General features: G+C 35.8%; 3 protein-coding genes and 3 non-coding genes across 17 annotated transcripts in view; 5 read left to right on the forward strand and 1 right to left on the reverse strand.

The window, feature by feature from the left end:
- The first annotated feature begins 5,420 nt into the window (after positions 1–5,420).
- Positions 5,421–7,310, forward strand: LOC129753553 (uncharacterized). Its single transcript, XM_055749387.1, has one exon. The coding sequence runs from the start codon at positions 5,541–5,543 to the stop codon at positions 7,215–7,217; it is 1,677 nt and encodes a 558-aa protein (XP_055605362.1). The 5' UTR covers positions 5,421–5,540; the 3' UTR covers positions 7,218–7,310.
- A 15,048-nt stretch (positions 7,311–22,358) lies between these two features.
- LOC129753547 (uncharacterized) lies at positions 22,359–89,032 on the forward strand. Of its 4 annotated transcripts, none has more exons than XM_055749376.1 (8): positions 22,359–23,675; positions 71,189–71,430; positions 83,915–84,253; positions 84,313–85,731; positions 86,856–87,126; positions 87,436–87,720; positions 87,918–88,106; positions 88,167–89,032. In XM_055749376.1, exons 2-8 carry the CDS (start codon positions 71,300–71,302, stop codon positions 88,350–88,352), a joined length of 2,820 nt encoding a protein of 939 aa, XP_055605351.1. In that variant the 5' UTR covers positions 22,359–23,675; positions 71,189–71,299; the 3' UTR covers positions 88,353–89,032. The 4 variants fall into 4 exon arrangements, with proteins under 4 accessions (XP_055605351.1, XP_055605352.1, XP_055605353.1 ...); XM_055749377.1 differs by having other exon boundaries at positions 86,856–87,057; XM_055749378.1 differs by lacking the exon at positions 87,436–87,720.
- A 945-nt stretch (positions 89,033–89,977) lies between these two features.
- Positions 89,978–90,050, reverse strand: Trnak-cuu (transfer RNA lysine (anticodon CUU)). The gene has a single exon. It is a non-coding gene; the product is annotated as a tRNA-Lys (tRNA).
- A 33,061-nt stretch (positions 90,051–123,111) lies between these two features.
- Positions 123,112–123,182, forward strand: Trnag-gcc (transfer RNA glycine (anticodon GCC)). The gene has a single exon. It is a non-coding gene; the product is annotated as a tRNA-Gly (tRNA).
- Positions 123,183–130,174: 6,992 nt separating this feature from the next.
- Positions 130,175–130,245, forward strand: Trnag-gcc (transfer RNA glycine (anticodon GCC)). Its single transcript has one exon. It is a non-coding gene; the product is annotated as a tRNA-Gly (tRNA).
- Positions 130,246–133,440: 3,195 nt separating this feature from the next.
- Positions 133,441–144,179, forward strand: part of LOC129753543 (protein winged eye-like) — a 531,910-nt gene continuing 521,171 nt past the window's right edge. For 3 of the 9 annotated variants that reach the window (XM_055749371.1, XM_055749373.1, XM_055749374.1), the window contains exon 1: positions 133,452–133,617. In XM_055749371.1, coding sequence (XP_055605346.1) covers positions 133,580–133,617 — 38 coding nt within the window. In that variant the 5' untranslated portion in view covers positions 133,452–133,579. Of the gene's footprint in view, positions 133,618–144,179 lie in introns of all 9 variants that reach the window. The other 6 variants (XM_055749368.1, XM_055749367.1, XM_055749366.1 and 3 more) reach the window with 5 other exon arrangements.

Here is a 144,179-nt window from a genome sequence, read left to right on the forward strand (position 1 = left end):
TTAATTTAAGTAGTAAATTGTTGTCCAAAAATATGAATTTGGTAAAGATAAATATGAAACAATGTTATGACACTTTGCGGACGTTTGAAAATAAAAAATTGTGAAGCTTTACATTCAATTTCGTATAACCCAATACGCTTAGAACGCTAGACACATTAACTGAACAAGAGTCTATTCTACTTATGTTGTTTATTTAAAGAGGATTTTAACCAACTTGGTCATTCGTCCTCTCATCAAGAGTCTGTTCTTTGAAATATATAAGATAGGATTGAACTATTTGATTTTTTGCAAACGTAAATTGAAGTTATCAATAAAATAATCTACTTTTTAAGAACAAAAAGTGAGGATATGCATTTCCGGAAGAATTTTCAATTGAGAAAGTAGACTAGAGCAAGTGCAAACTATCAACTTTTACAAAAAATGTATACATTATTTCTTCATCTAAAAATTGTTGGGCCCAAAAAAAAATTTGATTAAATAAACTTAACTCTTTTTTTTTAAATCATTCACCAAAAAACTGTTTACACGTTTACTGTTTGTTTGCACACACAATTCAAGTACAAACTTAACATGAAAAGTGTGTTTTTGTTTTACATATTTTGGCTTTATAGAAGAGACTTTTGATTCACTTTTTTGTTGAAAAGTTTTTTTTGTGATTGATATTCCAGGGGCAGCAGATTTTTATGTTGAACTTTTAATATGACCTGAATGTGTTAAAAATAATATTAATTCCTGTAATTTCTTAGGTGGAATAAGTGAAAACGCGCCATTTAGCTATGAAACATCTTCCATTTAAGAATTTTATCTCCAAAACGGCCAGAAAGGATATCCCGAGTGTTGAATCTGAAGCGGAGATTCAAAATTATTGTAAATGTCTTTGTAAATCGAGGTCTTTTGGTTGAACAGCATTCAGTGAAATGGAAGTACCAAGCGTTAATTTATTCCGGAGAAAAACTTATTGAGGATATAGCAATGAAAGTTGATAAAACAGACAAACAAGAACAAGTATTAAATTCATTTTAAATTCTTTTCACTGACGCATCTGAAAAAGACATATGTGTTTTCACTTGCCCCAATAAATGGGACAAATGTATACTTCGATATTTCCTTTTGGCAACATAACTACTATTTTTTTTGAAAATATTACTTTATTCAGCGAATATGAAACTTGCACTGTGGTGATATTCGTTAGGATTTGATCAGTGTTTCATTTTTGAAAATTAAGATTTACAGTAAAAAAGACACATAATTTTTATTAAGGTTTTGTTTATATGATAATTTTCAGGAAACAAAATAAACTCATGAAACCATCGAAGCCTGAACAGATTATTTCTTTTCGATCTATTAAATTTAAAAAAAATCTGCTTTCAATTAAATGTTATTAAATCTTAAAAATATAACGTAATCCTAAATGAAATCGCAGATCATCACCAACAATGTTCAAGAAATTTTGAAATCAGAACTGCTTCAATTAAAAAAATCTTTAAAATAATGGGTGAATATATCTAAACATATGTTTTCCTCTTTTCAAAACCAATCGTTTCTTTGATTCATTGGGTTAAAGTTCAAAGGAATTAATTTGCATTTTTTGCTTGAATAAAAAAAAGGAATTTGCAATACACAATATCGCCAGATTTAATGCCATGACAAGTACTGTTTGGGAACAATTTAAGTTGAAATGTGTAAAGTCTATAACTTAATTATCAGGCGAAACTTTTTGGAAATGATTTTGATGAAAATATAAATTTTAATTCAAACTGCTTCGAAGGATGGGGATGGTGAATAAAAAGCTGTTTGAAAATGGTTAGTAAAAAATCTTTTCTTATGTTTTTTTTATTTCTTCAGCTCTAAAAAATACACCATACAAAGCTAATTGGGAGCTGAAAGCGCTGCGTTAGGCAAAATATTCGGCAAATACTTCAAAAAGTGTCCCGATATTAAAAACAATATAACAAAACGGAATAAATCTACTGAATGGAATACAGCAAATGAAACATATATATTATCAACATACAGTTATTTATTGAACAAGTTACAAAAATTAGATTTTAAAAGACCCGTTGAGTTTAAATTCTTTGGTTTAATTTTGATAGAATTGAGCGGGACGATTCGAGTAAAGGGAAAGAAGGGAAATGTAAAGAAAACTAGGAAAAATAGAAAATGGACGCCAAATTGAACATGGTAAGACGAAGTTTACCGGGTCTGCTAGTCTATATATATAAAAATGAATGTTTGTCTGTCTGTCTGTTCCCTATAGACTCGGAAACTACTGAACCGATCATCGTCAAAATTGGCATCTGAGGGTTTTTGGGGCCGGCGGTGGTTTCTATAATAGTTACAACCCCATCCGACTTAAGGGAGGGGTGGCTCCCATACAAAATTTGTAGTTTTTCGAATCAAATTAAAGTCATGACATCCATTTTCTCGAGATTTTTTTTCCTTTGGGCGGTTTGTTTTTCGTCTCCTTGGTCGAGGCGTCGCGACCCAACCAATGGCATAGCATACTGATCAGTGGGAATATTTTGGCGCGTATTTCTCAACCAAGCATATTTTGAATGCAAGGCGTGGCGATATGAAGCCTTGATGTGATTTTTTTTCTACTTGATTCCTAGCTCATTTGTACAGCACATGGTTATGAATGACGCCTAGATGTGATCCAGATTGACATTTTGCCGATCGAATAAAACATATAGGTACATTTTGCCAAAATCTGAAATTGAAAAGTCATGGCATTTATTTTTAGAGATTTTCTTTTCTTTGAGGGGTTTGTTTTTCGTCTCTATGGTCAAGCAAACGGCGTCGCAAGTGGATAGTAACTAAAGCATACTGATCGCTGGAAAAATTTAACAACTAGGCGCCTGTTTCTCAACCAAGTACCTATATTCCTTATGCACGTGGGGGCAATATGCAACCTAGATGTTTTTGTTGCTTAATTGTACACAGCACGTGGAAATAAGTTACGCCTGGATGTGACACGGATTGGTATTTTATCAATCGAATCAAAAGCAATTGAAAGATTTGCAAAAATACTTCCATATTTGTTGTCCATATAGAATATGTTGTCTAAAAAATGCAAATTTAGTTCTGATGCTAATGAAATAATGATATGACATTTCGCGGACAATTGAAAAAAAAAATACTGAAAAACATCGTACTTTTTTCTTACATACCAATTCAAGTACGTACTTAACATGTGTGTTAAAAATTGTTTTTGTGTTACATGGCTGCATAAAAGAGACTTTTGATCCGCTTCTTTTTTGAAAAGTGAGACTTTAGAACTGATATTCAGCTGGAAGCAAAATTTTTATGAGACATTTTTAGTATACTCTTGAAGTGTTCAAAACAATATTCCCTCCTGTCAACTTACACGGTAGGGCAAAGGCAAACGTCGAACTTTTAAGAAATTCATCTTCAAAATGATTCAGTATGTTGGAAAGACCAGAAGGGGTATTCCGAATTTTGAAACTGAAGCGGATATTTAAAATTCTTATATGTTTTTGTAAATGAAGGTCATTTGCTTAGAACAGCATTCGTTAAAAGTGGAATAACAAACATAAATTTATACTGCTGGAATACTGCAGATATATCAATGAAACTTGATAAAACATACAAAGAGATATACGCATTAAATCCATTTTGAAGCCATTACTCTGATGCGTCTGAAAATAAGCTTTGCATTTACACTTGCCCCAACATACGGGACAAATGTTAACTTAGAAATTTGTTTTTGCCAACATTTTCGAAAAGCTGACTTTTTAAGAGAAAATAAAAAACTCGGAGAAATTATTTAGTGATGCAACTAATATTTTTTGCTTTAATAAATTTATTTAAAAAAAGAAATTTGGACTGTATAAAATCGATAATTTTCATACCATGATAAGTGTTGTTTGGGAAAGCTTCAAGCTATAATGTCTCATGTCCACGAGTTTGGCATATGGTGAAACATTTTTTTAACATAATTTTGACGCAAAAAGGATAGATATTCAAACTGCTTCATAGGGCGAGGATGGTGAAAAAAGCTGTTTGAAAATGGTTATTAAAAATCATTTTCATCGTTTTATTTTTAAATTTCTATAGCTTATTTTTTCAACTCCAAAAAAAAACCATCTAAAGCTAATCAGGAACTGGAAGTGCTCATAATACAGAATATTAGAATATACTCAAAAAACTGTCAAAATTATATCTCCATAAAGTAACAATATGCAATAAATTCCAATATGCGAATCTTTTTCTTTCAATTAAAAATTTATGTAAACTTGAGCCGAGTACCAAGTCTACCTTCTTCAAGCAGTGGGGGACAAAATTGGAAAAGATGGGGGAGCTGTCATGTAAGATTAAGATTAAGATTAAGATTTTTTTGCTACGGATGTTTGACATAACTCAAAAATAGATGTGACAAATGTTTTTATGGAAGTTCGTTACTAACCACTTTGGGAAAAAGGTGGAAAATCCATAAATTTTGACATTATTTAAGTCATTATGAAGCTTAAAAAACAGAGTACAAATTTCAGATCTTGAAAAACAAGTTTTGAGATCAAGTTTCAGTAAATAATATATACCATCTTTGAATTGCAATTTGGAACTCCAGCTGCAGCTCTCATTTCAAAGTTGTTGGTTCTGTACTATGATGAAGTTTGATTTAAAAAAATGCTAAAAAAAATCAAAATTTGAATAAATTTTTACAAATTATATTTATTTTTGGAAGGCGTAGCAAAGCACACCGGGTCAGCTAGTCTTATATATAAAAATGGAGGCGTTTTCTTTGTAACAACATCACGCATGAATGGTCGGTCGGAATGAAGTGAAATTTGGTATCCGAGGGTTTTTCGGGTCAGAGATGGTTTGTATAATAGTTTCAAGGATCTCACTTTTTATGGAAGGTGGTCCCAATACAAATTCACCTTTATTTGTTACGATTTCCATAAGAATCTATTCACGAGCACGGTGCAGTTAAGGACGTGTAGATGAAATTAAACATTTATTACGATTTATACTTAAGAAGGTAAAACGAAGTTTACCGGGTCAGCTAGTGTAATATAAATGTAATAATGAATTGGTACGAATAAAGACATATTAAAAAAAAACTACATTGATAAACATATCTTCGACGCTGTACTCAGCTTATGAAGAAAAAATGTTAATTTTCCAAAAAAAAAATGCAAATATGTGCAACGAATTTATATGAATCTTCAATGTTCCGAGAATGAACCAACCTATAGTTTACAAATAGAGATAAAAAAACTTAATCCATGGACGTGTTGATCAAATTGCGTCTAACTCACTCCTGCTTCCCCGTCCGTAATAATGCTATCAATGCATTTAATCTAAACATCAGATGCGCACGTGTTGTTGCTGTCATTGCTGTAGTTACACACAGAGTTTGTCGCACTCCCGTACCTACCAGTTCTTTCAAGGATCGCTGCATATAAATGCATTCGAACAGTCGCGGCATTGAGCTAGTTTCATCATCACTATTCGTCTGTTAGTTGTCGATCTCGTTTGAATGTCATTTTAATTTGTGAGAACACCAATCGATAGTAATGTGTGGAATATTTGCCATATTTCTGAAGGATCCGCGCGGATGTCAATGGTGCTCAAATGAGTCGCTTAGGGAGTTGGCTTTTCGGCAATCGAAGAAACAGCGACATCGAGGTCCAGATTACACCGGAATTACGGTAGATTCGGCTAACGGAGTAGCTCTGGTTCACGAAAGGCATTCGGTGCTCGGGGTGAAGACAGGACGACAGCCTTTTTTGTCCCAAGATGGTTCGGTGCAGCTCACTGCCAATGGTGAAATCTACAACTATCTGCAGATGGCTAAGCAGTTGAATGAAGCGCTCGAATCGGATGATCAAAAAGCGTTTGTGCCAAGAAGTGATTGTGATGTGATTATGGCATTTTACGAAACTTTCGGAGTCGATGCCCTGATTGAAACCATTCGTGGAATGTTTGCGTTTGTGCTTTACGATCGAAAAAGTGACAACGTGTTGGTGGCGCGCGATCCAATTGGGATTATTCCCATGTATTATGGAACGGATTGTGATAGAAGCTTATGGTTTGCCAGTGAAATGAAATGTTTGGTAGAAAATTGTGATGATATTCAAGTGTTTCCTCCGGGCCACATGTTCTACGGCAAAAGGGACAAGTTTTTACCAGTAAGGTATTACAATCCAGAATGGGCACTTGAAATACCTCAAACACCAGTTGATCTAGGAGTTTTGAGAAACCTCCTGGAAGACGCCGTTATCTCACATTTACAATGCGATGTCCCGCTGGGTGCCCTGTTGAGCGGAGGTTTAGATTCAAGTCTAATTGCTTCAATTGCAACCAAGGTCATGAGAAAGCGTCATGGCCAGCAGTATCGTTTGAAAACTTACAGCGTTGGACTAATTGGAGGACCGGACTTTGAGTACAGTAATATGGTAGCTGAATACATCAACAGTGATCATACCGATGTTTATTTTACTGCGGACGAAGGGTTAAACTACATCCGGGAGGTTATCTATCACATGGAAACCTATGATATTACAACCGTTCGATGTTCAATTCCTATGTACCTGCTCTCGCGATTCATCAAGAGTGAAGGAATCAAAATGGTTCTATCCGGCGAAGGCACTGATGAGCTCTTCGGTGGATATTTGTACTTCCATCAAGCTCCTTCAACCGAAGAATTCCATAAAGAAACAGTTATGCGAGTTCAAAACCTCCACTACTCGGATTGTCTTCGAGCGAACAAGTCCACAGCAGCTTGGGGCCTTGAACTCCGAGTCCCATTCCTGGATACGGACTTCGTCAACTATACCATGAACATTCGTCCCGAAGATCGGACGCCGCAGACGAAAATCAACGGCAAAGTTCAGCCGATGGAGAAGTACATCCTCAGAAAAGCATTCGACAACGACTATCTACCAAACAAGGTCCTATGGCGCCAGAAGGAACAATTTTCCGATGGAGTTGGATATTCGTGGATCGATACCATCACCGAATACGCTGCTTCCAAAATAAGTGAGGCCGAATTCCAAGGAGCTGCCCAACGTTTCCCCATCAATACGCCAACCACCCGGGAGGCGTACTACTATCGGAAGGTGTTCGAGGAACTGTTTCCTCGGGATAGTTGTGCCTCGACGGTCCATCGGTGGATCCCTCGAACGGATTGGGGCTGCTCGGCTGATCCCTCGGGGCGGAAGCAGGTGGCACATGTTGACGGGACGCTTTAGAAGGATCCCCATCGTATTGAATATGCATGTTTAAATTTATGAAATTTGAGAAAAACAAACCGTGAACAAGCAATCTATTTTCTGTTGAAAATAATTAATAATACATGCAACTAATAAATTTAAGATTCAAAAATATAAATTACCAATCATTCTCAATTGATGATGATGACAGTAGTCCAATCTCACACGCAGAAAAAGAAAGCGGGTTGGTTTCAACAAAACGTTTTGTTATTTTATTTTACATTTTCAATGCATATTTCTTGATAGCTTTCACTAAAAAATCGATCAGAAATAACAATAAAATATTGTAATTTTTACACACTCCTTTTTTATTACTTAAAAATAAAATTTGGTTTAGCTCTAAACCAAAAATCAGTTAATTTCAATGAACGTGTAGTGAGTCTAAACTGAAAAACAAAAGAAAAAAAAAGAAAAAAATTTGAGGAAATATTATAAAAATTCTCATTGGAACAGCGAGCAGCAGCAGCCGAAACAATTTATTGAAACCCCTGTGACTGCCGAACACGATTCTCATTCGTCGGTGCGGCCGGACCCCTCCGGATTTGATCCACCATGCACTCATCTAACAGGTTTGTTTCATAAATTAAAGTTTAAGTGCGATACTAATTTGTTTTTAATTTTTAAGGAACACTCGGACTAACATGCATAGCGCCCTACCTATTACATCGGTGCATTCTAGAAGAAAGGCGGACCATTACTTTCGTCCAGCAGCTACAACAACGTGGGTTGACTAGCCATTAGTGAGGATAAGTTGGCCATAACGTGCCATCTCATCCTCACACGAAGAATTCCCGATGAAAAAATGGCTTTTCAATGCAAATAAATGAAGCATAAATAAAATTCATTGCAACCGAATCTATAAAGCCGAAAATCAGTAACAATTTTGCTTTCGTTTGAATTGAAACAGAGAAATGAATTCAAATCATACAAAATTGCTAATTTTTAACCCCATATTCTTTTAAATAATAGCCTAAAAAAAATTTGTGTGTTTTACCCAAAATTTTATTATTTTGACAAGTACGATGGATCATTTGTAAAAAGGGTGTATTTCGTTTTCAATCAAACGATAACTTTAAATCAAAACGATACTTTTATTCAGTGTGGCCAAAAATATATTTGTGCTTTTTCCCAACCAAAAATTTTATTATTTTTGGCCGAAATCTTATTATTTTTAAAATATATTTTTCTGCGTGCAGGTTTAAAGTTTTTAAAATAATTTTTCGTATGCCACCTGCCATATCAATGATCATACTGACAAGACACTTAGAACAAAAATTCGATCATTTTCTGACTAATTTTTTTCTTCAACTTCAGCAGGTTCGCAATACCGACGCCAGGTGGCGGACCCACCATTTTCCGATACAAATGCCCTGTAGGAAAAATGTACCTGCTTAGTCCGATTTTATCGTCTGAATTGCCTATTTTTTTTAGAAAGTTGGGTGGCACTTTGTAACTGGGATAGCATTTCTTCAAATCGATCGATGCGCACTCTGGAACCGATATTGCGAACTGTTGGAAAAATTATCCAAAAAATGAAATCGAGTGTCCAGTCAGTATGGTCAGTGTTAATATAGTGCGACAGCAGATCTATTTATTCCAGCTTTTCAGGACGGATTGAAAAATTCAAATTCGACTCTCACTCTCTGTCAAAAACTTTTTTTTTACTGATAGAAAAAGCTTTTTTTGAAATACAAATTATCATACTTTATTAGTTTCTAAATTATTTTATTATTTTATGATTTAAGTTCAAATTCCAAGCCTTTGTTCAGAGCTCGCCAAGGTGACTCGGGAAGGCATACGATTATCAAATAAATCAATTTTGTTTGATTCGGCATCACAATCCATACACCAAATGATTGATACAATATGATGATGTGATGTGATCGACACACAATACATCGTAAAGCAGTATCAACAGAAGGTTTTCCAATTTGTCATATTTGGTTATACACCTTACTAACTAATTGAATTACCATATGATATCACGGATGTGAGTACAATGTATGCCTAGTTTTTATAGTTAAAAATTAATTATTTAAATGAATAATGAAATGAATAAGTTTAGAATACCAATTGTGTTTGATTTGTGAGTTAGCTGAATATTTTCGGTGTAGTTTTAAGTATATAGATATGATATACCTATTTTTTTGAACTTCCGTTATATTCGTTTTATGAATTATATTTTACTATTTAGCTTTGATTTGAACTCGAAACTTGCGTTAGGTAACACAATTTTATTCATTCTTAATTTTTAGTGACACTAGTTCACAGAATTTTTTAACCAAATAAACTAAGTTTCATTTTGATTGCGAAATCGGACACTGAATTCGAGAACGAAATTTAAAAAAAAATGCTGCTGCTGATTGTTTTGTCTTGGCCTTCCGGTGGAATAAGACGGAATTTGCTTAAGAAGCGCATATTTTTATGGCTGCTGATTGTTGGTTTGGATTTGGCCTTCCGGTGGAATAAAACGGATTGGCTTTAGAAGCACAGATTTTGAAAGGCTGCTGCCGCTGATTGTTTTGATTTGAATTTCCGGTGGAAAAAGACGGAAGCGCAGATTTTTAAGGCTACTGCTGCTGATTATTTTGATTTATCCTTCTGGTGGAAAAAGTTGGATTGGTTCTAGAAGCGCAGAATCTAAAGGCTGCTGCTGCTGATTGTTTTGATTTGGCTTAAGAAGCGCATATTCTTCAGTCTGCCACTGCTGGTAGTTTGTTTTGATTTGGCCTTCCGGTGGAAAAAGACAAAAGCGCAGATTTGAAAGGCTGGGGCTGCTGATTGTTTGTTATGATTTGGCCTTCCGGTGGAAAAAGATGGAAGCGTAGATTTTCTGCTGCAGCTTGCTGATTGTTTTGATTTGGCCTTCCGGTGGAAGGAGACGGATCGACATTAATAGTGCAGATTTTTAAGGCTGCTGCTGATTGTTTTGATTGGGCTTTCCGAAGGGAAAAGGCGGATTGGTTCTAGAAGCGCAGATTCTTGGCCTTCGGGAGAAAAGAAAAGATTGGCTTAGGAAGCGCAGGTTTCGAAGAGATGAGAAGAAGGATATGCAGATACTAAATAAAATCTTATATATTTGAAAAGCCTGTGCTCAGAATGAGTTGTAGAACTAAGAGGAAGGATAATTGGAAAAAATAAATAACAGGTTGTATGTAGAAATGTAGAATGTAGAATAAAGATGATGGTAAACAAAATCTTGTTAAAATTTACAAAAGCCTAGTGAACCTTCATATAGTGTATGGTGGGGTAAAAGTACGACCTTAGTGCTATCCTATTTTTAGAAAATTTTGCAGTTGTTTTTTCAAAAAACCAAGAACAGCATTGGATTCCTTCGACTTTTATCTCTCTTTTAAAAAATTACGAAGATAATCGATGGACACATTTCATAGCAATAGTAAAAATGCCTAACTGCTATCGAAACGTACTCTTACCCCACCTCTGGGGCAAAAGTTCGAATGGTGTGGGGTAAAAGTACGACCATTCAGAATTCCACAATTCTGTATGTAGTCAGGGAAAAATATTTTATCAATTGTTGCTTACTTCTGTGTTCGCTTCTGATACAAATCCTATACATGGGCGAACAACCTGCGTGGATTTGGAGTTCTTCACTAATAGTCCATATTCAACAGGTTTAAGAAATCCAGTTCTCATCGTATTTGAGCAATTTTTCGCGCGAGCAAGTCTTTGTAGAAACAAAAATGTGCGCTGATGTCCCCAGTGAATTTTAGAAAGAAGTTAAAACTTTCGGTTCAGATTCACTTCAGAAGACCCTGTATATCATTCGTACTTTTGCCCCGTTTGCAGTTCGTACTTTTGCCGCTTACTTTACTGTATTGTGATTCACAGTTTATTGAGCAAATAAGAGATATATTAATAAAATTCTTTCTTCGGCATTTGCTAGTGGTTGAAAACAACTTAACAGACACATTAAGACTTTCATTGAAAGGCAGAATTTTGATTGCACAAACATGTTTGCCGTTATTTAAAATATTACATCATTTGGGCAAAAAAGCTGCTTCATCTCATTTTTCGGTGTATTTTTAATTTTTCGAAATAAAAATAATGTCTGGATGAAGGCAGTCCAAATCACTATCAATCAACGCCAGAGTTTTGAATTTTACTGTTCTCGGTCCTTGGTAATCTAAAAACGTACTTTTACCCGACTCGTACTTTTACCCCACCTTACTCTAAGAGAAGCGACATCTGATCCCTCTTCAGGGTTGGTCGGCTCTTCTCAAACAACAAAGAGCCGGGAGCAACCAACACTGTTTTCAGTTCGGCTTCCGAGTGTAATCCTCTTTCGCTGATCGTGCTCCACTCGTTACCCGAGTTTACACGAGCTGTTAGTGACTCGGACGGCAAGTGTGAGAGCATTTGCATCCGAGTGGGAGAAAGAGAATTCTAAACAAAGAGCGCCCTGTGTTTCAGTCATACACCTCAGAGCAAAGAAGGAAAAAAATATTTAGACTCCCACCACGCAACGTAGAAAAAATATAAACAATTTCTATCCGCTACCATGCCTACTGCTGTTAGCTGTTTTGATTTTTTTTTTTTTGCAAAAGGTAGCGTTCGAAGAAGAGGTGACAGGTGGTTTCATCAAAAAATTAGGACACCGCGAAGAACAAAAACCAGGATTTTTCAGGACCCCAGTAGATTGGTGGAAATGAAATGCAGCTCTTCTTAGATTGCATAAATTAAGGCGAAATAGCGGTGGAGTATACGCCTTAATTTATGCAGCAGAAGAGATATGAAGTTAGGTGGCTTTTAGTTTATACCGAAAAACAATAATCAAATATCATCTGAACCGAAGATTACCATTGGTTTAAGAGGTTAAACTGTTTTGATTGTAAAATCAATTGCAATTAAGATCAGGACGGCTTCTAGAAAATCAGGACACCGCTGGGAGCTTTGATTCGGAAAGTAGCATCTTTTCTTGTGAACGTACCAAGAATAAACTGAGTTAGCTCTCGAATTCTCCTCAGCACATTGCGCAACAGATTTTTCCGGAGAAGGGAATTCTCTTCATCAGCGGATATGAATGCTCTCGCTCACTCTTATGTGTTGACAATCTCACTCTTCATTTCAGTGCGGTTTATCTCTCCCCGCACCGATTGAGGGAGCAGATGAAAAAAATTGCACTCTCTTTCACTGGCCAAGCCGATCTGAGGAGTTTTGCCACCCATGTCCCTCTTAAAATGAAATATGTGGCAACATCGCCGAAATCTTGGACAAAAAAAAATCCCAGCACTGTTTTCTGGCTCAATGTTCAAGCTCTAAAGTGAACGCTCCTTAATCCAACAAAATAACATTTAACTCGATGCCCGAAGGATCGCGATAAACGGTATGAATGACTTGAATTTCGTTAATAATCAGATAGCTTTCAAACTAGAAACATGATTCACCAAAGCATATGACTAGCTAAAAAATTATCTGTTTGAACTATAACAACAATCGCAATACCTTCCTTGGTTGAGTTTTCAATAAGAAAGGTAAAAGCTCTGCGACAAAATGCTCGGATCGATTGGAATCGATTTTGACAGTTCTTTTGCTCGATTGGAATTTTGTGTTTCAGATGTCACTTCTCTTATATACAGGTTCACTACAAAAGCCGTTTAGTAAAAATTGAGAAAAGAGGTGAAAGGAATGTAGAGATGAGATGAAGGATATGCAGGAGATAAATCAAATTTAAAAAGTAATGGTCGAATTCGGCATCACTGAAGATATATAAAAAAATTAATTTCTATGGCAACATTTTTCGTTTTGGTAACACTAGGCAAAATAAACAAAATCGGGTGAGTCATTGATCTATTCTTGTGAGCGACAGTCGTGTCTAAGTGAATATCTGAATTGAGATTCGTAAAATCTTGGGGAAAAAACATGTCATATCAATAGACACTCCTAGTTTTTTTTAGCAGGAATGGCTTTCTGGAGCTTTTAATAACTTCATGACATGTTTTTGCGAAAGTTTTAAATCAAAAAATTCATAGGCTATGCAAAGCAGCATATTGGGATTTTTTTATTCTCATCCTACGGTTAATTAGCTTTCAAATTAGCTGTCATAACACACTTAAATTAAAAAATATTTATTTTGAATTTTTTGTATGACAACGAATATCGTTTCTGGGGTACAAGTTAGGTTTAATTTTTATTCAAATGAAATGTATTGCAAGAACCAAGAAATATTTTAAAAATCCAAAATAATGGTTTTTGAACTTTCAGTACATTGCTGATGATTTTTGAATAAAAATTTGGATTTTTTCGTACAAACCTCCTTACAAAATACAAATACGTTGTTGAAATTCAGAACTCATTCACTCACTTCCAAATATTTTTTTTTGCTATTTTTGGCTGTAAAAACAACCAAAAAAAGTTATTGAAGTTATACGAATTTATTAATTTGAAATTTCCGAACAAATCTCACAGCAGGCTTATGTATAACAATGGGGCAGGAGGAGATTGAGCGGACGATTGTTGCACGATCCGACATTTTTTATGGTTAAGTATGGATCATATTTTTTTTTTTAAATTATGGTGTTAAAATTGTCCAATAAACGTTTTGTTAAGAAAACCGATACGAAGAATGTTTTGTTTTGCATAAAACCTTATTTGGCGTAGGAGGAATCTTAAGATTTTGGTTAACAATTAGCACAAAAACTGCGCAAAAAAAAAACAAGAAAAATAAAAACTGTCGTAAGATACATATTTTATAGCAGAAAATATCACAAAAGCCTCATTTCAATGGAAAACATTCCGAACTACATGATTCAGTATCATTTTTGGGGAAAAGTTGAAAAACAGCTGAAATATTGATAATTTAAGTTATTCTGTACAACGATGGGCCACCCTAGGTAGGTTCCTACATATTCATACTTTTTTCATTTTTTACTCAGTTACGTTTTGTTTATTATGTTATTATAAAGATCGACATGTGATCCGTTGATTTACAAATTCAAAAATGAAGAAAGCTTTTGAAATCTTAAATATTAATTTTGGAAAACAGCTCTGAATACACAATTCGTTGCTTGTTATGAATATGACACTGCCTAACAAAGGAGTTTTCCTTCCTGCCCCCATTATTGTGCTTTTCATCACCCGCATGTCTCAATGGCATCATTGAGAAAGGAAATCTGCACCCGTTGACGTCATCGATTTCAAAACTCGCTCGGGTTGAGTTGAGTTGCGAAACATGTCTCATAGGAAAACAAACAGCCAGCCGTCGGCCTAATGGTTCTGCTGGATGACGTCAGCAACATTTGGCCAACATCCGCAGCAGGAGAGTTCAACGTGATGCGAAAAACTAAACGAATCCGAACCGAAGAGCGGGAAAACTGTTTTCACTTTTCCTAGCCCGCTCGCTCAGTGTGATAGGGAAATTTCGCTTCGCGAAGAAAACCTGACACCACTACTAACGCAAAGTAGAGGATCGGGTTGGATTGGAACGGATAGGATAGTGCCGTCATTGGTACCGCTTTTTATTTTCGCCTGGTGATAGGCATCAGGCCACTGAAACCTTACACGAGCGGCCGTTCGCCTGTCTTCAACTTAAAACTTTTCCGTCAATGTGAGTAAACAGAGTGTAAGCACGTGGTGTGTTTTGGCGCATACGCCAACGCGTCGGGACGGATGGGTTTCATTACCGTTGTTTTTCCTTCGGGGGACGACATATTTGATGCTGGCGCCACTATCTTGGAGGAATATATCCTGTGTTGCAGCTGGTCACTGTGCTGTTAGATGCAGTGTTGTAAATTCAAAGATGCAAAAGAGATTTATGTTTAAAAGCTAAATTTCGGACGTTACTTTGCTAAGTTTTTCAAAATTGTCATCACGGTTATTTTGGAACCCAAGCGTCCAGATTTTTAAATATTGAATAGAGTAGATTATAGATTCTATAAATCATATTGATGCCAACTATTTCATGTTCAGGAAAAAATCTATAAAAATGGAGTGAATCGGTACAGTTTTCGCACTAAAGGGTGATAGGGTCAAAATTTGGTCAAGTGAAATCGCGTGTAAATCGGTGAAATCGTTTATTTATAAAATCAAATGAAATTTATTTTACAAGTTTAATTAGTATAAAATTCAGGAAAAAATATTCAGTTGGGCTTCCGCTTTTCCGAATCCGAATTGCCGGGCCTTACGCTTAACCCCTTCCATCAGATTTTGTACAGCCACCTTGTCCACCTTCTTCGCCGCAGAAAGCCAGTTTGCCTTTAACTGCTGCTCGTCCTTAGTAGTTTTTTTGTCTTTTTTAGGTTCCGCTTGACAATAGCCCAGTATTTCAGTGGCGGAGCTCTGGCGTGTTGGGAGAGTTCTTGTCCTTGGGAGCCACCTGCATGTTGTTGGCGGCGTACCACTCTATGGCCTTTTTACCGTAATGGCAAGATGCCAAATCCTCACTTGGTAGGCTATGGCCGTCGTTGATGGTTGTATTTTTTTGCCGCAAAATTTCAAAAGCTCTCAAAACAAAATTTTGAAAGTCGAATTATAATTCTTGATTGAAGTTTCCTACGCGGAGTGAAAATTTCCTGCTTATTCGGTCGTCAATTGCCGGACTGTTCAGCGAAAATAATTGGAACCATTGAGAAGTCGACAGATCTACAGCAACTTGCTTTACCGTCGCCATCTCCCAAGGTTATCATCCACATCCGAGGACGTCTTCCTGTTTGCCCTAAACATCCGGGTTTGGAAACCGCCGGGGCACATACTCGAGGGATCCGGTGCTGTTTGCTGCAACCGAGGAATACAAGTTGGCCCAGAATTCGATTGGTCGTGCTCTCAGACGTCGCCATCTTACTTTGGAAGAGGACCACCTGGTTGGAGCTTATCAATTACCTACGGACATAAATTGCCAAAAGACTTGTGAGTTTTTCTTTCTTTTTTCACTTTTTACTTTTTCTATTTTTTCCCTTTTTTGAATATTTCGGGCATCGTGAGCCTTGTTCATATTGAAAAACGGAAGGCATTCGTGTCCCCGTTTTAAATATGAGCGAGGGCTGGAGGTTTCAATCAGCAACTGTGGATGATGAAGATGACATCTACGAGAATGAGGTGCATTTGAAGGATTCAGATGAAGCTGGTCCCTCAAATACAGACCATTCTCGGATGATAGAGAGTTCTTCATCACCCATTATTGAGGATAAGACAACCCGACTTCGAACCTACACGGATGGTATAACTTTTTCTGGTCCTTGGGTGGTCTTCATCCGGCCCAAAAAAGATGGCAAACGGCTCAATGTAGTACAGATCACCAAAGATCTGGCAAGGAGGTCCTCCGTGACCAGCATTGCTAAGGTGCGACCAGACAAGTTGCGCGTAGTAGTGGCTGACCGAAAGGCTGCCAATGAAATTGTTGCCAGCAATTTCATTAATTTAGAATACCAAGTTTATATTCCGTCTCGAAACGTGGAGATTGAGGGCGTGATTACGGAAATGAGTCTGGAGGCAGACTACGTTAAATCCAACGGCGTTGGTAAGTTTAAGAGCCTCGATTCAACCTCGGTTGAAATCCTGGATTGCCGACAACTCAAAACTGCCAGCGTCGTAAATGGAACTAAAGTGTACTCGCCTTCAGCCTCATTCCGCGTGACCTTTGCGGGAACTGCCCTCCCTCACTTCGTTTTGATTGACGGAAAGTTGAGGCTTCCTGTGCGACTCTTTGTGCCTCGCCCAATGAGTTGCAAAAGGTGCACTAAATTGGGACACACTGAGTCCCATTGCTGCAACAAGGCACGCTGCCCTCGTTGCGGAGATATTCATGAGGATGGAGCGTGCTCAGCAGTAGAACAGAAATGTATTTATTGTGGGGGCTCACCTCATGATATCTCTGTGTGCGAGGCATTTCAGAGTCGATGGGATAAGGACAGGCGCTCTTTGAAAGAGCGATCCAATCGTTCTTACGACGCCATTTTAAAGAGCGCTTCTCTCCCGAATCATCCATTGTCAGGTAACATTTTTGCTTCTCTGCCAGTTGACAATGAGGACTCTACAGATGAGGAGACACCCTTTGTTTTCGTAGCTAACTCCCGGAAACGTGCGAAAACAGCTACTAAGTCCTCCAAAGTACCCAATAAAATACCAACAATCAGCCCCCCGATAAACGTCACTAAAGCAACGGTTGCTACAAAAAAAGAAAAACAAATTCCCCCTGGATTCCGCACGACTTTTTCGTCTCAAAATAATCCTCTACCCGCGGGGACATCATCTTCAGAGAGAGATCCAATAAATAATGTGGTTTTGTCAGAAAAATCTTCACAACCAGGACTCTTTAAATAGTCTGACATTCTTAATGGAGTTTTCACGTTTTTTAACATATCTGAATCCATAAGAGGCATTGTTACTACAATGCTCCCTGTAGTAAAGTCACTTTTGAAGCAATTGATGCAAACTTGGCCCCTTCTTTCAGTTTTTATCTCTCTCGGTGGCTAATTTTCGCCGAGAGGTCGGAGATATCACTGTTCTACAGTGGAATTGCCGTTGTTTAATCCCTAAACTGGATACGTTCAAATTTCTTCTTCATGAAACTAGTTGCGATATTTTTGCCCTTTCCGAAACATGGCTTTCTTCTCAATCAAACATCTCATTCCACGATTTTAACATTATCCGTTTGGATCGCAACGATTCTTATGGAGGGGTGCTTTTAGGGATCAATAAGCATCACACTTTCTATAGAATCCACCTCCCTTTATTAGGAGGAATTGAAGCTGTGGCATGTCATACAACTATAAGAGGAAAGGACTTATGTGTTGTCAGTTTGTACTGGCCTCAGAGAGTTGCAGTGAATCAAAGTCATCTAGAGGACCTGTGCTCAGTGCTCCCTGAGCCAAGGTTGATCCTGGGTGACTTCAATTCACATGGAACTGTCTGGGGAGAACAAATTGACGATAGTCGTTCTTCTCTTATCTATGACATTTGTGACAGGTTAAATTTATCAATTTTGAACACGGGTGAAAAAACACGGGTACCAAAACCACCTGCAAGACAAAGTGCGATTGACCTCTCACTCTGCTCAAATTCACTATAATTGGATTGCCAGTGGAAGGTAATTCCTGATCCCAATGGTAGTGATCACTTGCCAATCAAAATAACAATCGCCAATGGGGCCATCACTTCAAATTCAACAAATATACCGTATGAACTCACAAGACACATCGACTGGAAAAAGTACTCGGACGCAATAATTTCAACCATCAATTCTGTGGAAGTCTTACCTCCGTTAGAGGAATACACCTTCATTGCTCACTTGATTTACGAAAGTGCAGTTCAATCTCAATTAAAACCCATTCCAGATCCATCTTTTCGTCGAAGGCCTCCCAATCCATGGTGGGACAGTCAGTGTACTAAACTTTACGAAGAAAAATCGAACACTTTTAAAATTTTTCGGAAACATGGAACCCTGGATAACTTCAACACGTATTTCTCTCTTGAGCAGCAATTTAAAAACCTGATCAAGGGGAAAAAACGTGCGAATTGGCGTAATTTTGTGGGAGGTTTATCGCGGAAAACATCCTTAAGCACTTTGTGGAATGTGGTACGAAGCATGCGTAATCGTTCTCACACGAACGAAAGTGAAGAACATTCGCATAAATGGATTTTCAATTTTGCTCGGAAAATCTGTCCAGATTCCACACCTGTGCAAAAAATCATCCGAAGTGTGCCTCCGAACAGATGTGATTTGGATTCCAGCTTTTCGATGATAGAATTCAATCTTGCTCTCCTTTCTTGTAACAATTCAGCTCCGGGAGTTGATAAAATAAAATTCAGCTTGTTGAAAAACCTTCCACATGCCGCCAAATTTCGCTTGCTGAATTTATTTAATCAATTCTTGGAGCATAACATTGTTCCCGAAGATTGGAGACAAGTGAGAGTTATTGCTATACAAAAGCCTGGGAAACCTGCATCCGATTTCAATTCGTACCGTCCAATAGCGATGTTGTCTTGCATTCGGAAGTTGATGGAGAAAATAATTTTGTTCCGATTGGATAAATGGATGGAAACAAACGGTCTTCTTTCAGATACTCCATTTGGGTTTCGCAGGGGCAAAGGGACGAACGATTGTCTTGCTTTGCTGTCTTCAGAGATACAAATGGCGTACGCAAAACGTGAGCAAATGGCATCAGTGTTTCTAGACATAAAGGGAGCTTTTGATGCAGTCTCAATAGAGGTGTTGTCAGACAAGTTGCACTCCCGGGGTCTGCCTCCTCTTTTGAACAACATCTTATACAGCTTGCTCTGTGAGAAACATTTGAACTTTGCTCACGGAGATATTGCAGTAAGAAGAACCTCTTACATGGGTCTCCCGCAGGGTTCATGTTTGAGTCCACTTTTGTACAACTTTTACGTAAGTGACATCGACAGTTGTCTCTCTGAAGGCAAGACAACTTGCAGATGATAGCATAGTATCTGTCACAGGATCTACTGAGTTTCATCTGCACAGACCTTTACAAGATACTTTAGACAGATTATCAACCTGGGCTTTGGGGCTTGGGATTGAGTTTTCCGAGTGCGAGTAGCTCGGATTTTCGCGATGCGCGAGCAAAATTTTGATACGCTGCTCTTCTTCCTTGGACGGCATTTTGACAACTGAAGAGTGAATTTCAAAATCAAAATAGGAGCAACATTCTACACACACACACACACCTTCAAAATGAGGGGTGTTCAGGTTTTTTAAATGCAAAATTGAAAGAAATACGTCAAGTTGATATTGACCTAATTTTGACCGTATCACCCTTTAATCAGTCGGATAGCGTCCTGTAGATGGGCAACATCGAGCCCGAATCCGGTCGACAAAAAAGGTAATTTTACATCCTTTTTCCGCAAACCCTGTCCTTTTTAGATTTTTTTAAATTTCACTTTCGGAAAGCATTTATTGCAACAATAAGCTCCTGCCAGCAAGCGCGTTTTCAGTTTGTTATTGCTATTGTTGCTATGCCAGCAGCCGAGATGGATGGTTTTTCTTAAAGAAACTATAGTAAACAAAGAAACGCAATCTGATCCCTTTCGAAATAATGTGCTTGCAACCCTGCTGTAGGTCTGCCTTTAAGACTGCTTGGTTTTTCTCGATTGGAATGACACTGACAGAAAATCCAAAAATTCCAATCGTGACATTTCATCTCTTTGTTTACTACAGGCTCGTTAGTTTTTCTTGCTTCCTTTAAGAAAATTCATTCCTTTTTCATTCGAAGTGTGTAGAGCTTCGCCAGTCGCAGTCACCAGCCGGAGAAATGTTGACTATTTCCGTGCTTTTTCCGTCATGCGAGTAGTGAGGTTCCGTCAATCGAGTTTGGAGGAAAGATTTCCAGTCCAGTCAAGCGTGACGGGCGAATTCGCCCAACCCTGGTCCCGATAACGCTTAAGCACGGCGTTGACAGTCAATTTCGGTAGTTTGAGAGCTTTGGCGGTCATTCCTCCTGAACATGTTTGATTTTTAATGTAGGTGGACACAAATTTTTCTCGTCCCTCGCCTTCCTACCTACCTACCAATACCTCAATACCTGGCGCCGATCCTCCGACGCACAGAGCCGAAATAAACGATCTCCACTGCTGGCGATCCGGAGCCAGTGTCTTCACTTTCTGTCAGCCAAGGTTCTGGTGAACTGTGCGTATTTCAGCGGCTGGACTACGCCGCTACGAGCTTCTGGGCCTGCCTCTCCTCCGATGCATATCTGGATTCCAGTCAAGCACCTTTCTGCAAATCTCGTTTTCATCTCTTTCTTTTGATGACACCGGCGATGTAGTACGCCGTTTGAGATGCGTTGCCACCAAATTTCGCATCCGTACAACAATACGGATTTGACGTTTGAGTTGAAGATTCGGATTTTTGTTCGCAGAGAGATCTGGCGTGAGTGCCAGGTGTTTCGGAGACTCGCAAAGGCAAATCGGGCTTTTCTAATCCTGGTTTCGGTCTTTCTTGGTACCACCGTCATGCGTCATCTGGCTATCAAGATACTGGAAGAACTCCACTTGTTACCTAGCTACCACGAAATTGGAAGGATTTTCAGTGTTGATTTCCATCGACTTGGTCTCTCCGACATTGATTTTGAGACCTGCTGCCTTGGAGCTTTCGTCTTTGGGCGAGCAAAATAATATCGGCTGCCAGATCAAGGTCCTTTAGCTGTTCCATTGTCAAACGATTCCACGGTAATCCTGCGGTCAATCGATCCAGTCAGGATCTAATCCATTACGATGAGAAAAAGCAGCGGTGATAAAATACATCCTTGTCTCACTTCAGCAGAACAAACTATTTTAGATTTGATTTATTTAGATTATTGTTGTTGAATTCATAAGATCTTCATTTTTTTTTTCAAAGTATGCCTACATATGTTTGCCTTTTCTCTTCAACTGTGGTATGAGATCTCGAATTACCAAGGGACATCATAGAAAAGTTTTTATTTAAAGGCAAATACACTTTCGTGCAAAATATGGTTCATCTTGCTGGATACGCTATTGCTATACTTTCAAGGTATTTTTTATGTATTCTAGAATAAAGAAGTTTAGATTAGTAAATTGTATTAGCCTAATTTCATTGCATAGTTAAATTATGTTTAACCTATATGTTATATACATTAATTTATATTTTAAGAAGCGATGTAGAAGCTTTGCGAGTTGGCTAAAATATTTAACGTGCTCACTCATATAAAACTGGTTATAGCAACATGTGGCATCGAAGTTTTATATGTTTGTGTACAATTCTTCGTATCCGTTCAATTCATATTTTGAAACATTCAAATATATTTTAATTTCAGTAATCAACACGTATGGCTAAATTTCCCAACCATCGAAAATAAACGGGCAACAGTGTAGTTTACGGTCTGTTTTGCACTAGCCATTGCCAAAACGCTGTGTGCATCGCACCTTACGTACTCCTGAACGCTCAAATGGATAGATGGGTGGCTGGGTGGCAATGGAGTAGTGTGGGTGGGTGGGTGATGGCTTTTCCGATGCGATGGTGCGATGGTGTTGATGATGTTGGCTGGCGCTGCTGCCACGATTGCTGTTGCTGGTGGTGGTACGATTTCGCTTTCCCGAAGGAAACTTGTGTCTCGGGCCTTGCGGGCGGCCGGCCATCATCATCAGGCAGCGCCAGCAGCAGCTGGGTACCTAGTCAGTGCTTAGCGCTTTTCCTTTCGGTTCGACGACAGTTTTTCCTCAATCTTCGTCGCGTTCGGTCGGTTGGCTCGTTTCGGGTGCGTGTGCTCTTTCTTCGTGCGTGCGGGTGCTCTTCTTAGTGGGTGTCTGCCTGTGCACCATTCACTCTTTTTCCCTGCTCGGGATTTTCTTTTCATTCTGGATCTTTGCCATCGCTGAGTGTTTGTTGGTCACACGACTTTAAATCTGCATTTTCAACTTTAAATATCTCTACGGGTTTCAGTGTCCGACTGTCGTGCTTTTTTTTTCTCAAGATCCTGCACATCGGTTGGATTTCACCTTTCTTTGAAGTGGATCGTCGACGATCGAGGTATTCAAGCAGATTGAAAGTGAATTTGCACAAATCGAAGTGAATAATTTGCACAGTGCTAGAAGAAAATGGTTAGCAATTAACCAATCTACAGATCTACGAATGGGAAATTTAGCAAATCTCGTCTTCTCGAGGTCGAATGTTTGTCATTGTGAACGTGGCTGCTTCAGCTCACATTAGTGTCGAGATAAATTCGTTCGGAATCGCCCCACAGGAAGTGCTCCGCGAATGTAAAAATTCCAAGTTTCAAAATTTGCAGCTTCGAAAAAATGTTGTGACTGGGATTTCGAAATTCTAAGGCAATATTATCTGCGGCATTTGAAATCAACATACAAAAGTGCTAAAGTTCGCTAGAAGGAAAAAATACCAGAGCAAATATTTCACCAATACCAAAACACCCACAACACATCGGCTCATCGAAATTTGCGGATATGCTATCTGGGGGATGGTGATTCCTACTAGCTGAGGAAAATCTCTCCCGCGCACTCGCTTCCACTAGCCCAGAGCTAGCTAGCCAGCAGTCGTAGTAGAGATAGTGCGGGTGCCGAGAATTTTTCCGAATTTTCATCTCACTGCCACAAGCCCGATCCGACACGAACGTTGTTGTTGGCTGTTAAGTTTGAGTGTGGCGCGACAGAAGCAGCCGGAGCAGTCCGAACAACCGGATCGGGGCAGTTTTTCGTCGTGAAACGAGCCAAAGTAGAAACCGGCCGTTAGTGCCGGTGGGAAAAAAGGGACGACGGTGGACCGAGAGGAAAAACAACGATTTCGCCTATTAGCCAAAAAGTTAATGTCTTGTTTTGCGGGACCGCGTCGACGAGAGGATTTCGAGTGTTGATGTCTACCTACATAGCTAGCGGAGAGTCGAGTGGATTTTGACTTTTGGGGGGGAGATGTGAAGTGAAACGTGCTCAGGAAGCCGGCAAAATATTGTAGTTATATCAATACGCGTACCGACTTATCAGCAAACAATCTTGAAGGTAAATGTTGTCATGTTATAATTTTGAATCGCGTTTGATGATACTGACGATATCGTTGAGTTTTATTTTGACGATTCTATTACCGTTTCGGCCTTTTATTGCACACAAGAGTACTGTGTTTTGGGTGATGGTGATGTTGATAAATTAGAATCAGTCTTACAATAAAATGCGGGCGTTTTTTCAACTTTCAAAATTATTCATTTTTACTTTAACACATTGCGGATTAAATACGAGATTTCTCGTTTTTGCTTGTCGCGAATGTGCTTCTCTTAAGGCTATGATCAGGGCATATAGCCTGAGATACTGGTCCTCATCTATTTTCATGTCGTCCAAAGGAGACATGATACCAGAAAGAAGAAGAAGAAGGCAATGATCATTTAGAATCCGGGCAGTTACAATTGTGTGTATTTTAAAAACTATTCATTTGATCTACTTTCTATGGAGGAAATAAAATTTTATTAAGTGTTTATATGGAACTTAATGTAAAAATATAAAAGAAATATTTTACCGTTGATTTCAAGAAATACTCTTACTATATAGTAAAACTTTTTTCAGTTATGTATTGATCTATAATTGTTACCACAGAAGTAAAACCTTTGCAAAATCATGATATTTTACACAAATTCACCTGGAAAAACCAATTGGAATCTGGTTGGAACCTTTTCCTGAGAAGGCATCTCGAAGAATTTGACTTCTTAAATTCGGTTTTAACATAAATTTCTTTGTCCATCAGAACACATCTGTCACATTGCGTAAAAACCGGTTGCACAGATTGCGATCCATGGAACTGCTCATTTTTAGTTATTTGCTGGGTGTCTACTAGGCATGCAACACGTTTTGCCTTTTTGCCAAGGGTTCCACTACGATGCTTGGTTTGAACTTCATGAGCATATTGAGCATCCTAGAGTGGCTTCTTATACTTCTTACCCATTTGAGTGAAAATAAATTTCAGAAAAAATCTGCAGTTCATGAGTTTCAAAACCGACAATGAAGAATTCCCGAGGCGATTATGCGAAATTATTTTTGTCATGTCTTTTTGCATCTTAAATACCTCAAACACACCTAAATTTAAAAATCTCAAAAAATAGGCAAGATAGTCCTTTTTATAACTAACACAACGATGTTAAATTTTTGCATATCCGAGCTCTAGTAACGTACCTATAAACGAAATGAAGTGCCCAGCATAATAGCAAGAAACATAACTCAAATGCTATAAATCTTAGGATGAAACTTTATTTTAAAAAATTGAACAAAACAGTTTCAGTAATTCATAAAAACTAAAATTTGGTCCAGCGAATTTTGAGATATGGAACACCGAATTTTGGTGTTTCTCGGCTTAGATTTCTGCGCGGTCCTTAATGTGTTAAAAAATAACTTATTGATAATTCACTACGAGGCCTGCACTTATTGAGGTATTTTATACCAGTTTTTAGATAGAGGGCGCTTCAGAACATCCAAAGATAATCTAAGTAAACATCGTTTGAAGACGTGTTTGACAGCGGCTCCCGAAAAATTCTATATCTTCATGAAATTAGGGATTAGGTACAATTAATGAAAATCGCAGTTTGAAGGAATTATGAAAAATTAACTGAAAAGACTTGAAAAAATTTATAGGGGAGAGTGGGGTAACGTGAGCCATGGGGAAACGTGGGCCACTCTAAATATCTCATCTGTGTGTTGAGATAAAAATCTCAATCCAACTGTCATCGTTGTCGCTTTGCGTAAGGGCATCCGCAGCAATCGCGAGCAAAGTGAAAATGCTCACGAGTTTGATCACTTTCATACCGCACCGGGGGTTAGTATGAGGGTGAGAAAAATAGGGCCGTTGCCGTCGGGACCGACAAAATCACCAAATTTGCTCACTAGAAAGGGGCGTGAGAAAACATGCACTGAAAAAATTCTACCATTTAATGCTGAGTTAAACAAACGACTTTAAGCGTGTAGAATTTGTTTACATTTCATTGCCAGAGAAATTTGCAAAATGGTACGCGTTCGAATCGTCTTAACCTTCCCATGCCGTTCGGGTCAATATGACCCGAAGCGCACATTTAAAATCTCTTTATCATCATTCCATTATACTGAAGAACTTGGAATTTTGACAGACCAAGTATGTTCTATGAAAATAATGATCAAATTAACGTCAAAAAATTGAAGTTTGAGTTTTGAAAATCGGTTCATTGGGAAATGAAATACAGCTAAGCAAAGCAAAAATTGGATATCGTTTTTATAAAGATAGATTTTTTTCTACCGGAAGATCTGAGATAGCGGTCAAAACTTTCATTGGACCCCAACATATCTATACACTGTCGGATAGATGGATTCTTGACGATTTCGAACATCAATGTAACACTTAAATACAGAAAAGCTGTCAAAAGTTATGAGCATTTTAAAAATAAAATTGATTTTTCGGACTTTTTACTTTCTGAACCAGTTTCTGATAACTTGGTAATACATATCGACTTCATTTTAAAATTTTGAGTAATAAGAACAAATAACCTACACAATGAATATAATATCATCAAAATCGGTTAACATTTACAGCCAGGAGAACGAAATCAAACTTCAACGCAAATTTCCCCGAAACGGATATTTTGCGAACGGCATGGGAAGGTTAAAGGTTTGCGAAATCTGTGAGGTGCACGGCCGGAAGAGGTTAAAATTCAGTCGGTGAGAGAAGGCCCAAGGATTTCGGCGCTGCAAAAGCAAAAACGTGATGCGTGCGGTGGCTCATATACGATTCCTCGAAGAAAAAAATCAGATAAGATAGGTCAGACTTAATAATATAAATAAAAACAACCTCCTTCTAAAAATCAATTAAGTTTCATCACTGAAATTCCTCAACTCTGATGAAGGATACACTCATTTTCTACTGCAGCTTTGTAGCAAGCTACAGTTAGTTAGAATTAGCTACCCAACATTTCACTTGAGCAGAACACCAAATATTTAGAGTGCAGGTTTATAACGCCTTAATTGCCACTATCTGACAAACCACCTCCCACCTGGGTGGAATTGCATCGCCGATGAAAACATCAGAGCGCAAGTTTTCTCTACTTCGCAGCGAGCTTTCCCTTTGAACAATCGGGACTTGAATTGTTAAAAGGGAAGAGAGAGTTTCGGGAGAAAGCCGAACTATCAGGAAAATTTGAATTGGTTAAGAGAATATGTCGGGGAACTTCGTAAAATATTCGCTTTACGCAGTTCCGGTTAAAAAATGAATAGACGGCTGCAATTTTCTGAAGACCTGGAGCAGTTCGATCATTTGGTCTGAAATCGTGGATTGAGTTAGGTGTGTGGCTAGAGTTCCGAGTAGTAGAAGGTAAAACGTGAGGTGTTTTTCATGGGAAAGGGATCACTAACTGGTTCTGGCCTAGATTTTAGGGTCATACGACAGGCTGTGGAAAGAAACCGTCGCAAACCATTCGCAACAACCGATTTGCGAAAAGGTAAAAGTTTGTGGGAGGGAAACGTGCACACAATAATCCCTTACGGTTTCTTCAAAAGGTTTCCTTGCGAGAAGGAGGCGACAAGCACCCGACGTACGCAGCGAGAACACTTTCCCCTGGCTCACGAAAATCACCACGCGGACCAACTTTTTCCGGAGCAAAACCCGCCGGAAATCCGGACTCCGTAAACATAGTCCGGCACCCCCAACACAATTTCGAATTCGCCAACAACAACCACGGGATTCGAAATTGAACGGAAACTCCCGTCAAAATAAGTTTCCCACCAGCGTCGCGCACTCGATGAAGAAGGCCAGCACAACAACATCTGGATTCGACATCGAGCAACGACAACATTAGGTTCCGCTGAAGCGGAAACAACAACACAACATCGCCAAAACATCTCCGAAATGAGCCTGATTTCCCGATGAGCCGGTAGCGAACGACACCGAAACAGCCTCCATCAACAACACATCCAACTGCCGTAAGTACCCTTCCCTTAATATATTTATGCGCATAAATTTGGGTGGGTACTGAATTGTGTCCAGTTTTTCGGGTCGTTGACCCTATTGTAATCAAATGCCGTAAGGGATATGCACGACCACTACACTTTTACCCCTCCACCAAACCCGAACGAATGCTAGCAGCCCGCAGCACCACCAGCTAATGTGGTCGAGCGGTTAGAGTGGCAGCCTAAAAATCTCCAACTTCCCAGAGAACATGAGTTCGAGTCTCGAAATGGAATAAAGTTTTTTGTCGAGAAAATAATTTTGTTTGGAAGATTTTTTTTAATAAACGGTGGAATGCCCTAAAATCGAAGCCTTATCTTTTTTTGAGAACTTTCCTGTTTAAGGCATTTCACGTTTTGCAGCGGTTTTTTTTTAAGGAGAGCGTTGGACTCCAGTTGTTTCCAACTCACATCGGACTTGAAAAGCGACTAAGATTGGTGGTCGGCAGACGCTCAACTGCTGATGCTAAGCGGCGATGTCAGATCTTTTTTGCCGACCTGATCTATTTTGGTTGATCAATTAAATTTTCCTAATATTTTGGATTTTTTTGAAGCACTTGACGCCTTTGGCGGAGTACTTTTTGACTTTTTGGGGAACGGTCGTTTCAGGAGAAGTGTAGCAGAAGAAGGAAAAACTTGCCCTTTGGTGGGTCTCATTGGCCGGGCAAACCATAACCAGGCTAACGGTCTCCTCAGGGAGTGGCGCATTAAGCCGTTAGCAAAACCTGCACAATCTTCCGAGGATAGGTCTCGCCTTACAGCTTTTAAGCAAGTTGGATTTCGTAAACACTGCTAGATTTCCATTATGATGATCCTTAAACATCTTACTTAACTGTATGATTGATTGGCAAGTGTTAAAATATTGAAAGATAGCGTGAACATAGAAGTGAAATTACATGGTTATATAGGTAGATTTGTTATGGTTGTTCCATTATTTATTCGGATCAGTTAACTTTCGACAAGAACTTCGACTACAAAACGAAAAAAGAAATTGAAACGTACATGTATCAGTAACTTCGCTTTAAACGCTCTCCAGACCCTTGGTCAGCAGAACGATGTACAGCAGCAACATTATTCCACACTCTTCCGCCAGTACAGAAATTTCCGGCGTAATATTTTTCCATATTGTCGATCTTCTCCGTAACGGTAGCCTCTCGTGAAATACCTCCGGTGTGTAAAAGCCACTGGAAGATGATTCCCCGCCGCTACTGACACATAGTTGATTGATTCTGATCAACCGAAGCCTCCGATACCCATCGCGATTTCCGCATAATTCCGCTTCATGGATCGAAATCTTCGCGGCAGCTACCGTGGCTCGGTGGTGAAGATTTCAATCCGGTACTTGGAGTTTCGCATTTTATCCGGGGCAGATCCGACTGCACCCGCCACCGGACCCTTTTGTTTGTCGATTGAAGCTGCTTGGCCGTGGTGATGCTGTACGCGGCATGTTTTTACAGGATGTCAACTATAAGGTCACGGATAGTAGCTAACCCCAGCGGAACCCAGTCCCTCAATAAGCCAAACTTTAGACGCAAAGGCAAAGGAAAATAGAGCCAAAGAACAAATACTAGAATTTTCCTTTTTTGAGCCATTTTTCTTTAACCTCAATATTTCCAAAACTTTACTCAATTTATATAATTAAAATAAAAACACTTAATTTAACGATCTTTTGCTGTTCTGATATGTAAAATTTTAACTCACAAACTCATCCATTATTTAAATTAAAAATATTCCAACAGTCGATCCGCCGCCAGTAATCGCAAGATAGAGAAGAATAACCTGACCAGCTAGCAAATCGCCGCATGCGAAATTGAAAAACTCACGGCTCTGAAAATTTACTCGGTCCGTTTTAATTTTTTATCAAGGTTTTCTGCAAAAGTTTTCTCAGTGCAATGCTAAGTTTAAAAATAATCAATGCTTCCGCCCGGTGCGCGAAAGAGTGTGTATCCCAAAACCGGTCCGCTGAAATGAGTAAAACCGGGCCGCGTATACTCACTTATTGGTGCGTTTGCTCTAAGCATGTTTTTCTATATGTTGTTGACTTATGTACTCATCATATTCTTCTTTTATTTATCTATCCTAGAAAAATATGCTTAAATAATTAAACAAGCACCCGCCAAATTGCATCCGTGGGAGAACTACAGTACATAACAAAAAATATTGTCATACGCTTATGATCTTAGTGTTGTCATGCTCTTTCACGTGGAAAAGGAATTTTTGATGAAACATCAATAAGTCACACAAACCCAACCGATTTGTAAATCATAGCTTGTGGGGAATTGTGAGCCACATTTTGTAAGCGGTGTTTTTATACACACTTAAAATACATACAAATACAAAACTTAAAATAGGGTTAGTTGCCCTACTTTGGACCCGTTAAGCGGTGGTTTCTAAATAATGATGCTTTCTCATAAAAGGATGGGAAGTTTATATGTTTCATGAAATATTTATAGTTCAAGATCTTATCCGCAAGATTCAATGAGAAATTTCAACATAGGTTTCACCGTTTTTGGATTGTCAAAATTTCCTTCTTTGAATCTACTGTTCCTATTTTGGTACTGAACTGGTTCCTTTCATTGGACTTAGAACTAAAATTCCTATAAAAAGTTTGATTTTTTGAAAATAAATAAATGAATTCATTAAGAATGTTATCTTCAGCCAATATTACCATAAAAAAGTATTACAGCTTATTAACGATTAAAAACACTTGAATTTTTGTTATGAATATCTCAAACACTTTCACTTCTCGTCAGCTCTAACAGCACAACAATAGCTGAAACTTTTTTTATGTACATTTGCTTGTAGTTAATTTACGTAAAGCTGGCAAAAAAAAATTAGAAATATTCAATATTGGTTTTGAATTACGCCCCAATTAAAAATTCGCACCCTTATCGGTTTTTTGGTTTTCATTCAAAGTTTCAGGTCTAAATATGGAACATCAAAGTCGAAAATTTCCTATTTTTTGACCCTACACTAATTTTCCAAGTTTTCCATTGATTTTTTATTTAAGGAAAAATAGATAGTATGGTTCATATTCTTCACAGTGAAATTCTTTTCCGTTTAAACTTTTGCTTGGATAGTAAAAAAACGAGATTTTTTCCTTATTTACTCTAATTTTTCAAAACATGCCCCACTAATTAAGCTTTCTGATTCATCACTGATAAGGATGTACATATTTAAAAAAAAATTTTTTCATGCTGAATAACGAGAAAACTGTTATAAACATATTTTACTTACATTACAAGATTTCTATTGATATAAGATTTATATGAAATTAATTATAATTCAAACGACTTAGATAGATTTTACTTTTGCAGTGTCAAATTGACATTCTAAGTTGGAAAAGGGAGTTTTTTTGTTCAGGCTTCCAGGGTTCGTCCATAAAAAAGTAAAGATGCAATATAAAGGAACTTTTGAATTCATTTAGAGTCCCCGAAGAAATATTTGTGTTTTGAAGTGTAGTATCCAGTAGCTGAATGAATCTAAAAATGAGTCTTGTTTATCTCAAAAAATGAGAAGTAAGGTATGAACGTGTAAACGAAAAAAAGTTGAATATATTCACTCTCACTCTCTCATTCAAGGAATAATACACTGAATTGGTGCGTGAACTTTTCATCAATAGAAATATGATGTGCGAGCGAGACACTTATTGATGGCATCGTGTTCACTGGCAGTGAATGAAAGGGTTTAAATGAAAAGGCATGCTTTTAGAATCAAAGAGCATGATGCATTCATTTTATTGAGTCATTCTGTTAACGATTTTTGGGAAGAAAAGACGCGCGTCCTTTCGAAGAAAATTGAATATTTTACGTTAAGTTACTACAATGGCGCGTTCGGTAGTGAAATATTCGAGAAGTATTCTGTGAATTGGGGCTAAAATAAATTCAAGCAATCAAAGAAGAAACGGGAAAAACTGTCTTACGGTGTGAAGAAATAGGTTGATTTAGTTATGTTTCAGGTGCAAAGAAGAATGGGGATGATTTTTTTTAAATCTTGGTGGGATGATGATCGCGTTCTATGTCCGCGAATATATTTGCATGAGTCGATCAAGTTCGTTCTGATGGAAAAAAGGCAACAAAAAAGAAAGAAAATTTAGCCTTGGAAATAGTGTAAATGGAGAAATAAATGAATGACGGTAATGAAAGAATGGACGAAGGTAAGTTTTGGATGAGTTGAAGGTTGATGGTTCAGGAGCTGCAGTGGTATTTATTCTTCGATGAAAAAGAAGCGAACGTTGGCTGGCAGTGGTAAGTGATCTCTATTAAATTTGATACTATCGGATAGAAAATTCAAAAGTGAAAGACTTTCGAAAAAGTCGTTTTGTGTTTGCAAGAACATCTAGTTGTTTATAAAATGATTTCAGAACTGGGCTGAGTTCATATTTTTTGGATTTCTGATTAAACTTGATTGATTTGTCCCCCAAGTTGCTTTAAAAGTCTGGTTACTTTAATTATTTAAATTTTAACGAATTCAAGGATAAGATGATACAAAACGAAGGAACGGAAATATTAAATTTGACCTTTTATTTATTTAAAGACCATTGTGTCGACCACTGGGTGAGTGTCCATGAATTTGGATTTATTATAAGCTTGTTTTATTCTGTAAGTTTTATTGTTACTGTTGTGAACGTTAAATTAGTCATTTCACTCGATTAATGTGCTTTGCATAATCTAGCACTACGGAAAAGTGAATCTGAAATTATGTTCGATTTTTTGGAGGAAAAGCTTTTAATTTATTTTCCTCGTTTCTCAGGCATGCAGAACTTATTGCATTGGTGAAATGTAAGTTTTAAGACATCAAAATAATAGTTAAAAGAAAAGCTGGCAAAATTAAACGAATCATTTGGAAATACGTTGTGGTTGGATTACATTCCTGTTTGAAGATGAAGCAACATAATAAAAGATTAATCATTTCCGCTTGGTTTACTAGGGAGGTCTCAATCCAAATTTGATGTAGAAAGATGATTTACTGAAATGATGCTGAATACAATAAATAAATAAAGTATTGGAAGAGGTAAGGTCTATTTTCGATTGTGCAGAAGTTACAACCTAACACGATTTAAATCTGGAAGGCTATTGAGTTGATGATTTTTTAAAATGTTTGGGGTATATATGCAACAAGATTTTAAGTAATAAATAATATATGCAACAAGATTTTAAGTAATAAATAATTTTTGGTAAGAAAAAGGCACTGCCAAATGGTGAGTAAGGAACTTTGTTTGGTCGGAATTTGAGCTGGAACTGCCCAAAGATCTACATTGGGCAAGTGGGAGGAACAAAAAGAGGCGTTTGGTTTGAGCGATCTACCAAAATGTTTCTGCGAGTAAAAGAAAATTGCTTGTTCGATTTGTGCGAAGGTCAAAAAACCAGATCTGACATAAATTTTTTTTAAATAAAATAAACCAGATATGCGAAACGCCAAGTTCGGTTTGGTTTGTACGAAGGTCACGAAACAAATTTTATATAAATGGAAAAGATATAGAAATGATGATCAATCAAATTTGATAGTTTGATATTAATGAAAAAGATGTTGAAATGATGATCAATCAAAAGATGACTTGCGAGAGGTCAAGTTCAGTTTGATTTGTGCGAAGGTGACGAATCAAATTTGATATTAATGGAAAATATATTGAAACGATGATCAATCAAAAGAAGACTTGCGAGAGGTCAAGTTCAGTTTGATTTGTGCGAAGGTCACGAATCAAATATGATATAAATGGAAAAAATATTGAAATGATGATCAATCAAAAGATGACTTGCGAGAGGTCAAGTCCAGTTTGATTTGTGCGAAGGTCACGAATCAAATTGGATATTAATGGAAAAGATATTGAAATGAATATCAATTAAAAGAAGACTTGCGAGAGGTCAAGTCCAGTTTGATTTGTGCGAAGGTCACGAATCAAATTTTATTTTAATGAGAAAGATATTGATATGATGATCAATTAAAAGAAGACTTGCGAGAGGTCAAGTTCAGTTTGATTTGTGCGAAGGTCACGAATCAAATATGATATAAATGGAAAAGATATTGAAATGATGATCAATCAAAAGATGACTTGCGAGAGGTCAAGTCCAGTTTGATTTGTGCGAAGGTCACGAATCAAATTCGATATAAACAGAAAGTCATAGGAATAATGATCAATCAAAAGATGACTTGCGAGAGGTCAAGTCCAGTTTGATTTGTGCGAAGGTCACGAATCAAATTTGATATTAATGGAAAAGATATTGAAATGAATATCAATTAAAAGAAGACTTGCGAGAGGTCAAGTCCAGTTTGATTTGTGCGAAGGTCACGAATCAAATTTTATTTTAATGAGAAAGATATTGATATGATGATCAATTAAAAGAAGACTTGCGAGAGGTCAAGTTCAGTTTGATTTGTGCGAAGGTCACGAATCAAATTTGATATTAATGGAAAAGATATTGAAACGATGATCAATCAAAAGAAGACTTGCGAGAGGTCAAGTCCAGTTTGATTTGTGCGAAGGTCACGAATCAAATATGATATAAATGGAAAAGATATTGAAATGATGATCAATCAAAAGATGACTTGCGAGAGGTCAAGTCCAGTTTGATTTGTGCGAAGGTCACGAATCAAATTCGATATAAACAGAAAGTCATAGGAATAATGATAAATCTAAAGAAGACTTGCGAGAGGTCAAGTCCAGTTTGATTTGTGCGAAGGTCACGAATCAAATATGATATAAATGGAAAAAAATATTGAAATGATGATCAATCAAAAGAAGACTTGCGAGAGGTGAAGTTCAGTTTGATTTGTGCGAAGGTCACGAATCAAATATGATATAAATGGAAAAGATATTGAAATGATGATCAATTAAAAGAAGACTTGCGAGAGGTCAAGTCCAGTTTGATATGTGCGAAGGTCACGAATCAAATTCGATATAAACAGAAAGTTATTGGAATAATGATAAATCAAAAGAAGACTTGCGAGAGGTGAAGTTCAGTTTGATTTGCAAAGGTCACGAATCAAATATGATATTAATGAAAAAGATATTGAAATGATGATCAATTAAAAGAAGACTTGCGAGAGGTGAAATCCATTTGATTTGTGCGAAGGTCACGATTCAAATTAAAAATATTCAGAAAGTTATTGGAATAATGATAAATAAAAAGGAGACTTGCGAAAGGTCAAGTCCAGTGTGATTTGTGCGAAGGTCACGAATCAAATTTGATACTAATGGAAAAGATATTGGAAGGATGATTAATCAAATTTGATAGTTTGATATTAATGAAAAAATATTGAAATGATGATCAATCAAAAGAAGACTTGCGAGAGGTCAAGTCCGTTTGATTTGTGCGAAGGTCACGATTCAAATTAGAAATATACAGAAAGTTATTGGAATAATGATAAATATAAAGGAGACTTGCGAAAGGTCAAGTCCAGTTTGATTTGTGAGAAAGGTTACGAATCGAAATTCGATATAAACAGAAAGTCATGGGAATAATGATAAATCAAAAGATGACTTGCGAGAGGTCAAGTCCAGTTTGATTTGTGCGAAGGTCACGAACCAAATTTGACATTGATCGAAAAGATATTGAAATGATGATCGACCAAAAGTATACTTGTATCAAGATCAGTTTTACTTGTGCGAAGGTCACGAATCATTTATGATATTAATGGAAAAGATATTGATCAATCAAAATTGCATTCAATTGATGAAAAGGAACAACGATAAATCAAGGGAGGACATGCGAGAGGTCATGTCCAGTTTGGTTTGTGAGAGGGTCACGATGATATACATGAAATAAAATATTAAAATGATGACCAATCAAAACAAGACTTGCGAGAGGTCAAATCCAATTTGATTTGTGCGAATCTCGCAAACTAGATTTGATATGAACTTAAAAAATCAAAAGGAGACTTGCGAGAGATCAGGTAATGATTAGATTGTTCGAGTGTCACAAACTATGTATTATGTAGATGAGCAAGTTATTGAGTTGATGCTCAATCAAAGGAAGACTAACAAGTCGTAGAGTTCGGTTTCGATTTGTGTGAGAGCCACACGTTAAATTTAATGTTAATGTGATGGTTTTTGAGATTATGATCTATGAAGAAAGGACTTGAAAGAAGTTAAGTTCAGTTTTGATTGTTTAATGGTTAATGTTTATTGGTAGAAGTTTCTGAGCCTGTCAGTTTAAAAAAAAACTATAGTAAGTTGCAAGGGTCACAATACAAATCTATGTCAATAAAGTTTTATAATGATAATAAATCGAATAATGGTTTGTGAGAAGTCGCTTTTTTGTAATTGCAAAGGTCATTGATCATTCAATAAAAAAAAATTAGAGGTCAAAACCACGTTGGATTGGCTAAGGCCACGATAAAAATCAATAAAAAGAAAGAAGACATTGTGTTCTTTAAATGATTTGATACAGTTTAATTTGTGGGACTATCATAAATTTAATAAAATATTCTGGGACATCGTTGTGATGCTCATCAATCAAAGGAAGTCTTTTGAAAGGTCAAGTCCTGGCTGATTAACAAGAAATGTTGAAGGGGTGATACAACGGCAGACTTGCGAGTGGTCAAAATTTGTGCGAAGATCACAAACAAAATTCGATTAAGACGAAAGAGGCAGTATAATGAAGATCATTCAAATGATCTTACGACAGGTCAAGTCCAGTTCGGATGAGATCACAAATATTTTCTAAATTTTGTACGAATTTTGATATAAGATTAATTCAGGGCTGAAGTGCGAATAATCGAGTGCAATTTGTTGCGATAGGAGGCTGATGAAAATAAATGGTTACTAAAATTATTGTCAATTAAAAAGTTGGTTTAGGATTAGAAGAATATAGCTTGGTTGGTGTAAGATTGCCAATACTCCCCACATAATGAAAATACAATAGCAATAGAAATGGAATACATAATCACCATAAAACTTTGTATAGATTTTGTCTAGTTCAGTAAGGTTTAGGTAGTTATAAAGAATATAAAGCGTTGCACAATGTGCTTCTCAGATAAGTAACGGCGACAAATGTACGATCTGTTAAATCATAGATTTCTTTTATTTTCTGCTGTTATAATTTGAGCTGACATACATAATGAATACAAGAAAAACGGTATTCTAAGAAATCAATGTGTTGTATCCTGTTTAACACCTCTGATTTGTTTTTATATTTAAATAATAGCGACTACGACTGCGAATTATTGTGATTACGAGACATAATATAAAATACAAATGTTGGTTCAACGTTAGTTTTGAGACATGTCAAAAATGAACGAAGTGATACAATAATACATGTATCACAGCCCATATAAGAATACAATCTTTTACACTTGAACGAAAGATTTAAAAAAAAACAAAGACAATTTAGAGACTTATCCAACTGACGCTTGTAGCGTTGGAGTAAGTGTGGAGAATAATTGTTGCTTCAATAAACTAAAATTGAAACCCAAATAAATTAAGCATGTGAAAAGATAAACTGAACCCTGTTAAAATCTCCAACAGCAGATTTAATTCGATTATATTAGTGGAGTATTTCTATAGAATTTGATTCATGTTTCACCCATTTGTGAGAGTAGAGATAAGAGCGAATGTAGTATCCAGTAGCTGAATGAATCTAAAAATGAGTCTTGTTTATCTCAAAAAATGAGAAGTAAGGTATGAACGTGTAAACGAAAAAAAGTTGAATATATTCACTCTCACTCTCTCATTCAAGGAATAATACACTGAATTGGTGCGTGAACTTTTCATCAATAGAAATATGATGTGCGAGCGAGACACTTATTGATGGCATCGTGTTCACTGGCAGTGAATGAAAGGGTTTAAATGAAAAGGCATGCTTTTAGAATCGAAGAGCATGATGCATTCATTTTATTGAGTCATTCTGTTAACGATTTTTGGGAAGAAAAGACGCGCGTCCTTTCGAAGAAAATTGAATATTTTACGTTAAGTTACTACATGAAGCTTCTGAAAAAAGTTACAAGCCTTCAAAGTTGCAATAGTGTCAAAATGACACTCTAATGCGGATGAGGGTTAATCCTATGCTATCAAAATGAATGATTTACAATTTTCGGTAATTTAGGTCCAAAGTAGAAGCACTCACCCTAAGTTTTTCTTGTCTGCAAAGTTTTCTTATGCCAAATGAAGATTTGTGAAAAATATTTTGTCTATTTTTCCAATGCGATGGAGACGAACATAAATCCTATATAGGGAATTTTGCCGAAACGTTCGCGAGCCAGGAATCATGAACTATTTGATCATACACAACTCTTTGTTTTATTTCCTCATCTGAGATTGCTTTAAAATAACTAAATGAATTATGAAATTTCAGTTTTGGGTCAACTCAAAATTTTGCACGTTATCTAGTCAATTTGGATTCAGTTTTTCAAAATAAAAAAAAACTTTTTTCCAAACAGAACTTGGGAAATTAATGTATTTAAAAAAAAAGCCAAATGATACCTTAAAAATGTAGAAAATCTTTCCATAATTTTTTTTTCTTTTTATCTTTTATTATAAAAGAAGTTATGAAGCAAAGAAAAAAAGTGACCCATGATACTTAACTCTCCCCTGATTATATCGTTTCTGTAATAAAATAGCCATCTGCATAAAGGAAAACGGTAGCAAAGATTGGATTACCTGTGAAATAAGCGTCAAAATATTGAAGCTTCGGATGAGACCAATCCATTTTTAAAAAATGTTTTTTTAAGTTTTCAACTTTGCAAATTCCTATACATAATCACCACATAACCAAATTCTATAGAATAATCACAGACAAACAGACAGGACACTCCGTTTTCATTTTTCGTAAAACTGCTCCAAATTTGATGAAGCTAGGCAATGTCGAAAAATCAAAATTTTCCATCATGGTAGCTGTGTATTTTTGCATCTCCAGGGTGCTTATGTTATGGTTTTCGTTTGTTTTATTCAGTTTTAGTTCGGGAAGCTTTGTGTTTAAGATTTCGGTAATTATTTTCAACGATCGGACCCTATTAGAAGACAAACAAACCGAACCGAGCAACAGGAGCTACTTGAACGAATGTTATCATTTTTTTGAACCTTCATGTTATTTCCGGACAATATACTGAAGTTTAGAAGTAACAAGCAAGACCAGTGTTCCTATTTTCATTTCAGAAATTGTTACTCGTGATGATGCGAATAAGTTTGTCACCTCTCGTTTTGAAAACGATTAATCATTTTTTGAGTCAAGATTTGCAAAATACCCAAGACTTCACTGGTCGAAAATGGAAACTGTTTGTTGAAGACGACTTTTGTTTATGGTCATTCGTTTGAATTGGTTCGGAACTTACAATACTTAAATAGAGCTCTATTGAAACGATGCCGAAAGTCAATGTCACGGTAAACGTCTAAAAATTATTATAAAACGACTAGTTTCAAATCTGTCGTTCTGTCTTTTTACAAACCGCTGCAGAACCGCTGGCAGATGGCTCCATACAATGGCTGGCCAATCAAAAAAAGTCTTTGTAAATGTAAAAAAAACATTTGGAGCCGTCCGTAAAGCACATATCCAAATTTGAACAGTTTATATCGCCCTTCTACCCATTTTAACTGTTTTCAATATTTACTAGTTATGGCATAACTGAATTCTATTTATGGGTGACCCCTTCTTAGCATCATTTTTTTTAATCAATCACGCGCATGCTAAATGTTTTTAGTTTTTATCGCTAAAAAGCCAACTTGCACAGTAGACTGCCCCAAATGTGTATGAGAAATTTCAAGATTGTGAAATGTTATGCGCTGCAGGTTTAAATTGATCTTAGGCCTAGTACAAGGTCTCATGCCAAATTTGGGCCAGATCGGATCATGGGAAAAAGTCGCTCAACGAGCCTAAAGTTTGTATGGCATTTTGAGACATTTTGTTCGGGAGGAACACGAAAATCTAGTTTTTCATGAATAACTTTGGTCCCCTTCGGCCGATATCTTTTGAAAACAGTATTTCTTAAAGCCTAAACTGTGACAAATATTTCATCCGAAGACTGCATTTCGATTCTTTCGAACTATGATAAAAAAATTATTAAACTTTATAAATAGGGTAACTTTTTTCAGGGTGATATTCATCACTGTTAATGCTCTGTCAAAGTGTTCGAAGCAGTGTCTCTCATTTATAATGATGAATATCACCCTTAAAAAAGATAACTATTCTTTGAAGCTTAATGACTTTTGTGTCTTAACTTGAATCGAAATGCAGTGTTCGGATAAAATATTTTTCATAGTTTAGGCTTAAAAAAAGTCGTTTTCAAAAGAAATCGGGGAAGAAGACCAAAGTTATTCATGAGAAACAGGATTTTCGTGTTCCTCCCGAACAAAATGTCCCAAAATCCCATACAAACTTTAGGCTCGTTGAGCGACGCCTTCCCGTGATCCGATCTGGCCCGATTTGGGCATGAGACCTTGTACTAGGCCTAAGATCATTTAAGCCTGCAGTGCAAAACTTTTTCAAATGTCGGGTCATTAAGGGCAATCTATTGCACAGTTTCGGACTATAATCATTGGAAAGTTTATAAATTTATCTAAACTTTGCCCGTGGAAAACTGTGTCAACCTGACTTTTATACGTGGTTTATGAAAACAAACCTTTTTGCACATTTGTTTTTACACTTGGCAATTTGTTATTATTATAACTGTTTTTTTATAGAAATTTTACCACTTCTGAAGTATTCAGTCTTACTTACTTGGCCAATTGTGATCACATTTAATTCTATTAAAATTAACCCAAATTGTCAAGTACATATTGTTTTTCAAACAACTATTCCTTTGACAATGTATTTTTGCAAAGGGCGAACACGAAATTATTGCGACACCGAAAATGTCATGCCATAATGTTTAGAATCAAACCAAAATTTTAGGATAATTTTATACATATATTCACTTCATAAATCAATAGAAAAGTTAATCGAAGGAGCCTTGAGTGTAAAAATGAACGCATTTTCGCTTGATGCCCTCCATAAAAGTCTTTACAATGTCATCCGTTTTTCAGTTTATTTTCTTCCATTTTCTTAACATGTTTTCTCGTCTTTGACTTTTTTCTTGCGCTTCCGAAGTTCCCGCTATATTATTGTCCAGTATTGCTCCACCGGGCGCAGCTCCGGACAGTTTGGCGGGTTCATGTTTAAAAAAAAAAAAATGACAGAATTGGTCTCATACCACTCCAGGACACTTTTAGAATAGTGGTATGATGCTAATTCCGGCCAAAATAGCGGAGCTTCGTCGTGCAGCTGCTAGAACGGCAAAAGGCGCTTCTAGAAGAGGCACACAGATTAGTATATCTCGCTATTTACTGAGCCCTTTGTCACGAAAGGCTCACTCCTCAGTCCGCAAGAGCAGATGGTCTGCCAAACGAGATATTTGGAGGCGAAGTTCGACATTTTCTTTTTCTTAAATTTGTTGTCCACATCGAACTGGCTCTTGCCGATGAAAAACTCCAACCCCGGAATTTGCTTAAAATCGGCTTTTATATACGTTTCGTCGTCCATCACACAGCAGCCCAATTTTGCCAGCATCTTTTCATAGAGCTTCTATGCCCTAGTTTTAGCCGTCGATTGTTGCTGCATCGCGGCTTGGGATTGGACCTTGTATGTACAATGCAGTCAAGCTCTCTACTTTGGATATTGGACGTAGCTCTGCGCCATGCCGATCTTGTTAGCCAAATCACGGCTTGAGATATTGAGATTTGCTTCTTTTTCCCTCCCCCATTTTTTTTTTTCTCCGGTCCCGGTTTTTTTTACAGCTCCTTTCCGTGGTCCAACGTCAACCGCTCCTGGAACACACTCTGGAGACGGTTGAATGGTGAATTTTCAACTTTTTTCCCAACTGCTGGTGCGACAGGTCAGGAAATTTGAGGTGTTTGGAAAGAATTTGTTCTCTGATTTTTACCCAATGATAAAAATGTTATGTTGAATGTGACACAATAATTTCGTGTTCGCCCTTTAGCTATAGAGGACTTCGATCGAAATAGTGCCCTTTTTCGAAACTTTTAGAGAGACATCGATTTTCCAAACATTGTAATGATTTTTCAAATCAAAGGAGAATGGGCAATTTTGTTTTCGGATGAACAATTTACGGTTCGAAAGTTCTTGACGAGACTAGAAAAATTATTATGTTTTGACCCCATAGTATTTTATACTTTTCCTTTTTATTTATTTCATTTAGTTATTCGTTTTTTGACGTTTGGCACCATCAACTCAACACGCACGTTCGGTTCGCGAAGTCAAATTTCCGAATTTTTACCGTGAATCATAGATAAAATGCCGAAGGAGATTGAAGTAGTGAAAGGCTTCCTCTTCATGGATGGATGCTATGTCTCTAAATTATCATCAGTCTATGCTACAAATAAATAATTCCTGACTGCAAACAAGAAACCACTTTTTATCGAAACCTTGCAGCCATAACGTTTTCGTGCGACCGGCAGAGAAGCTATCGCCGGTTTCTGAAAAGAGATCCGTCTAGTATGTATAATATGCGAGGAAGATTATAAAAATAGCAACTCCACCACAACAACAACATCAGTATCAACATCAACAACAACAAAAACAAACAGTCGGCAGGCAGCGAGATAGAGAAACTGTGTCGAGAAAATAGACATTTCCCTGTTTCACTTTGGTCCCTGAAAAGATGTACACTGGTCGAAAATGGTTGCACTCAACGGCTGTTTTGTGGAGGAGCGCCTCAAGCAAGGATTTTCAATAAAATTTCTATTCGACCATAGTGGTGTCACCTCAGGTTTCTCGAGGTGTCGGAAAATTATCACTGCCATTCGGAAAAACCATCCCCTCAGCTCGGAAAATCTGAACGGTTGAGAAAGAACTGCATATAATCCGTAAATCGATTTGACTACTATTTAGGTTAGGCATGTTAGTTCACAATATGTATGTTCATTAAATTCCACTTAGCGAAAGCCGGCTACGATCAAAGTGTAATTGAAAAAAAAGAAGAAGAAAAAACTAGTTGCACTTGCAATGACGTTACCTACATTATTCTTGGATCACCGCGGCCAGGAATATTATGACGGTGGCATTTAAGTTGCCACTGAAGTGAATTGACTTTAAATTTAGAAGTGCGCTGAACTATACACAAACCCTGGCACTGGTGCAAGTCAGGAAACCTTTGGTGTTTGGGATGATATATCCGAGTAGGGCGAGATGTAGGTATAACAATTTTGCATAAGATGTTTACGTGATTTACTGACTCAGTGTGGGACAGGTACAAGTGGAAGCAAATGAAAATGTCGGTAATGCACTATCCAAAACCAATCGAGACGGTTCCGCCTCAGGTCGCATGCCAATTTTCATTACAATGTACCATCAATTAGTGTCATTATTTCCAAAAAAAAGATTTCTCTTCTTGTCGAAGTGATCTAAAGTAGGTCAAGTACCTAGATTGAAATTGTTTGGTTCAACAAAAATAATTTTGAAAATATAGGTCATCTTTTTCGAACATGATAAAATATATTAAAATTATTATTGAAATATCGATAAAATTCAATCAAAGATCAATAGTTTAGTCACTTTTGATATAAAGTATTTAAAAAAAATCAATACATACTTGTTTCACTTTGCGCCGAATATATTGCCCGATTTGTTAGTCATTAACCGGCCGCGGTGCAAATCGGCAACAGGTGGTTTAATTGGGTTAGCCAACATGCGAGTGGGGACAGAAATAGAAAAGTGTTAATTCGATAAATCTGCAATTTGGTGTGTCTGTCGATTTGGGGTTTCCTGTTGTTGGTTTGCTCATATAAATTAGTGATCGGGTATAATATCCAGTTCATGAATAGTTATTTGAATAAATGTGATAGGTAATATGTATTCAGTAAGGTCATCATTTTAAATTCCGTATGAACTTCATTGAAAAAATTCAAAAATGATTCAGTTTAACTATTACCGTTTCATATCCCAACATAATTTTAAGTAACTTATTTAGCTTGTATAATGTTATCATGGGGGATAATATTAATGAAATTTTCTAAAGATTAATTGAGCCTCATCTCGTAATAAGATTCGAATTTAAAACGTTGGATCAATCTTATCTAGACAATCCTAACGAATAATGTTTATAACTGTACAGTAGTTATTATTGATTTACATGGTTTCCGTCTCACCACATAACCTGATGAACAATATTCCTCCAATTCACAGCTGTACAGTAGGGTGGTAGCGAAATGGGTCATGTCGAATTTCGCAAACCGACAATATAAAATTTGCAGATTAGCTTAGCTTAGATTGATTGATTACTCACATCCATCTGGTGTCATTGAACCCGAAATGCAATACCTACCAAGTTTAAGAATAAAAACATTTAGAATTCCATGATCGCAGGCGTGGCTCAGTAGAACAAGTTCCACATCACCAATGCAATGCACAATAGTTGCTACTCCGTGATTGACCGAGGCCATCAATTTTGTCCTGAGGTCGAAAGAATGCTGTCTGGGAATGTCAGCACATTCATAATGTTCAAAACTGATGCTCTCTTTGAACATAAATAACGGCGCCGGCCCCGTTCTAGTAGTCAAATGAAAAATAGAGAAAGGGATGAAACAATAATGTTGTGCTTTGAGGCCGAGGTTACCTCTGCATCTAAGTAAATAAATTGGTTTGTAGAATGAAGGAAAAGATTCGATCGTTTTTGTAACAAACGGTTCGGCTAGCTGACAACTATGCAGAAACCCCCCGACTCAGCGCCGTAGGCAGACAGCGTGGAATGAGTGCCTAGAGGATCCACTGGTTCCGGCCCCGAAGAAATTCCCACAGTTTACCTTGAGATTTATGCGCTCCAGATGTAGGCCTAACGGGTTGGCAAGCTTCATAAAATTTTAAGCATAAACTTCGGGGTCCTGGATATCTCGGTTTTGACAGACTCACGGATACGGACGCACGGAGTCTAAACCACGGTTCTGGACTTTGCTTCCAGGCCACTTGAATTTAGCGTCTTCACCAAAAGTCGATGTGTTGACTTTAGCAATGGCGAACCAGAATGAGCTGTCTCAAGGCGGATATTGACATCTCAGCCGCGTATGGTAGCCCGTAACGTCATCCCTATTTCGCCCCATCATGCTCCACAATACGCCATCTTTCAGGCCCTAATGGTAGCAGCCATCTGTTGGTGAAGTTCCAAACTTCTTTCGTCGTTAGGGTATGGGTTGGCGTAGTGCTTGAGGTACGTCATCTTTGAGGTCCTACTGGTAGCGGTCCTCTGTTGGTGAAGTTCCGATCTTCTCTGGTAGATGGTGGAGTTGGGTGTGGGTTGTCGTAGTGGTTGAAGCAGGAGGATCACTAAAGGCAAACCAAAGCACTTTCATGGAGCTCTAAACTACTACACGCACAAGATTTCAACAGAATTGACAGATCCCTTACCGTTGGTACATTTTTTCCCATTTCATCAAAAGATGCAAAATTTTTGTACGATGGTTGTATCACTGATCACACTGACAGGACACTTCGAAGAAAACTTTGACCATTTTCTGGCTAATTTTTTTTTGTCAAATTTTGTAGGTTCGCAATACCGACGGTAGGTGGCGAACCTACCATTTTTTCTACACAAATGTCCTGTAGGAAAAATGTACCTGTTTCGCCCGGTTTTATCGTAGGAATTGCCTTTTTTTAAATATTGGGTGGCACTTTCTAACTGGGATAGAATTTCATAAAATCGATCGATGCGCACTCTAGAATCGATATTGCGTACTGTTGGAAAAATTATCCAACAAACGGAATCGAGTGTCCAGTCAGTATGGTCAGTGCACACTAGACTGGCCCAAATTTGTATGGAATGATTTTTACAACATTTTTTTCAACGCGGCACCCCCCAGATTGGTGCATTTAGGTGAAAAAATGACTTTCTGAAGGTTTCAGGTCATTTGGCAGAAGCACGAGCTGGCGCAAAACACTTGAAATTTGTATGGAGATTTTCGGCAAAATGTATGAAAAATCGACATACTTACACTCTCTGTGTTCTGAAATATGTTTCCAGTATGCTAGAAAGCTCAGAATTTCAGGAATTGTTGTTCAAACAATGACAAACAAGTTTGTAGAAGATTGTGACGCGATACGAGATGAATGTGGTGAGTTATTTGCAATTGAATGTGTGATTTTTTCGCATTTCATCTATACATCGGGAACGGTGTATACATAAGTGGATTATTAGTACTAACTTAATCGCATTGTCACACAATAAGAATAACAGATTGAAAGTTTGTGTCTTCGGCAAAAATGTAGCTTATTTTATAACAAATATCTTTGCAAAAAGTTGAAAGAAAGGTTTGAAAAACTATGAACTGCTGCATTGTCTGACGATGCGATCAAGTTAGGGCGATTATTAGTTCACTATATATCAAAGAAATGCGAAAAAATCACACATTCAATTGCAAATAACTCATCACATTCATCTCGTATCGCGTCACAATCTTCTACAAACTTGTTTCTCATTGTTTGAACTACAATTCCTGAAATTCTGAGCTTTCTAGCATACTGGCAACATATTTAGAACACAAAGAGTGAAAGTATGTCGATTTTTCATACATTTTAGCGAAAATCTCCATACAAATTTCAAGTGTTTTGCGCCAGCTCGTGCTTCTGCCAAATGACCTGAAATCTTCAGAAAGTCATTTTTTCACCCAAAGGCACCAACCTATGGGGTGCCGCGTGGAATAGAAGGATTTTTTCTGTTTTGGGCCAGTCTAGTGCACACTGGTACAGAACATCAATCTAGCGGAACTAAATTAATAGCGCCCAGGGATGAAAAGATAGACTTTTGGTGTCTTCGACAACATTGCATAGTTTTACAAGGCGCATACTTCGAAATAAAATACAGAGTCGAGGGGTCCACCAATAGCAAGATAAAAATGCTAACTTTTTTGTTAAGCATTTTAGAGCTTTGGTTCTTTCTACAAAGTTGTTTATCTTAACAAAATACATAACTTTGCTGAACAAGTCAAAGTTCTACAATTTCATTCTAAGGAGTTACAATGAAATTAAGAAAAATACCTTGAAAAAACAGTTTTTTAAATCTGAAACGTTGTAGGTAAGACAAAACAATTTTCAGTCTTCGAAACAAAGTTGTAAAATGTTAAGTTCTACAATCGCTTAGTACATTATGATGTGTTTTGAAATTGCTGAAGCGCTGCAGAAAGCATTTAGTGTAATATATTAACGATTTTCAAAGAAAAGTGGCTCGAATTGCGCAAATTTTCGCACCATCAGCCAATGTGGATTTTATTTTTGGTATTAAGAGGAATCATTTCCATATAAAACTAGCGTGGAACTCGGTGGAACTTGAAGCAATTTTAAGATTGAAAATCTAGTATTTTGTTCACAAATATCACTTTTTTTGACACTTTATTAGTTTCTTAGTTTCTTTGATGCAATTAACTTGCAGAATTTGAGAAAAAGAAATAATTAGATGATTTAACCGGTTTTCCGTTTCACATTTATCAATAGAATCTGTTCTAGTACATCATTATATAAATGATATCTGTACCAACACGTGGAAGTGATTTAATTCCAAAAGTAAACTAGCTTTCAGCTTTCAGTAGCTGGTGGCAGGCCATCTTTGGCTTTATTTAACGATTAAAACACTTTTGAGATAATAAGTTTTCGTTGGATTTCAAACTCAATTTGAGTAAAGGATTTATGACCATTTTGAAACCAGAGCTGACAACACGTTGATATACACCATTTATTCCTGACCGAAGCAAATGTTGTAAAAACAAGTGTCTGAAAAAGTGATATTTGTGAACAAAATACTAGATTTTCAATCTTCAAATTGCTTCGAGTTCCACCGAGTTCCACGCTAGTTTTATATGGAAATGATTCCTCTTAATACCAAAAATAAAATCCACATTGGCTGATGGTGCGAAAATTTGCGCAATTCGAACCACTTTGCTTTGAAAATCGTTAATATATTACACTAAATGCTTTCTGCAGCGCTTCAGCAATTTTAAAACACATCATAATGTACTAAGCGATTGTAGAACTTAACATTTTACAACTTTGTTTCGAAGACTGAAAATTGTTTTGTCTTACCTACAACGTTTCAGATTTAAAAAACTGTTTTTTCAAGGTATTTTTCTTAATTTCATTGTCACTCCTTAGAATGAAATTGTAGAACTTTGACTTGTTCAGCAAAGTTATGTATTTTGTTAAGATAAACAACTTTGTAGAAGAAACCAAAGCTCTAAAATGCTTAACAAAAAAGTTAGCATTTTTATCTTGCTATTGGTGGACCCCTCGACTCTGTATTTTATTTCAAAGTATGCGCCTTGTAAAACTATGCAATGTTGTCGAAGACACCAAAAGTCTATCTTTTCATCCCTGGGCGCTATTAATTTAGTTCCGCTAGATTGATGTTCTGTACCAGTGTGCAGTGGTTGTATCAGGTAAAGTGTTAAAGTAGTTACCCCAAATTCTTAACGAATCAGTAAAAGATATTGAAAAGTCATAAATATGGATGTAATTGGTACGTTTTTTCATTTACGCTTCTCATTGATATTTTTTTTTAAAAAATCGGGTACTATAACTTTTTTTAATCACATTCAACTATTTTTTTTCATCTATTTTTTGGGATTGACAAACTTTTGTTTAGTTGCTACACTTGAACATATTTTTATACTGTAGTGTTTTACTATTTATGATCTTGCAAAGATTGAAATTCAAGTAAAATTTATATTTTGGATGACTTTAAACTTTCTGAAACACATATAAACGTTGATTGATTGCATATTTCGTTCGAAAACAGACATAAACATTATTTTATTTCTATTTAAAATCATTTGGAGAAGGATTCAATCAGGAACATTATCAAAATCACATAATTAAATTGCAAATAGTTCAATATGGAACTTACTGATAACGTGATTACCTATGAAACGACGCACACAGGGGTAAATGCACCTAATAAGCGATCAAAATTATTTGCGGACAAACGGTAAACGATAGACATTTGATGTCTTCGCAACATTTTTATATTTTTTGATGATCTATCAAATTCTTGAAAGAAAAAAGTGATTTTTACATCTGGAAGGGAGATAAAAAAATTATTTCTTGAAATAATTAGTATAGAGACTTGATGTCTTCACAAAAGTTGTAGATCTTATTATTTTAAGCAACTTTGTTGAATACATCATAAAGATCGCATGAAATTCAAAAAAGTTACGAGCATTTAAAAAATAACGAGAATTTTAACAAGTAATTTTGAGTTTTTATTTAATATCTTTTTAAGTATACGATTTACAAACTTGGTATATTTGACAAAGTTGTTCAAATTGTTAAAACACACCATTTTGTAGAACATTTCAAATACATATTTCAACTAAGAAAGGAGATATACTACAAAATATCCAAAATAATGCCTTTTTTCAGTAAGTTATAACTTAAAGAGTTCGGACGAGTTCGTATAATTTTTTAAGTGGGTTTTGTTGGTCAAGTTATTGGCTTTTCATTGATATATAAATTAAACATTAGTTTTGAATAGATTTTTTTCAAACAAGCAATCAAAAATGAGCTTTTTCCTCTAAAAACAGGAAAAAATGGAGGTTTTTTTCATCGAATTTTAAGTGTTTCTAAAGGAAAAAGCTCATTATTGATTGCTTGTTTGAAAAAAATCTATTCAAAACTAATGTTTAATTTATATATCAATGAAAAGCCAATAACTTGACCAACAAAATCCACTCAAAAAATTATCCGAACTCGTCCGAACTCTTAAGGTTATAACTTACTGAAAAAAGTCATTATTTTGGATATTTTGCAGTATATCTCCTTTCTTAGTTGAAATATTTATTTGAAATGTTCTACAAAATGGTGTGTTTTAACAATTTGAACAACTTTGTCAAATATACCAAGTTTGTAAATCGTATACTTAAAAAGATATTAAATAAAAACTCAAAATTATTTGTCAAATTCTCGTTATTTTTTAAATGCTCGTAACTTTTTTGAATTTCATGCGATCTTTATGATGTATTCAACAAAGTTGCTTAAAATAATAAGATCTACAACTTTTGTGAAGACATCAAGTCTCTATACTAATTATTTCAAGAAATAATTTTTTTATCTCCCTTCCAGATGTAAAAATCACTTTTTTCTTTCAAGAATTTGATAGATCATCAAAAAATATAAAAATGTTGCGAAGACATCAAATGTCTATCGTTTACCGTTTGTCCGCAAATAATTTTGATCGCTTATTAGGTGCATTTACCCCTGTGTGCGACGTAAATGTTGCCCTCTAATCCTTTTAAAAAATGTTTTTTTACCGCAATCTAATGTTTGTGTCGATTTTCTCATTGCAACTTTTGAATTATTAACTTCTAGGAATACATTGAAAAAAAAAAAGAAAACTTAGCTGCGCGCTTTCATTTTTACAATGGAAATTCTTCCGGGAAATCGACCGAAAGATTTCTGGCCTTGAACATCCATCTTCAAGACTACTTCTCCTTACAATGTAATAACATATTACAATAACATATTACATATTACATATTAAATATTACATATTACATATTACATATTACATATTACATATTACATATTACATATTACATATTACATATTACATATTACATATTACATATTACATATTACATATTACATATTACATATTACATATTACATATTACATATTACATATTACATATTACATATTACATATTAGAGAGGAGTGGGGTATCGTGGGCCATGGGGAAACGTGGGCCACTTTTAATATCTCAGATGTGTATTGAGATATAAATCTCAAACCAACTATCATCGTCGTCGCTTTGCGTGAGCATATATTCCCATATGTTGTTGACTGAAATACGCACCATATGCTTCTTTCATTTATCAAGCTAAAAAAAGTTAGAAAAATGTACTTACATAATTAAAAAAAACACCCGCTAATTTCATTGATGGGGAACCTAAAGTGCATAATAAAAATATGCTCATACGCTTATGAACTTAGTTTTGTCATGATCTTTCACGTGGAAAAGGAATTTTTGATGAAACATGAATAAGTCACACAAACGCAACCAATTTGCAAATCATAGCTTGTGGGGAATCGTGGGCCACACATCTTGAATCACCTATATTTTTATGTTTTTATAAACATTCAGAACTGAAAATACGTTTTTCCTATCTGTAAAGTTTTCTTATGCCAAATGAAGAATTATGAAAAATATTTTGTCCACCCTATATAAGATATTTTGCCAAAACGTTTGCGAGCAAGGTTTTGGAATCTATGCGATCATACACAGCTCTCTTTTTTATTCCATCATCCGAAATTGCTTCTAAATAACGAAATGAATTAGGAAATCCCAGTTTTGGGTAAACTCATAAACTTTGCATGTTATTTGGTCAATTTGGATTTGGTGGCCCACGATTCCCCACCATTTTTCAAAATCCAAAAAATATTGCTTTTTTTTAAACAGTCAGAATTTGGGAAAAATAACTTATTAAAAATTAAAAAAAAATACCTTGTGATATCTTGAAAATGTAGAAAACCATACCATTTTTTATTTTCATTTTATCTATATACTAGCTGACCCGTTGTGCTTTGCTACACCTTCCGGAAATAAATGTAATTTGTAAAAATTTATTCAAATTTAGATTTTAGAGAGCATTTTTTTGAATCAAACCTCATCATACTTCAGAACCAACAACTTTGAAATGAGAGCTGCAGCTGCAGTTCTGAATTGCAATTCAAAGATGGTATTTATTATTTACTGAAGCTTGATCTCTAAACTCGTTTTTCAATATCTGAAATTTGTACTCTGTACCCAAAAAAAACCTTTTTAAATATGGTCCCTTCTTTGAAAAGCTCTATATCTAAAATTTACATGGGAGCTTTCCCATCTTTTTCAATTTTGTCCCCCACTGCTTGAAGAAGGTAGGTAAATTTAACCGGCTCGATACCCAAACAGCACTTATCATGGTATAAAAAAAAAATTTAAATTAGTTATGTATCAAATACAGTGCAAATTTCTTTTTTTTAAATAAATTTACTACGGTAAACATATAAATATTTAAAAAAATATCAGTTGCATCACTAAATAAGTTCTCAGCGGTTTTTTTTAATATTCTCTTTGAAAGTCAAATATTTCAAAATGTAGGCAAAAACAAATTTCTAAGTTTACATTTGTCCCGTATATTGAGGCAAGTGTCAATGCAAAGCTTATTTACAGATGCGTCAGAGTAATGGCTTTAAAATCGAATGCTGTTCAAAGGGAATAACCTTCATTTACAAAGACATTTAAGAAGTTTCAATATCCGCTGCAGTTTCAACATTCGGAATACCCCTTCTGGTCTTTCCAACATATTGAATCATTTTGAAGATGAATTTCTTAAAAGTTCGACGTTTGCCCTTGCCCCACCGTGTAAGTTGACAGAAGGGAATATTGTTTTTAACATTTTAAGGGTAAACTAAAAATTTCTCTTAAAAATTTTGCGTCCAGTTGAATATCAGTTCTAAAGTCTCGCTTTTCAAAAACGAAGCGGATCAAAAGTCTTTTTTATGCAGCCATGTAACACAAAAACACTTTTCATGTTAAGTACGTACTTGAATTGGTATGTAAGCAAAAAGTACGATAGTTTTTTCAGAATTATTTAAAATAAATAGCTCCCATTTTCATTTCTAAATTCGTTTCAGTTGTGTATTTGGGCCGCAGTAACAATTTCTAGAAGAAAACATATTTTTTTTATTTTTTTTAACAGAAAAAGTTGAACGTTTGAACATGTTCTAATGTTCCTTGAATGAAAAGTCGAATGCTACCTACATTAACACGAACTAAATATGGAAGTATTTTTGCAAATCTTTCAATTGGTTTTGATTTGATTGATAAAATACCAATCCGTGTCACATCTAGGCGTCATTTATTACCACGTGCTGTGTACAAATCAAATAAGCAAGAAAAAAACACATCTAGGTTGCATATCGCCCACGTGTTTGAGAAACAGGCGCCTTATTGTTAAATTTTCCAGCAATCAATGAACAGTGTGCTTTGGTTACTATCCTCTTGCGACGACGTTTGTTCGCCCATGGAGACGAAAAACAAACCCCTCAAAGAAAATATGCTTGGTTGAGAAATACGCGCCAAAATATTCCTACTGATCAGTATGCTATGCCTGGGTTACTTTCCTTTTGCGACGTTGGCGACGACGCCTCGACCATAGAGACGAAAAACAAACCGCCCAAAGGAAAAAAAATCTCAAGAAAATGGATGTCATGACTTTAATTTGTTTCGAAAAACTACAAATTTTGTATGGAAACCTCTCCTTCCTTAAGTCAGATGGAGTTTTGACTATTACAGAAACCATCCCCGGCCTCAAAAACCCTCAGATGCCAGTTTTGACGGTGATCGGTTCAGTAGTTTCCGAGTCTATAGGGAACAGACAGACAGACAAACATTCATTTTTATATATCTACTAGCTGACCCGTTGTGCTTTGCTACACCTTCCGGAAATAAATGTAATTTGTAAAAATTTATTGAAATTTCGATTTTAGAGAGCATTGTTTTAAATCAAACCTCATCATACTTCAGAACCAACAACTTTGAAATGAGAGCTGCAGCTGCAGTTCTGAATAGCAATTCAAAGATGGTATATATTATTTACTGATCTCTAAACTCGTTTTTCAAGATCTGAAATTTGTACTCTGTACCCAAAAAAACCTTTTTAAATATGGTCCCTTCTTTGAAAAGTTCTTTATTTTAAATTTACATGGGAGCTCTCCCATCTTTTTCAATTTTGTCCCCCACTTCCTGGATGAATGTAGGCAAATTTAACCGGCTCGATACCCAAACAACACTTATCATGGTAATGAAAAATATATTAAATTAGTTATGTATTAAATACAGTGCAAATTTCTTTTTTTTTAATAAATTTACTACGGTAAACATATAAATATTTAAAAAAAATATCAGTCGCATCACTAAATAAGTTCTCAGCGTTTTTTTATTTTCTCTTTGAAAGTCAAATATTTAAAAATATAGGCAAAAACAAATTTCTAAGTTTACATTTGTCCCGTATATTGGGGCAATTGTCAATGCAAAGCTTATTTACAGATGCGTTAGAGTAATGGCTTTAAAATGGATTTAATATGAATTCATTTTGTTTGTTCTATCAAGTTTCACTGATATATCTGCAGTATTCCTGCAATATAAATTTATGTTTGTTACTCCACTTTTAACGAATGCTGTTCAAAGGGATTTCATTTACAAAGACATTTAAGAATTTTCCATATCCGCTGCAGTTTCAACATTCGGAATACCCCTTCTGGTCTTTCCAACATATTGAATCATTTTGAAGATGAATTTCTTAAAAGTTCGACGTTTGCCCTTGCCCCACCGTGTAAGTTGACAGAAGGGAATATTGTTTTTAACACTGTAAGGGTAAACTAAAAATTTCTCTTAAAAATGTTGCGTCTAGTTGAATATCAGTTCTAAAGTCTCGCTTTTCAAAAACGAAGCGGATCAAAAGTCTCTTTTATGCAGCCATGTAACACAAAAACACTTTTCATGTTAAGTACGTACTTGAATTGGTATGTAAGCAAAAAGAACGATGGTTTTTTCAGAATTATTTAAAATAAAAAGCTCCCATTTTCATTTCTAAATTCGTTTCTAGAAGAAAACATAATTTTTATTTTTTTTTCAACAGAAAAAGTTGAACGTTTGAACATGTTCTAATGGTCCTTGAATGAAAAGTCGAATGCTACCTACATTGACACGAACTAAATATGGAAGTATTTTTGCAAATCTTTCAATTGGTTTTGATTCGATTGATAAAATACCAATCCGTGTCACATCTAGGCGTCATTAATTACAACGTGCTGTGCACAAATCAAATAAGCAAGAAAAAACACATCTAGGCTGCATATCGCCCCACGTGTTTGAGAAACAGGCGCCTTATTGTTAAATTTTCCAGCAATCAATGAACAGTGTGCTTTGGTTACTATCCTCTAGCGACGACGTTTGCTCGCCTATGGAGACGAAAAACAAACCCCTCAAAGAAAATATGCTTGGTTGAGAAATACGCGCCAAAATATTCCTACTGATCAGTATGCTATGCCTGGGTTACTATCCTTTTGCGACGTTGGCTCGACGCCTCGACCATAGAGACGAAAAACAAACCGCCCAAATGAAAAAAAAAATCTTGAGAAAATGGATGTCATGACTTTAATTTGTTTCGAAAAACTACAAATTTTGTATGGAAGCCTCTCCTTCCTTAAGTCGGATGGAGTTTTGACTATTACAGAAACCATCCTCGACCTCAAAAACCCTCAGATGCCAGTTTTGACGATGATCGGTTCAGTAGTTTCCGAGTCTATAGGGAACAGACAGACAGACAAACATTCATTTTTATATATATATAGATACTAGCAGACCCGGTAAACTTCGTCTTACCATGTTTAACTTGGCGTCTCGCTTTCGTGAACATGTCCTAGTTTTTTTACATCTCTTTTTTTCCGTTTACTCGAATTGCCACGCTTAATTTTATCGGAACCAACCCTAAAAATTTTAACTCAATTCTTTGGGTTTTTACATAGATTATCAAAACATTACCTTCAATCAATCTTACATGCATATTACAGGAAAACTTTTAATCTACTTTTCTTTGAGTCGGATGCTTTGAATATTGCCGAATGGTGTCAGGTATCAGCTTCCCGTTGAAAATTTGAGTTTTTCAGCACTCAACGGGACCATCAAACTTGGCAAGCCTCATGCAGCATGCTTAAAAAATCCACTCTTTGTAGCTTGTTCCATAAATAACTTTATGTTGATAATATCTATGTTTCATTTATTGAATACCATTTAGTTGATTTATTCCACTTTGATCGAGTTCACATTAAGGTTGAAATCGGAATCAAAAGTTTCTCATTAATTGGAATTTATTGCACATGAAACTTTATGGAAAAAGAATTTTGAATATCGGGACCATTTAAGGAGTATTTGCCCAATACTCTACCTATCGTAGCACTTTCAGCTCCCGAGTTTCTTCGGAGAGAAGATTTCTTACTAACCATTTTCAAGCAGCTTTTTGTTCACTATTTTCACCCTTGGAAGCAGTGGTATTTAAATAATATCCATATTTTCATCAAAACCATGTCAAAAAAAAAATTACAGTTTTATTATTTATTTCAGCAAAAAATGCTTATTAAATTCCTTTGAACGTTTACCCAGTTAATAAAAAAATGATCGGGTTTGAAAGGAGGAAAAAGAATGTTTAATTTTATTTGAATTTTTATCCTAATAGACATATCTGTCAATATAAACCGTTGTTTTTTTAAGATTCTAACTGAAACTTTGAGGTTTTTGAAAATTAAATAGATCGAAAAGAGCTAATCTGTTAAGGCTACAACGATTCCATGAGTTCGTTCGTTTTTTTTTGAAGTTTTCATGTACATATACCTCGAAACCTTTAAAAACATATAAGTGTCTTTTGGCTATCATCACAGTTCAACTTTCATATTCTTTCAAAAAGAAATATCTAAGTAAAGGTACATTTGCCCCATTTACTGATGCAAGTGAAAACACATTGCTCTTTTTCAGATGCGTCAGTGTAAAGACTTTAAAATAAGGTTGCCAGATTTTTTTTCACTACCATCCGGGCCTAGCAATTCCGGGCATTTTTTCAAAAAAACCTGACAAAATCCGGGCATGGATTTCAATTTTTCAAATCCAAAAACCGGGCAAAAACCGGGCAAAATTTAGGTGTTATTATATATAAAAGCAAAGAAAAAATGCAAAAAAATCGAAATTAATATTTTATTAATGTAATTGCAGACTTCCAACAACTTTTTGGAACACTTAAGGGGGGGGTAGGGTCTAACGGGTATAAAGAAACACAATTTTCACGATTTTTGGCTAGAGCTATCGTTCAAACAAATGTATTCAAATTTTTTGCATTATACAAAGCATTGTTAAATGAACATTTTGTAATTTTTTCGTAGAAAAATATTGAAAAATGAGCCGGTGACGGAGCATTTTCGAGGATGCCTTTTAGAAAACAGGATTTGCGGTGGACACTGTATCTCAGCACAGAATCATCTGAAATCAAAAAATCCGAGCAAAATATTTTTATTAGATGTTTTTCTGGACCCCAACGTTTTTATTTAACTTAAAAATATTTTTATGAAATTTTTGTGGCTGTTTGAAGTAAAAACTACGATTTTTCACTTAAAAATCCACCATTTTTCACCTCTAAAATCTCCCCAAAGTAAAAAAATCAAAAAAGAAAAACGTTGGGGTCTGGTATTTTATATGTAGAAAATATGTTCCAAATTTGAAAAGAATCGGATAAGTAGTTTTCAAATGACGATGTCCACGGACTTTAAAAATGTGCTTTCGAGAAAAACGCGTTTGAAGTTTCTGCTCTTGCTTTCTTGCAGTATTAGATAGGAGGAGATAAAGGCCTATAACTTCTACAGTTTTGCTTCAATTGACTTGAAAATTTGACACAACATTCTTGAAATGTTTTACAATAAGAAAATAAAAAAATAAAAAAATCGATTTTTTGAAAGTGTTAGACCCTACCCCCCCCTTAAATATTTAAAGGTTTATAAAAGTAAATCAGCGAAATTATTTGAAACAATCGTTGAAAATTTTCATACAAATAATCGATTTTGCTGAAACGTACCCAAAAACTTTGATTTTTTTGGTTTCTTTGTGAAAATTGTTAAAAAATCCGGGCAATATCCGGACTTTTTTCACGATATCCGGGCAACCGGGCCGGACCGGACTTTCTCGAAATTTTGCATCAAATATCCGGGCAAACCCGGATAAAACCGGGCAATCTGGCAAGCTTACTTTAAAATAAATTGAATACTTTTTCCTGTTTGTCTTTTTTATCAACTTTCATTGATATATCTGCAGTTTTTCCCCAGAATACAATAATGCTTGGTACTTCAATTTCACTGCACACTGTTTAACCATAAGACCTTCATTTACAAAGACATTTAATAATTTTGAATATCCGCTTCAGATTTAACATTCGGTATACCCTTTCTGATCATTTTGGAAAAATAATTCTTAAAGGGTATATGTTTCATGACTAAAAAACGCGTTGCCACTTGTTTCACCGTGTGAAATGACAGGAGTTAATATCATTTTCGACATTTCCAGGTCATAATAAAAACTTATCAAAAAAAATTCTGCTTCTGCTATCAAAAGATAATGCTTCTAGAATATCAATCACAGAAAAACTTTTCAACAAAAAAGCGAATCTAAAGTCTCTTCTATGTAGCCAAAATATGTTAAACATAAACACACTTTCATGTTAAGTACGTACTTGAATTCTGTGTGAACAAACAGTGAACCTGTAAACAGTTTTTCTGTGAATGAATTTAAAAAAAAGTTGAGTTTATTTAGTCAGATTGTTTAATTGGGCTCAAAGATTTAAAGATGAAGAAATAATGTGAACATGTATGTGTACATGAGCAATTTATAATTTTTTGTAAATGTTGAACGTTTCCACTTGCTCTAGTGTATCTTTTAACTGAAATTTTTTTCATTTTTATTGATAACTTTCACTTATGCTTCCAGAAAATCAAAAAGTTCTTTGCATTAGGCCTTAAATAAACATCAATCCTATATAATCTTTTTTAAAGGACAGGCTCTTGTGTCTGTTCATCCTCAATGGATTTTGCTGTTGCTCTGTAAATTTAAAGGCACCCGAAACATTTTCAGTTAAGCACATTTGTACATGTTCGAAAAATGTTTCTAGGGGTATTGAATTATAAAATTGTATGTAAATCTTCCCACTTTCTTTTTGCAAATGTCCGCAAAGAGTCATACCATAATTTTATATGCATCAGTACTAAATTCATATTTTCAGACAACAATTTCTGCTTTTTTTTAATTGTTTAAATGGTATTGATTTGATCGTCAAAATATCAATCTGGGTGTCATTCATTACTATGTGCTGTACAAATGATCTAGGAATCAAGAAGAAAAAAAACACATCTAGGCTTCATATCGCTACCACATGCATTGAAATTATGCTTGGTTTAGAAATGCGCGCCCAAATATTTCAACTAATCAGTATGCTATGTCATCGTTACCATCCTCTCTTGGTGTTTGCTTGCGACGCCTTGGACGACCATGGAGACAAATAACAAATCGCCCGGCGCCCGAAGTAAAGAAAATCTCCGAAAATGGATGTCATGACTTTAATTTGATTCAAAAAACTACAAATTTAATTATAACGGACAATTGATGCCACTTTTTGTTATTTTTATTCAATATAAACCGATTCGCATGCCCACAAAATATTCTAAAAATAATTTCACTTGTATCTTTTGGGTAATTTTGGAGGAGTAGTACTACAAACACCGTTACAAGAGAATTTTATATAATAGATATATAGAAAGCAATTTCTGTATGTTTGTTTGTTTGTTTGTTTGTTTGTTTGTTTGTCCTCTATAGACTCAGCCGTCTTAAGAGCTAGAGGTCTGAAATTTGGCATGGATGCTCATTAGGACCAGGCATGATGAAAAATGTTTTCAGATTTTCGGACGACCCCTTCTGAAGGGGGTCGTCCATGCAAGACAAATATTGTTTTTGCGGTATTGACGTTACTTTTCGTCGGATTGTGTTGAAAATTTGCACATGAGTGTTTTGAAAGACGAGCAATCGATTTCAGGTGTCAAATTTGGTGTAAGGGGTCAGCCAAAGGGGTCGTCCATATTAACTGTTTGCTGTTTTTGCGATATTGACGTTATTATACATCATATCCAAATGAAAATTGGTACACGATAGTTTTGAGTGACGTGCAATCGATTTGAGGCATCAAATTCAGTGTAGGGGGTCGGCAAAAGGGGTCGTCCATATTCACTTTTCAATATCTTAGTGATATTGACATTCTTACACATCGGATTGCGATGAAAATTTGATTTCACTTATTCAAATTAAAGTCAGGGGTCAGCCAAAGGGGTCGTCCATATTAACTATTCACTATTAATGCGATATTGTCGTTATTATACATCGGATTCAGATGAAAATTGGTACACGAACATTTTGAGGGACGGGCAATCGATATCAGGTATAAAATTCAGTTAGAGAGGCCTGCAAAGGGGGTCGTCCATATTCACTGATTCATGTTTTTGCGATATTGGCGTTATTGTTCACCGGATTGTGATGATATCAAATTTTTTGCCAGGGGTCGACGAAAAGAATCGTCCATATTAATTAATTTTTCACTGTTTTTAGCAATATTGACGTTATTATGCAATGGATTGCTTTGAAAATTTGCACACGGGAGTTTTGAGGAAAGGGCAATCGATTTCATATATAATAGATTGTAGAAGAGGCCACCGAAAGAGGTTTGACTTTTTGGCAATAATTGCGTTGTTATGAAACGATCGAGTCGAAATTTGTACACGGGGGTTTCAAATTTAGTAGCAGACGACAGGAAAAGTGATCGTCAAATATTTTGCAATTATTACTTAACAATGAACTCGCAATTGCATCTGGAAAATACTTGGCAATTGACTTTTAACAAACTGTTCATGACATATTCCAAGTTGAAAGCGAAACGGAGTTCGTATGGGATCAGCTAGTATAGATATAAAAAGCAATTATCTGTATGTTTGTTTGTTTGTTTGTTTGTTTGTTTGTCCTCTATAGACTCAGCCGTCTTAAGAGCTAGAGGTCTGAAATTTGGCATGGATACTAATTAGGTCTAGGAAGGATGAAAAATGTTTTCAATATTTGGATGACCCCTTCTGAAGGGGGTCGTCCATACAACACAAATATGGTTATCGCGATATTGACGTTATTTTTTGTCGGATCGTGTAGTAAATTTGCACTTGAGTATTTTGAAAGACGAGAAATCGATTGCAGTTATCAAATTTAGGGTCGGGGGTCGGCCAAAGGGGTCGTCCATATTCACTGATTCATGTTTTTGCGATATTGGCGTTATTGTTCACCGGATTGTGATGAAAATTTGCACATGAGTGTTTTGAGAGACAAACAATCGATTACAGTTATCATATTTAGGGTCAAAGGTTGGCCAAAGGGGTCGTCCATATTCACTGATTAATGTTTTTGCGATATTGGCGTTATTATACACCAGATTGTGATGAAAATTTGCACATGAGTGTTTTGAGAGACAAACAATCGATTACAGTTATCATATTTAGGGTCAAAGGTTGGCCAAAGGGGTCGTCCATATTCACTGATTAATGTTTTTGCGATATTGGCGTTATTGTACATCGGATTGTGATGAAAATTTGCACATGAGTGTTTTGAGAGACGAACAATCGATTACAGTTATTAAATTTAGGGTCAGGGGCCGGCCAAAGGGGTTGTCCATATTCACTGATTCATGTTTTTGCGATATTGGCGTTATTGTTCACCGGATTGTGATGAAAATTTGCACATGAGTGTTTTGAGAGACGAGAAATCGAATACAGTTATCAAATTTAGGGTCAGGGGTCGGCCAAAGGGGTCGTCCATATCCACTGATTAATGTTTTTGCGATATTCTCGTTATTATAGTTCGTATTGTGATAAAAATTAGCACATGAATGTTTTGAGGGACGAACAATCGATTACAGTTATCAAATTTAGGGTCAGAGGTCGGCCAAAGGGGTCGTCCATATTCACTGATTAATGTTTTTGCGATTTTGACGTTATTCTACATTGGATTAAGATGAAAATTTCCGCATAGGAGTTTTGAGGGACGCTCTTTTGCTTTCAGGTTTCAAATCTTGACTCAGGGGTCGGCAAAAGGGGTTATTATCTGTTAACTGTTTTTACGATATTTTCTTGATTGAGCATAGAATTGTAATGAAAATTGACACATGGGAGTTTAACAGAAAAGATAATTGATTTCAGGTGTCAAGTTTTGAATCGTGGTCAAAAAAAGGCCGTCAATGTCAGTTGCTCACCGTTTTCGCGATATTGTCGTGATCATGCATCGGATTGACATGAAAATGTTCAGATGAGGGTTATAAACTATGAGCAATTGACTCCAGGTAGCATGTTCCGTGTCGGCGAAAAGGGCGTCTATATCCACTGTTCACTGTTTTCAAGTTCCTGACGTTATTTTACACATAATTTGAAAAGAAAAAATGGCACAAGGGAGTTTTGAGGAACGTAAAGTTGGTTTCAATTATCGAATTTCGGGCCATGGTACAGAAAAAAAGGGGTTTCATTGAAAGTTTAGTGTTTTGTGCAATAATTTTGTTGGAGGCAGTTAATTGATACCAATTTAAGTGTGAAGGTCAAGCAAAAGAGTCGTGCACATAAAGAAATAGTACATGTTTCTGCCATAATGTCTAGATTTTGCAAACGATCGAGAAGAAAACACTCTCACATAAATTTTAATAAAAAGCCAATCAACCGTTTAATTTGAATTTCAAGTAATAGTAATAGTAGCGACTTTAAACACTGTTGAATTTTTTCCCCAAAATTGTCGAAAGAATGTTTCGAATTCATTTTCTAAACTCATTTTGACGTACCACTGATTTAAAGCGAAACGAAGTTCGTACGGGATCAGCTAGTCTTTTATAATAAAGAAGTTATGGAACAACGAAAAAAAGTGGCCCATGATTCCCCACTCTCCCATACATATTACATATTACATATTACATATTACATATTACATATTACATATTACATATTACATATTACATATTACATATTACATATTACATATTACATATTACATATTACATATTACATATTACATATTACATATTACATATTACATATTACATATTACATATTACATATTACATATTACATATTACTTATTACATATATTATCTGCATATTACACATTACATATAACAATTACATATAATTTCATATGGAAAACGAAAATATTAATTTATAATGTTGACACGAATGACACGAGATCAAAATTTTTTCACGTCCTCTCAATCCAACGCCTGCTTCACTTATCTGACCATCAGGGCCGGATTAAGCCTGGGGGGCCCACGCAATTTTTCTCGGGGGGGTTCCTATGAATCGCTTTTTTATATGACATCCCATAAAATACAATATATCTAAAACATACAAAAAAAGGTGGTAAATTGGTTTGATTCCATGCCAAATTCGCTTCGCCATCTATTTAATACCTGGTAATTATCTGGTATAGAAAAATTTAAAGAAGCTTTATTGAAAGCCGAATAAATATTTCATGAAAATTGGTATGTAACATCACGATTTCAGACTAAGAATCTAAAATAAAAAAATAAGATTGAAGCTCCTTTGAGATACAAGTTTAATAATTCAAAAGTAAAGTTTAAAACCTAAAATCATATTTTATTCAGAGCCTCAAATTGAAATGAAAGTATCAAATCAAGATTTGAGAAACAAATTTCAAATGAAATTCAAATACAATGCCAAAAATATTGCTTTTTTAAAAACAGTCAGAGTTTAGGGAAAATCTTTATATATAAAAATGGAGGCGTTTTCTTTGTTACACCATCAAGTATGAATGGTCAGTAGGAATTAAGTGAAATTTGGTGTCTGAGGGTTTTTGAGACAGAAATGGTTTGTATAATAGTTTCAAGAATCTCACTTTTTATGGAAGAGGGGTCCCCAATCCCCATACAAAATTATCTCTTTTCCACATCTTTCTTATATACACTGCCGGCCAAAAGTTTGGGATCACCCGCCAAAAAACATGCAAATTTTGATCGTTTATATCTCAGCCGTCTTAGAACATATTGCAAATCTTCTGATCTCATTTGAAAGATAATGAGCAATAGCTATTTCGGAGGAATTTTGCCCATAAATAATGTTTTAGTTTTGCACCTAAAACTTAACCTAAAGTTAGAATATTTTCAAAAAATCGCACTCAATATTCAAAGCCAATCATCTCGCGATAGGGTGAACCAAATTTCAAAATTTGAGTTGCATTAGAATCCTTATTCTATACTTCTCAAAACACAATCAAAAAATTTTGAGCAAAAATTTAAGAATGTACTATTAATTAATAAAATAGACACTTAAGTTATCGTCCAAAAGTTATAAAAACCATAAAAAATTTACCTGAAATTAATTGTTTTTTTGAAAATTCACACTTATCATTGTGAAGTTTTTATGGTTATGGATTTAAAATATAATTTTTTAATGAATTCATGAAAAAACAACAATTCCTAAACTTTTAAATGCACCCTGCAGATCTGCAATACGATGTTAGATGAGAAAGATATGAATGAAATAAATTTGCATGTTTTTGCCTTTCTTTCAGAAAGGTATAGTTATCGGTCGATTTGGGAAATCCTTAATTTTGGGTCTTAGATATACCTTTATAGGTACCTATCGAATCAGCTCGACGAGTTCAGACGATGTCAGTGTATTTGTGTGTGCTGGTGTGATTTTTTGTAAACATTGTCCACACGTTTTTGCGAAACTGGGAAGTACAATAAAAATGATTTTCGTCTAAAAAAATTTGATTTTTTTCCCCCTTCAATGTATAAAAGAAAGAAAAAAAAAACAAAATAGTTTGAAAAAAAATTTTTCATAGTAATTATCATCAAATCATCACTCCAAAAAACGTGTCAATTTGGCTTGCTAGCCACAACCAGCAATCACTAAAATGAAAATTATCGTGTATATGACGTCATATACACGATGGGCGCGTTCGCTACACGCTATTCGCTACACGATGGGCGCACTCCGCTCCCACTCATAATGTCTTCATGACGACAAAACGAGCAGTAGAAAGGGAGTAAGAATTCTTATAACTTGACAGTTTTTTACTTTTTTACCAGCTCAGTGTTAACCGAACCGGTCGCAAAAATTTTGAAGCCGAAGCTTCAAAATCATATTGTGATAATGTGGAGTTTCATAAAGGGGTACAACCCCGAATTGCCATATCAAACCGATGGGTGTAGGGTTCAACACCGCATTTTTCTGCAGCGATGGCTGGCTTCGATACGTCGAAGCAAGCGTGAATCTGTTAGATAATTTTGTAGTAAGTTTGAAAAAGGGCGAACGCACCAAATGTAAACAAACATAGCGTAACATTTCATAAGGGCGAAACTATCAGTTAGCTCGAAAAAATAACGCTTTTGAAACTTCGGAACATCTAATCAAATCCTATTTCAAAAATCGACGCTATCTATTGGCCCTACCCGGATAAAAAAATCCCATTTTAAATAGGCGTAATTTCGCGTTCAAAAGAAAATGCATCAACAAAAAGTTTCACCCAATTTAATTTTATCAACTGTTTTAAAGTTTAAAGTGATTTTTTGTACAGACGTGTTAATTTCAAAATGTTGAATTCCCTGGACTTTAAAGTATTTCTGATTTTAAACTAAACTAAAAAAAAATCGGGTCCAATAGTGAGTTTCAGAATTCAGATTAAAATCCACAAATTCAGATGCAATCCAGCGCTAGACGATTTTCAAAACAAATTTACAAAACCGACATAATGGACAAAAATGTCAAAATAGTCAATTACTACAAAAATGACAATTGTTTAAATTTTCTTAAATTACAAAGTGTATCAAATTTACATAATTGATAAAATTGATAAAAATTACAAAATAGACAACATTCACAAACTTTAATCAAGTTTTAACAAGCCTGACATATTTCGCAAATATGGGAAAAATTTACCAAAATTGACCAATTTTGAATGGATTGACATAAATTATAACATTTACAAAATTGACAAAACTGGATAGATAAAATGAATATAAATCATAAAACTGAAAAAGTTTTCAAAATATGCAAAATTGACGGAATCAATTTAGAAAAAAATTAAACAAATTTACCAAACTGACATAATTTACAAACATTTCAAAATAGTCTATAATTACAAAAATGACATGATTGTTAAAATCATCAAAAATTACAAATTGGACCAAACTTGCATAGTTGACAAAATTGAAAAAAAAATGACAACATTCACAAACTTGATAACCTGACAAATTTTGCAAATATGGCAAAAAATGTGCCCTTTTAAAAAATCGACCTTACGTTGCGAATCATTCGTTGGCATACCCAGAATCCCATTATTTTCTTCCAATAAGATTCTATATTCCCTACCCAGAATGAGAGCAGCAGTGGTATAATTTTTTTCAAAAGGGCGTGCGGCCAAATGTTAACAATCAAATTGTGAGCTGGGTGAAAAAGTACCGTTTGAAGACTTACATTTTAAACCTAATTACTTTCAACGCGATTTTCTCGAAACAGCTTTCGTCGTTTCCAAAAATGAATCAACATAGAAATCAAAGTTTTTAGCATACCTATCAGGGGCATTCTTTCTTGTATACTAGTAAGAATGCCCCTGAAAGGTATGCTAAAATAATTTATACCACTGCTGCTCTCATGCTGGTTAGGGAAAATAGAATCTTATTGGAAATAAAATAATGTGATACTAGGATCAACTGATCTAGCAGTAGCATGTATATTGACAAGTTAAAGTCAAAAATCAAAAATAAATATTTTAAATATTGTCGAGTATAAGTTTTTGCATCATTCAATTTCACTTGCCGTTCTAAATGTTCTAAATGTTGACAAAACTACCCAAGTGGACAAAATGGACAAAATTTACAAAATTTTCAAAATTTACAAAATTCACAAAATTTACAAAAGTTACTAAGTTTACAAAATTTACAAAATTTACAAAATTAACAAAATTTATAAAATTGACAAAATTGACAAAACTAATAGAATTAACAAAATTGACAAAAATGATAAAATAGACATAATTGAAAATATTGACATTTCAAAGTTGTCAAAATGTTTAATATCTTTTGTTAAATCGATAGATAATTGTAATCTACATTGAAGCATCGTATTTTAGTTTAGCAGTTGAAAGTTTATTTAATTTTTTTTCCATTTATTCGCTTCCTTTTCTTGAGAGGTTGAATTATTTGAAACACATGGTTAGGAATCTTTTTTAAAAATTATACCCTTCATTTTTAGACCTCTTCTATTTTATAAATATAAGATCATAATGTCATAGAAACGGGATCATACAAGATATCCCAGAATTCAATCATTCAAAATTTTTCAATTAGTTTACAATTATGTTATTATTTATGTGAAAATTATAATTATTTCAAAATACCTTCATCCTTTAAAAAATTTAGAATCCTAATTTCTTAAATTCATTTAGGATTTACTACGTTCGAAATACTTTAATCATTACTCAGAATTTATAAATCGATCATTTTATTATTTTGTGTCATGTGTATCCAAATATAATTTTTATACTGTAAGAAAGGCTACAATCCACTGTTAAGTGTATCAAATCGGGTTTTAAAGAATGATCCCAAACTTTTGGCCTATACACCATACTAGGAGTGATCCCAAACTTTTGGACGATAACTCATGTGTCTATTTTATTAATTAATAGTACATTCTTAAATTTTTGCACACAATTTTTGAGTGTTTTGAGAAGTATAGAATAAGGATTCTAATGCAACTCAAATTTTGGAATTTGGTTCACCCTATCGCGAGATGATTGGCTTTGAATATTGAGTGCGATTTTTTGAAAATGTTCTAACTTTAGGTTAAGTTTTAGGTGCAAAATTGAAACATTATTTATGGGCAAAATACCTCCGAAATAGCTATGGCTCATTATCTTTCAAATGAGATCAGAAGATTTGCAATATGTCCTAAGACGGCTGAGATATAAACGATCAAAATTTGCATGTTTTTTGGCGGGTGATCCCAAACTTTTGGCCGGGAGTGTATAAAAATGAAGGCGTTTTCTTTGTAACACCATCACGTATGAATGGTCGGTCGGAATTTAGTGAATATTTTTATCCGAGGGTTTTTCGGCCCAGAGATGGTTTGTATAATAGTTTCGAGATTATTACTCTTTATGAAAGAGGGGCTCCTATACAAAATCAACTATAAACGGGACAAACCTCGAACAACTTGAATACGATTTTCATGAAAGCTGACTCACGACGAGCACGAAGAAGTTAAAGAACTGTAAACATTTTCCAACGATTTATTAAGTAACGGGTAAAACGAAGTTTACCGGATCAGCTAGTAACTTATTAAAAATAAAAAACGCCTTATGATATGTTAGAAACGCAAAAAAACCATGCCATTTTTTTCATTTTATCTTTTATTATAAAGAAGTTATTGAGCATAGAAAAAAGTGACCTTACTCTCCCATATAAAATTCCCAATAAAAACTGTAAATCTTTAAAGTTAATGCAATATACCTTCTAATTGTGCAAGTCGTTTGTACTAAATGAAAATCGGAGATGTTTCTCTATTCTACCTTTTAATCTGTTATGAAAATATACTTTTAAAAACTGATTACTGAAATTTGTCAAATTCAGAAAAAGATATTCCAGCCGCCGTTGAAGCTGTTAATTTTTTCATGAGTTTTGAATGCTTCATAATCAAAATAAAATGTTTGATTCGTCAGGTGCTTCTTAATTATACATTTTACTCAAAAATAATGAAAAAAATATGTTTTTTTAATGCAGGGTTAGCATACTGAATTTGGACATCCCCGGCTTTTCAAAGTGATGTTTATCAAACTACGTCCGTTTTTCGGAATATTGTTAACCTTCCAAAGCTGTTCACAAAAAATACGTTTCGGGTTAATTTAGCTTGTAATTTTGTTTTTATTCCCGTGGTCGCAAATATTGTCCGATTTTTATGATATTGGATTCATTGTGTAGGTAATTTATTCTACACAATTAAATATTGTGAAAAAATGAAAAATGAAGTGAATTAGTTCTACCAGGTTGTTTAGTTGGTTCCGAATGAAAAAAGTCCAAAAAAAACAATTCAGTTTTTAAACTGCTTATAATTTCTGACAACTTTGCAGCATTTAAGTGCTTCTTTAATTTCTGGAATTGTTAAGAATACATTTATCTGACGATGTATAAATATGTGACGGTCCAAGGAACATTTTGACCGCTATTCCGGATTTTCCGGTGGAAAAAAAATCTAACTAAAAACAAAGACATCCACTTTTGTCTTTGCATTGCTGTATCTCATTTTTAGAATGAACAGATTTTCTGATACCAAATTTTAGTTTTTTCTGATTAACTTGATTATCATTTTCATAGAACATAGTTGGTCTCTAAAAATCTTAGTTCCTCAGTGGGGGGGGGGGGTCAATGTCGGCACTTGAATCCGGCCTTGCTGGCCATATACATTTTGTAGATTGGCCACAAAAACTGACCTGTGCAAAATTTCGGCTCAATCGGACTTGTTTCAGGGGTGCCTAAAACAATAAAAAATGATCGAAGGAGGGACCAAAGAAAATCTGTAAAATCTAAATTTTAATTTTAATGCCTACTCAATTTTTGATTTTCCGGATGTCCTCTGGCCATCCCTCCCCTTTTTCTTTGTTTTTGAAATTTTAAAAAATTTAAGATATTTTTTGTTAAACAACACCAGGTTTCGACGTTTCATACAATTTTAAATTATTATAAAAAATTAAAACTTCGATTTTTCCGATTTCTTTTTATGCCCCCTTTGATACCAATAACGTTCAAATATTGAAAATTCATTATTTAGTTGCAGAGCTCGTAAGCTGTATAGCTATGAGAGACAGATGATTTCTGATTGACGACAAAACTTATGAAAAACCCTATATAAAACAAATTCAGCGTTTGAATCCCATAACTTGTCTGCTCGTTATAAGGTCCCTAGCATAAAAGTATGCATTTGCTGTTTATTTTTGTATAAAATTCAATGGTTTGCCAAGATTCTGCTCCTGTGGAAAAAACAACAATTTGCAAAACAAAAACTTTGGTTTTTGCTGTTATTATTTAAAAGCCTCAAAAGAGTAATCTTATATGTCTAGTTCGCAACCTACGATCTATACTAACCGATTATACTTTAATATTAATCTCTGGTTTTACTTCGTTATCGTGTGAATTTACCAGCAGAAGTTCCATTGAAAACGCATTTGAGGGGCTCAAAAATAATGAAGTTTTGTTAATTTCGAACCAGTTGTATCCACCAAGGTTGCCGAAAATAAAATCTGTGTTTTTGAGAAAAATAAATCTGACTTTCTGTGATTTTACCCAAAAATTCTGTGATGGATTTCTGTGATGCTATTTCCTTGAATATCATAGAAAAATCATGAAAAATAGGGTCTTTTTCACATTTTAGTTGAGTAAAAACAATTAGGTACCATTACCAATCTTATAATACTTTTCTGATTCAAAGTAAGAAATCTGTGAAATCTGTGAAAAATTCAAAATTCTGTGTTCTGTGACACAGATTCTGTGATGAAAATTTGCTCAAAATTCTGTGAAATTACAGATTTTTCTGTGATTTCGACAACCTTGGTATCCACTTAATAGCCCTCAGTTTCATTTAAAAAAGAAGTATTGAAGCCACCTAGAATACAGTTTAGACGAAGTAAAAGTTGGAAAAACTGATCAATATCATGACTGAAAAAAGTGTGCGCCTGCCGATGGGAGATACCATGAATAAAGTAGACCATTTTTTTTAAAAAAAGATAAATAATTTTATTCAAATTTTTTCATCAATTATCGTAAAATTACCTTCATTTCCTTTATAGAAAGTATTTCGATCAAACATTTGGTTTTTAAGATACACGCATTTGTAACTGTACCATTTCTAAAAGAACTTAACTTTAGCAAAAACTTGTTGTTTTTTGCTTATTCTAAATTAATAATTCTAATACTAGACTTTAATTCCCTGATGACCCTAAACCGTAGTTTTCGATCATGTGCTTCACTACAATGCTTGATTTGAGCTTTGTGAACATATTTAACAGTGTTTACATACTTTCCCACCACTCATACACGGTAGTTCTTTGATTAATCAACGGTTTTGTAAGCTATAAATTTGATAATGATGGTTTTTGAAGGAGACTGTGAAAAATATTATTTCTCTTTTTCTCTTACACCGTAGATATCTCAAAGAAGCGTGAATTTAAAATTTTGAAAAAAAAATAGGTCGGTTAGTAACAAAATGCTGTCAAAATTTTTAATATCCGACTACCAGTAAATGAGCTATGAACAAAACAAAGTGTCCCATTTCTAAAAGAACTACGCTTTAGGCTATGCAAATGCGAGCGAGTTGCAGCTTGAACTTCACTTAACTTTTGACAGATCTTACTTTGCTTCTATTTTGATAATCATGGAGCTGTTTCGACATGACCTCCAAAGAAAATCGTAGGAAATCATTACATCGATGGTGCTGTATATTAAAGAAAAAAAAAAGATGGTGCTGAAAAATTGCAACCATTATGCTAATGGTTGCAGGAAGCCGAAAGCCGCGTCGCCCCATTCACAGAACTATGTTTGTTCTATTTAAAGGACACGTGTGTCGGGCTTGGTACCAACATGTATATTTTCCCAATGAACAAAACAAATTAAACCAGGAAGGAGGCGTTGAAATGGCGTGCAACGCTTCAATAGCAGCTCGTTTTCTTTTTTATTTTATTTGGTTTATTCAACAGAGAGAAAATAAAATAGGTAGTCTACAGCAGACTAACCAGCGGAAGTAGTGAGCCGAAGTTGAGTATGGCTGAACTCGTAAAAAGGGGGCGAATTTGAATAATAAACCTTTGGGATAATTGCTGGTTGTGAGCAAAAGTTAATCGATCACTTGAGTTCATGGTACGCGCGTGACATGCTATGCAGAATAACAACACATTCATTGGCAGCACATGTTGGCTCCCGGATTGTAATGAATTATTTGTCACTACTTCACAGGGCTTCCCATGGCTTGAGCAGCTACCTCGAGGAAAGTGATTGGATTGGATCAAAAACGTAAATTCTTGGAGCCGGAGCGATTGAGTGAGGAGCAGAAATATCCGATGCACCATGGCGCTAGTGATGTTACCTTGCGATCTGCCCTGGTGGTCCAACGTGCAGAAGAAGCTGTCACAGATCGAAGAAACGCCCACCCTGGAAGTCATCCTGGAGGTGATGCAGAAGTTGCACGAACTATGCAAGTGAGTATTAAAAATGCTTAAAAGGAGAACAACATTTTAGGATTCCAAATAAGCATGCCTAACATGATGAAAGCTCCCCGTTTGGGCCATTTAACAACAACGTACGTTTCGCGTTAACAGGATTAGTCAAATGGTTTCACACGTTTATGTGTTTCTACCTTTTTCGGCAGGCATCGAAACGATAGGTGATGGTTTTTTTTATTTCATCCGAGCATATTAAGATAGAGGGAATCGTTGTGTTCAATTCCTGCGAAGGAAGCGCAGCGCAATTTTTAAATAAAATTAAATAATTAAATAAAATGACTCCTTTTTATGTGTACTTCTCAGGAGTTTTTCGTACACAGATTCGTTTAATGGTGTTACTTTAAAAGACATCCTATTTAAAAAAATTTAAACATTACCTAGTTTGTTAACTAGCAAACAAATAAGTTCTGTCGATTCATGCGGCTCCTGAACCAGAGTAAGGATCCTTCTGAACTTTTAGAAATATTGATCCATAAAAAGTAAGATCCGGAAATATAGGGGCTTACATCGTTCCTTGGCCTGCCAGAAGGTGAGAAAGAAATGCGCATGCGACTTTTTTGATGTAAAACTGCGGCTCTTCAGCTCACTGCGCTAATATTGCATATAGTTTTGAATGAAATATTTAGAAAATTCGTGCTTAAGCGATAATTGCGCCTTGTGACTTGGCACACAGATTTATATATTATAGGTCCAGAAGAGAATTTTAAAATTTCATCCGCTGTAGAAACAAGCGAAAAGAACCAAATGGCGAAATAGTATTTTTTGAAGCCTAATTTTACAGTTTTATCAAGATTTAATTTATCATGAACCGTAAATGCAATGAATAACTGATGTTTCTTTAAAAAAAAAACAAAAACTCAAATCAGTTTATTTATTTCTAAAACGTGTGTATGTTTTTGAGTGAATCAAACACAATAGTTAAGCTATAGCTAACAGAGAAATCAAAGTTTATCATTTACAAACAAGTAGTTCTGAGACAGCCTCTATTTTGTGATCAAACAACGTAAACCTCATCAAATTTTATATTTAAAGTACTCGTTATCACTTTTTTCGCCCTCTATTAAAATTGATCAGTTGAAATCTGCAAAATCGTATTTAAACTAATCAACCATTTTAAAAAATATTTACAACTTCGACGTGTAAAAACATGAAAGTTTAGGGAAATCCATCTCAATCCTTTCATATTTATTTAAATTGAAAACTTTTATTTAAATGTATCTCTTCGAATACAGATACCACGTATGAGCCGTTTCAAATTAAATAATTATTTAGTTCTTTAATTTGTATTTAAAAAAATACAGATACCTCAAAAGCATATCATTCCGGTTTTATCCGGGCTTGTCTAGATTTTTAAAGAAAAAAATGGGAATGACAGGTCCAGTCCGGTTACCCAGATATCGCGGAAAAGGCACGTTTTTTTCAGGAATATTCACAACTTTTACAAAATTTCAAATTTTCAACTTGTTTTAGCGAAATGAATTCGCATACAGATTTTGAAATTATGAGATAATTGTAGGGTTTGAACGCCGCTGATGGGCCTCGGAGTTTCGAGTTAATTTTATAGCTTTTCTCTTACCTTTTATGCAAAATACCTAGATTTTGGCTGGATTTGCCCGGATACTATCTGGATTTGAGTTTAAAATTTTGAAACCCAATGTCCGGATTTCACAAGCCTGAATACGTACAGAAAAAAAATCTGCAATGTTAATTCAATAAATAACGGTTTAGAAAGTGAATAGACGCATAAAATTCAAATACCAAATTCCAAAACTAAGATTTGAGAATAACAAATTAAAGTTTGACAACTTTTCAAACTCGAATAAGCGTTGAGAATGAATGAGAATTTCAATTTTTAAAATACATTTCAAAACTCATATCACAGTTAAAATACTTTCAATCGAAAACTAAATTGACCTTTGAACCCCGAAACCTTTTTTTTATTAATTTAATTTAGGGCCGCAGCCCGTGGCGTAGAGGATAACTTTCAAGTTTTCTAAGCCAGTGGGTATGAGATCGAATCCCGGTCACGGCATACATAGTACACTTTCTGTGAGTTGGTGGTTTTAGCATTTGTAAGATGCTAGCCATCATATCCTCGAAAGATGTACGCTTAGAGTTAAGAGAAGGAATCTCTTCGAGGAAACATCAAGTTTCATTGAGATCCTGTATGTGTTTGTGTGTGTTTTTTTCTAAAAAATTGTATGTTTTTAAAAAAATAAAATTTTAAGTGTGATGCCTGAAGACAAGATTCACCAAAAGCTCACAAAGTTTCTGAAACGTACTTTTTTTTAATTTTTGATTAAGAGTTCTGTAATTACCGTTGATTTATTTTTATTAATTTTTGTTTCGAAACTCCAAGTGTACTTGAACTATTCTTGCCGGTTTAAACTTACTGTTTCATTATTATTTGCCACGAATTTTCAATGAATTGAGATTACACAGATTAATACTCTTGAAATTTCATTTTCCATTTAATTGGACACACAATGCTGAAGATATCAAATGTGACATAAAATGAGATTTTAAATTTCACATATGCCTAACATTTTTAACAACCGTTCGCTGGATGTCATGAACTTCGAAAATTTTAAATTTGGAATAACATATTTAACCTGTTATCAGGAGTATAATTTTGAAGATTTAAATTTTTGGTTACATTGACCTCAGTTTAATTTAATCTTATACTTCTAGATTTTAGAAAGTATTTGCTAATTCTGAGGAATTGTCATGAAAAAGCTTGAAAATTTTAAGAAAATTTAAATTTATTTTCTTTGATTTTGTTATTTTTAAAGCTTTTCTTTGCCGAAGAGATTACAAATTATGTTAATATGATACTCTTTCACTTCAAAATCATGCCAACGCATTAAAGTCAATATGAAATCACGCCATGTTAGAAGAGATGACGATCCAGAAAAGAATCCATGTACCCAATGGTAATCAGAAACAGATTTGAAAAAATATTCAAGAGTAAGTAAAAACTGTATATGATTTAAAGTATTTTCGATAAACTTAAGTTTATCGATCATTCATATATTTTGTTTTTGTTTTATTTAAAACAAAAACAAGGAATCTTTAATGTGGCTCGTTCAATCTCTAAATTTTTTATAATATTAAGTTTTTGGCTCTTCTGACTCAAAAGGTTGCCGACCACTGTCCTAGCATGAACATGTATTTGAATGCAGTTATCAACGTTCAAATGTCCTCCTCGAAGATGATTTAAACGTTTTACATTACTAACATTAACATTTAAGAAGGCAATGATAGAATGTACATATATGCTAGTAGCATAATGCTACACCTACCTTCAAAATTGTCGAAAAAAAATCGCGTTTGCTATAAAAATATGTAGGTATTTCCGTAATTTGTGGTTTCACTCAAAAATTTTGCGGTAGTTTTCTGTGATGCTGTTTTTGCAAATTACATTACAAAGTATTTTTCCAATTTTTTTTTTGTATTTCAAGTCACTTTGTCTTTGGTACCGTAAACTGGGGTTACTTTAATCACCGGGGTAACTTCGATCAACATGAAATTTTAGCGCATAGTTTTCAATAATTAAGTCTAAATTTTTAAATATCGGAAAATTGTATTCTACGTTTGAAAGCCTATAAGTTGAGTTTCAAATAGGCAAAATTTGATTTGGTTTTGGACATTTTGGCTGACAGTAGAAATTTTATTTCGGAATCTTAAAATATGTATTTTTTCGAAGCCGACCCCCAAAAAAGGTATCTCCTGATGAAATCAAAGCATTAAGAAGCCAAATGTTACTTTATATGAAAGTTCAGCTAATTTCCTGTGTATAGGTATGTATTGTTTAAGTGTTATTTTTATTGTCATTTCTTGAACAATTTTCGATACTTCAAAATTAGGGCCTATTTTTAGAGTAATGGTTAAGTTTGAAGAAGAAATGAAAATGGGAATTGTGAGAGGGACTTGAGAATTGTATAAATTTTTTTAGAAATGCTTTTATTTTTAACCCATAAATTAGGCTTATACTTTCAAAAAAAAAAAGAGCGGGACATATCACGAAAAAATGCGGGACTTTTAGAAATTCTTGGAAACCCAATTTTAATGTCCATTCCTATGCATATGTATGTTCATTTGGCTAAAATAGTTCAAAGAAAGTAATAAAATATGGATAACCGAAGTTCGTTTTAAAAATAGAAGTTTCAAGAATACTTCCATCTTTGTATACTACGAACACTTAAGTCGAAAATGTTGTAGTTCAGAGTAAGGTAGCCGAAATCACAGAAAAATCTGTAATTTCACAGATTTTCGAGCAAAATTTCATCACAGAATTTGTGTCACAAAAAAAAACAGAATTTTGGGGATATTCACAAATTTCACACATTTTTAAATTTTCTTTATATATTTATAATTTGATTTATTTTGCACAAGTAATATATAAAAAAAAGACCAAATTTTAAACAAACTTAAAGAAATAGCGCCACAGAAAACCATAACAGAAATTTTGGGTGAATTCAAAGAAGGTCAGAATTTTTTTTTCGCCAAAACACAGAATTTTTATTCGGCATTTTATTTAAAATCCAAAAATTGAGGAAAATTTTTATATTGCTAAACAGCCGTTTTTGATCATCAAACAAGTTTTGTTCAATTTATCTCATTAATTTATTCATTTTTCGATTTAAAATATTTATTTTTAGCTCGGTAGCCCTGTTTTATTTTATCCGGAATTTGACATTTTCCTCAAGTTTACCATTCAAGGGATTTTGTTAGGATTCCGGAGAAACCATTGGAGCCATCATCATTTGGAAGTAAAAAAAAAATTTCTTCAATCGAGAATTTTAACATCGCAAGAACGTGCTCAAAGAACGCTTAACTAAACTAGGTTGTTATGGAGATGCTAGGATAAGCTTGCGAGATAGCCTGATTTTAAACTGGCACACACTGGCATCACTTTCACACACAATTAAGATATAGTTCGATCCGGCCCGGTTGCCCGGATTTGGTAGAAAAAAGTCTGGATTTTGGCCAAATTTATTCACTTTGTTCTCAAAATTGAACAAAAAAAAAAAAACAAATTGAGTTATTATAATTTTTATTTGTGCGTCTGAAAGCGGATATTTTTTGAGCAAGTTTAATCTAAATAATCATGAACAGTTTTTCGGAAGCCTAAAATACGATTCCAAATCTACTTATGTGTTTTGATGAAAAAATATATATTTACAAGTGTATTCTTCTATTCTTATTGCTTTTTATTGAATAAGTCCGTGGTTTAGATCAAATTTGTCTGAATGCTTACCGGATTCTAAGTTGAAAATTTTGAAAAAAGATCCGAATTTTTGATTAAATTGACCGGATTCGCTAAGCCCGAATATGTCTGGAATAAATACTGGAAAACTTAAATGTTAAGAATTAAACAAGTTATTGATTCTTGTCTTATATAAACTTTGAAAAAATGCTGCAAATTTTGAGAAAAATAACACAAAAAAACATTATATTCGAATGACATTATAAATATTTTCTGTTTTCTGAACTAATGAATTAAAATTGAGGCTAAATGTAGGTTTTTGCAGTGTAAGTCATTCAAACTTCATAAATGGTTTTTTATTTATTCGTCACTGTCTACGGCAATTTAATGTCATACAGACTAATTACTTAATCTTATCTTAAAATTATTCTTACTTACATTGAAATCAAAATATACATACACTTGGTTGAACAATTTACAACATATGTCAAACGGGATATAAAATTCGTTCCTACCATAGTTGTTCCATCTCAGAGGCTCAAAACCCCGTAAGGAACGAGAGGGGACATGAAACGGTATCATTTCCACGAGGCTAGCACTATCAATTTTACCGGATATGACGTCGAATATAAACAGACGACGAATAGTATAATACGTGAAGCAATCGGTTCGATGTTTAAGATTCCACATCGAGCATGGTAATGTGGAAGGCGTTAAGGTTCGTTCTATGGTAGGTTAGGCAGTGCGTATCCCAAGAATTGCTTTTGAACTGACTCGAGTAGCTTCAATCCTCCTATCGTGTTTGGTGCCCAGACTTGAATATTGTACTCTAATCCACAGCGAACAAGCGAGCAATATAAAGCTTTGAGAGTTGTAGTGTCACTGAATCCTTTGGTATTCCTGACCGAAAATCCTAGGACTGTTTTTGCTTTTGCTACCGTTACAGCTAAATGTTCCTTGAATGATAGGGACTTATCCACAATAACACCGAGATCTCGAATAGACTCAACTTTTTCAATAGCCACGTTATCAGACGTGTATTGATGCGAAATTACAACCCTACTTCTGGTGAACGTTATAATCTTACATTTTTTAAGATTCACTTCCATCGTATTCACTTTGCACCAACGCATAAGCTTATCGAGGTCCTGCTGTAGTGATAGGCAGTCTGTGTAGTGACCTATTGAACGGTACATTTTGAGATCGTCTGCATAGAAAACTAATTCGGAATCGATAAGTTAACAAAGCTCGTTCATGAAGAGTTTGAACAAAAGTGGACCCAGATGGCTGCCTTGAGGAACACCGAATGGAACCATAATGTTTCGAGAATTGATGTGACCTTGTCTGACGAAAGCAGTTCTGCCTTGAAGATATGATTCAAGCCATTTAACCAGCCAAGTTGGGAAAACCCATTTTGTCGGATGGCAACCCTACCTTAAATGTATTTGGACAAAATGCTATCTTCCGATAGTAAATGTTTTCGAAGAAAAGGGAAAAAGCAGTTTGATCAACACATTGCAGATCAACTACGAGATAACTCGTTTTTTCGCTAGCCGCGAATGTGCTCCATTCAAAAAATTAAAAGCATAACTCAAATGTAAAAAAAAAAGACATGAATCTATATTCTACAAAATATAGCAAAAAACTTTTTGCAATTTAAAGATACTAAATTTGTAGAATTTGAACTACATACATATTTCTGTGATTTATTTTCTTCTCAGTCCTAAATAAATGTGTTAACAAAAAATTACTTTTTGTGCACTATGCCTACTTCACGAAATTGCATCAAAACAATAATTTTGAAGATGTTAGGATACGTAAATATCATGCGAACCAAGCTTTAAGTCCGGTTTTGTGATAAACGTTTAATTGTAGCCACAAATATCGTATGAATATTTTGTAATCATGATTTGGGGTTACGAAAAAGCAACCCCTTCCAAAAAATAAAAAGTTATTGATAAAGTGATCAAAGTTTCCCCAGTTTATCGTACATTTCGTACAAAAATATTATCGAATTTTCAAAGAAATTCGACACGAGGTTCGACACGAATTCCATAAGGATGGTAAAGTGTCACAAATAAAACTTAAAAAAAATATTTAGGGCTAAGTTGAATACTTATATTTCTTTCCGTCATTTTTTCTAAAAATTGGAATTCTTGTGGAGAAATAAATTAAAATTACCAATATAATAGAAATTTTAGAAATTAGAGGCAGAATTTCAAAGTTTTACGAATAATTAAAAAAAATCCATGATTTCTGACACAGATTCTGTGACGAAGAATTCTTCAATTTTCTGTGAAATTTAAGATTTTCTAACAATATTGGCATGCGCATGCACGAGTTACGATCATTGTCATCCCGATCCTGATCTTTATTCTTATAAAGATACGGATCTAATCTCAGGATCAGACTCATCCAGAATCAAGTTCTAAAATGTGTTTTATGGATCAGATTTCCCGATCAGGATCAATATCAGAACCCAGACAGGATTAGGTATTCCGATATGGAAAAAGAATCTGACATCAGCATTCGGAATCAGGATTCGGCATATTCGTGAGCAGGGTGAGAATTCGAGATCGGATTCCAGGTTCTAGGATCAGGAACTATTATCAGTGTCAAGGATCAGGATCAAAATCTACGAATAAGATCAGAATCCAGAGCCAGAAGCCAGGAAAAGTATCTGGATCTGAGATCAGGGTTCAGTTTTTGTTTCCAAGATCAGGAGAATCGGGATTCAAATCCCGGATCAATATAAAGGATGGAAATGTAGGATAAAAATTTGTATCAGAACTCGGAATAAGGGTTTTTGAGAAACTGTAAATAAGATCCAGAATAAAGATTTAGATTTATAACTTGTATCAAGGTCTAGATCCAGGATCACGAGTCGAGATCTTAAACCTACACCCAGGATAAAGACCAGGCCCTAGAATCAAGATTCAAGATACAGATTAGGATCCAGGATCAAGAATCCAAGCCCAGGGATAATTATCCAGCGTCATGAGTCAGTATCAGAATCTGGTTTTCTAAATGCAGGATCAGAATATGGATCATAATTAGAACCAGGTATCAGGAGCTGAAATTTAAGCTAAGGATCGGAATGAATATCAGGAATAGGGTTCCGGTTTGGCACCAAGATCCGGGATCAGGATCCAGCCTCTGAATCTGGGAGCAAGTTTTAGGATCCGGATTTCCGTGATCAGAAGCCGGATAAGATCAAGATAAAAGATCAGAATCATGGTTCAAGTTCCAAAACAGAACCCTGGATTCGGAATCAGATTTTTCTATCATGAGACGAAACGTGGGTTATGGGTCCTAAATCAGGTACCGGGAGCCGAATTCTGGATCCAAGATCTGGAATCAATCAAAGATCGGTAGAAAGGTTCAAGAAGTCAGTACCAATATCCACATCAGGATCAAAATTCTAGAATCAGAATCAGAATTAAGATCAGAACCCAGAGTTGACGTTCAAAATCTAAGTGAGTGCTCAAAATCCAGCATCAGGATTTAGGATTCAGCATCCGATACCATAATCTAAGACCTGAAAACAGGGTCGGGATTCGGGATCGTGATTCTCTGTTAGATGTTTTTTGCCTTTCTTTCAGAAAGGTATAGTTATCGGTCGATTTGGGAAATCCTTAATTTTGGGTCTTAGATATACCTTTATAGGTACCTATCGAATCAGCTCGACGAGTTCAGACGATGTCAGTGTATTTGTGTGTGCTGGTGTGATTTTTTGTAAACATTGTCCACACGTTTTTGCGAAACTGGGAAGTACAATAAAAATGATTTTCGTCTAAAAAAATTTGATTTTTTTCCCTCTTCAATGTATAAAAGAAAGAAAAAAAAAACAAAATAGTTTGAAAAAAAATTTTTCATAGTAATTATCATCAAATCATCACTCCAAAAAACGTGTCAATTTGGCTTGCTAGCCACAACCAGCAATCACTAAAATGAAAATTATCGTGTATATGACGTCATATACACGATGGGCGCGTTCGCTACACGCTATTCGCTACACGATGGGCGCACTCCGCTCCCACTCATAATGTCTTCATGACGACAAAACGAGCAGTAGAAAGGGAGTAAGAATTCTTATAACTTGACAGTTTTTTACTTTTTTACCAGCTCAGTGTTAACCGAACCGGTCGCAAAAATTTTGAAGCCGAAGCTTCAAAATCATATTGTGATAATGTGGAGTTTCATAAAGGGGTACAACCCCGAATTGCCATATCAAACCGATGGGTGTAGGGTTCAACACCGCATTTTTCTGCAGCGATGGCTGGCTTCGATACGTCGAAGCAAGCGTGAATCTGTTAGATAATTTTGTAGTAAGTTTGAAAAAGGGCGAACGCACCAAATGTAAACAAACATAGCGTAACATTTCATAAGGGCGAAACTATCAGTTAGCTCGAAAAAATAACGCTTTTGAAACTTCGGAACATCTAATCAAATCCTATTTCAAAAATCGACGCTATCTATTGGCCCTACCCGGATAAAAAAATCCCATTTTAAATAGGCGTAATTTCGCGTTCAAAAGAAAATGCATCAACAAAAAGTTTCACCCAATTTAATTTTATCAACTGTTTTAAAGTTTAAAGTGATTTTTTGTACAGACGTGTTAATTTCAAAATGTTGAATTCCCTGGACTTTAAAGTATTTCTGATTTTAAACTAAACTAAAAAAAAATCGGGTCCAATAGTGAGTTTCAGAATTCAGATTAAAATCCACAAATTCAGATGCAATCCAGCGCTAGACGATTTTCAAAACAAATTTACAAAACCGACATAATGGACAAAAATGTCAAAATAGTCAATTACTACAAAAATGACAATTGTTTAAATTTTCTTAAATTACAAAGTGTATCAAATTTACATAATTGATAAAATTGATAAAAATTACAAAATAGACAACATTCACAAACTTTAATCAAGTTTTAACAAGCCTGACATATTTCGCAAATATGGGAAAAATTTACCAAAATTGACCAATTTTGAATGGATTGACATAAATTATAACATTTACAAAATTGACAAAACTGGATAGATAAAATGAATATAAATCATAAAACTGAAAAAGTTTTCAAAATATGCAAAATTGACGGAATCAATTTAGAAAAAAATTAAACAAATTTACCAAACTGACATAATTTACAAACATTTCAAAATAGTCTATAATTACAAAAATGACATGATTGTTAAAATCATCAAAAATTACAAATTGGACCAAACTTGCATAGTTGACAAAATTGAAAAAAAAATGACAACATTCACAAACTTGATAACCTGACAAATTTTGCAAATATGGCAAAAAATGTGCCCTTTTAAAAAATCGACCTTACGTTGCGAATCATTCGTTGGCATACCCAGAATCCCATTATTTTCTTCCAATAAGATTCTATATTCCCTACCCAGAATGAGAGCAGCAGTGGTATAATTTTTTTCAAAAGGGCGTGCGGCCAAATGTTAACAATCAAATTGTGAGCTGGGTGAAAAAGTACCGTTTGAAGACTTACATTTTAAACCTAATTACTTTCAACGCGATTTTCTCGAAACAGCTTTCGTCGTTTCCAAAAATGAATCAACATAGAAATCAAAGTTTTTAGCATACCTATCAGGGGCATTCTTTCTTGTATACTAGTAAGAATGCCCCTGAAAGGTATGCTAAAATAATTTATACCACTGCTGCTCTCATGCTGGTTAGGGAAAATAGAATCTTATTGGAAATAAAATAATGTGATACTAGGATCAACTGATCTAGCAGTAGCATGTATATTGACAAGTTAAAGTCAAAAATCAAAAATAAATATTTTAAATATTGTCGAGTATAAGTTTTTTGCATCATTCAATTTCACTTGCCGTTCTAAATGTTCTAAATGTTGACAAAACTACCCAAGTGGACAAAATGGACAAAATTTACAAAATTTTCAAAATTTACAAAATTCACAAAATTTACAAAAGTTACTAAGTTTACAAAATTTACAAAATTTACAAAATTAACAAAATTTATAAAATTGACAAAATTGACAAAACTAATAGAATTAACAAAATTGACAAAAATGATAAAATAGACATAATTGAAAATATTGACATTTCAAAGTTGTCAAAATGTTTAATATCTTTTGTTAAATCGATAGATAATTGTAATCTACATTGAAGCATCGTATTTTAGTTTAGCAGTTGAAAGTTTATTTAATTTTTTTTCCATTTATTCGCTTCCTTTTCTTGAGAGGTTGAATTATTTGAAACACATGGTTAGGAATCTTTTTTAAAAATTATACCCTTCATTTTTAGACCTCTTCTATTTTATAAATATAAGATCATAATGTCATAGAAACGGGATCATACAAGATATCCCAGAATTCAATCATTCAAAATTTTTCAATTAGTTTACAATTATGTTATTATTTATGTGAAAATTATAATTATTTCAAAATACCTTCATCCTTTAAAAAATTTAGAATCCTAATTTCTTAAATTCATTTAGGATTTACTACGTTCGAAATACTTTAATCATTACTCAGAATTTATAAATCGATCATTTTATTATTTTGTGTCATGTGTATCCAAATATAATTTTTATACTGTAAGAAAGGCTACAATCCACTGTTAAGTGTATCAAATCGGGTTTTTTAGTAAGATCTTAAGATTTAACAAACAAATTTAGATATAGAAAAGCAGGTGTTACAATGAACACACTTGAATTTTGTTCAAACACGAATACACTTTTTAAAGATGGTAGAATCGGATAGGATCCAGAATTTGGATGTAGGGCCATGATGCAGAATTAGATTAAGGCTGCAAGATCATTATCTTGAGTTCGGGATCAGGTTCAGGATTCAAGTCCCGTATCAAATTCAGGATTGTGGATTCAATATTCAGGTTCAATATCAATATCAGGGTCCAGGATCAGGATTAAAATGCCGAAGGGTGATAATGATAAGGATTCAGGATCAGGTGTCCAGAACAAGAGTTCTGGTTTGGAACAACATCAGTATCTGGTTCCGGGACCCGTACGCTGATCTGTAGCCCATTCGTATTTGAAGTTGTACAAAACGTAGTTTAGCAGAGTAGGTTGAAGTGATAACGTTTCAGAAATCGCTCGCAAGAACCACAAGGCCAAATTGGAATATTTTTTTTTGTTGAACCCTATTATATCAACTAGGTACTAATATACTAATTTGTCATTACCTTTTCAACTTTTTGCATTCAGAGAAAGTATACAAACTTACATTATATTTCTTTTTTTTTTCAGCGTAAGTCTGGATCCGGATGACGATGGCAAGGACCACGCGGTATTCGAGGGCCTGAAGCACTATGTTGAACAGACGCTAGGCGAAGAAGAACGGAAGCACTTTCTACAGCGCACCGTGCGAAGCATTGCTCGACATGCCAAGGCTCTCAAGTTGCACCGCCCACCGCGAGGTCTCAGCTTTAGTCTGCAGCAGCAGACGGACTGTTACGAGTTGAGCTACCGGCTGGTGGCCTCCCTGCTGGGTAACGCATTCTTCTCCACATTTCCAAAACGCACCGAGAAGACTCACCCGACGCTACAAGACTTCAATTTTACTCATTTTTTTAGTGGATTAGTAGAGTTGAGTTGTTTTGCTATGGATTAAGAAAAGTTAATAATATGTTATTTTTTATTCACAGAAGTAACGTACAAAAGGCCAAATTTAGGAGCTTTCTCAACTATTTCGATTGGTTGGAAGACAATCCGGATGTACTGAACGGAACGCTCAAAGTTAGTAGAAAAGTGATGACTGGGAAACAATGGTTAACAATAGAAGATTGGTTGGAATGCGGGTTACCTTTATGTGATGTTGAAATCAAACACGAGGGACGTTTGGATAAAGCTAGCTCCGACACCATGCAGACGGTGTTTTCGAGTGCTCGGCTAGGCGGAGACGCGTTGAGTGCTGGCGATTCACAGGAATCGTTACAATTTTTTACATTTCCCGAACTATTGGCTGTTTTGTTATACGTAGAGGCATTGGAAGACAATGAATCGTTACAAATAGAGAATGCTCATCACATGTCCCGGATAATAGAGCCGAAGGGCAGAGCATTGTTCGAAAGGATAGAACAGCCCAAAAAGACCACGTTGAGTTGTATTGATGCGGAGAACTATCGCACCCTGCCGTCGCAGCAGTTCGAAGAGGATGATATTTTGCGAGAGTTGAACAAGTGCCTTCTATCGTTCAGACAGAATACAACCTGTCCTGTGGTGGAACCAAGACCCAGTGAGAAGCAGCGACCGAATCGATTAGAGCAGCTAGAAAATACCTCAAACAAAGGACGTCTATCACCAATTGGTGAAAAAGATCGAGAAGGTTCAACGCCGGGATCACCAGATGTGTGTACAACTGTATTCATTACTCAAGCTACAGAAAATTCTAAACGTTCCAGCAGTGACTCGAACAAACTTGAAAAAGACATCAACAAAAGACGATCGTGGCTCTCACCGGAACGACCTTGTGGAGCTCTTTCGAACTGTTCGACGGGATCGACAAGCGGGGTGCTAACCGGTGGCCACAGAGGCCGATTCATAGTTCTAGGATCATCCGGAGAATGCCTCCCTGTAAATCGACACCCATTGCGAATTCCCATCCAAAATGATTCCTATTCCAGTTGTGAGTCCAGCAATGATGAATTTCACAGCGCTCGCGACAGTTTCGATGAGGACGATGAAGATGGCTTGCGGGCCAGGAAGTATTCCAACGATCTAGACACTCCGGAAAGGAGATTCACATTTGCTCAGAGGCTTCGGGAAGCATTACAAGACAATAAACTACCGTCGGCGAGTACCGAGGAAGGCAGCTATGCGGTAGGAATCAGTGTAACCGGGTCCCAACCAAAAGATCAGAACATTCGTGTCAAACGTGGAGGGTCGTGTGGGTTCGTGCTTGATGGATCGATGGGAAGCACTTCCGAGGAGCGAGATTGGTTCGATCGATGTAAAAAGAAGCAGAATGGTTTGCTGGAACGAAGGGAAACAAACGAGTCTTCCAGGTACAGTTTCGATTCAGATTTGGGATCGGAGCTGGAGGAGGTGTACGAGAAATTTGCCAAGTAAGTAGACTTAGAAGAATAGTGAACTGATTCATGTTTCTTAGTTCTCGGACGATCCTCATAATAAAACTTAAAATATATGTACGCCAAATTTCAACAAGCATCTCGGAAGTGAGATTTATCTCTTTAAAAAGTTCGACTTTTCTGACGAGTGACCTGGCAAATAACTTTATAGGTTGGGGAGATGATGTGTATGGCATGCTGATTTACTAAGCGATAAAAGGATGAACGAACTTTTACGCATCGGATGAGAAACACTCATGTCTGATTTTTTTTTTTTAAAGAAGTCCACTGTCAGCACGAGGAGGTGAAATGTATTGACAATGTCCATCCTTGTGATCGATGTGTCTTTGCACACCGTGTGTGGGCTGTGGGGACGTTCCATTGAAACCAGCTTGTGCTTTACGCATGAATCATCCTTTTGGTTTTACTCTATAATTTCAAGGAGAGGCTATGTTTTAAAAAAGTGTGACATTTTTTGATGTTTGCTTCTCATGGTAAAACCCCTACACCATAAACACCTTGTGAGGCCTTATGACTTTCATCGCCCCGCAAATAATGGTTGTTTAGTTTTGTTACGCGACACACTACTTAGTGTGTTTTCTGTGCATACCATACCTGACGTATTCTGACAATGTCTCAACCTTAAAACTTTCTTGGTGCTGCCCTCAGCTGATGCACTAGATATGCACATCTGACAAAGTCATATAGTTTGTGATGTGTTCGCGAATGTTCTGCAAACTCTCCACACTGCTTAGCCTCTCTAACCTCTTGCAAAATTTATCAAGTTGTACTCGACACTCCTTTCTGCTGCATCAGATAGCCTAAGCGTATATCCTACTCTCCACTGTAATGATTGTTAAGGAGCTATCGTCTTGAACGTTCTCTGCTTTTCAAGAACTTTGATTCGAGCCAACCTGCGCTAGGACCATTTGGTTTGGAATATCTTTGTAAATCTTCTAACTTAATCGATTTTTGATGACTTGATGGCGATTAAAGCGAATTAAGTCGAAGTGTCACTTGACAGTGCTGAAAAATCGTGTTGAAACTCTTAGCTCTATCTGTATTTTAAGAGTTGTACCAGTTTCGACTACTCAAAATCAATCACTTAATTCTAATTACAGGTGGTTAGAAGAACCGATCAGTGGTGATAAGCCGAAGAAGCTGGACGCTCGAGACGAGGCCGTGCTCCGGTTCGCCAATTCGCTACTCAAGCGAACGTTGAGTGAAAGCTTCGTAGGAATTCCCCTCACGGACGACGCCCTCAGCGGGGAGAAAGGATCAGACGGTACCACTGTCCGTAGCAACATCAGCCAGCAAGATAAGGTAGTACTGAATGTGAGGTCCCTGTCCCTGGAACTGGCCAAACACAAGCACAAACTAGCAGCACAATTGGTAAGTCTGTTGAACCGACCGAAATCGAACGAACCACGGTGAATTGAACGATTGGCAACAATTGGCTTCGCTTGGGTTTGGTAGAAAAGTTTTCTTTTTCCTCCTTAAAGTTGGTTTTTGTTCAGTTGTGTTATGATTAGGTTTTTATACATTTTTGATTTCTTTTCATCTCCCGATCTCATCCCTGTCCGATCGCTTTGGTTTGGTTTTGGTTTCATTGTACAAATTGCATTACACCATCCCCGCTCCATGACCATTCCATCGAATACCATCGCACCACCACAAACAAACAATCGCGCCCTTGTTCAGCGCAATGAGTATCTGGCCCTGGAACCGGCGAAACTGTTCAAATGTCCCAACATTCAACTGACTCAAGCCGACCAGCGAAAGCTGTTGCATCGATTGCGATCGAGTAGTTCGATCTGTTCTACCACATCCGGACCGCAGCCGGTGATTTCGACGAGACCGAAAAAGAAAACACGAAGGCGACCGATCGAGCGGCAATCTTCGCTCAAAACTCGGCTGCAAAATTACAAACCGAGCTGGTCAGTTTCCTACTATCAGGATGTTAAGTGCGAAGATGTTACCCTAAAGGTAGAGTTGCCGGAATCTTTCTGTTGTTTTGTTCTATGTTGGTGTTGGCAAGTTTTACTCGTATCAATCGCTAACATACACTGAACTAACCCAATCTGTTATTCACGTGTCCGTAATAAAACAAATAACTTGTTCGTCTATTATTTAGTATTTTCTCTGGAGATGGTTAGGTAATTGGGGCTTTTATCTTTTTGCAGATATCTCAGATAGCACAAAAGCGAACGTTCAATGTGAACCTTCGACCAGTGGCAACCGGAAACTGGGGCTGTGGAGACACGAAACGGGGAGATGTGCAGCTTAAGCTGGTGATCCAATGGATGGCTGCCAGTGTTGCCGGAATTCCGTACCTCATCTACTACACCGCTGGCAGTGAGAAACTTTCGAAGGTAATTCCGGAAAATATTCTTGAAAATATTATGTCAAATTTTTATCTCTCTTCTCTGCAGCTGGACACAGTTTGTCGGGTGTTGAAAGATCGCAAATGGACGGTCGGTGAACTGGCGGCAGCTACACTATCTCACGCCAAGGACATCCTGGAGGATCCCTTGTACTACAACAATGATCGAAACTACAGCTCATTCTTCGACAAGCTGATCCGCTTGGAGAGAGGCACCTCAGGCCAAATTCAATAGCGAGGTCCGGGAACCAATGATGATTAGTTAGAACTCCAATATTAATGGATTATAAGTAAACAAAACAGCTTACATTTTACATCTAACTTCTATATACAGAAAAGACACCATCTTAACAGTAAAGGAAAGTTAAAAAACAGGAGAAAAACATCTCAACATCCCTGGCGTTGCTAAAGGAATGTAACAGAAAAGCAATATTTATTGTTGTTATATATAGCTTTGTACTATTGCAAGGTAGAAATTGTGTTTTTTGTAAATGCATATACAAAACAGAATAACTTAGCCACAAACTGAAGATAAAGTCTTCCTGCGATGACTTATAAAAAAAACATTAAATATGATATAAACTGTTATACATTTTACACAATAAGCCATTCGAAAGAAAATAAAACAGTCGTAATTTTAGTTTCATTTCAAGTTAGCTAGGGTTTATGGGGGAAAAGACTTAAGTAATTTTTGATTATCTGCTGAATATATTGAGTCCTTTTTAGTTCTAAGGTTCGTAACACAAACCAGGCCAAATGTAGCTAAACAAAATTAAATTTATAACTCAATTGTAGTTTCTGGAAAGATTATCACCCGTATCATATACAAAACCAACCAACAATAAACTTTTCAGCTAGTGGTTTTTGTTTCCGTTTCGAATATCCATAGTTTATGACCGTAATATATTAATCTGTTCGAGTCATTGATTCTTTCTATTTGTTTCGAAAGCCTTCCCTTAACTTGGTTCTTCATTATTTCCAATCGCTTACTCCTTTTTGAAATTTCTCAGGAAACAAGATAAGTCTCTATCCAACGCTGACACTCTACCTACGATCTACAGCCACAGTACAGTACAGTCTACTCGCGATAATAAAATTTCAATACTAGAATTTAAATATTAGAATTGAATATCCATACAGGTGCACCAAGAAAGTATTTTATTCCCCCACTGATTCAACACGCATCACTCCATTTGAAATATTTCAGCTCCATCCCTTTACGCGCTTCGACTTCAACGTTTTTAAGCAACGGCCTCTGCTGGCGAGTAGCATAACCAAGAGAATGGAAATATTTCCGTTCATTCGATGTGACGCTTCGTTTTCGGAGGGAAAAAAGGAAAACAAACAGAAAGCAGCAAAGACGTTTGTTTACCTCAGTCGCATTCTTTTGTTCAGCTTCAGTGAATTCGGTTCAACATTTCATGGATAGTTGAAATGAGAGTTTTTCAAATTAAAGTTCATTGATTAAGTTATCTTAAACATATTTACTTATACATTATTATTAGAAGATGGTAATACTAATAAAATGGTGCTATTTTTAGAACATGTAAAACGAAGAGACCTAATGAAGAGTTTTGTCTGCACGGACAATGTCACCAAGAGGGTTCTTGAAAATTGTTCAAATTGATCGATTTACAAATCTTAATAGTATTTCGTACGTAAAAGATTGACCAATATTAAAATTCGGAATGATACGCACTCTGCAAGAAATTGTGTTTGTAAACAAACAGAAAAACTAAACATTTAATGAAAAACAAGTGTTGTCATTTACAGAAATAATCATATTCACAGGAGCACAAAAATCAAAATTGAATATCTGCTAACTATGAATGATTTCTAACCGACAGCAAAAAAGATACTCGCCCAACGTGGGGCTCGAACCCACGACCCTGAGATTAAGAGTCTCATGCTCTACCGACTGAGCTAGCCGGGCACATGTAACGATGGGTCGCAAAAGATAAACAAAAACTGACGGATTTGACATGGGGTGCTTTTCGAATCCGATCTGGGCGCAAAATCTACCGGCCTAGGAATGGTGAAATTCTAATTGGGATTTGGGAATAGAAGTTTTTTTTGTCTGACTTGCTTCGCAAAGAAGAGCAGCAGGCGATGATTAAAAGCATCAAAAGTAGGCAGCACGCGTTATTTTCGGGTCCGTCAAAGTTGAAGTTTAAAAATAGTCAATCACAAATTTGTTTCGAGTGGTGTGAGTGATACGAATGCGAGATAATTTTGGCGGAATAACCATTGGGCTAAATAACAGGAGGAGAAAAAAAAAACATAAGGCGGAGTGTGTGACGTCTTTCCAATCCGGAAACGTTGCTGGCATCCATCGTTTGTTTTGATTTTTGAGTATAGAAAAACAAATAATGGATTTCACTTTAAAATAATCTGGAGGACTTCAACCAAATGTAATAACCTACCCAATAATCAAACAAAAAGGAATCAAATTTTCGTTCCACGGAGCTCCAAATGATTAGAAAAAAAGTAGTCTTTTAAAAACCATTCGAACAGAGCTTGATTTTTGTATATAAGCCGTTAATTTGTTATGATTTTGCCCGAATAAAGGTGCTACAATTCCAAAATTTGGCTTTCTCACTTTTCACATAAGGATACCTCGATTATGGCAAGTGCAGGTTCCACTTATGATGCCTCGATTAGCCAACGTATTTAAATGAGTTTTGGGGGCATAATGATACCCCTTTTTGGTGTTCTTATCGATTAATTTAATTTCTTATCGATTCGATGATACCTTAACGATGCCTAGTTTTGCTACGACAGAGAAATCAATACAAAGTCATTCGAGCACTATATTATGTTCGTTGTTTGTTTCTTAGTAAAATTTAAATTTATTCACTTAAAAATTGATTTTTTTTTGTTTTAGCTGATAAAGCCAGACTCAAGAAGAGAAGAGGGGATTGGTTTTATGCGTTAGTAACACTGGACGTGCGCAACGCGTTCAATATTGTCAGCTGGGCAGCGATTGCATGTTCGCTTATAAAAATGAGGATACCAAATTATCTCTGCATGTTAATGGAAAGCTATTTCCAGATCCGTAAGCAACGATACATGACGAGCGAAGGATTTCAGGATATGGATATTACAGCTGGAGTACCGCAAGGGTCGATACTGGGCCCGGTCCTGTGGAATATTACGTACGATGAGATGCTGACATTGAGCCTGCCAGAGACGACGGATTACTCAACAAAAATCGTCCAGGTAAGATCATCAGAGGCTGTGGAAGCGGTTGAAAACTGGATGCAATCCAAGAGTTTGCAGTTGGCTCACCACAAAACCGAGATGGTCATGATATCAAACCTGATTTCACCGCAAACAGCATTACAGTTGGATCATGCACTATCAAATCAAAGCGCGAGCTTAAATATTTGGGTGTGATGGTTGACGACGTGCTCAGCTTTAAAAGCCACGTTGAGTATGTGTGCAAGAAGGCGGCAACAGCAACGGCCGCACTCACGAGGATAATAGCGAACCAATCGGGGATCCGAAGTAGTCAGCGGAGGATAATTTCGAGTGTAGTTTCGTTAATCCTTCGGTTTGGAGGGGCGGCCTAGAATTCTGGTCCTAACATCCAGTGTAACCATCAGAAGCTGAGAAGTGTACAAAGGCGAATGAACTTGCGGGTCATCAGTGCATACCGCACCGTTTCGTCGGAGGCTGCATGCGTTGTAGCGGGAGTCATGCCCACCTCGGTTTTGTTGATGGAGGACTCATATTGCTACGAAAAAAGAGGCACGCAAAACGTGAGAACACGAGCCAGAGATAGCTCCATGGCCAACTGGCAGCAGCTGTGGGATAGCTCAGAAAGTGGAAGGTAGACCTATCGTTTGATCCCAAATGGATGGAGAGAAAGCATGGCGAAGTGGATTTCTACATGACGCAATTCCTTATTGGTCATGGATACTTCATGAGGACTCGATGTCCAACTAGTAGCAGCTGTGAGACAGCTCAACAAGAGGAAGGTGGACCCATCGTCTGATCCCGCACATCGGGAGCTGGATCGGAAGAAGGCACGGTGAAGTGGACTTCTATATGACGCAATTCCTGACTGGTCATGGATGCTTCATGAAGTACCATTAACAGTTTGGACATGTGGCTTCGTTATATTGCCCAGATTGTGGGGACGTAGAGGAAACACCCGAACATGCGATGTTTGTCTGTCCGAGCTTTGCGGCGGTACGTGCTTCCATATCTGCCGCCTGCGGGCCCGACACGACTGCAGACAACGTGGTACAGAGGAAGTGTGCGGATTCCAACACTTGGCATGCGGTCAGCGATGGGTTCACCCGGATCATGACTGCCCTGCAGAGGAGCTGGAACCAATGGCAGTCCGCGAACGGTGTAGGATGACTCCATCGACGGGGAGCATCTGAGTAGTGTACGTCCGATCCCTTGATCGAAGCTACAAAGACAAGGCATCATCTTCTGCGTAGCGGAGGTCAGGGGGGTATTCGAGTAGTGCCGCTTCCTAAGGGAGAAACTGCGGGGATAAGACTATACCTTCCTCGTAGCGGACATCGAAGGAAGAGAGATAACCACTATTGGAGGATACCTATGGGTAGAGAGGCTCTCGATGCCGGGCGAACCTCTCGAGTCGGTGTAGGATGTCGTCACCGTCGGGAAACATCCGAGTCGTAGCGTTCAAAGTTCCAAACGTGTGCCGTGACAGGCGCGAGTCCAGGACAAGCTGCTCTCGATCTGGCACACAACGGGCAGAAAAATCCGCGGGCGAAAAATCCTAGGGTTGCCAGCCAAGGGGGATAAAGAAGACCGGACAACGGTCGGAGTAGACTGACCCCATCGACGGGAGGCTGTCGAGTAGAGTGCGTCCGACCCCACGGATTGAAGCTACAAAGAGGCATCATCTGCTGAGTAGCGGATGCCGTGGGTGCGCCGCGTTCGTGCGTAGGATGCTCCACCTTCGGGGAGTATCCGAGAAGTGTGGTTCTCAACGACAGAAGCTGCGGGGATAAGACTATACCTTCTTCGCAGTGGAAATCGTTGGGAAAGGGTTATTCCACGTTCGTGGAATACCCACGGGTAGAGTGACTCTCGATGTCGGGAGAGCCATTCGAGTCGGAGTAGGATGACGTCTTCGTCGGGAATCAGCCGAGTCGTTGCGTTAAGTCCCGCGCGTGTGTCGTGACAGTGCTAGTCTAGGATAAGCTGTTCTCGATCTGGCACACGACGGGCAAGGTGGCAAACTTCGAACCCTGAAGATAAGAGGTCGGGCCTCGAGTCGTTAGAGGAGAGGTCAGGCCTCAAACCTTCAGGCGGAGAGGTTTGTGTGGTCAACCCCGAGTCTTTACGATAAGGGGTCGGGTCTCGAGTCGTAAGAGGAGGGATCAGGCCCCTTATCAACAAGAGGAGGGGTACAAGTGGTCACCTCGAGTCATTACGAGGAGTGGTCAGATTTCAAGTCTTTAGAGGAGAGATCGGGCCTTGAACCGTGTAGAGGAGAGGTAAACCTCGAGTCGATGCGAGGAGGGGTCGGATCTCAAGTCGTTAGAGGAGAGATCAGGCCTCAAGTCGCGAAGAGGAGAGGTTTGTGTGGGAATCTCGAGTCATTGCGAGGGATATCGGTTCTCAAGTCGTTAGAGGAGAGTTCAGGCGTCGAGTCGTAAGGATGAGAGGTTTTGCTGAAAGTGGTCTCGTTAATGAGTATTGCCTCGGAGCGCACTAGCGCGAACAGACCTCCCACTATTGAAGTATAGTGTGCTAACAGTTCTAGGTGAAACCAGGTCTACGGCCCCAGGTGGAGTTTATGGAGTATATCATGAGTCTTCCCATTGTACCCATGGACCCAGAGTAGCAAACTGGGGGACGCGGTGGCTTGCCATGCCTTGGAATTCAATCCGTAAACCGGGATTTACCACCTGTGGTTACCAACTAAAAAAAAACATGCGGTGATGTGGACGAGACACTCGAACACGTGGTATTCTATTGTACAAGATTTGAAGAGGAACATGCCAACATATTCGCCGTCCGTGGACCAGACACGACAGGGGACAACATGTTGCAGAAGATGTATGATGACATCAACACACGGTATGGAGCCAGCGATGGGCTCGCCCGGATAATGACTGCTCTACAAAGGAGTTGGAGAATGACGCAAATTGCAATCGACTTAGAATAACGTAACTTTTCTTAACTTTACTTTACTTAGCTGAATGAATCCGAAGCTATCAAATAATCTACGCTAGACTATCAGCAAAGCTGATGTTATTTAATTCAAATATGAACTTTTAAGCGAATGTTGCATAAGTAGCCCATATGCGCGAATGAGACCCTCTTCCGAATTATTGCCTAAGGGCAGTTCGACGTCCCTTGATATCAATTCGTAAAATTCTTCCTTCTTCGAATTTACCACCTAGGGAACCAAAAAAAAAAACACACACACAGTAACGAATTGACCCCAACATGGCATGCTGCTTGTATGTTTCGTATTCATTAATACTTTCACGACAAAATTCTGAAGAGTAGGGGAAAGTCGGGTAAGACGGACACCCTAAGGTAGAATCGCAATAGAAAATCAGATATTGCTTTTTTCATCGCAGTTTTCTTGCAGATGGGCAGTTTAGGATGTTTGCTATCGTATGAACCATTGGAGTAATTAAATTTCCTTCATCAAGACTGTTTTTATAGCAATCTAAAACATGCTTGCAAATAACACTTTTCAAAAATGGTCGGGTAAAACGGACACTGCTTAGAAAAGGTACATTTTGCCGCAAAAATTGCTATAAATGTTGAAATTTTTGTGAGTTAAGTATTTGAAAACGTTTTCAAACCAAAATGGAACCAACTGGTCGGAGTCCAGAAGCGAAACAGTGTGATTTCGGAATTCTGTATTTTATAGGCGCTTTCTTCGCCGGAGATCCGATTTTTACAGTTTTTATGGCCTGTTTGAAATGGTGAGTGCTTTTCGACCGACAATTGCTCTTGCCAAGGTCTTTTGAAGGCATATCAAGGATCAAACCAATGAAAAATTTAAAATACCTGGAGAAACTTATGTGTCCGTTTTACCCGACCTTGAGGTGTCCGTCTTACCCGCCTCAGCAACTTTTTTTTAAAACGTTTACTATTCAAGCCCTTTGACGGAAATTCTCTGATTTCCCTCTAGATGATTAGAAAGAAGCCTAATAAACACTCTACCTTTGAAAACGGTTGAAATTTCCGAAAATTTTGCGAGTTATGAACAATTTAATGAGGAGAGAAAATTACATCAAATAATGGATCCTCAAAGTTTTTGTTTGTTTTGTTTACTATGATGGGAGCTTACTTGCTATAAATGAACAATGGTTCTCGAAAGTGTTGATACACTTAGGCGGAACATATTCCCATCATTAGATTTGTGCCAAACATTGTAATTCTCGAAATATTGAAAGTGTCCGTTTTACCCGCTGTGTCCGTCTTACCCGACTTCCCCTAAATCTTCTATTGGCCCATTCAATTTTTTGTACCACACATTGCTTTTTTTGAATTTTGCCGATATCACTTCTACTTTCGTAACTATCAGATTTTTTGCTAACCTCTGTAAATGCGGCGGTTCGGCTCGGTATTAAATGGGTTAACATATAGGATATCAACGTTTCGATCTTTAGTTAATTCTTATCGAAATTTGACCAAATATGTGACAAAACAATGTATATATCGGAAATTGATCCAATTTTCATAATAGCCAATTCACCACTCACTTTACCGAGAGGTTCAAATATCTGGTTTCATATTGCATATATAGTTTTCTCTCGCTTGTTTCTGGCAATGCACCAAGAGTCGATTTGTCATTTGGTCGATTATTCAGAAGGTAGCAACTCTCACTCATGTATTCGGTTCCCACGCTGCTACCCGGAAGACTACCGGAGCCCAGCCGGGATTGGTTCAAGGAGGAAAGGGCATCTCTACCGTTGCCCTGTCACCTTCTTCTCTAAAAGTCGGCAAACACCCGATGCAGCTACCCAGTTGCATCTCGTGTTTTTGCTCGGGTTTCGGATGCATCCTGGTACCGAGAATGGATGTTCCTCTTCTGGAGATAGTTGTTGTATGGAAGTCGTGACGTGTGCCGGACTTTTTGCCACCCAAATCCGCATTCGATACCGACTGCTTCTTGAAGGGGATTTTCGCCTTTCTTGCTTTCCGGGTGCTTTTTGTGCATATTGTTTTGTCTTATTAGAGCTTACTGTAAGGGGGGATTGCTGAGAGGGGTTTGTGAATAGAGGGAAGGATCAAGAGTGGAACGTCGCCGTTGGGTTGGGAAAATGGTTTTCTAGTTCTGAAAGTGGGGAACTACCTTCAGTTGCATGGGATCTTTGGAAGTTTAGTTTGTTGTTTTAAAGTGAGTTTAGGGGAAAATCGCGAGAAATGTATCGTTAGAGGATGTGATAGTTTCGCTTTTCTGCCGAAAATAATTTAGGCATGCATGTTAGGTATGTAGTGGACTCGTATGATTCTGGAAAATTCTGGAAAAGTCTATGACCTCGCGAAAAGAGAGCAATCGAAACTACGCATCAGCTTTTGGGGCCCCGTTAACATCAGCAGGTATTCGGAATCGCTCTCTCGTCGAATTGCACCATGCCCGAATCCGGAACCTCTAGGCACACGGACCGGTGCCGGGAGTCAAAGGTTGAAAGCTCCCCAGTACCTTTCGGTTCGATGAATGGATTCAATTGCACCCAATCCTCCACCAATGATCGTCACATCAGCACGAACGCTCCCCAAAAACATCATAAGAGGAGAGAAAACAAAACAAAAAAAAACGTACGAACTAGTCTGTTTCCCCAACCATCCGATGAAATCAACCCGATGTTCCCCAATCGACGATTCGAGGAAACCCGCCGCGCCTCAATCGAATGGGGGGACAACAACCGACCGACCGCGGCCGACCAAAAAGTAGCTAACGAAGATTGCGGGATCATCGGGCCCAGTTCGGTGACCTTGAACTTGATTCGTTTCGCGCCAAAAACCGAACTCATCCTCCTATCCGACTGATTGGGGACTTGGAAAGAGGGGACGATCAACGCAACTGGGGGGCACCAAAGCCGGGAACGCCTGGCTCTTAAAGAGCGACTGAGCAGCGAGCAGCCAACAGAAAATTTACCCGCAGTCGAATCATGCTTGCCCGTCATCGTTCTACGAGAAAGTGTTCTGGAGTGAGAAATAAAAGGTGTAGGCCAGCTCTTATCATCGACGGACGACCGGCTTCAGTTTAGTTCAGTGTCGAATGGAAATTCGATGAATGAACATCGTTTCGTAGGTTTGAGTTGTTTCTCAATGGAATAGAAGAAGGAAGATGGAATGGATTACAGACATTTCGTGTTGCGTCATCCCAGGTCCCAAAATTCTGTTAAAGGTTTTTCAAAATTTTTTACTTGTTCATAGCAAATCAGTTTTAAATATTATGTTTTGAATGGGACTGAAATCACTTAGGAGATTCTGGCTCCATAGCATTAACTCAACATTGTATTTCTAATTTAATATTTTGGATCCAGTTTAGGATTCTTGATTTTTATTAAGCATCATCATTAGAACCTAGAAATGAAGTCCTGCTTGGTTCAAATGTAGTTTTGCATTTCATACAAAACTTGATTAATGATTTTAGAAATTCATAGGTATTTTAAATTTTTAGATGATAATTTCCCAAGTATGGAACGTTTTGTTTTTTTGTTTGTTTTTGTTTAATATTCAGATTCGCTGTTCTTAAACTCAATTCCAATGATAAATTCAAACATAACAAAGCTTTAAAATGGCGATCCGGAATTGAAAACATAGCCTCATCATTCGAAGCTCACATACAGGTTCAAAAGAATAAGAAGTAAATATTTGAAATTATGAGTTAAAATTATGCCCAAAACTTTAAAAGTTAAATTGAATATTCATGATTGAGGGCTCTGAAACAAATGTCTCTATTTATTTGGCTCACATTTAATATTGTGATCTGATGAACTAAGATTCAGAAATCGTATTGAAATTCGGAAACAGATTTGAAATAAATGAACAGATTTGAGAAGTTGAAATTTGAATTTATTTTCGCAATTAAACAACATTGAGAAATACAGGTTGATACGGTCAAAATTTGGTATAAAAACTCAGGAAAAATATTCAGTTAGGCTTCCGCTTTTCCAAATCCTAATTGCCGGGCCTTACGCTGAACCCCTGCCATCAGATTTTGTACAACCACCTTGTCCACCTTCTTCGCCGCAGAAAGCCAGTTTGTCTTGCTTGAACTGCTGCTCGTCCTTAGCAGTTTTTTTTTGTCTTCTTTAGGTTCCGCTTGACGATAGCCCAGTATTTCTCAATTGGGCGGAGCTCTGGCGTGTTGGGAGGGTTCTTGTCCTTGGGAACCACCTGCACGTTGTTGGCGGCGTACCACTCCATGGCCTTTTTACCGTAATGGCAAGATGCCAAATCCGACCCAAAACAGTACGGAACAACCTTGTTTCTTCAGGAAAGGCAGCAGACGTTTATTCAAACACGAAAATTTCTTGGTTGACAGTTCCGGAAGCTATGAAAATGCTGCTTTTCAAGCCACAGGTACAGATGGCTTGCCAAACCAGATATTTCTTCGCGAACTTTGACAGCTTCATGTGCTTGAAAATATCTGCTACCTTTCCCCTTCCTTTTACCGTAAAAAAACTCCTGTCCCGGAAGCTGCTTGTAGTCGGCTTTGACGTAGGTTTCGTCGTCCATTACCACGCAGTCAAACTTCGTCAACATCGTCGTGTACAGCCTCAGGCATCGCGCTTTGGCCGTCGGATTTTGTTTATCATCGCGATTTGGAGTCACTACCTTCTTATAAGTCGATAGTCCGGCTCGATTTTTGGCTCGATGCACGGTTGTAGACGATACACCCAGCTTATTTGCGGCATCTCGGAGACAGAGGTTAGGGTTTCGCTTGAAAGTACCGGCAACTCTGTTTGTTGTCTCAGCGGCTTCCGGTTTTCGATTTCCCCCCGATCCAGACTTCCTGGCTGTCGACAAACGTTCCCCAAACACTTTAGTTACATTTGTAACGTTTGGTTTGGCAACTTTTAGCGACTTTGCGTGCGGGTAGCTCGGATTTTCGCGATGCGCGAGCAAAATTTAGATACGCTGCTTTTCTTCCTTGGACGGCATTTTGACAACTGAAGAGTGAATTCCAAAATCAAAATAGGAGCACACACACACACACACACACACACACACACACACACACACACACACACACACACACACACACACACACACACACACACACACACACACACACACACACACACACACATCACACACACACACACACACACACACACACACACACACACACACACACACACACACACACACACACACACACACACACACACACACACACACACACACACGACACACACACACACACACACACACACACACACGCACACACACACACACACACACACACACACACACACACACACACACACACACACACACACACACACACACACACACACACACACACACACACACACACACACACACACACACACACACACACACACACACACACACACATACACACACACACACACACACACACACACACACACACACACACACACACACACACACACACACACACAAACACACCTTCAAAATGAGGGGTGTTCAGGTTTTTTTAATGCAAAATTGAAAGAAATACGTCAAGTTGATATTGACCAAATTTTTACCGTATCACCCTTTAATATTCAAAATTCAGATTCAGCCCTTTGAAGAGTATTACAATCAAGATGAAAATCAAAATGACTATTTCGTCGAAGAATTCAAGTCACAAGAGATTGCAGATTTATAATTTTCTTTGTTAATTCAACATCAAAATTTAAAATCATGATTAATTAAAGGCAGTTTGTATACAAAACTCAGGAATATCAAGTTGTATTTGTGTTTATTTTGCAAGTTTTGATTCATAAAAAAAATGAAATTTTGCCAAAGCTTAATATAAGCTGGACTAAATTTAACACATTTAGTATTTTTGAGTCACCGAAAATGCTGATTTCAGTTTCGTAGAACAGAATTTCGTTTTTAAATTAATAACATTTGAATTATGAAGAAACTTTTTTATATACATATCTGCGGAGCATTTCATATTTGTACGGTGGATTGTTCAACATTATTAACATTGCAGTTTATTTAAATTCAAATTTCAGACTATCCCGGTTTAAATATGTCAACGAAATTTCACTTTGTCAGCTAAATTTTGGCTGATTTTAAAATTCATCTAAAGTTAAAAAAAGTTTTTGGTTTCCGATGGAAATGTTACGAATGAAATTATAAGAAAAAACTGAAAAAATCATTGATTTTTTTTCTTGAAAAGCATTGTTTTGTTTTTACTGAATAATTAGCTTATATTTATAAAATTGGGCTGATAAATTATTTAATCTATGAAATCATGAAAACCAATGAAAACTAACTAAATTTAAATTTGTTTGTGATATTTTTATCACATTAAGAACCGCGAAAAACATAAATTGAAAGATTTAAAAAAAATCGCTGAGCCGTATTTCAACATCAAATGGATTCAATTTGCAGATTTCAAATTCTTGTGTTAATATTATTAAAAAATATTGAATTTTACATTTTAGAGTAGTTGTGCTCAGGGTAAAAAAGCGTAAAGTAAAAGTCTATAAAACCTCAGAATTCGGTCCTCAATATGTTGAAAGTCTGGAAAATGCCTGACAATTGTCATTCATTTCAAACTGTTCATGACATATTCTAAATTTAATGCGAAACGGAGTTCGTATGGGATCAGCTAGTAAGGTTATAAAATCAAAGAAATTATTTTATGAACTTTTCAAAAAACCAGTTGTGGTCTGTAAAACCAAGCACCATTATTATATAAATATGAGCTCTCTATCTATCTAAATTCATATCAATCAAGAGTTTTTCAAAACGACTTCAACAAAATGAGTTATCTTTGATGTAAAACACTTATTTTTAGGGACTTTTTGGCTTTAAGGTCGTTTTCTGAACAAATAAAATTCAAAACTCAAATTTTTAAGGAGCATCTCATAGCAGACATTCAGATGATTTCAAAAATGGTATAGTTTATGAAAATTGGTTTAGTAGTTTTAATTGTATAACCAAAATAATAATTCGGGTCTTTTTTTTTTATTAGTTGATCACCCAGGTGGTAAATCCTTTTAACGGATTGCACTCCAAGGCACGGCAAGCGACCCAGTCCCCCCAGTATGCTACTCTGGGTCCATGGGTGCAATTGGACGACTCATGATACTAAGTACCCCTACGTCATAAAGTCCACCTGGGGCCTCTGGCCACAATTCCCATCCGGACCTGCAACGAAGGCTATACCCGAGATGGGAGACCAAGTCCGCGCTTAAGCGCTCATCGGCAAACTCCAGTTCGAGTCAAACTCCAGCATATATACCCTGCGTCTTGTTGCGATTCAAGACTAAGGACCTCTCCTCTAACGACTCGAGATCTTGGCTCCGCCTGGCTTGGCTCGAGGCCCTCTCCTCTTTGCCCGTCCGTGTGCCGATCGAGAGCAGCTTATCCTCAACACGCGCCTGTCACAGCACACGTTCGGGGCTACTCGAAAAACTACTCGGATGATTCCCGGCGAGGAATTCATCCTACACCGACTCAGGTGACTCACCCGCCGACGACGTGAAGTCACCCTACCCGAGAGTATTTCGCGGCGTAAATACTCTTCTTATCTTTGTATGCTTTACTGCTAGGATCGGACGCACACTACTCGAATGCCCCCCGCCGAAAGGACATTTTACTCCGACCATGGTCCGGTCTTCCTCCTCCCTTTTTGGCTGGCAACCCTAGGGTTTTTGCCCGCCGTGTGCCGAATCGAGAGCAGCTTATCCTAGACTCGCGCCTGTCATAGCACACGTACGGGTCTTAGACGCTTGCGACTCAGATGAATCCCGACGGTGATGTCATCCTACCCGACTCGAGTGGCTCATCCGACGGCGACGTCAGACCACTCTACCCGAGAGTACTCCGCGACGTGAATACTCTTCCCCCTACGAGTTCGACTGCGGAGAAGGTCATGTCTTATCCCCACAGCCTCCGTCGCAGAGGGCGCGTTCGACTCGGATACTCCGCGACGGTAACGTTGGAGGTATCCTACACACAGACGCGCGACGTACCTAGCAGCTCGGCAAACGCAGAAGGTAGAGTCTTATCTTTGTATGCTTTACTGCCAGGGTCGGACGCACACTACTCAGGTGCTCCTCGACGAAGGAGTCACCCTACACTGGTCGCGGACTGGTGCTGGTTCCAACTCCTCTGCAGGAAAATTGTAGAGCTCTACATTTTAAGAAAAGTAAGAAAATTTCCTGCTTTAACCATTCCTGAGATATTGCTTCGAGAAAGTACACTTTTTCGGCCCCATTTCCCCATATGTCACTAATCGTAACGCTGCGATGTAGCTCTTATAAATATATCGAAACGCTGAAAAATACGATAACTTTCTGAAAAACATGATAACATTCTGTTCAAACTTATGAAAAGCCATGTTTAGAATTTATCAACGCTTGTTTACCAATACCTTAGCTTGTTAATTTATGTTCTCTATGAATATAAAATATACTTCGAAATATTTTGTTTTCAAAAGATTATTTTTAAGAAATGCAGTACAGATCATAAAAAATGCTCTTCCCGAATCTTTGGAATAACCAGCTTCAAACATGTTTAAGTTTAGAGCTTTTAAGCTTACTTTGGTTTGCTCAATGTTTCGAATCTGTCAGAATTGGCTTAACATGGCATAAAATTGGCTTGACTTCAGTATAGCTTTTTTTGCAAGGTTTTTCATCCGTTTGGATGATTCATCCCGAGATTCAGTATAGCTGCGACCAGAACGAATTTTTAAGGAAAGAATTCGTTACTCCACCCCTCCCATATGCCATGGTTTATAACGCTCGAGCTCACTCCCATTCCCTCTAGGACAGCCATGTCAAACTGGGGGTTCGCGGGCCGCATGCGGCCCGCGTAGCCCCGTCTTAAATTGCCACAAAAAAAAACACCACTGATTTTTATGTAAAATATTACTGCAAAAAACTAAAGCTGAATGTACCGATTTAACTGATTTTGGCTGCGGCCCTCTATGTCATAGAAAATTTTTAATGCGGTCCGCACACCTAAACGAGTTTGACATGCCTGCTCTAGGAGCTTAACGTAATTAATGGATGCCCTCTTAATTCAGCAACTAATATGGTTGTCTCGTTCTAACTTGTGGATTTGGGCGTACCACACAGAAGGTTGTATGTATGGCTAATGCCAATTGCTTTTATCTTTTTGGAATTGAGATTAAGTCATTTCAAACGTGTCACTTCTTAAGGAAATCAAATTGTGATGCATTTATTCGAAAAATGTATGACAATGGTTTAATTTTTTTACACATCAGCCAGCACTTGACGCATGATGATGCTTAACATTATTGTAGTCAGAACAGATCTTTCTCATTTCTAGTTCATGAAGAAAAAACTGAATAATGTCACAAGCTTCCAAATCAACCTTATTTCAAAAATAGAATATCAGTCAACAGCTAAGACTTATTCCATTTTTGAATAAAACTCAAATAACGGATTATTCATCTTAAACATTGATACTGATCGAACAAAATGTGAGGTTCATTAAAATATCAGTTATCTGGAAGAACCAACAATCTGTTCTTTATTTTTACAAAGATGCATGCAAGCTTATTGCATTGTTTAAAATTTGCCAAAAAAAATCATTAAATGGGTTTTGGATTTCATTATTCGTGGATGTAGCAGGATTGAATTTGGATGTAGCTAAATTTTGTTTCATGATAACAGTTAAAAGAAGATTTGCCAAATAAGTTTGACGAAATACATGAGATTATAAAGGGCCAAATAAAAGTTACCAAATAAACATTAAAACAGATAAAAATCAGTAAGGAGACTGTGTTAAATTTGGATATTTTATAAATTATTAAATGGGGTCTAAAAAGCTTCCTGTATGATTATCATAAAAGTTCGCTTTTCCAGAATTTTTTAAATGAAATGAAGCTACTCACTCACTTCAGATTCCTAAAAAGTTAAGATTTTGTTACAGTTTTGTATTTCTGAATCCAGAACATCTACATTGAGTAAACATTATTGACATGAATCTGTAACGTTCCATTATGTAAAGCTTCAAAAGGTAAAACTTCCTATACATAAAACATAAATTAGCCTTAAAAAGCTTGTTCCAAAAATTTGCAGGTTTAAACAAGCAAATACTATATATTTTTTGGCTGAGTAGACGAAATCCGAACCCTTGATTAAATAGAAGGCCAGATTTGATCTATGTCGATTTATTTACGATTTCAAATCGTTAAGTGATAAACAAGATCTGCCAAAATATTTGAATTAAGGACGCCCAATACTTTCAAAATCAGTTTTTCAAACATGGGCTTCAAAAATGCTGTCCCGTATGATATTTGCTGTTCTTTTTTAAATCACTTGAGTGTAGGAATTTCACAACGGATAATAATATTTTTCAAACATTTTATTCTACCTCGATGGTAAATGATAAAATCTTCAATACTCTGGGGAAAATTCATATTTCTGTTTTTATTAGCCCCGGAATTTAAAAATTTACTAGGCCTCAGAAGAATTTATGCATGCGTCCGGTTTAATGGTCCTCATAAAACAATTTCTGAAAGGATAACAGAACCTGTTCTTTCCTTTTTCGGATTTAATATTCTGCCTACACCAGAAGACCACTGGGAGATTTGAATCCCGTGTTTACCTACTTCCTCCCGTATGGTTTGTTTTTACGCGAGTGCCCCTTTTGTTTCCCTATCCTACTTGTTGGCCCTGCGGAAAAACGCGACGAGAATAAATGAAATTTTTGTTATGATTTTTCCTCTATCTCTCTTTCTACACCACTTTCCGATTGCCGCCGGAATTCTACCGGGAAAACTCCAGCCAGAGAGAGAAACCGGTTCCAGGTTTCGGTGAGGATATTCGAATTTACGTTTCGGCTTCTCCTGCTCCAGTTGCTGTTGTTGTTGTCTCATCTGAATTCCGGGCTCTATTCATTTGTTCGTTAGCACCTCGGCTTTAGTCGTGTCTGGAATTTACTATTTCGGCTAGCAGCATACAAGTGAGTTTTGTGGCAGGTTTTCCCAGAGGAGTGTGAGGAATTTTCCATCGCGGGAAGGCTTAACTAAGTGGAGAAGGAGGAGGGTTGTTGGCTGTTAGAGGTTTTAATGTTCGAACTCCCGAAGGCAGTTTTGTGGGTAATTATAAATTCACGTTGTACGCCGTGCTGTCTTGAAACGGATGATTTCAACATTATGCAGTAATGCGTGCCTATAAATCATTTGAGCTATTTTTCGAAACGCCTCGATGGAAACCATGGAACAGATGAAAATGTTGCAGATAAGATGGGATTTATTTGGCGTTTTATTTCGGAAGTCTTTGATCCTAGTACTGAAGTTGCGATTTGAAAATGTCAACCATTATATGATTTCGAAAATTCGGTCTTTATATGAATCTTCTGGGTTATTATTTTATTTATTTGGTGTTCCGTCCCACGACATAACCTGATGAACAATATTCGACCAATTCACTCGGTCCATAGCCATCGTTCTCCATCTTCTCCCATTCCACATACGCCAGACCACGCTCCACTTGGTCTATTTAATCATCTCGCTCGTTGCGCCCCTCCTCGTCTCGTTCCTACCGGATTGGCAGCAGCAAACACCTGTTTTGCAGGACAGTCGTCCGGCATTTCGCAACATGTCCTACCCAGCGTATCCGTCCATCCTTCACCACCTTCTGGATACTGGGCTCGCCGTAGAGTCGTGAGAGCTCGTGGTTCATCATTCATCTCCACACTCCTTTCTCCTGCACGCCGCCAAAGATGGTTCTTAACCCTCGTCGCTCAAATACTTCAAGTGTGCGCAGGTCCTCTTCGAGAAATATCCACGTCTCGTGCCCGTAGAGGACAACCGGTCTAACGAGCGATGTGTTACACTTTGTGCGGGGAAGTCTTCTCGACCGCAGTTGCTTGTGGAGGCGTTATTCAACACTCTTTAATTATGCAATTCAAAACTCAGAATATGCCTTGTTTATAAACCTTATCTCACTTAAGAGAAGATCCTTAAAACCTGCTATCAGCATAAAAGAGCATCAAAACATTCAATTCCAAAGAATTGCGATACGTATGAGCTCGAATGTAAAAGTTCAATTTTGTTCCAGAAGAGTGTAAAATCAAGAAATTTGATTTAACCAAACTTATATTGATTCTTTTCCTGTTGCACCACTGTTGTAGGTAAGCATCTCATACTGCCGGATATTCAAAGATTAATTTGGTAGAAGTCCGCTCTAGCCTGGTTACCTAGACATCGTAGAATTAAGCACGGCGAAACGGCTGCTAAAACAAAATATCTTATCAACGCATTTTGAGTATAATACGATTTGAACATAAGGCATGATTTTTTTTTATGAATTAACAAACTTAGAAAAATTAAAAAAGTCTCACTATTTTGTCTTTAAAAAACTATACGTAAATAAAACCAACACAAAAACCTAGGTGGTTTGTTGTTTCTAATTCAGATGAACATAACAAATACAGCAAATTTAAGCTTTTACGAAGGTTGAATAATGATAAGAAAGTGTAATCAGAGAATGTTTTTGTTGAAACACACGATTGGACAATTCGAGTGTCAACGATCACTGGTGGAACTAAAAATCGCTAGTGTAGAGTGTAGCTAAGTAAGGACCTTACTGATATAGTGGATAAAAAAAATCTATTTCACCAGTGAAACCTGCGTTGTAACTTTTTTTTTAGTTTTTAACAGTTTATGGACCCAGACTCGGGGTACTCTCAAGAAACCTTATCTCACTTAAGAGAAGATCCTTAAAACCTGCTATCAGCATAAAAGAGCATCAAAACATTCAATTCCAAAGAATTGCGATACGTATGAGCTCGAATGTAAAAGTTCAATTTTGTTCCAGAAGAGTGTAAAATCAAGAAATTTGATTTAACCAAACTTATATTGATTCTTTTCCTGTTGCACCACTGTTGTAGGTAAGCATCTCATACTGCCGGATATTCAAAGATTAATTTGGTAGAAGTCCGCTCTAGCCTGGTTACCTAGACATCGTAGAATTAAGCACGGCGAAACGGCTGCTAAAACAAAATATCTTATCAACGCATTTTGAGTATAATACGATTTGAACATAAGGCATGATTTTTTTTTATGAATTAACAAACTTAGAAAAATTAAAAAAGTCTCACTATTTTGTCTTTAAAAAACTATACGTAAATAAAACCAACACAAAAACCTAGGTGGTTTGTTGTTTCTAATTCAGATGAACATAACAAATACAGCAAATTTAAGCTTTTACGAAGGTTGAATAATGATAAGAAAGTGTAATCAGAGAATGTTTTTGTTGAAACACACGATTGGACAATTCGAGTGTCAACGATCACTGGTGGAACTAAAAATCGCTAGTGTAGAGTGTAGCTAAGTAAGGACCTTACTGATATAGTGGATAAAAAAAATCTATTTCACCAGTGAAACCTGCGTTGTAACTTTTTTTTTAGTTTTTAACAGTTTATGGACCCAGACTCGGGGTACTCTCAAGAAACTTGCGGTTAACAAGTGCTATAGCGCAGAGGAGTCCACCATCCAGAGAATCACCCGACGGAGGAGGACCAATCAATGCAGAGGTACTAGCGCAGAGGATCGTCATCGAAGAGCGCACGATATGCTCCAGGCTGGAAAAGTTAGTTCCGAGAGGGTTACTCTCGATGCCGTTACGAGCCATGCTGCTGTTAGCAGCGTGAGTTTATATCGACGACCGGAAGGAGGACTCTCGTGATCCGAAATAAGTATTGCTCAGTGCAGAGGTCGAATAGTCTAGCTAGGTCCAGATAGCTTGGAGCAGCTTATCACCGAAAGGGTTACCCGCGTAGTGAGGTGTTATGCTGTGGTGAGCAAGCGTGAGCTCGCATTCAACTGCTGGAAGAGCACTTTGGAAAAGGTTGTTTAGGTGACGGTCAGTTGCCAGTCTCACCTCATATTGGACTCTAAAACCAGGCTGGATGACATTTACTGCCGAGGATCGAGTTTGGGAGGAACGGCTCAAAATTCATTCAGCGTGCGTCTGCTGATTTCCAATGGCTGGAAGCAGTTGTTGGTGTTACAGAAGAGCTCGACAATCGACGATGTTATTCAACATTCTCAATCTGCGAATTGAGTGGAGGTACTGAAAGCCACGAATGGACAATTCAACAATGCTGGTTGAACTAGCAATCGCTAGTGTGAAGTGTAGCTATGTAAGGACCTTATTTATTGATACAGTCAATAAATTTAAAAAAAAACTCTATTCCACTACTAAAATCTGCCTTGTAACTTAGTTTTCAACAGTTTTTGTATGCCCTGCCATGTTTGTAAAATACCTCTGTCGTAACAATAAAATTGAATATTCCAAGCGAACTGCGTTGACGCGGAAAAGCGTGTATCGCAGCCAAAACTCGTTATAAGACTGACCAACATTTTTTCTCATCCACACCAAGCATTCGCTATCGAAGTGTTTGTGTAGTCATTCCTCAAAGTGCTACCTGACACACAGCTACATATATTCTAAGCTTAAAAGAAAAGTGTGATTTACTTCAGTGTCCAAATTATGTATAACAGTTTTGTTTCGCCTCGCCTGCTAGCAGTCAATTTCGCCATCCAAGTACGTCACGATTAAAACAGAAAACAGAAAACTGTTTGTTTACAGCTGTTTACAGGAATCGATTCAATTTAACGCAAGGTAATTCATTTCATTTAATTGCTTCATTGATTTTCTTTTATTCCAGGTTCTCTCTACTACAACCTCTATCTTAAAATAACGGATAAAATATTTAAAAAAACATGATCTCTCATCTAAACCTTCGAAGATCTCAAAACGGATTTGAAAAGTTTTTTTTATAGATGAACTGATTTTATAAAATTGCAATCCTAACTTTTGTTTTATTACATATATATTCCATAGAGCTTACAGCAAAAATTTTGATTTATTTTTTAATTTTTGAAAAAACTGTCTTAAAACTTAAAATGTATCTTTATATAGAATTCAGAAAAATCTTTGGATTGTTAAAAAAAAAAAACTAAAAATAACCTGGAAAAACACTGTATCGAAAACATGAAATTTGTTTATTCATGATTCATGATTGATATAAAAGCTTCCTAATAAAAAATAATAATAATAATATTTTTTTGAATTTCGTATATCTATTACTTTGAAAGTATAATGTTTTGATAGTTTATTAAATTGTTTTCATCTTTAAGATTTCATAACATATCAAGTTTTCTAATACCTACTTCACTAGATTCAAGTTTACTTTTTCAGTTTATCCGTTTAATATTGACAAGGAGATTTAATTGCGGGATAAAATTAATCAAAGAACAGTTTGAAGAGCATTGGTCAAAAATATGTTCTTTGAGTACTGTGTTTTTTTCGGACAAATTTCGGAAAATTAGCCACAATATAGATAAGACTCTCCTCTATCGAACGAACTATCCAGGAAAAAAAATCGGTTGACTTTTTCTTTAAAGATGTGTGAACAAAATACACGAGAAAGTTTTTAAAGTTTTCACTTGTTGAAAACATTCCTAAAACTTCAAATTTTCCCTAATTAAATGGTATTGAAACTTCTTTGAAAATAAATAAACCCCAAACATGTTGATGAAATATATTTTTAACCAAACATTTTATCCAAAAACTATAAATTTCTAAGAATTTTAAAATTATCAATAAAACTTTCTAGAATCCGCTGAAAAAAATAACTGGAACACTATAGAAAATTTACTGTTACAAAGCTGTATTCTTTATGATCATTTTTATCCAAGACAGAATTGAGTTTTAAGTTGAAGGGAGATTGTTAGAAATTATCCATTTAACTGAAAAAATGTTTTTCTCACTCGATTTCTGGCACATGCCAAAACCAAACGGTTTTAGAAACAACATGACCTTTTAGTTTTCCCTATAACAGGACCAATATAATTTAGACATACACCATAAATACGTTATTACGTTCAGAAATGGTGATAAAATTCAACAACAAAACGGAAGTTTTTAAAAATATATATAAAGTAGTCAAAAATAACATAAAGTGGAGAAACTTAAAAAATTAAAAAAAAACAAATGCAAACAAAAGACAAGAAATGACAAAAACAATAAAAAATTATGAAGAATGACAACAACAGCAAGTATGACAAAAAAACACAAAGATTATAAACAAAACAAGAATAGGGCAAAATGCATCAGAAACATTAGAAAATATAATCAAATGACCAAAAATGGTCGGAAATTGACTAAAAATAGCGTTGATGATAAAAAATGGTGTATCTAATGGTTATTTTGGAAAAATAATAGAAAAAATTTTAGAAAAAAAACCGTTCGATTTTAGCAACATTCGATTTTGGCAACACAGAATGTTCGGGCATATTGCCAAAATCGAACGGGGTCTGTAGTTCTGTTCTGAAAACATAAAGTAATAGCAAACACATTGTGACAGTAGACTGAGTCGATTTGAGGTCATTTTTGAGTTTCTCAAATCCTGGGGTCCAAGAAGCTTCGTTTTGGTTCAAAACTCATCCATGGTTTTTTTTCCGAATTTTTAAGTAACGTTTACATGAGTAAATTTGTACTTTTATGTTTGTATGGGAAAATTGAATATTTTGTACTAAAAAATAAACATAATTTTTGTTTCTTTTGTGAAACCGAACCTGCTAATGGTAATATGCTTGAAAAATAAAAAAAAATGGAAACTTGATGTTAAAAGATAACATTCTTCAAGGAAACACACCAAAATAACATCTTTCTTTCATAATATTAAGTTTTTTTTTCTCAATCAAACACAGCACAAAGCTATAAAATATTAATAAAAATCATGGATACATTTATTTTTTAGATTTGCTTTAAAACCACACTTAAATATTTCCAAAAAAAAAATGAATTTCGTGGGCCGAACAATGAAATGATGAATGAACAAATTGTAACTTTCTTCCCTCAAATCAAAACTCAATTCTGTCTTCGAATGAAATGATCATGGAGAGCACATCTTCATAACAGTTTTTTCTTGTAAATTTTCTTCAATTTTTATAACAGCTGATTCTAAATAGTTTTAAAGATAGTTTTAAATTTTTTTTCGAAAATTATTGATTTTGGGCAAATTTTTGATTTAAAATCTTAGTCATCAAAATGTTAAGAGTTATTATGGATTAAAAAAAAATGGAAAATTTTTAGCCTTTTATTAATTATAAGCTATAAGCTTTCGCGCACAAAACATGTTGGTTAGACTGCCCTACATTAGTACAGGAAATTTCAAACTTTGGAAATGTTATGCGCTGCAGGCCAAAATGGATCCTAGGTCTAGGACAAGATCTTATGCCAAATTTTGGCCAGATCGGATCACGGAAAGGGTCGCTCAACGAGCCTGCAGTTTGTATGGGATTTTGAGACATTTTGATCGGGAGGATCATGAAAACTCAGTTTATCATAAATAACTTGGGCCCCTTCGGCCGATTTCATTTGAACACAGGTTTTCTCAAAGCCTAAACTATGACACATATTTTATCCTTAGACCACATTTCGATTAGAGTTGAGATAAAAAAGTTATTAAGTATCAAAATTGGGCGAACTCTTTTAAGGGTGATATTCATCACTATTAATGAGGCACTGCGTCGAACATTTTTACGCAGCATTAACAGTGATAAATATCACCCTTAAAAAAAGGTCAGCCCTTTTTAAAGCCAAATTACTTTGGTATCTTAACTCCATTCAAAATGCAATCTTCGAAATATTTTTTTTTTATTTAAAGAGACTTTCAGCCTTTGGCAGACGAAATAATTGTCATAATCTAGGCTTTAAGACAAAACCGTCTTCAAAAGAAATCGGCCGAAGAGGCCCAAAGTTATTGATGAAAATCTGGGTTTCATGTTCCTCCCGATCAAAATGTCTCAAAATCCCACACAAACTTAAGGCTATTTATGCGACCCCTTCCCGTGATTCGATCTTGCCCATATTAGGCATGAGATATTGTACTAGGCTTAGGATAAATTTGGGCTGCAGCGCATAAATTTCTAAAAAGTTGGATCATTTGGGGCACTCTAATGTTGGTGGATGGGTGAAAAACATACAAGTTTATTTATATTTTCGAAATGAAAATCGTGAATTTTGGAAATCGTTCAGTTGATTCTATCTCATGGAGCTCACTTGTATCTATACGTATCCAAACTTACTCTATATATGTAAGCGTACATTAGAAATATTTTTCTTATCATTTTTTCGCTTTGCTCTTTTATTTTAGTTTTGCTGATCCTTTGCAGAATAAACAATTATTTTTATTAACAGTACAATATTGAAAAGAAAATTCTACCCAACATTAGCAATAATAAATTATCATAAGTTTTAGCACAAATTTGATGGTTAAAACTAAGAGTTCAATTTCAAAATGTAGAACTTGGTGTAAAGAATAACGAAATTTAAAACTTCAAAACATTTTTTGTAATTATTGCCTAGATTTCTGAGTACGTTTAACGAAACATTGTTATACAATGAAGACAGTAATGATGTGATGAAACAAATATGATGAACATTTACATGTTCACCTCCGAGGATCTATATAGATCTATCAAGTCCTGGATTGACTGTCAAAAAAGTCTTATTGCCTGTTTCCTCTCTTACTTATTTAAGAGCTTAGTTTGTTTAATTTAGGAAAGTTCCAAGAAGTATCCCGAAAGTCAATTCTCATATTGAATGATGAGAGCTCACTTCTTCCTAGAAAAAGTAAATTCAAGAACAGAAATCCTTTAATACTTCACTGTTTTCAACGGCAACAGATTCTGATAGATTTAATTTGACCGTGCATAAATCACCGAAAATCAAACAGCCTCTGAGGATATTTATCATATTGCTATACTGTTTACAGTAGATGTAAAAAAAGATATTTTTCAACTCTTTTATTTCTTATTCCGCTATAAAAATAACATCTATTCCCATTCACCCTTAAGAGCAAGTTCACTGGTGTTGGGAAAAAGTGGTAGAAATTTTGACATTTTGAAAATTTTACCGTGCAAAAATGCTTTCAAGATCTTTGGGCGTTGTATTTTTTGCAGCACTGTTTCTATTTCAGCCGTATGTGATAGAAATCGGGCTATTTTTGCATCACAGCATGCGAAACTACAACAAATGTTGTTAAAAACTTTGAAGGCCACATATCTTGAATACGTTATTGCATGGCAAAATTTTCAAAATGTGCAAAAAGTGACAAAATTCCTACCACTTTTCCCAACACCAGTGAACTTGCTCTAATAACAGCTTTCAGATCTATTTTAAGCGCTTTTGTTGATCGAAGACTGTCAACTTTTGAAGGATCCAAATCGAAAATTTGTTGGTTCTTCAATGCGAGCAATTCCCTTCGACAGAGAAAAACACTTAATTTCAATTCCCGTTCGACCTGTAAAATGTTACGATGGGTTTGTCTAGTTGTGTTTTCTCCATACATGTATGCTCGAGTAAACATCGAAACGGCTTCCCTGGCCTGGCTGGCACAATTCCCTGCAGCAATTCCGCCCGATGCCTAATATATTTTCCTAAGATGAGCCAAATCGAGCAGCAGTTCAATGCATCGTCCCTTCGGTTTTGTGACAGGGTATAAGATGAACTTGGTAGAAGAATCACACTGATAAACTACCTTGACTTTATAGATGAACTTCTTTTTTAAATTAATATGACTTCTTTAACCAAGACATTGAATCGATTCTAAAGGATGATACGGTCAAAATTTGGTCAATATCAACTTGACGTATTTCGTTCAATTTTGCATTTAAAAACCTGAACACCCCTCATTTTGAAGGTGTGTGTGTGTAGAATGCTGCTCCTATTTTGATTTTGGAATTCACTCTTCATTTGTCAAAATGCCGTCCAAGGAAGAAGATCAGCGTATCAAAATTTTGCTCGCGCATCGCGTAAATCCGAGCTACTCGCACGCAAAGCTGGCAAAATCACTAAAAGTTGCCAAATCAACCGTTACAATTAAAGTGTTTGGGGAACGATTGTCGACGGCCAGGAAGTCTGGATCGGGGGGAAATCGAAAACCGGAAGCCGCTGAGACGACAAAGAGAGTTGTCGGTAGTTTCAAGCGAAACCCTAACCTCTCTCTCCGAGATGCCGCAAATAAGCTGGGTGTATCGTCTACAACCGTGCATCGAGCCAAAAAACGAGCCGGACTATCGACTTACAAGAAGGTAGTGACTCCAAATCGCGATGATTAACAAAATACGACGGCCAAAGTGCGATCCCGGAGGCTGTACACGACGATGCTGACGAAGTTTGACTGCGTGTTAATGGACGACGAAACCTACGTCAAGCCTACAAGCAACTTCCGGGACAGTAGTTTTATACGACAAAAGGAAGGGGAAAGGTAGCAGATATTTTCAAGCACATGAAACTGTCAAAGCTCGCGAAGAAATATCTGGTTTGGCAATCCAGCTGTACCTGTGGCTTGAAAAGCAGCATTTTCATAGCTTTCGGGAAATTTACGTGAAAGAGTGTTTGAATAAACGTCTACTGCCTTTCCTGAAGAAACACAGTTATTCCGTACTGTTTTGGCCGGATTTGGCATCTTGCCATTACGGTAAAAAGGCCATGGAGTGGTACGCCGCCAACAACGTGCAGGTGGTTCCCAAGGACAAGAACCCTCCCAACACGCCAGAGCTCCGGCCAGTTGAGAAATACTGAGCTATTGTCAAGCGGAACCTAAAGAAGACCAAAAAAACTGCTAAGGACGAGCAGTAGTTCAAGGCAAACTGACTTTCTGCGGCGAAGAAGGTGGACAAGATGGCTGTACAAAATCTGATGGCAGGGGTTAAGCGTAAGGCCCGGCAATTCGGATTTGGAAAAGCGGAAGCCTAACTGAATATTTTTCCTGAATTTGATACTAATTAAACTTGAAAAAGAAATTTCATTTGTTTTTTTAAATAAACGATTTAAGCGATTTACACGCGTTTTCCCTTGACCAAATTTTGACCGTTTCACCTTTTAGACAACTTTTTAGATTAATCAGATACTTCCACACCATATTTTTACTTTGGAGATATGGTTAAAAACTGTTTCAATTGAATGAAATTTTCTGTGACAGAATAAGTTCTTGGAAAAATTATTTGTTAGAATTAATAGGTCAATAGGTCAAATTTAAGCATTATGGGATGTTAGGAGGACACAGACGTTAGCCCTTAAAAACACTAGGCTGTGAGGAACACTTTTCTGGATTTGTTACTTTTTAGAAATTTGATAGAACAAAATCGAGATACAAAGTTTTAAACCTAAGGAAACGATTGCTTGAAGAATATAAACATTCTACATTAGGTAGGACTACTAGATCCTACATACATTTCCCACCCTTTTTCGGTTTTTCGACCGACGACGTCGAAGGCGCTTCATCTCTCATCCTAGCGGTAGAACTTTGTAATAAAAACAAAATTTAACAACCTGACGAGGGTGACACGTTCTCTAGGCGGGCTGACTGACTTTATTCTTTGGTTTTTTTTTAATGGGAGGGGAGAACAGACAAATGTGTGGCAGTTTTCCCTACTACATGGAACACGAGATCTCCCTTTTACGATTTTTAATACAACATGCACACATCCATTTGGGTGGAAGAAGAGATCTAATTAATTGTTTTTTGATGAACAAATTGCCTTAGTAAGTTGGCGAGACTTGGCGTTGTGGGTGTGAGTATCAAATTTAACATCATACAGCTACAAAACTGTAGCACATGGCTCACAAAAAACGATAAAAACACATTAAATTAATGAAAGTGCGTGACACTTGCATAGTCATACATAGTCATATGTTCTATAGAAATTTTTAAGTATTAGATACAGCTTGATAATCAAAAAAATGTGATTTTTAGAAATTTCTGGAATGGGCAAAACGAACCGGAAACGGATAAAGTACGGTGATTAAACATGAGACGAGAGAATTTTAGAATAATTTTTAGCTGAAGTCCAACTTATCATAGTTTAAAGTTTTATTTCAGAATTCTCGACATACCTTAGAAACTCTATATGCTGAGACGATTTTAATTGAATTTATCTGGGTAGCAGCTTCTATTATTCTATTTTTGTCATCTTTCAATGTAGATTTTTTGCACAATGTTTTAACTGATACAAGTAGGAGTTCTCGAAAAAAAAAGTATTCTGTTGATGATTAAACTTCATAGTTCATATTTGGATATGGTTTTTGCGAAATAAAATTGTATAAATACCACCCATTTATTATCATTTTAATTAAATATTTTACAAAACTATTATTAGAAATTCTAAATAAACTTTCTCAGACTTAAAATTTTTGAATCGAAAAAATATCAATAATAGATATCACAATACCACATAGGTATCTTTAATTTTGATTTAAACTTTTCATTCACTATCAGAATTCGAATCTCAGCGGAAAAATCAGATTAAACTGACATCACTGCTGATGCTTAGACCAATTTTCATGAAATTCAAAACTGACACTCAATCGACTGAGTCTAATAAGCACGCAAAAGATACACTGAACAAATGTAGGTTTTGAAGTAAAATCAAAATTTTTATCGGAATTTTTATCGGAAATTTTAATAGCTATTGCGCAGTCCAAAGCTGAAAGAATGTGAACCGAATTGAGATAATAAGGACTTAATAAAATTTTGATGGGGAAGGGGAATTATTTAATTTACTGATTCTTTTTAAACATATATTTACATTCCCGGTATTAATTAAGATAGGTGATGAAGTTTCGGAAATCTTGAATTAGTTAACTATTTTAAAAAAATTTAAAGCTACGAAAAAGTACCCCTTCCAAAATATTCTAAAATGAATTAAAAAAGTTATCAATGTTTCCCCAGTTTACGGTAACTATTCAACGTTCAACGAGGAGAGTGTAATCCTAGCAAAAATTTTTGCAGTTATATTTCGTAAAAAACTGTGTTATACGTTACATATACATAATAGAATCGTCGCATAAAACTCGAAAAAACATAATTTACCTACCATATTGGAGGCCGTATACATACATATTTTTAACTTCTGGCTTAAACGATAAGAATTATACAAATTGGACGATATTCAACACCTTATTCGTTCATGCTGAAAGCACCTATGCGAGAGAGCGTAACTTTTGCTCTCAATGCATGCAAACCGTTGTCAGCGACAATATTTGCTTCCCAATGAACCATCTGATTTTTAGCAATCTGGTTACGCTGTTCATCGCAGAGAGAACAACGAGGTTGTTTTCTCACTTGAATCCCGCATGGAAGAACAAATTGGCAAACATGGCGACTTTTTATAATATCCGATCTATACCGACTTTGAGTAACGATTTTAACAATCGTTTGCTTATTTGGTAGGAATTGCGATTTGCATCACCGTTGGTTACGATTTGAGCTTTCATTTCTAATGTGATTCTATGTTTGCTAGGATTTTTCTATAAACCAATCATAAATTTTTCACGCTGTTTGCCATCGTTGTGGTATAGTTTTAGACTTCTAAAGGGAAATTCTGAAGAAAAGAACCATCTGTTTGATCAAAAAGGACTTGTCTCGAATAAACGGTTCAAACTTCTACATGAAGCAGCAAAAGACCTTCAAAATTTTCGTTTTTAATAAAATTATCGAAAATATCGAAATGTTTTTGGTACAATGGAAACCCCTTCTATATGCGATAAGTAACACTCAGGTTACTGAAATTTCGAATTGAAAAATAGGTTTATCACCGTTTGTAGCAAAAAAAAATTGAATTATGGAAAAAAATAAAGTCAATAAATTTCGATAAAGATTTAACGTTCAACGATTAAAACAGAGTGATTTCCAAAAAAACAAATTATCAACTTCAACTGGTGTTATCCGTTTTGTATTTGAAAATCGAGTTTAATTTCTTTTCAAACATTACACACAGTAATCCGTTTTTTTCCTTATTTGGTTTTATTTGTAGAAAATTTGCTGTCATAAAAGAAAGACTTTGTATTCTAATACTTCTCTATTGGCGATTTTCAGCTCAAAATGACACACAGAGGTCTTTTTTTTTAAACATTCCAACAAATGTAAAAATTTCGATGTAAAACATGATATTTAATCAGATTTGTCTGGACGATTTGGTAAGAAAAAGTGAATTACGTAACCCATAATATTTTTTAAACGTTCATTATTTCTAGATTTCGAAAAAAATATCATTGTTGTTCCAACGAATGCAGCCTGAAGCAGTTTTCTTCTGGTAAAATTAAAGGTGTTATCGACGACTATTTATACACCAAAACACCTCAGCTTGAGTTTGATGAACGTTCTTAAAGTAATTTTAAATTTTCATATTCCCTAAGCTGTGAAATAAACTCAATTTTTATCCGTAGAGTCAATTGGAAGCAAGGAATATTTAAAGAAGGTAGTGTCGAGGCAGCCCTGCTTTAGTATTAGTACATACTGCGACGTCACAATCACGAAAAATCTATTAATTTACTAGGAAATTTGCCTTTTTCGTAGATAATTTGAAGAATTTGATGGAAATGTTCCACTTTTAATACCTGTTATTTTAGAAGGATTCTTGCTCTTCAAGATCGGTACGGAAAAAGTTGGATTTTCGAGTAATTTTAGTATGAAATAGACCATCGAAGTTCGAAAAAATGGTGGATTTTCCTTACTCAAATTTGCAAAACTTTAAAATTAGTTCAAAGTCTTCCATGAAAATGATCAAGTCAGTGCAGTTTAAGGTCCTTATTACAAAAAATTTATCAAAAAACAAACTTTTATACAAAACCACAATTATTTATTGGCATTTTAGTAAATCGAGTTAACAATCATCAATTGATGCTAAAAGTTCTACATAAGAATTGAATATGGTAAACCGATTGGATAAAAATCATGACAATCTGTTGAACACTCAATAACTACCAGCTAGACCTTTTTAAAGAAGTTTTTTTCTTCGTTTTTGAACGTTTTAGTTTCAAGCATGACATTGCGTCCATTATTAAAATGAGAAAAGAACATAATGCAATCTTCAAATTACCAGAAAATTTCATAACATAGTGAAATAGAGGTCTTACAACACAATCCAAATGAAATTGGAATTCATTTTCGTTCTAAAACATGTTTTTGTTTGAAATTTCTGCCAATCGCATATAAATTTTCGATACATTCGTTTTTGTGACGTCAAAAAAAATCCAATATGGCTCTCGACACTACCTTATTTAAATATTCCTTGAATTGGAAGGCAATTTATGTTCTGTGTAAGCTCGTTTATCTGCTTAGAACAAACAGCATAGTAAAAGACAAAGCAACCAGTGACTCGAGTGTATGTATGTATGTATGTAGATAATCCACCATGGGTGCACGGATTCACCGCAGTTTCGCCAACGTATGCGCTAAATTGCATTCTTTAGATTATAAGTTCGGCCAATCTTCAATGCAAATTAGCACATACCCGACACCATGGCTTCGTGTGAACTGTCATGTAATGAATGAATTTCGTGTATGTGTATGTCTTATTTGTAGAACGAGCAAACAGTTTCGCAACCGTATAAAATTCATAGCATTCTCAGTGTTATGAATCTTCGACAGGTATTCCGCATGCGTGTAGATACCTGCCCAGCTGGCAACTGATTGAACGCTCTTATATAATATAATCAATAAATGAAATAATTATACAACAGAATAATCTCACCTTAATACCCAACTTACCTCGAGACACACTAAGCTTACCTTTAGCTGTAACCGACCTTAATCAGTATACAAAGCAACCAGTGACTCGAGTGAACCAGAAACTCGAAAATTAAAACATTTATCATGAATTCCGATTAATGGGTATAAATTTCAAACAGGAGGATCAGGATGAAAATTGATTCAAATGAATTCATTGCATATTTTGAACAAATATTTCAGAAACAAAACAAGTAACTAAAATCCAAATCCGAAGTAAATTCAATATGAAAATACTTGAAATGATGTAATAATTGCCATAATTAAAGAGGAATTGCTTTGGTTTGCCTCATTATACCCTTTACGTGCATTTTATTAAAGCTCAATCTGATGATTAACTGAGTTCGGATGTCTTTACATAGCACTTAAATTTTCAGACTGTTACATTCATCAAAATCAACCTCTGTCAGCGTCGCTTGATTTTGATTGAAGTTTCGAAAATTCCAAATTGATTTAGCTAGAAACAACATAAATAGAACTATTTGCTTATGCCAAAAACATAAAAACTACTAAATTGTTAATTTTCTTACAAGATTGAGTTGTTTTTATTTTCTGAAATTTAACAGTACCCACAAAAAAAATCTATTTCAGAACCAATTTGTATTAACTGCCGTGTAAAAAACACCAATCATCACCCTTTTATTAGTTTCTTAAGTGAAAATTGGCGCTGCATGTCAAAAAGTTTTGCTGCGAATTGCCAATAACTATCCATGAAATTTTGCAAATTGTTAGTCAATATACACATATTTCAGTCCTCATACTCTTAGACTCTGTTTTCTTATAGAAGATTTATCATATTCTGTATTTCATTTTCACTGTCTTGTGTTTTGTGTCAATCGCAGTTTCTTTCAAGTTGAAGACATGAATGGCAATAAAGAGGCGTCACATGTTTCTTTTATTCTCAGCATCTGTTTTCCTCAATATGAATAGCTTTTCAAGTGTCTTTAACTTTTAACAATAATGAAAATTGTCCTCAAAATTTTTAAACATGTTAAACTTCAATATCAGACAATCACAGACTGGATGTTTCGCAAATTAGAAATTATGTGGGAAATTTAACGTGTGTTTCAAAAGGAAGATTTTTACGGTTTTTCTTCAGAAATCAAAATCAGTTCAAAACGATGGACACGAAAATAAGATATTGTTGTTCTTTTCAATGAAGAGAAAAAAGATTTACGGCTCAATCGGTACATGTTATACTCTTTGAGGTAGAATATTTTTAGAATTAAAAATAAAAGATAGATGGAGAGTTTGGAATTTGATGATAGGTAATGAAAATGCGCGAAGGGTGATTTTAATTTGGAAACATCACATACCAAATTTTTGTCACACGGGTAATTTATTTTGAAGTTATAGAATCGAATGATGTATTTTTTTTTCCAATCATCATTCAAAACATTTTTTTTAACGACACTATCCTTTTTCATTCGTGTCTTCTTCAAAGCAAACTTGTATTTTAATTTTTCGAATGCAGATGTTTTACCGTGAAAGACATTTAAAATGCAGTTTCCGTATGCAACTGAAGCACAAATCGATGTTTACCGTAATTTAGGAATAGGGAATGATTTTTTTTGCATTCTGGGAGTTTTTCATGAACTGTCTGTTTCTATTATATCAAAAAAGAAATGTACAAATGATGAAACAAGATTTTATGGCTAAAAACTACTCTATAAGAAATGTTTTGAAGTTGCACTCATACAGTTTCAGAATGTTAACACATACAAAAGATTTTTTTAGCCATTTGGTCCTACAATCGCTCAGCTGAATTATGAAAAATTCGATTGTTGTGACTATTGTCATTACATGGCGACCGTCAAAAATTAACCTTATAATGTTTTGTTATTTATTTTTCCTGATCACACTTTTAAACATTTTGTTTTTGGAAATTGATGAGAGATACTTATAGAATGACTCTACCAAGATTAAGAATAAACTAGCTGTGTTTCGTATTTTTTTTAATTGTAAAGAGTATATGTGTTCCATCGTCAATATTCGTTTAATTTTAAGAATTTTTTATTCTGTTTAAAGCAACACGCTGATTTTTAGTTCGCCTTCTTAAATTGCAATTGATTTTTTGCTGTATTTAATGCTCGTCCGCTTCTTTTGAGCTACATAGCCTCCCGTCGTTATCCTATAGCTTTTATTAATTTTTCTCGAGGAGCTATGTTATCTCGAACATTATGCATGGGCCTAATGAAAAAAGTTTTCTTTATGGTTTCCTTTTTTCGTTGGAATCTTCGTTGTGCATTCATTAAACCAAGGGCCATGCACAAAAAAACGGTTTGCTGAAAAATTGTTAAATCTTCGGGAAAGCACGTTTCCTTAATTCATGTTATCGGACAAAAAGATTTTCAGATCTTTCCATTCCTGTGGAACACTTTGAATATTCGGGAAAATAAACAAAACTCCTAACATATCTTATAGTTATTATTATTAAGTTTTATTGGTAACACTTTACCTCTTCGTGGCATTCGTGTCATATATCTTATAATGAATTCTGCTTTCCATTGGATAAGTTTTCAGTTGAATGCTTATAAATTCAAAAACGACAACCGGCAACTATAACTAAAATAACTAAAATAATGCCCTCCTCGAAAAGTTAGGTCTTATTCCTCATGGATCACACTTGACCCATGAGTAACAGGATCTTCGTCGGTTTCATCGGCAGCAGCAAAATCAACAACCCCAAGCTAATTGTTTTTTTCTGCTATTCAAACTTGTCCACCAAATAGAATTTTGTCCAGTTTTTTTGTGCCATTTCAGGCATTCCGTCCGTTTGTTTGTCTGTTGACTGGCGCGAACAAAAGAATTCCGAAATTAGGACCTAATTTCGGAAAGCGTTGCCCTGTTTTCGTAAACCAGTTTTGATGATAACTTTTTTTCTGGCGCTGCTGGTTTCGTTTTACACAACTTGACCCTTTTTTTGAATAGTCGATTTTTTCCTGTTTTATTCTGACATAAAGCGAAATGTAATCCCAAGAAAGAAAACGTTCTTGAAGCGTCATTCGAAAATATTTGATCAAATTCGGCTATCAATAAGGACTTAAAATTTAATTTTAAACAAAAAAAAAATGTAATTCAAAGCAAAGCAATAATAAATTATGATTAAAAAGTATTTGTCAGAGATAGGTCGCGGAAGATTCATATATTTCAGAACAACTTCGTAAATCGAGATCACTGATAGTGCGTGATCTATGATGATCCTTCAAATCAATTTTTGGCTGGGTAATTTGTTATCGATTAGTTATCAACAAGCATCGGTGGTTCAGTGGTAGAATGCTCGCCTGCCACGCGGGCGGCCCGGGTTCGATTCCCGGCCGATGCAGATTGACTATTTTATTAAATTGCAGCAAGTGATAGTTATTAGATAACTAGGATCACAATTGAACAATTACATGGCGACCGTAAAACATCTATTTATGCTTACAAACAACATATAAAATGAGATAATCTTATTCAAAATATATTAACAAATTAACACATAAAATGAGATAATCTTATTCAAAATATATTAACAAATGTGGGGTGATTTTCCCAAAGAGTAAAAATAATATTTTTATCATATTTATTAGGAGATAGTAGAAAATCGTTGCCAAGGGTTAACCTGTGCCATGTTAATATCACTGAAATGTGATGAAACAAAATATATTTCCACATAAGTTGTTGAACTGTGTACTCATTACATATACAGTTCTGTTACATAAGAGCATAGTCACTGTTGTGAGAAAATAAAATACGCATTACGGAAATTCTTTTTCTTTCACTGCAAACACATTAATAGCAGGTCCAATCACCTTCAGCCTTAATAATTGGCGATGGAAGCACAAAATTTGACAGCGTTCTGGGCTATTTTGTTATAAAATTTGAAATTTTAAATCACTTTTTAAACAATATTTAGTATGTTTAAGATAAAACGGTGAATAGATTATTTTTTATAATAATGTGTGTTCTTATAACAAGCAATAATCGTTTCTATAAAATTGTAATATTTTTGGACTGTTTAAAATTGTAAATTGAAAACAGTGATACCTCATTTGAAACAAATGATTTTGAATAACATTCACTACCAAAATATGGGCAAAGAATGGGTTTATTCAACAATACCTCATTTGAAAAATAATAAATTCAATATTGCCTTTAAAACTTCAAACTAAGAGCGTTTTGTTGTTTCAGGAGCAAGCTAAAAACATCGAAATGGTAGCATTGGACTTCTCTTTTGTTGTGGCTTTCTCTGAAGGAGGTGAAATGATGGTCGCAGGGCTTAAATCTTAAAACGGATCGTTCCCCAGCACGAAATTTCGTCAGTCCGGACAATGTCGGTGTTTGAAAAAAGGACTTGCTAATCAAGAAAATTGACAAATCAAAAAATATCTGATTTAAATAAATAATAGAAAAAGGTCCATAACCAATTTTTTTGAAGTTTCATTTGATGATTGATGCAGTCTTTTGCATTTTCATTGTTTTATTTAAAAAATAGATTGAATCTCGTGTGCCAATCTGAGCTTTCGATCTTGTCGGCTTGAATCGAACGGATCGAGTGTCCAGCCAGTATGGTCAGTGATTATACTTTATCGATCGCAATCAATTGTGACTACGCTCTTATATAACTCTTATATGTAATAAATGATCTGACTTACCTAAATCAATGAATTTGAGTCAATCAATACCAAGTGACCATGAAAATGCATTGACCCTCTCCGAGTTGGCCTTAAATCAGTAGGATGAGTGAATGGGACCCGAAAAAGAACAACTTTCTTTTGTTAATATCTCGAAAACTGTAGAAGCTACAGATGAAACTAAAGATGAGATAAGACCCTTGTTTTCAAGATTAAGTTGTTGTCAACCGAATGCCATTGTTATTACATTTAGGAATAAAAAATACTACAAAAAATGTTACAAGTTGAAATCCTCAAAATTAATGTTTGGATGGATGAAATTTTGAACTTAACAAACGTGTTATGTAAAACAATCATATTACAGCAAATAGAAACGAGATTTAAAAGGTGAATATTTGATTTACATCTGGATGCAATTTACCCCAGACGAGTTACTCAATTGTAAAAATATTTATTCAAAAAAAAACATTGGTGATTGTCCGAAAAAGTTTTGTACATCAATAGTGTTGTTATAGGATAATAAAAGTAATATTAAATGATTAGTTGATATCATTAAGCCAATCTTTTTTCAAGGTGGTAAAGTGTCATAAATGAACTTAAAAAAAAAAATTAAGCCAATTAGGAATATTGGGAAAAAAATTTTACGTAATCGAATAGATTTTTTAAACTTTTGATAGTCAAAAACTTTAAAAAACGTTCTCACGATGTGAGAAACTACAGTGAGCGAAATAAGAATAGTACCACTATGTGTTTTGCTTGTTAAAATATGAATGATTGAAAACTACAAAAATTTTCAAAGGTTTTAAAAGGGGGATTAAAGATATGCTCTTCTAGAACTAAGGAATTTGATATTAGAGCAATAATTCTTCACCAAACTTCTTACTTTCTTTGTTGAAATGACGTAAAAATGATGAAACAAACATTTATTTTGAATCAGAAAAAACAGGTTGGAATCAAGGTTGCCGAAATCACAGAAAAATCTGTAATTTCACAGAATTTTGAGCAAATTTTCATCACAGAATCTGTGTCACAGAACACAGAATTTTGAAATTTTCACAGATTTCACAGAATTTTAAAATTTTGAATGGATTTTCGAAATTATAATTTTTTCGAATAGTATCAAATTTAGATTTCCAACCTTGAATTAGAAAAGTATGATAAGATTGGTAATGGTAATTGATTTTGCCCAACTAAATTGTGAAAAATACCCAACTTATCATGAATTTGCTTTGAAATTCAAGGAAATACATAGCATCACAGAAATCCATCACAGAATTTTTAGGTAAAATCAAAAAAATTCAGAATTATTTTTCTCAGAAACACAGAATTTTTTTCGGCAACCTTGGTTGGAATTCGAAAATTCGATTTTATCACCACACTTTTCCAGTTTCAAGTCGCAGATTGCAGCACTATCTTGCAGTTAAAACCAAATTAATTAATTTATGCCCATATTCATCATTTCAAGGTAGTTTTCTAGCACAGTTATGTTGGAGTTCACGCTGCAGAAAGCTTTTCCGGATTTGCAAAAAGAATCACCAGCGCAAGAATATACCACCGCCAAAGTTCCTGCTCATCTCAACTTGAGATTCAATTGCAAATCATACCAATTATATAATTAGCCGTCTGGTCCATCAAGCTCCATCGGAAAGTAGGGGAAAACTGTACAAGACGCACCAGTTAAGCATAATTGCTATTTACAGCGATTCCAAACATAAAAGAACCAAATTGAAAGTTGACGACGATTCAGGGATCAGATTTTCGTATTATCGAAAAGAAAAAAAACATGATTAAAACACGATTTTAACTATATTTTTGTAAAAAACTAAAACAGCCAGAAAACAAACCGCGGGGTAGAACGCCAAAGAAAGAACGCATCAAACATGAAGGGTGGTAAGAAATGAAACAACGATTATACGGAATGTAATTATTGAAACATCAATTGTTTGATAACATGTCATCGTATTTTCATAAACTAAACATTCTTTAGCTAAAAATCATTTAGTGTTGCTAAACTCATCGAAAATTTCGCTTTTCAAAATACACTTTTTAATATCCTTATATATAAAACGCCTTCAAGTAGGCAACGAAATTCAATCTTGTTGACTGATATAGTGATATCGCGGCAAACATGGCGGCCGATATTTTTTTCGAGAATATTGGTGCACCGTTTTAGCTCGAACAAGGATGAAATTTGTTATAATTATGCATTTGGAAGTCAGCAAATAAAAAGAATGGCATTTTGTTTTGATATTCGCGTTTTCTCAAAAATTAACAGCATTCAAAATTTGAGCTTAAAACACGTGGTCTTGTGGGCATTCTGCCCAAATTTTCATATGATTGATTTTTGATAAAATTTGGAGGAAGTTAATAAAATACAACAAAAATTTTAAAGTCTTCCGAAAGTGCATGCGAGTGGATAAACGATAAGCTGTAGTTTCATCAGATTGCGCAGGCTGTTTTACCATAAAACCTTATATGTTACTAATGATAAATAACAAGTTTCACGCTGATTCCAATAATTCTTCTGTTTCTAAGAACAAAAGTAGTGTTTATAGACTTTTCATTTATTGAATGATAAAAAAGCTTGTTTGCTACAATAAAAATAAAGAAAAACATCATTCGAAGCCGTTGGCCATCTTACCCCGCGGGTGCGTCTTGTACAGTTTTCCCTACAATATTATTCTGAATATCGGTTCAAGAAATTCACTTTTAGTGACTTTCATGCAATTCTTATTTATTGATTTAGGGTTCTTAGAATTTCCAAGACGTTCACACGGTACCAAGTAATTATTTCTTGACCAAAATCATCCAGCACATTTAAATTAATCCCGGATATTTGAAAATGGGCATCTATTCGGTTTAATTGCAAGATAGTGCTGCCATCTATGATTTAGAACTAGAGAAATAGTGATTGACTATTTAAAAACATTAGTATTTTTGAATTTGAAGCCTGTTTTTTTTGGATTCAAATTAAGTCTCAAATCTATGTTTTATCATTTTGCATCATACTAATGAATATTAATAATAAATCAAGCAGTTTGATAAAGTACTATAGCTCAAATATCAAATTCCCTAACGCTAGAGGAGCATATCTTAAAACCCCCTTTCAAAACCTTTGGAATTCTAGAAAATTCCTTAAAATGCAGTTATCTATTCAAATAATTCGCAGAAGCATTGTTTTTTACTTTTACACAGTAAATTTTTAGAAATAATCTCGATTTTGTTGAAAAACACAAGTGGTACTATTCTTATTTCGCACCCTTTTTTCATTTTTTTGGTCCTCAACGCCAATTGCAACGTCCGAAAAAAGTAAACTTATGCTTGATTTATCCGTTAAACAATTCAAAACAAACTGTAGAAGCAAATTTTGGTGAGTTACAATCATTCATGTTTTAACAAGCAAAACACATAGTGGTATTATTCATATTTCGGTCACTGTATATCATCATCAATTTGTTTCTTGTATTTTGAGACTAAAGATACAGAAATGCTACTGAAATTCAACTTTTTTGAATATCTTTAATTCAAACTATAATATCTCACAAATTATTTAACGCATTTTTCTGAAATTTCATTGAAAGCTTTTCGAAATATAATGATATAATGATATAATATAGGTAAAGTTAAAAAAAATCTGTGCTCAGGATAAAAAGTTATGCAAGGCAGAAAATTGATATTTCTACAGAATTAGGGACTGATGTTTTCTTTATATACAAAGCAATGAATAAACTCATTGATTCCTACATTAAATCCCCAACGTAAAATTTACCACATTCTTCTATTTGTTTTCATTATCAATGGATCGGTTAAGACTAATTTTCGAGAAATTATAGATTAAAACCGAAGAATAACAAGCCGCGAAATTTTTAATCAGCGCATGATTACAGAGCCCGGCAGTTGAACAGCTACATTACTTCAACAGTAATTATTTCGTTGCACACGAAACAGTATTGAACGACCCCTCGTCGCTTTGTTTACATTAAGTCTTATTTAGCTATCATTGGATGTAAGTGTTACTATTATAATCAGGTTTTATCCGGAAAAATGGATCTCGCACAGATACGTAGCGCTGTGGTTGCCTTGTTCCTAGCTGGCAAACGGCAGAGGGACATAGTTCGTGAGCTGTCCGATATAAGTGTGTGCAGAAGTTTTGTATACAGTACAGTTCAAAGATAACTGGAGACCGGAAGTGACAAAAAACGGTATGGTGGGGGACGCCGACCTACTCTGGTGACACCTGCCATGGCCAAGATCGCTAAGAAGCGCCTTAAGAGAAATCCTCGTCGTAGTGCCACTAAATTGGTAGAGGATCTCAACAATATCGTGTGAAGAATATCGTGTTTACCGACGAGAAACTCTTCACCGTACAGCAGTTCGTGAATAAGCAGAACGACAGAGTTTGGTTGCCAGACAGATCACGAAGCCATGCCAGACAGATCACGAAGTCTTGCCGAAACTAGCATCGGTGATGGTTTGGGTAGGAATCACCCGTGATGGCCGGACTCCGCTGGTTTTTGTCCCTGAAGGAGTGAAGATCAACAAAAATACATATCTAGAACTAGTTCTACAGAATGTCATCGAACCGTGGGCACGTCGACATTTTGGTTCCAGGGATTGGGATTTCCAACAGGCGCCGGCTCACAAAGCGAAGAAAACCCAACTTTGGATTGCGCAACATTTTCCAGGGTTCATTTCGAGCTCCGAGTGGCCGGCGAGTTCGCCAGACCTGAACCCTATGGACCCTATGGCTGTTTGGAGCATGTTGGAGGCCGAAGTGTGCTCTAAGAAACATGAAGGTGTGGAGGTCCTGAAGCGACATCTCGTGGCAGCCTGGGATAAAATACCACAAGAACACCTGCGGGCCTCATACGATGCGTTCTTCGACCGTCTGCGGGAGTGGTTAAATTCAAGGACGACCCTGCCGTTGCCGGACCCTGTATTGTGCGAAGTGCGTTGTGCGTTGAAAATGTATATCTGAGATATTACAGTTGGAATGAAAGAAGTGCAAAAATGTTAAATTTTCGTAGAAGTGCTGTATCTCATTACTCAAAAATTGGAGATACGTTAAATCTATAAACTGTAATTTAATAATGTTGTCAAGATACACGTTTAAAACGTAAAATATCGAAGGATTTGTTATCTTCCTTTTTATATTTTGTTTTTTTTTCATTTAGGAATCTCGCCACAAGTCTCGACTTTTCTGAAATATTCTTCAAAGCTGCTAAAAACAAATATAATTTCAAACTAAGTTACACGTTTCTATGCAATTGTTTACCTAAACCGCCAACTCGTAAACAGCTTAGACCTAAATCATATTGCTTATAATTCAAGGTTATAAATATGATCTTTTCAAATCTGTTTTATTTGAATTGAAGATTTCAAAATAAATTTTTGTGTTGGATTATTTGAAAGCTTCAAATAATCCAATACCGAAATTTAGCATAAATTTCTTCGTTGATTTACACTCAAAATATCAGGACCACATTATATTAGTTAGTCCTTTTTGAAAAATCATTATGTTTATGTATATATTTTTTACCTACTTATTTTCCCAGTATCAGTCGACCTGTGATCAAAAATAACTTGAGTGAATCGGATCATTAAAGTACCCTTAAAAACGTTCGAAGCAGCAAAACAGTAAATTCGAGGGAAAATTACCATAAATTATGTGGTGATTAAATTTCATCTTTAATTTCACAAGGCATCGGTGGTTCAGTGGTAGAATGCTCGCCTGCCACGCGGGCGGCCCGGGTTCGATTCCCGGCCGATGCATCGAAACTATATTTTGTTCTTTAGTGGACACAGACCATTACAAGCTGCCATTGTTCAACCCGAGGTTACTCTTGAGTCGCCGCACACCGTGTGTGACTTTCGGAGGTGACCGATTGCACACCGTGTGTTGTTCTTGATTGATGTAGTTATAAATTTTTCGTGATTTTGTATAAACTAGTGGACCAATTTACAAAAAAAAAATTCATACATTTCTTAATTCTGAATGGAGTTTTAAAACATTACACTTTGTTACAATTCTTACAACCTGTTCTCTCAACTTTTCCTTTTTAAAATTTCAAGTTGTCTTCTCCAGTCCGTGAATTGAATTTTGTTTTAAGTCTTTGTGCTGTTCTCTTAACTTCTATAAATTTAAAATTTCTTAAATTATATATTCACACAATTTTCCAATTTGAATCTGCACCTTCAACTTACTTAAAGTTCGTTAAGAGCTGTCCTCTTGATTCTATTTTAAATTGTCCTTTCTATTCTTCCATTCTATTGAAGCAGTCCTCTCAACTGTAGGGGAGAGTGGGGATACTTGATCCCCTTTTCTTATTTTCACCATATGTTTTTGGAAAAATTTAGCAACTCGCCGTCTTTGACATTTCCTGACAACTTGTAACTTCAAGCTTCTATGCTTCAAAAATTAGAACGATACTTGAAGCCGTTGATGAACTAGAAGCATTTTCGTGGGAGTAAAAATATTGCGATTTTTCTGAAGTTAGGGGAGATTTGATCCCCTATTGAAGGAGACTTGATCTTTTATTCAAGAAGCCCTAATCCTTGTATAAAAATCAAACAAAACCCCAAGATAGCATGTTAATTGACTATTTTGGTCATGTTTGTTCTCATTTCACAATTTATAGAAGACATAAGAAGAAAATTCTATAACTTTGTCTCAACGCTAAAACATTGCATACTTAAAGGCGCTTTTTTTTATAACTAAGAGAAAATTAATTATTTTTTCTCTTTTCATCAGACAATTGTTTGATAAATATTAGTTTTTGGATAAATATTAGTAATTTCGTAATCAGCAATCATAACGATCAATTCAGATGAAGAATATGCCGTTTGGCAGGGGGATCAATTGTACCTAACTCTAGGGGATCAATTATACCCATAATCAACATTTTAGAAAACTTTTTCTGAAAAAAGTTGAGAGTTTTCCATTGCTTTGAAAATATGGCATTATGAAGTTCATTTTACGCTCGAACGATTGATACATTGGAACAAATATTTTTTTCATAATTTTCCCATGTAAGGAACATTTTAAAGTGATGAAAAAAGATCTTCAAGTTACATTTTGTGAAATTTTTCAAACAAAGTTCAACTACTCAAACAATTATTTTGTTAAATTTTTTTTGCTCATTTTGGCACATTTTTCTAGAACATTTGATCTTTGTAAGACAGGATCAAGTATCCTCATTCTCCCCTATTTTTTTTACATTTTCGAGCTGTCCTTTTGTGATTATTTTTTTCAGTATTTATAGTGTCGCTTTAACTCAACTTTTTTCACATTTTGAAGCAGATTTCTTAACCCACTTGAATTTTACATTCCTTAAAGTAAACTTTCTTTTGATTAATAGATCATTTGCCTTTAGTCGACATTTAGTCTTACGAACTTTTATTTGCAATTTTAGTGTTGTTTGAGTTTATTTTTTTTTTCATTGTTTATAACCTGCCAAAGTACATTCCTCTTATTTAGCACGTTTTTTTATAACTATTTTATGATATTTCTAATAACATAAAATAGTATTAAGGCTGTCCTCTCAATCAGCTTTGGTTCCTTTTTCCACCAAAGGGTTTTGGATGTTTTTCAACTCGTTTTTCATTTTAAACAGTTCTCATTACTCGCTTTTTAATAATTTAAATATTACTGTGTATAAAAAATTATATTGCTTCTACCTTAACCTAACCTTAAAATCTGTTCATATTAAATTTCCAAAATTCAACTGATTATCCAGCTAGATTTGTCTAGCATTTTCAGATGCCAATCCTATTTGCTCATAGAATATTTGAACAGAGCAAAAGTTTCCGAAGCGTTTCAAATTGGGCAACAACGGCGACAAAAAAAACTAGCTGTTGACGGTCTGTGACCAGACTTGGACCAGACCAGTGTGATGGCACCATCCGGCGCACGTTCCAAATTAAAGTCATAAAACAGCATGTGCCAGGACATGGAATCTGACGGCAGCAGCAGCCAGGAGATTTGGCAGTTTTGCAAAACTAAACAAAAACTGAAATGGATTAGCTGACCATTTTCCCGGGTTACTCATTTTGGTGGGGCCCGCACAGCTGCTGGTCGCTTTTAGAGCCAAAACTTTAAGCTTAGCTGAAAAGCTAACAAACAGGTTTCAAAATAGCTAACGATAGTATAAATGAGCGTTTAAAAACATTTGGTAGAAAATTTATTCGGATATGATACGATTGAAAAGAAAGCAAATTAAATTTTAGAACTCAGGATTAACTCACTGTCAGTAAGATTTTTCTGTTGTAGCAATTGAAAATCAAAATAATGGGTTAAATTCCTCCTAGTTAATCATTAACTTCTTTCTTCTATCTTATTGCAGATTGTCGGTGAATTAAAGCGGCTTTTGTCACGTCATTGGGAACGTCCCTTCAATCCGTCGGAGTATGAAGCAAAAAAAAATTAAGCCGGAAAACGAAAGTAATTAACTGAAAGTATTGTGTAAGGAAGAACTTTTCCGACCTTTTTTTTCTCTTCAGAAGACAAAAGTGTGAGGAGCCGATGTTAATCCAAAAATGTTGAGTTTATACAGACACAAGGTGCTGCCCGAAGTGAGAGAAACTTACTTCCCTTGATGCGATTTCCTTTTGTTTCCGTCGAAGTTAATTGATAAAACTTTGGACTAAGTAATTTAAAGCTGACCTAATGGTTTCAATTTTATTTTTACTTTTCTCGCTTCTAATGACGATAGATAATACTTGAGCAATGAAAGTTGATTTTGTTTTTTTTTTCTTCACTTTTTTATTTTTAAAATTTTTCAATAACGTTTCAAAAATAATTTGATATTTAATACCAATAATATGAGACATTTGACATCAATATTTTAATGGCTTGTTGTTTGCTGTAATAAAATTCCCTTTTCAACTGATTTTGGTTTCTTTATTGATTAATCTTGTTTTGTGATCATTTTGAGGTGACTTGCAATAAATTTTATTTAATTATACCAGGAGAATAATGTCGCGTTAAAAGTGATAGTCTGATACAACAGAAAATTAAATTGGAAAGATTTTTTGTGAAGAGCAGTCGAGTTGTAAATGGTTACTATCTAATAATCAATATTCGACCTGTAGACAAGCTCTTTACATTATGTCACGCATATTTTGCACTCCGGAATGCAGAAAGAGGTGAGTTTAAAAAGCTTTTATTGCTTTTATTCAATAGAATAACACTCATCAATGAAGAGAAATAAGAGTCTTATGAAGGATAAATAATCAGTTACTTGTCGCGGTTTTACGAATCTCTATTCGAAGATTCACTTAGCCACGTCTGTAGCTGACAAGTATAGATCAATGACTGACTTTGTTTTAATTGTTTTGCCTAGTGTTGCCAGAATAACAAACATTTATTTTCTGCATATCTTTTATCTCATTTCTACATTCCTTCTCACCTCTATTTCCTATTAAAACTTTTTACTAATCGAATTTTTTTTCACAAAAACAAAATTTGTTTACCAAATATCCTCAAATTGTATTCCATATTCCACATTTTTATTCTACATCCTACAAATTTTATTCAATTTCTGCATATCATTCATCTCATATCCACATTCCTTCTCATTTCTATTCTCTACAGAATCTTTTATTTACAGACACCGGAAGCCGAACCAAAACATACAAACAAACAGCAGAAACAGCCTTAAAAATCGGCTCTTCCAAAGCCAATCTGTCCTTTTTTCATCGAAAAGCAAAATAATAACAAACAATCAGCCATGAAAATTTTGACAGTTTCATTTGCTTGAAAATATCTGCTACCTTTCCCCTTCCTTTTGCCGTATAAAACTCCTGTCCCGGAAGCTGCTTGTAGTCGGCTTTGACGTAGGTTTCGTCGTCCATTACCACGCAGTCAAACTTCGTCAGCATCGTCGTATACAGCCTCCGGGATCGCGCTTTGGCCGTCGTATTTTGTTTATCATCGCGGTTTGGAGTCACTACATTCTTGTAAGTCGATAGTCCGGCTCGTTTTTTGGCTCGATGCACGGTTGTAGACGATACACCCAGATTATTTGCGGCATCTCGGAGAGAGAGGTTAGGGTTTCGCTTGAAACTACCGGCAACTCTCTTTGTCGTCTCAGCGGCTTCCGGTTTTCGATTTCCCCACGATCCAGACTTCCTGGCTGTCGACAAACGTTCCCCAAACACTTTAATTACATTTGGAACGGTTGATTTGGCAACTTTTAGCGATTTTGCCAGCTTTGCGTGCGAGTAGCTCGGATTTTCGCGATGCGCGAGCAATATTTTGATACGCTGCTCTTCTTCATTGGATGGCACTTTGACAACTGAAAAGTGAATTCCAAAATCAAAATAGGAGCAACATTCTAGGGGTGTTCAGATTTTTTAAATGCAAAATTGAAAGAAATACGTCAAGTTGATATTGACCAAATTTTGACCGTGTCACCCTTTATGTACCGAAAGGCCAAATCGAAGCAAACAATCAGCAGCAGCAGCCTTAAAAATCTGTACTTTCCAAGCCAATTCCGTTTTTTTTTTCACCGGAGGGCCAAATTTAAGTAAACATTCAGCAGAAGCTGCCTGAAAATCTGCGCTTCCAAATCCATTCCGTCTTTTTCCACCAAACCAAAACAGCAGCAACAGGTTTAATTTACGCGTCCAAAGCCAGCCATTTTTCCGCCGGAAAACAAAATCATAACAAACAGTCAGCAGCAGCAGCCTCAGAAATCTGCGCTTCCTTTGCAAATTCCGTCTTTTTCCACCAGTAGGCCAAATCAAAGCAAAAAAATCAGCAGAAGCTGCCTGAAAATCTGCACTTCCAAATCCATTCCGTCTTATTCCCCGAGAAGCCAAACCAACACAAACAATAAGCAGCTACAGTTTTAATCTGCGCGTCCAAATGCATTCCGAAAGCAAAATCATAACAAACAATCAGCAGCAGCAGCTTTAAAAATCTGCACTTTCTAAGCCAGTTCCGTCTTTTTCCACTGGATGGCCAAATCATAGCATACAATCAGCAACATAAGCTTTAGAAATCTGCGCTTCTTTAGCTATTTCCGTTCTTTTCCACCGGAAAGCCAAACCAAAACAAACAATCAGCAGCAGCAGCCTTAAAAATCTGCGCGTCCAAATCCATTCCGAAAGCAGAATCATAACAAACAATCAGCAGCAGCAGCTTTAAAAATCTGCACTTCCTAAGCCAATTCCGCCTTTTTCCACCGAAAGGCCAAATCAAAGCAAACATTAAGCAGCAGCAGCCTTAAAAATCTGCGCTTCCAAAGCCATTCCGTCTTTTTCCAGTGACCGAATCAGCAACAATTTTGTTCGTAGCAGCAGCCTTTAAAGTCTGTGCTCTCTGTGCCAATCCGTTTTCCTACCGGAGGCCAAATCAAAACAATTTTGTTCGTTGCAGCAGCCTTTAAAATGTGTGCTCTCTGTGCCAATCCATCTTCTTGAAAAAACCTAGCAATTGCTTTTGCTAAACCAAATCGAGCAGTCGAGTAGTCACTTGAAGTGATTGCTTCAGTTGCTATGAATAAAGTTTGTTTTGACAGCTGTTTTCTCTGACAGAATCTTTTACTTTTAGAACGAGCTAGTTTGGTATGAATAAAGCCCAAATCTGAAGCAATTGCTCGACAAATCTCCAAGCAATTGCTTTATTTTCTAATTGCTTTTTATTCTAATAAAAAATTCTTTTATAACGTCATAAATTTATCAAATTGGCAATATTGCACTTCAAAACAATTCAAATGGGCATTTTCAACATGGATAAACGAAAATAGAAGTGAAAACCTTTTTTTTTTTTCATATTCTTGGTGTTGAATGAAATGATTCGTTTTACATGAAATTGAACAAATCGAATAGCGAAAATTCCAGATTTCCGGGAATAGTGGAAGAATTCCCAACTGGCCCGAACTTGGAATAACATTTCAATAATTTTTATCGTTTTTTTTAAGTTTTAACAAAACAAACTTTTTATTGATTTTGAAGTAGCTAATAATTGGTAAAACATTTTGTTTTTCAGGTAAACTAACTGTTTCTTGCTTGCTAGACAATTGGAATCGTTCTATCAACAAACGAACATTTCAACCTGCGCTTTTTAGAGCTTGTCATGCATTGCCTAAAATACTTTTCGATCGTTCTTACCCGCACCGCTGAGATCTTAGCTGTTTTAGCCGAAATTTTCAATTTTCTGATCGTTTTATTTTTATTTACTTAAGAAAATTACATTAATTACAGGCCAAATTCTTCCAAGCGCATTTTTTTTTTCAAAGCTTAAACTACGACAAATATTTCATTCGAAGAGCACATTTCAGATACAGTTGAGGTGAAAAAGTTATTAAGCTTCAAAAATGGGCTATCATTTTTTTTGTCAACTCTTCATTTGAGACGGCTGGCTTTAAGAAGCCAAACTCGTTTTGTTTGTTTACAATTGTATGCTTACTACTAGTTAACTTTTTTAAGAGATAAGAAAGTAGATAGGGATATTTGAACGGATTTATAGACGAAGATCAATAGCTTTTAGGAAAAGGTATGGGTTATCATTTTAAGGGTAATATTCATCACTGTATAGAGGCAACAAAATGTTCAACCGCCCCGGCCCACAGTAGTCCAAAACCCAGAGAAGCTGGTAGGAAGTCGATTTTTTAAGCGTTTAAAAAATTATCTATCCAAATATTGCATCATGTTACGTCATTTTCTGGCTATATGAAACCATTAAAATGATAGTCATAAAATTACCCGTTTGGAAGTTCTCAAAGAAATGCTAAAAGAAGTTTTAATATTTTTTTAAAATTTTGTTAAGATTTGTTCACATTGAATGATGAATGGATATATAATATTGGGAATGTATTTTGCTTTGCAATTATTTTTATATTTTATTTAGGCATATTTAACAACACTTATTCAATAAAATTTTGTGTTCTGTTATGAAGTTGAAAATTTTTATGTTGGATAGATTCCCACATTTCTGGACTACAAAATATTGTAAATTTGTCTTAGCCATTTTTGGAGAACGATTCCGAAGACTACAACAACTGTTTCTTCAAATTTGACTTCTTAACAAATAACTTCCCGGATCACGAACTAAATTGATATTTATTTGGATGTCCAGGATCAATTTTCTCAAAAATCCATTCATAAAACATCCTTATCATATTCTTAAGCACTATCAATATGAATTTTTGATTGATTTTTTCTATCGGAAATAACTCCAAAAACTTGATTAATTGAAACTTAAAAACTAGTTGAAAATTATACGTTGGCACTACCCACTAAAGTGAGTTAAAAACTAGTGAGAATCATTGAAGGTATTATTTTAGAGGTATGAAGTATGAAAAAAAAAACAAAAATAATAATAAAAAGTAAAAGTAAAAAAATAAAAAAAATACTAACCCTAAGGAGACATTTTATTCGTGTAAAATTTAAATAAGGTGTTTTGTGTGAAAAATAACCATATTTAATAATTTAAGAAAAAGTCTCCATACCTTAATTTCAAAATATTGGTCATTATTTGCGAAATTTTTAGAAGACTCTCTTTTTGCTTAAATTTTCTATGTTCTTTTTTAAAACAGGGGAATACTCACTGAGCTTTTTAAATTTTTCAAGTTCTTTCGGTGAAAATGTAAAATGTAATTTAAAATTATTTATTAAAACAAAAAATGATGAAACATACTTTTTGGCAGGATTTTTGGAAATGGCGTCGATTTTAAATTCATGCGATTTAGAAAAGAAGATATTAAGTGAAGGACTTTTTTTTTAAATATATCAAAACTCTGGACCAAGTTTTTGATATTTCGTTCCAAACACGACAATTTAGCAAAAATATTTAAATTGTTAAGTAAAAAAATCTAACTTGTGTTGTGAGTCTACTTGGTTGAATAATTCTACTGAATCAAAGAAATCGAAAGATTCCCTTTAATTCCACCACGTTATGAGAAAAGTTCAGATACTGGTATTTCGATAGCAACTAACTATCTTCTTCAGTGAGCGTTTTCGATTGATTGATTGATCAATCGAAAACGCTCACTCGAAATTCAGTAAAAAAAATCATTTGATATTTCGTTCCTTTGATTTTAAGTATAAAAATATGGTGGAATTCGATTCGAAATTGATTCTGCATAATTTTGAAAGCAATTTTACCAAAATGCAACAATGTTTCAATCAAAATCAAAGTGAACTATGTTTCAATCAAAACTTTAGTAAGGTCAGGTACTTTAAAATTTGAAACTATATGCAGTTTAGTTATTCACTTTAATTGGTTGAAATCTCACTGAAATACAGTGAACGAAATAAGAATAGCACCACTATGTGTTTTGCTTGTTAAAATATGAATTATTGAAAATCAACAAAAATTTTCTTCCACAGTTTGTTCTGAATTGCTTAACGGATAAATCAAGCATAAGTTTACTTTTTTTTTGGATGTAGCAATTGGCGTTGAGGGCCAAAAATGTGAAAAAGGGGTGCGAAATAAGAATAGCACACCTTGAGTTTTTCAACAAAAACAAGATTATTTCTAAAAATTTACTGTGTAAAAGTGAATAATTATGCCTCTACGAATAATTTGAATTGATAACTGCATTTTTTGGAGTTTTCCAGAATTCCAAAGGTTTTCAAAGGTTTTAAAAGGAGGTTTTAAGAGATGATCCTCTAGCGTTAAGGAATTTGATATTTGAGCTGTAATTCTACACCAAACTACAAACATTCGGGATTAATTTTGAATCAGAAAAATAGGGTAGAAATCAGCTTGGAAACCCTTATACCAATTAAAATAGGTGAGTACAAATGTCCGCTATAAGTTAAGAATAGTAAACTTGGAAAAGGATGCGACTGAAATGCTCGATGCAGGATAAGAGAAAACTGAGAAGTCTTTTCAAGATAGTTGAAAAAAAAAATCCGTATTTAAGTTACTAAAGCCTTCACTGCTGTGAATTTTTATTGGGTCCATCCTGTGTCAGTTTTCTGTAAAATATTGTGAAAACATTATGATTAGATTTTTCTACATGAGAAAGCTCGAAAAACATATAAACACATTTTTTAGTTGATAAGTTGCTGATAGATCTACTGCGGTGGTAATCTATACATTTTAAGTCACTTTTAATGCAATTATACGAAACTTTTACATGAATCCAATATGTTTTAGAATGGTATATGATTTACCGGTTTTCTTATTTTCAAATACCGAAACATTGTATTTAAATTAAAAAAAACTCCGGCAAAACGGACCACCCTACTTCAGTCGTATAGCCAACTAGATATTGTTTTACTATTAAAAGTCGCCAAAAAAAATCGGAAGTATGTACCTACCTACAGAAAATCGTAGCGATAATTTTTCAAATATTCAACATGAAGGTGGAAGCCACAGATTTTTTGAATAATTATCCTAGCAGATATGCGAGATGCATAGTAAAGCTAAACGAAGTCCATTTGAATACCAATGATCACTTTTTTCTTAACAGTTAGCTAAGGCGTGATCGGCCACTGAAACAATTATCTCCATTCGAAAGTGACAAAAAATTAATGAAGAAATTGCTAACGGTAGTGATAGTGAACTGCTTCCACTTTTAGACACATTGAATGTATCCCAATCGAGGGGAAGGTCAATAGTCGCAAAAACAGTCCCGAAAAAATTATTCTTTGTTTTGTCCAACGAAAGCAGATAGCGCACGTTTAAATCACGGGTGTCTCGAAGTCTGAGCCAGTCGAGAATTCAACCACCTACAATATAAATACGGAACAGTTTACCACCAGAAGGCACATTCCAGTCTCAACAAACAACTAACCAACTGACAAACATGTTCCGTTACCTGCTTCTAGTTTCGGTGCTAACTGTTTTCGCTGTTAGCGCCCTCCCAAAGGATTACAAATCTAGTGAAATGAAAAAGATCCACATAATCTTGGAGTTTAAGAAATCTCCCGGAAACTCAGAGGAAGTGCTCGTCTATCGGGAAGACGACTCCCAGGAGCCGGAACAGCCCCAAGAACCAGTTGACGAAGAAATCGCTCCTGCCACCCCAAGCATCCAGGACATGAAGGAAGCCAGCTCATCGGAGGAAGAGTTTGAAGACCTGGATTCCTTGTACGGCGATGATTCTGGCAACAACGGTCCAAAGCTACTGCTCATGGGAACTCCCACGAAGGACGAGCCCAGCGTCAGCCTAGAGTCCGATATGGAAAAGCTGAGCGGAACCGATTCAAACGCCATTCGATACGCCCGCCGAACGGCCAAGTCAGTTGGGCCATCCGCCATGAGCGGATTTGAGGTTGTCGGAACCTTCAAAGAAAGCTCCGGTTGAGCTCCATCCAGTGCATTCCGAAAACGTGTTACCTATGTGTTTGTTTTTAGTTATGGTTAGTTTGTTTTTTTTGGACTAGCAGCCTGTTAAGGGCTTGTCTAAAATAAGCGGCAAAGAATCCGAACAGGAACAACTAGCCAACTGTTGACTGTTTACTGTTTACCAATAATTTTGGTAATTTAGTGTATTATGGATTGTTGAATAAATACAAATTACCAAACAATCGAGAAAAGTGTACTTTAAGAAAGTGAGAATTCTCTTCTTCAAAATCTGTCCAGAAATCTTTGAACTTACGTTGGAATTTGATGTCCAATGATTTATTGACATTTGAATTTTGGTTTTTTCGAATAAGAAAAAATTGAAATCGAATTCATTATTATGATCATACGTTCGCAATCTTCACTAAAGAAATGGTGCTTAACCAACTCTCTTAATAGTTTACGAATAAGAATATTTTGCGCTTTTTCAATGATGGGAAAGTAAAAAACCGAATATGGATTTTTTGTCAGTGTTATTGTAATCCAGCAAAAGGCTTGTCAAGCTGAAAAATTTGGAATTGTAAATTCCAAATTCCGTACAGCCGAAAACAAAACCAAAATATTTTTCAAATCACACCCGGATCTAATTGCACTGAAGGCGGACAAGGGAAACAAAACAGTACTGATGAAGAAAGAAATGTATACAGAAAAAATGAAAAAACTTTTAGATGACGAAAAAACATACAAAAAAGTTGATCGCAACCCAACCTCGAGTTTTCAATCCAAGAACAACGATATCGTCAAACGCCTAGAACAACTGAAACTGATAGATGGGAGAATGGCAAAAAAGTTACGCACGTACAAAGCCGTATGCCCGAAAATATACGGCCAGCCTAAAGCACACAAGGCAGACCTCCCGCTTCGTCCCGTGGTCCCTTGTATGACAACACCATCGTACGAGCTATCCAAATTAATTGGCTCGATCATACAAAAATCGATCGACTCGAAATATGAAATTAAAAACTCATTCGAATTTTGTAAATATATCCACACAATATCAGTACCACCAGAACACATCATGGTTTCGTTTGACGTGGTATCGTTATTTACTTCGATACCTATCGAACTCGTTCGGAAGAGTGTTATAAAACACTGGGACCGCATCTCACAACACACGCCAATCTGTCTGGATATTTTCTGGGAGATAGTAGAATTTTGCTTCGAAAGTAGCTATTTTAGCTTCGACAAAATCTACTACAAACAACAATCGGGTTGTGCAATGGGAAATCCAATGAGCAACTCAGTCAGTGCACTTGTGTTAGAGGATTTATTGGATAATGCCATAACTGAAAGCTCATGCACATCTACACACATTAAGAAATATGTGGACGATTTGTTTCTGGTTCTACCTAAGAATGAAGTTGAATCTATTAATGAAACATTCAATAAACAACATCCAAATATCCAATTTACGGTAGAATTAGAGTCCAACGGTCGATTACCGTTTTTGGACATGATGCTTTACAGGAATGCCAATGGAAACATCACAACGGATTGGTATATGAAACCTATTGCCTCAGGACGGTTTCTTAATTTCCATTCATTCCACCCACTTCACCAAAAGGTAAATGTAGCTTTATCTTTTGCTAAACGAGTCACACAGTTTTCTTCACACTCTGGAGCAAACCAGGCTAAACATATTATCAGTAAACAACTGAGTTTAAACGATTACCCTAAAACACTTATAAACAGAATATTGAACAGACTAAACGAAAAATCACCGTCGAGAACAGCTATGACAGAAAACGATAATACACAGCAAGTAAAATATCGCTCTCTTACAAATATCGACAATCTTACGATGCAGATAACAAAAACTTTGCGAAACGACTATGGAAACATAAAAATCGCCAGCAAACAGATGAAAACAATTGGATCGATTTTTCCTTTAGTCAAAGATAAAACACCATATGGGGAAAACACCAATGTAATCTACAAAATCAATTGTAATGGAGAGGAAAAACTGGAAACAAGCGATGAAAACGTGGGGAAAAATGTAAGGCATGCTACATAGGACTTACTAGCGTGAAACTGAAGCAGCGAATGTCCCAACATCGATGTCAAACAAACGAATTAAAACGTTTATGGGAACTAGGATACACTAAAGCAGACTACCCAATTGCAAAGCTGAGCCAACAAACTGCACTTCTGGATCACGAAATCGCCACGCACCACCTTTTCGACATCGAAGGAGCCAGGATTATTGACAGGGGAAACAACCAGGAAAAATTGAAGATATTGGAAAGCTGCCACATTAAAACAACTAAAAACACAGTAAACATTAAGAAAGACACTGAAAACATCCACTCTTCATACGCCAACATTTTCCAACTACTCGGAAAAATAAGCGAACTGCCAGATAATCAGAAAAATACACACAAAAAAACTACACCACCAACACACACACACACAACAACTGATTTTTGATCAAAACAAGATAAGTGGAAAGTGAAGACTGTGCTAAAAGTTCGATGCTGTGGAAAATTAATCCCAAAATCACTAGACAAACGGATTTTTATCCGCAAACATCTGTACGCAGTAAGTCGATACACTATACCTTACATCTAAAAACACGAATTAAATTAAATTATGCGGAAAACAGATCAAAAGACAGCTATACACGACCAGCCGAGTCGACACTCACAAGAAAACGGCATCTTTTCGGTAAGAAAGCAAAAATTATAATCAGCAGAACTAACTAAATAAACACTATTTTAGTCCCTGAAGAAGATCCAATAAGGATCGAAACGTTGGAAACGTAAATCAATACGTCGTTTTTGCTAAAAACAAGACTGCAAGCCGAAAAAACTCCCCGAAAAAAAAAAAGAATTGTAAATTATGAATATGAACCGTCAAACGGGGCATCATGCAACAGCAGGGATAGATGCAACATTTGTATTCCTTAACACTTGATCAATTTTTCATTTTAATATAATATTATAAATAACGTTATCATTTAATGATCACAAAATGGTTATGGTAAGTTAAAGTAAGATTGTTTTTTAAAGTTTTTGATCCGCATAGAAAATTTAAAAAATTGAGGAATAGGTGTACTTTACCCAGTATGACGGATTGGCTTAAGGATATCACCTTCAAGCTTTAAATAGTTTTTATTATCCTATACCAAAGGTCGGCAACCTTTTGAGTCGGAAGAGCCAAAAACTTCAAATTTTTAATATTTCAGAGTTTGAAAGAGCCACATCAAAGATTTATTGATTTTTTAAATTAAAAAATATCTGATCAATGATCAATGAGCATTGATTTTACAAAAATAACTTTAAACCCATTAAAGTGTTTCTTCTCCCTTGGATATTTCTTTTACTTCTCTTTTTTAGTACATGGATTCTCTTCTGGATCGTAACTCTTCTTATATGGTGTTGGGGGTGGACTGTATTTGCGGCCTTGG

This window comes from Uranotaenia lowii, chromosome 3 (assembly GCF_029784155.1).
Source record: "Uranotaenia lowii strain MFRU-FL chromosome 3, ASM2978415v1, whole genome shotgun sequence".
Lineage (NCBI taxonomy): Eukaryota > Metazoa > Arthropoda > Insecta > Diptera > Culicidae > Uranotaenia > Uranotaenia lowii.

What these genes read in the sequence shown, in the direction of transcription:
- LOC129753553 (XM_055749387.1), top strand. Translation starts at nt 5,541, where the DNA reads ATGTGTGGAATATTTGCCATATTTCTGAAGGATCCGCGCGGATGTCAA.
- LOC129753547 (XM_055749376.1), top strand. Translation starts at nt 71,300, where the DNA reads ATGGCGCTAGTGATGTTACCTTGCGATCTGCCCTGGTGGTCCAACGTG. An exon ending in GTGTACGAGAAATTTGCCAA is followed by an intron (nt 85,732 to 86,855) that starts GTAAGTAGACTT and finishes TTCTAATTACAG; the next exon opens with GTGGTTAGAAGAACCGATCA. An exon ending in GCAGTGAGAAACTTTCGAAG is followed by an intron (nt 88,107 to 88,166) that starts GTAATTCCGGAA and finishes TCTTCTCTGCAG; the next exon opens with CTGGACACAGTTTGTCGGGT.